The sequence below is a fragment of the Ursus americanus genome, chromosome 1 (assembly GCF_024610735.1).
Source record: "Ursus americanus isolate L20-20 chromosome 1, mUrsAme1.1.p, whole genome shotgun sequence".
NCBI lineage: Eukaryota > Metazoa > Chordata > Mammalia > Carnivora > Ursidae > Ursus > Ursus americanus.
Window position 1 is genome coordinate 62,932,815 of NC_142127.1, and position 102,223 is coordinate 63,035,037.

Sequence of the window (102,223 nt, forward strand, 5' to 3'; positions counted from 1 at the left end):
AATAACTGAAGGACACTAAATTTTTTTAAAGTATAAAACTTATCCAGGATAATATTTTATTTCTTATAATGTAAAAACTAAAATCATTTGAGCAATTTTCAGCATGATCTGTTAATTTTGAACATAGAAAAAACAAAGTAGGTAAATATATATAAATGCTGTATAATGTAATTCTCTATAAAATTCACAGTTAGATGTATTTGATTATGTAAAACAAAGCAAGACAGTACCACCAGAGAGCTTCTTATCTAAAAACACAGTAAAAATAATATTCTCATGAATTAAACATTGCAAACTATCTCAGTGTGAGTCTCTCTTGATTAAATAATGAATCCACGAATGGTTTTTGGAGAGAATATTCAACTCACTAATGTGTTATTTATATGTCATTGGTGGCAACTAGTCACTTGACCTAAGGAGACATTGCCCTTTATTTAAAGGTGTTGCTATCCATGTATAAATGACAACAAAGCATATTTCACAGGGATTTTGATTTCCAAAAGTCCCAAATTCCACAGCAAAGATCCAGTTTAAGGCAATTACTTATGTATATATTATGTATAAGTATTATATTTGAAATCAAGATATAAAATTTTTAAGTGAGCAAATTGACACTATTTTATAATGATACAATTTTGTGCCATAGGATGAAAATGATTTTTAATTGTATCTTAGGACTTCATATTCAGCCTCAAAACATAGTGATTTTATAGCTCACATCAGCTGGACCCTGAATTCATGTGGATAGTCAGGAAGAGATCATATTTTTAGGTAGGAAATCAGCATGAATAAGCTGAGTAATTAAAGATGCATTCAGTGAACAGTGTATACCCTTTTAACTAAATTGAAATAGTCAAGAAAGAGAGCACTAGTTAAGTCCAAAAATATATATAACAAAATAAAAATGTGGGGAATGGGGTGGGGTTAAGTACCAACTAGTGAGTCCTTGATGGATTTTTGAGTGGTACAGAAATATATGGAATTAATTCTTAGGAATTAAATCAATACTGATGTGAAGAATGCAGTAGAGGCAAAAAGCCTGGAGCTTAAGTTTATGAAAAAGGAAGCAATAGTGTTTAGAGACTGATTAGATATGTATATGAAGAAAAATAAGTCAAAGTTGGGTTCAAACTTTCAAGGCTGAGGAACAGGCAGAATTCTAGTACTATTGCTAGAGAAAAGTCATGAAGCTAAACTAAGTGGATGAAGTGGTTAGTTATTTCTAGATGACAAGTTCAAATTTAAATGCAAAGTTAGACATGAACACTATAGAAATGGAAATGTCCAGGAAGCTGTTGAGATGCCAGACTGCAATAGCTGATCAGAGAAGGAAAGGTATAGATCTGGAGAAAGTGAATTAAGTCCAAGGAAAGGTTAGGTCATTGAGAGTGAATAGCACATAGATTTTCTAGTAGAATCTTCCTCTTCTACAGAAATAACATGACTTTTTTTTCCCTCTGCCTTAAAGATGACTTACTGGGTTGTATTATGTGCAAGCATAATGATAAATGAATAGTTTTCAGTAGGTTTAAATATTCTTAGTATTTTGGGTAAGAGGAAAATTTTGTTAAACAATAAAATTGGAAAGTACATAAATGATTTCCTTTTGATCACCACTAAAAACTTCCCTTTCCACCAAGCTGCTTCTTACCATGATCTGTAATTAACACACAACTATTCAACCATTTTTACTAATATAATGGGTCATAAGCAAACAAAAAGTGGTTAAATCAATCAAAATCAGGCACATGATAGAGTTGACTCTCTTTGTTCAGATAATGGTTTTGCTCAAGATTGATCTGAGGTACTGGTTTATAAAAAAGGAGGAAAAAGTATGTCCAGGAAGGGAAGCACGTGATGGAATTGTATTATTACCAGCTCTAGTTAAATGCATAATTGAGTGAACCTTACAGAAGAAAGTGCTTGTCACCATTTTAGATGTGAAATCCAAAAACTGCTTCATCTTTAATAGCTGTATGTTTTAATCTGTGCATAGGTTATAAAGGAGATCATCGTCTACATGATCAAAACAAATAAATGACAACATATTCTCAAATGATCACCAAATGAAAAAATGGACTGATTTGATATGGCCAGCATTATAATTTGTAGTCAATGGGAAATAGAAAGGGATTGAGAATAAGTAAATTCATAGTAGTCACCCCTTGAATATGCACTTTGATTAGATAGAGAAATTAATTCTGATACAAATGTATTAATAGTGGTTAATACATACATAGAAAATTCATGGAAATATTCATTAAAAGGATTTCAGGAAAGAAAAAAAAATTATAGTGAAAAGTTTCATCCAAAATATTTAGAACTGATGTAATAATGTAACAAATTTATATTTTTTTAACAAAAATTTTTTCATATACTATTTTCACTGTCTTCTTTCTTTTTCGTTTGGTTTTAATTAATCCTCCTTTTGATATCCTTTGGATGAAACCTACAGAAGGAAGAGAAACAAATTTATTTTGCATAATAAAGTAATACAATAAAACATTTGTCTAAAATTTTCTCAAATCATCTTTTAATATATAAAACCAAAAAAAAATTCTTAAGGCTTTAATTTGTCTTTATGCAAAACAAGCTATTTCTAAGGAAGTCATTTCACATATATAAGAATTAGCAAAAATGAATAAGCATGTTTCTGATTTTTATTACTCATCTTCAGTTAGAAATACATGCTCATTTTTTTAAAGCAAACATGTGGCTGAATATGGTTGGTGGAATTATATGTGATTTTTATTTATATATTAATACTCTATAAACATGCATCATTTTTATATTCAGAAGAAAACTAGTAACTACATTAAAATGTTGTATTATAAGATAGTTTAAAAATATTTTGGTATAATCATTTAAAATGAAAACTTAGTATGTAAATATTAAAAGAATAAATTGTTTTGTTTCAAATAGATTATTTTTCTGTGAAAGACATATTATGAGGAATTGTAGTTAACATCTCCAGCAATATCAAGTAAATGTAGTTGAAAAGGGGACATGTATTACCTAAATTTATAATATTTTGTTTCTTATTATAAATAGAATTGTATATTTTTCTCATATTAAAATTTGTTCATAATTTCAATGCAATTGTTATCTTAAACACTAGTGAATTAATAGGAAAAATGTCCTTTATACCTTTCTTACAAGTCCTAAGACATGCTTTTTTAGAAGTAAAGTTATTTTCATTCCCTCCACATCCACTGTACTTAAATGGGCGGCATTTCCCAATGACTGAATTGTAGTAGAATCGGTTCTCATTCGCTTGACACAATCCTCTGTCTGCTGGAGTCAGACACCAGGAAGGACCGTAAAATTCTAAGAACATCAAGAAAATATGGTAAATCATATGATAGTTAATCTGAAACTTTCATATTATTTATTGTTTTTGATTATGCTCTTATAGTATATTTATGTAAAACAGCAATCTGAATGAATAAAAGTAGTACCCAGTGAAATTCATGTATTTCAACTCCGGAAAAATGCTTTACTAATCTCCAACTGTCCACTACAGTAAGACCTATCTCTAATAAATAAAAAAGTAGATCTATTTGTTAAAGGGAGATGCTATGGTAACTCTTTATAATGAAAAAAAAAACTAGTTGTACATAAAAGAAACCACTATTAAAAAATTTAGAAAACTTTTGGGGCGCCTGGGTGGCTCAGTCATTAAGCATCTGCCTTCAGCTCAGGGCGTGATCCCAGGGTCCTGGGATGGAGCCCCACATCAGGCTCCTCCGCTGGGAGCCTGCTTCTTCCTCTACCACTCCCCCTGCCTGTGTTCCCTCTCTCGCTGGCTGTCTCTCTCTGTGTCAAATAAATAAATAAAATCTTTAATAAAAAATTTTATAAAAATTTGTTAACCATACTCACGTTAACAAATTTAACAAATTATCAATGTTTACACATTCTTTTTGTTCATGAATGTTCAACTTCAGGGTTAAAAGTCCTGATGAGCAATCCTTATACATATGTCATATAATGACATGCACACTGAAGCTGAGGAAGAGTTGTTTTTTTGTTTTTTTATTTTTATTTTATTTATTTTTTTATTAAAGTTCTAAATGATGTAATGTATTCACAATTTTAAGCATAGGAATTCAGGTGTAGCAAATTCTAACTTTAATCTTCAGAGAAGGATCCCTGAAGAGATTACTTGATTTAGTAATAGTTTTCTTGTGAATTGAAGTATCAGTTCTCAATGAGTTAGATGTTTTTGCAAAAGGAGGAATATTGCTAAAGCCAGTAAGATAGAACATTTACAGGTTTAAACCAGATGACCATGGGACCAACAACTTTAGGAACAGAAGAAAGAAAATGCAACCAGGGTAATAAAAGGATCACTCATTTTCTTAAGGCAAAGCAGAGAAATAGTTTCAGTACAATGGTAGTTTTTAGCTCTTTTGGCAATTCCTGTCAGTGAGGGGAAGCTGGTACTCTAGCAACAGACTTAAACCACTTGATATTAGTAAACCAATATTGCAGGCAAGTTGGTAGATGGTGAGAAATCAATATAAGAAAACTTTAGTGGCTTTGCCAAATAGTGAGATGGGGCACAGCAAATGCAGACAAAGAGGGTATGCTATATATACAAAATTGGCAGGAGGAATCCAGCCAATGAAGGCCAATAGGTTGGGCAGAAAGCTGTAAATGGTTTGATGGCAAGTGAACCCCAGATGAAAAGACTAGAAAAGAAATAAAATGAAATGATTTGAGGGGAAAATGCAGAAATTATTTTATCTAATCCGAATTAATGAACAATAATCCTAATTAGACATGAAAAAATAGGAATCTGCATTTACCTCCTGCCTTCTTGATAATTTAAATGAAGATTAGAGTGTCTTGATATAATGGCTCATATAATAGAGAAATTCTGGAAAACAGGAGTGGGAATACTATAGAAAGAACATATAAGACATTTTAGAGAGATGAAAATTCTGTGTCAGAATTCAAGAACTGTAATCAGCCAAAGAATACTGTATTATTTAGGTCTTTGATTAGGTCTACAAACACTAATTTTTAAAAGAAAACCTTCGGATCTGTAAGACTAAAACATTCAAAATCACGTAGCCTAATTTATCTTTTACATCATCATCATTCTATTTGGGAGTTATAGTGCATGATTATTGCCATCATAAGTCAAAATCAATATGTTCTTTGGTGAGGATGTATGCTCAACTTTCTAGAAACTATTGAAGTCTCCTGCTTCCAATAATGGTTTATGTTAAGAGGAATTTTTTAACAGTATAATAGAGATATACTGTGATAGAGCCCTACTATTGTGCAAACTCTTCCAATATATATGCTCTGGATTCTCATTAATCCAGAACCTAGAATATGAGATGGCTATCGGTTGCTACCACTTCTATCTCCAGGAGTTTCCAAAGTCATCATGTGTATTTAGAAACAAAAGAAATACTCCTCAAACAATTAGCCTAATTTGAGAAACTGAGAAAATTGCTATTTTTTTATTTCTCAGCAAGCACCCACAGATACTTCATAGCTGATATAGGAGTATGATGATATGACTTATACCTCAATTTCACTTCTGCATTTTGTATACAAGATTTATTAGCCCACAGTAAGTTGAAGATAATATATATATATAGATGTACCTGTAAGTTGTACACTTCTTCTTTACAAATGTTAATAATTATGTCTTAAGAGCAATGTTCTACCTGAAGTTCCTTATTCCAGGACAGAGAGAATTTTCTGATGACATGAAGTAAATTCATCCTTCTTTTCCTTTACCCTGTAGTAAACTTAGCCCCATAACAAAATCAAGGCTATTTCAAAAGAGAACAAGCTAGATTGGTACATGTGGGGCTACAATATCCAGACTGAAGGTAACAATGGAGGAGGCTCTGAAACCATGGAGGATATACTATAGGTTTGGTGGGGAGAGGTACCCTAGCTTCTGTCTTCCTTTGGTCACCGAGTCTTCCAACAATGTCTGCCATTCACCAAATCTACTTAAAAGCCAAGGGAAAGGGTACAACATATGTATGGGACAGAGCAAGAAGAAGGCAGGGGATTAGTTTGAAAGCAAACAGATAGTTGACCAGCACAGATGCCATTAGAGAGTTTCACTACCAGTTAATTTGTCCCAAGCATCAGATTGCCTCTACCTGACACTGTTTGGCCTCTCAACCAGAGGATGTCTGGTGTGTTGCTTCTGACATCCTGGGTATTGGTTTATAGACTTGAATTGTCCCTCTTACCCGATACTGGCTTCTACTCAAAAAGCATCTGTCCATGACTGACCTGATGACAGTTGTTCATCCATCTCACTTTGTTTGCCCTGATTTTAATCACTACCTACACAGATTATCAAATACAACTCACCTTTTACCCAGTAAATATTGTGGTTCCTAACACTAAGAATACAAGTATTTTGATAGTGGGTTAAAGTTTGAAATTAATTACTAAGAATGTTGTATCATAGTTAACTTTAAACATTTTTTAATACAATAATTATCAGATGGGGAGTTTTTATAAGGTCATTATTCTTCAGAACATGAATTATACTTGCTATGTAAACTAATTATTTCTCCTAAAATCATTTGAACTCTAAGTAGTTAAGACTATCATTGGATCGGGGCACCTGGGTGGCTCAGTTGGTTAAGCATCTGACTCTGGATTTTGGCTTAGGTCATGATCTTGGGATTGTAAGAACAAGCCCCACATTGGGCTCTGCATTGGGCATGGAGCCTGCTTGGGATTCTCTCTCTCCCTCTGCCCCTCCCCTTCCCGCTCTCTCTCCCTCTCAAAAAAAAAAAAAGACTATCATTAGATTACTTTAGCATAGACAACAACAATATGATTAATATAATGAAGCAGGTAGTTTCTCAAGGACATGTTAGCTCTAAGATTTTTTTGAGTCCTTGATTATAGTCTAGTTCAATCCCCAAAGATGAAGAAATTGAATTTCTTGTACCTCATGAGGAGATAGACTTGACTGTTTTCAATTAATGTATTTATTCTAGATAAACATAGGCACTCACCTATTCAAAATCCAGACAATGATATCTACAATGAAAGAAAATATAAAGGTTTTGAAGTAGTTGTACATGTAGTTTTTTTGGTCTAGATTATAATTATTCACAGGTATTTAAGATAGAATAAAAAGACACTAACCTGACTTCTGTTCATTTTCCAAAGGGAATTTAATAACCAAATGCATTCTGTCTTGATCTCGCCATTAATAACAAGTTGGATAGCTTCCATTTAGAGGGTCTATGATAGGTTTCAGAATTCAGGATCCACTTATATTCTGCCAGGAACGGCCATGATCTAGTATGACTGCTAAACTGTAAGGTGGCACTCCAAAATCAGTTTTATATTTAAAGTAGTTTATGTAAATTTTCTCTGAAATTTGTATTATAAACTTTAAATTTTATAGTCACTTTGAATCCTTACCATGGTGTCTTTCTGTTCCCATTTTACATACCTAATATTTAGACTTTTATTTTACCAACGAATTTAGGATTTATGAATTACCGCATGAATGGCTGAAAAATTTTTTGTCTTCTGAGAGTGTTTTAGGGAATTGAATAAATCTTTCCTTTGAATAATACCTTCTTTTTTCCCATAATTTTCTAGTAAAGAAAAATATAAAGATTTTAACTTTCTAATTATAATTTATCACTGTAAGACACTGAATTAATACAAAAGTATGACAAATATAAAACAAAAGTTCTCAATAATTTGACCCCTGTCCCTTAACCATTATCAATGTTTTGGTGTATATTTTCCTCCAAATTGTTTGCATGGGCAAAAATATATTAGCGTACTACTCTGTGTCTTTTTATACCTGATAATATTCTGTGAATGTTTCCATATTTGTTCATATATATTTCATTCTTTTTAATATGTACAGTGTTCATTTCTTGAATTGACTACAGTATATTTAATCAACCCATTACTCATATGGATGTAGATTTTTTTTTTCAATTCCACATTAATGGCTCATGAGCATCCTTGCACACTGGTGCAGATATTTCTAAAGACTCTTGGCTTTCTTTCAGTGTAGCTTTACTTAGAAAAATCCCTGAATAAAGACAGAATTGTGAACTATGCCCATGCATTAGCCAGCATCTAAACAAATATATCCAAGATGTTAGATAAAAGATAGATCCCAGGTTTAGAAAAGAACAAAATTTTAATTTTGACACCCTTCAATGAAAGTACAATATCATGACTCTGTCCCCCCACAGCACTTGTGCAGCTTTCTGTCTTAGCAATATAGTGTAGGCATTGAAGTCATCTTTGTATCTATCCCCTCACCCCATTTCACAGGCATGTCTGTAAAGAACAAAACCATCTTATTTATTATTCAGACTCCTAGTCCCTATGACAATTCCCATTATATAGGAGCCACTCAGTATTGTTGAACTGGACTGACATTAAAAAGTATAATTGATTTGTGCCTCAGATCATAAGATAAAATTAGAAACACAGGTTTACATGTCCTCTGATTAGAGAATATGATCCAAAGACACAAAATATGTATTGGTGTTTTATAATTATGTTTGAATTTTAAAAGGGCTTTGTATCATTTCAGATAATCATAGCATTAAGTATATTGAATGAAGATACTTCAGATCAAGGTTACAGGCTTTAGTTATATTAAAAAATTATCACTAATAAAATGTATACAAATAATACTCCTGAGTATTTTTTCCTACTATAAATTTCCATTGACACTGGGTAATCATCATCAAAACTTCAAATATTAATACTTTTGAGCCCTTATTGTATATTAAACATGGGGATAAGAATTTTATACATGTCATCATAATCATCAAAAATTTTATGAGCTGGTACTCTCCACATATAACAAATGAGGAACATGAGGCCAAGAGTTGTGTGATTCTTTCAAGGCCACAAAAAGAGTTGGCAAATTGCAGGACTGGAATTAAACCCACATCTTTCTGTCCATAAGCCAATGCTCTTAACCACTATGATATGTCCTCTGAAAACTAATTAGAAAGTAAAAATAACTAAGCAAAGATAATTTAATAATTATCAGATAAAGAGAAAGCTGTCACAACTTCCCTTTTATATCCAATTTTCAAATTCTCTTCTTTGGAGCTCAGGTTCAGAATGTCTTATATATTTCTTACCCTAAGTTACATGCGTGAAGTTGGAATTTATCAAGTTTGAACAGGAAAAAGATATCTAATCAAAATAGGTCATCAAATGAAGAAACTGGAAACAAGTCTTGGGAGTAAGAGCGCTGAGCCAAACAGTATTGAAAAAGCTCAAATATTTAAAGGCAAGAATAATTGTGTTTGCATATTCAATGTGGACTGATTCTAGAAATAGACCAAAGTTCTATTTCTATTTCTAGGTGTTTGTGTACTCTGTGATCATATTTGCATTGGCCAGTAAGATATCCATTTAATAGCAATAAGATGTGATAGAAGACCAGAAACCACATTCCACTGTGTCCCTAGAAAAGACAGAAGTGGGATTTTCCTAATAATATATTTTACAAAAATGCTTTTCAAACTTATTCCTGCAAAAACTGGTCATTATTCAAACAGAAGTAGGGTAGTCAGAGAATTACAACATAATGTAGCACAAGATTTTCTAACCTATTCCTCATTCCTAATCTGCTCTATAGCAGTTAATACCAAATTCATATAATAATAGGGATGTGCCACCTAAAATCAGACACACAGATCAATGGAATAAAAGAGCCCAGAAATAACCTGAAACTTATATGGTCAATTTATCTATGACAAAGGAGGGAAGAATATACAATGGGGAAAAGACTGTCTTTTCAATAAATGGTTTTGGGACAACTGGTCAGCTCATGCAAAAGAATAAAACTGGACCACTTTCTTTACCATATATAAAAATAAACTCAAAATGGATTAAAGACCTAAATGTAAGACCTGAAACCATTAGCTCCTGAAAGAAAACATAGGCCGTAAACTCTTGGACATTGGTCTTACCAGTATTGTAGGAGTCTGTCTCCTCAAGCAAAACCAACAAAAGCAAAAATAAACAAGTGGGACTACATCAAACTAAAAAGCTTCTGCACAGTGAAGCTGAAAGGCAACCTACTGAATGGGAGATGCTATTTGCAAATGATGCATCTAAAAAGTGGTTAATATTCTAAATATATAAAGAACTTATACAATTCAACACCAAAATAACAATTCAATTAAAAAATGAGCAGACGACCCGAATAGACATTTTTCAAAAGAAGACCAACAGATGGCTAACAAATACATGAAAAGAGCCTCAACATTACTAATCCTCAAGGAAATGCAAATCAAAACCACAATGAGCTGTCTATCACCTTATACTTGTCAATAGCTAGTATCAAAAAGACAAGTGTTGGCAAGAATGTGGAGGAAAAGGAACCCTCATGTACTATTGATGATTGTATATTAATGCAGCCACTTTGGAAAACAATATGGAGGTTCCTCAAAAAATTAAAAATAGAAATACCATATGATCCAATAATTCCGCTAGTGAGTATCCAAAGAAAGCAAACACACTAATTGAAAAGATATATGCACCCCTATGTTCACTGCGGTGTTACTTACAATAGCCAAGATATGGAAGCAGCCCAAAGTCCATCATTAGATGAATGGATAAAGATGTGGTATATGTGTACACACACACACACACACACACACACACACACACACACACACAAACACACAGGCAATGAAATATCATTCAGCCATAAAAAAGAATGAGATCTTGCCATTTGTGAGACCATGGTTGAACCTAGAGGGTATTATGCCAAATGAAATAAGTCCAAAAAAGACAAATTCCATATGATTTCACTTATATTGGAATCTAAAAAAACAAAAAACCTATAAATACAGAGAACAAACTTGTGGTTGTAGGAGGGCAAGGGGATGGAGGAATATGCAAAGTATGTAGGGGTGATCAAGCAGTACAAAGTTCCATTTATAAAATAAGTCATGGGCATACAAATGGCTAACGGACACATGAAAAAATGTTCAAAATCATTAGCCATCAGGGAAATTCAAATCAAAACCACACTGAGATACCACCTTACGCCAGTTAGAATGGCAAAAATAGACAAGGCAAGAAACAACAATTGTTGGAGAGGATGTGGAGAAAGGGGATCCCTCCTACATTGTTGGTGGGAATGCAAGTTGGTACAGCTACTTTGGAAAACAGTGTGGAGGTCCCTTAAAAAGTTAAAAATTGAGCTACCCTATGACCCAGCCATTGCACTACTGGGTGTTTACCCCAAAGGTACAGATGTACTGAAGAGGAGGGCCATATGCACCCCAATGTTCATAGCAGCATTGTCCACAATAGCTAAATCGTGGAAGGAGCCGAGATGCCCTTCAACAGATGAATGGATTAAGAAGTTGTGGTCCAGGGGCGCCTGGGTGGCTCAGTCGTCAAGCGTCTTGCCTTCGGCTCAGGGCGTGATCCCAGCTTTCTGGGATCGAGCCCCACATCAGGCTCCTCCACTGGGAGCCTGCTTCTTCCTCTCCCACTCCCGCTCCTTGTGTTCCCTCTCTCGCTGGCTGTCTCTATCTCTGTCAAATAAATAAATAAAATCTTTAAAAAAAAAAAAAGAAGTTGTGGTCCATATATACAATGGAATATTACTCAGCTATCAGAAAAAACGAATTCTCAACATTTGCTGCAACATGGACTGCACTGGAGGAGATAATGCTAAGTGAAATAAGTCAAGCAGAGAAAGACAATTATCATATGATTTCTCTCATCTATGGAATATAAGAACTAGCATGATCGGTAGGGGAAGAAAGGGATAAAGAAAGGGGGGTAATCAGAAGGGGGAATGAAACATGAGAGACTATGAACTATGAGAAACAAACTGAGGACCTCAGAGGGGAGAGGGGTGGGGGAATGGGATAGACCGGTGATGGGTAGTAAGGAGGGCATGTATTGCATGGTGCACTGGGTGTTATACGCAACTAATGAATCATCGAACTTTACATCGGAAACCGGGGATGTACTGTATGGTGACTAACGTAATATAATAAAAAATCATTAAAAAAATAAAATAAAATAAGTCATGGGGATGTAAAGTACAACATAGGGAGTATAATCAATATTGTAATGACTTTGTATGGTGACTGATGGTAACTAGATTTATGGTGATCATTTTATAATAAATATGTCAAATCACTATAAATGGACCCCTGAAGCTAATATAATATTGTAGGTCAACTATACTTCAGTTAAAAGTATAATCAAATTAGTATCGTTAATTCATTAGTTTGTAGTTGTATTTGTGAATAAATTTTGATTGATGGTTGTGTAATGGTCAGATATATAATGAGATACAGTATTTTACTTGATATATAATTAAGGTCATACAAAATATTTTGATTTACAAAGTTGAAGTCTGTGGTTTTTTTTCTTTTAAAGGTATCTGTATATTTAAATTTCAGAAACACTTCTCTGGAGGAATCGCATGACTAGGGTGAAAAATGTATCCTTATTAAAAGCAGAGATGGTCCAGGAAGAAAAGGATTAGCAAAAGTAGTCAGTCAGTGGTCACCTAGGGTGACTGTATCTGGCTGGCAGCAGTCTTGGCAGAGGGGAAGTGCTACATTTTTGTTTCTCACCAGCCCTGCTGCCAGGAAGTAGGTCTTATGGATCCTCTCCACAAGTTACCTATTTTTAGAGAGCCAGCTTGTCAGAAAATCAGCTTATAAGGCACCAGATTCACCATGCAGGCATATTTAAATTAAGAGGGAAGTTTCTATACTTCTGGGTCTGAGGACACATTATGAAAAACAGGATGCTTTTGGGGGACTATTTAAGTGGATTTTTGATGAAGTGGGGTTTTTCAGAATTGTTGGCAGCGCTAGTGATTAACTATGGAACTCTTTAGATTATGCGGGATATTTTCTTTGCAGAAACTTTCCGTGGTTGTGAAGTGTAAGCAAATCTTCAACAAGAGGCCAAATAGGTAACAATGTTTTCTTGCAAATCTATAAATTAACTGTATCAGTGGTGGTGTCTGACTTTCATTCAGACCATTTATATAACATCTCTTGTAAAAGGCCAATGATAACCAAAATTTTTTTAAAAGATATGTATATGTATGTGTTTATGTATATATGTTTATGTTTTATGTTTTTCTTTTCTCTCCATTTTTTCACACGTGTATGGAATCTGGCCAGTAGGTTATACATTGAATACAGTGAGGAGAGACAGGGCCTCAAGTACCTAAATGGTTTGCAGAATGATACCCAATCATTTTCCCTTGACTTAGTGGCTGCCAGGAAGCAATAAGGACTAGGTCAAATATATAGGTGTTCTTTTTTTCTGTGTTAGAGACCAAGTGCGAGAATGAGTTGCTGGTAGGCTTTTGAAGTCTATCTCAAGATTTTGTTTTTCCAAAATAGCATATAGCTGATGTAGTCCCAAGGAAGCTATTAAGAGTTGACATAGAGAAGTAAAGATGCTATGAGAACCAAGAAAATAAATCACTTTTTAAAAAGATTTATTTATTTTAGAGAGAGAGCATATGGGGGGGGGGAGGAGCAGATGGAAAGGGAGAGAGAGAATCTCAAGCAGAGTCCCCGCTGAGCGCAGAACTTGATGCAGGGCTCAGTCTCACGACCCTGAGATCATGACCTAAGCCGAAAGCAGGAGTTGGATGCTTAACGGACTGAGCCACCCAGGCACTCCAAATCACTTTTTTAATCAATGGGTCAGGTCCATTCAAAAAGCCCAGAATCATATGTAACTGATGAATCACAAAATTAACCCCTGAAATTAATAATACACTATATATTAACTGAATTATATTTAAATAAAAAATTACAGAAAAACAAATAAACAATTCCTTTAAAAAAAAAGCCCAGAATCAGTATGAACACTTGAGAACATTAATTTTTCTTTGATAGACATTTACCAGTGAGCTCTATTGAGAGGACTGTATTAATTATATGCACATAAATATTAAAACTTTATTAATTGTATGCTATCAAAGGCATCACATATATGATATAAAGCAGAAATATTAACATGTGCATAAAATGCTACCTTACCCTTAAATGGACATGGATGCATGAATGCAGAAGGTGGTCAGAAGGACTTGGTAAATATGGTCAACATTCTTTCAACTATCATTTGTTCTTTTATAACTGTGGATCACAAAATCAATAAAAAATGTGAGCCACCTGTCCTATGTGTAACACTGATCTGAATACTAAGGAGAGAAGATCTGCAAAACATATAAAACATTGGTCTCTTTCCTCAAAAAACTTGTAATCTAGTCAGTGAGGCAGAGCTAAAACAGCATCAAGTAATATAAGCATTAAGGGGATCAAAATAGGAAGCCAGGAGAAAGGGAGAGGAAGAAGACCTCCTTGTTGGAGTGAAAAGGCAGCTTACATGAGGAGGGCCAGTGAATTTTAGGAAGGAGAAACCAAACATCAGGAGCCATAAGAATGGGTAATTTGTGTTTACTAATAACAGAGTAGGTAAGTTCTACTTAATGGCAATGTCTATTTGGAAGGGACAGAAAAATCTTGTATTTTGTGAGACAAAAATCTGGAATAGTTAGAGGGCTAACAGATAATGCAGACAAATCTAAGACAAGTGGATGAGGCTAAATTAACACAAAGAATATATCTGTTTTTTTATTTTTCTGTAAAGCAAGAGAAATATGTAAACTTGCTTGATTGAAGATCCTCTGACCCTAATGTAATGGATGTATGAAAGTAGGACAGTAATGTCAAAAATGTTATATCTCATACATGTCATATATGCCCCCCTTATTCTGTCTCTGTCTTTTCTGTCTCTTCATATACACACATATGCACATATACACACACATATATATGCATGTCTATATCCGTATATACAGCAAATGTATTATTTAACACGTCTGATATAGGAATATATATATAGTATATCTGATGTCCTTGATATCTATCCCATGTCTATGACACCTGGTTTGCCTGAGCCAGTATTAATCCAAGCTCATTTTTTTGGTAGATCATGTCCCAACAATATGTGATTTTTTGAAAATTGAAAAACTTTTAAAATAATTTATTTTATCTATCCACCAAAATGACAGACCCAGTTTTCTGTCAATATATGTATATTTAAAATACATCATTTTTTTTAGCATCCCCCTTTCATTTTCGTTAGTGTCCCTGTTCAGATGACATAAGATTGTGGAGATAATCAAAACACACAGGACTGATAGTCTGAACAAAACAGGTAGACTGAAAACAGAGTAGACAGGAATGAACATTTTATTAGAAAAAAGCAATAGAAGGACTGACTAGAAGGAGGGGGTAATCAGAGGAGAATACCAAATGCTCAAGCTGAAATACCTGGAAAATGGTGGCAGAACTCTGAAAGTTTGGAAAGCTGGAAGTTTTAAAAAGACAAAGGAAAGTTAAAGTTCTTTTGGCTTCAAAGCCCTGTGATCCTTCTACATGACAATATTCTCAACTTGTTTCTACAAAACACATTTGAACTGTGTGTGTTTCCATATATGCATTAATTTAGGTCTATTGTGAGTTCTCTTTTAAAGGTTAATTGTAGTTTTGTGACTGGATGTGAACTGATGCATTTATCTGAATAAGTAGAGATCTTATGAGTGTCTGAAATATCAACTTCTGCAAAGAGGAACTTACAAATAATTGTTTTGCAGGTGAGAAATTAAGGCCTAGGAAGTTAAGGGTATTGCTCTGAATCCCAGAGGTAATAATAATGAGTAATATTTATATAGCATGGAATAGGTATCAGGCACTGTGCTAAGTTAGCCATGTATATTAACTGATTTTACCTCACAACAAAACCTATAAGGTGAGTACTATATTATTACCATCCTCATTTTACAATGGGAGAATAAGGTTCAGAGAGGTTAAAAAATATCTCAAGGTTGCACAGCTAATAAGTGGAAGAACTGGGATTTGACCCGAACTCTTCAGACTCAGTCTTTAACTACTATATTATAGTCCTAATCACAAGGGGAAAGTCAAGAAAAACTAATTGTGGTCGTTTTTCATTCTGAAGATAATGCACAGAACTACACATCCTTAGAGGGATTGTTTTAGAATGATTCCTCTCACACATGTAGTGAGAACAAACATTTATTTTTACCTACATGGATATACTCATTAATTCAGCCAATCCAAACACAAATAATTTGTTCTCACTTGTACATATGGATGTGCTTACAAAAGATTTTATAAAAATCTCTTTAAGGAAGAGCAAGGCTCAAACTTTGAGGTCACCTATATAGCCTGCTAATAATGAAATCTGGAAATAAAAGTAGAAATAAAAGGAGAAAATCAAACCTTAGTTGTGCTTAGTAAGCATTCAAATATCTTCAGTCAAAGGGCTCACTGGAAAAAAATTCTCAAGCTTATACACAATTTTTATTGTAGGGCATGTTGTTATTCCTATGCACTGAATCATAATTAAAACAATTTACGTCTTTTCAAAAGAAACTAATCCAGAGAACCTTATGCATTTGCTAAAACCTTGAACAAGGTTTTATATAAACTTAGAACCATTATTTTCTTAAATTATAATAAAATAGATTAATATAATTGCAAGACTGGCAGATGTAATTATTTTTGAGCTGGAATATCAGCAGTGTCTTCATTGACCTCAGCAAAAGCCTTTGGTGGAGTAAGAAAGGGATAGTCTGGGTATAAGAAAAGTAGGGGCACAATTGCCTTCCAACATTATGCTACTTGGATGAGGTAGAGAAGGGATCATCTAGGTCTTAGTGAAGAGGGACAGCTGCATTTCCACCTTCTGCATCTTGGATGGGGTGGACAAGGGATCGAGTAGATCTTAAAAAGAGTGAGGGCCCAGCTTCATTGTCCCCCTTTTCTTGTTAGCCACTCTTCGTATCAAACTTCTATAGCAGCTATTGCAACATTATTTCATGTTTTAACTTAGGAATGTTACAAAACAAAAGAATGAGAAATGAATATTCCTAGGCAAAGAAGAAAAGGGGTCAAATTGGCTAGAGGAATTTAGGTTTTGAGGCAAATATATACAATAAGAAAATAATTTTCTAGACAAAGAAAAGAGGAAGATTTTCCTTAATTTTAAATGTAGTTACTATGAAAGCATTAAATGTCTATTGTTTTAAATAAAAATCCTCTTAATCTTGTTTTCTTTTAAATTCATGTTGTCAATTTTTAATGTTTCCTTAGTTAATAATTTACTGTTATAACCATTAATTTGTTTTTTATACTTTTCATGCACAGCTACATAAAAACTTAGGACATTAATCAGACAGTATTTAAATATTTAAAACTCGTTTACTTTCTCACATTTATTTTGTCTCCTCCTTTCTATTTTGGCAGTGTGCATGCCAAAATCATGATTTTTATACTTGATAAAAACTTTCTCCTAACTTACTCCATTCATTATAATGATAAATGAATATAGATCTCTATTTGAATTAGTGAAGCAATCCAAACAAAAAATATTGAAACATATTGGAAACTGATTTCATGCATTAATTTTATTAGTAGGTATATTGTATCACATGTCTCTTTAAACCCATTAAGTTTGTTATTCTAAATGTTCACATCTTTCACACAATAAGATTTAGCATGCTTTTCAACATGTGATACTTAACTGGATAAAACAAAATGTCACTGAAAGACACAGGGCTGGAAGGACACAAAGAAACAATGCAATGAAATTACTTAATTTCACAGATAATAAATCAGAACTACAAAGATATTTATTATTATCATTATTACAAACAAAGTAGTGTTTAAAAACTAGACTCAAATTCATCTGGCATTGAATTCACTGCTCTAATAATCTAATCTAATCTAATCTAATCTAATCTAATCTAATCTAAGGACCTGAAGGCATTTGAATATACTGTTTTCAAACTCCCTCTGAAATTTCACATGCCATTTATGACACCTCAAGAGCTATTGGAACACTGCTCGAATGCCTGCAACTTAGGAAATTTAATTCCTATGGCAACCACTGATTTTTTAAGACTTCACATTAAAAAATAAACACTTTACAGAAAGAAACCTTTACTTTAGATTTCACAAATTAATCCTGATCTTTAGGCTGGGTTGAGGGAAACAGGAAGGGTAGGGATGTGGGGAGGAGGGGACTGAAATAGAGAGGACTGAGGGTGAGGGATGTACAGACTTAATTTTTCTTTCACATGATAGTGCTACAAGTACTGAGAACATATATAATGTTCCCTCTTTGGATTTCACATCTCCTTATACTTTCCAGTCCTTCTGTAAAATGTTTCCAGTTCTCTTTGTGACTTCTGAGGTATGGCATTCAGGGCTGAAGGCAAAGTCCACAGACATGCTCAGGTCAGTGTGGCACTGAACTTGATATTTACATCCTTCATTCCAGATAGGGAAGAGTCAACATTTGCAGTGCTTTAAATACATCTGGGCAGAACTTCTGTCTGCTGTTTGCTTGCTTGCTTATTTGTTTGTTGTGAAGAGAGATGCTCAAAGACTTTCTGATTCTGATTGCCACCTGATTCTGACACATGGCTGCTGTGGAGAACCCCTGCTCCACACACTGTCTCTTTTTACCCTAGGGCTACAATTTAAAGCTACAGAACTCTTTCTAACTTTTTTCAACTTTACATTTGAAACTTTCACATGGACTGCTTCTAAGTGAAATATCCAATTCATGAATGAGCACACTCCATTTTTTAAATTTAGGTAGGAGCTTATATTTATCCTGTTAACTTTTACCTCTCTCGGTTGTTTTTAACTGCCCAGATATTTGTGGTTTCTGGTTCTGTTTTCCAATATTTTTACTATTTTTCCAGCTCTGCATTTTTTGTGGGCATGTTTCCTGTATGTTTGTTTAAATTTGATAAATACATTGACAGGGTATAGCCCAGGAAAGAATTTTGCAGAAATCCAAAAGACAATTCCCTTCAGAGTGACACAATCTTTGGTGATGGTTATTCAACAAATTCCTAATCTGTCCTGTGACTAAACACCTGAGACCTTGCCCAATGCCATGCTCAATTAAAGAGCACTTTACTGCCTTTGACACAATGCTGCCATTATAATAATTTACCATCAGACATTGATGCTGATAATTCTGAGCATTATTTTATAAGATAAATTTGGCATAGAGTTAAATATCATAGGAAAGTTTTCATGTGATATATAATTAAAAGCCTTCTTCAAAGCATACTTTAAAATAGAGGAAAATTATCATCCTTATGGGATTGAAAGACAAACATTTTGAATCTCAGTATTTCAACACACCTATTATCAGGTAACAAGATCTATATTTCTTTTAAAAAGCAAAGTTCTAATATACATTCCACTTCTATTGTTACTATAATATTTTTCTGGGAGCAATTTAAAAAAAAAGAGATCCTTACCCAAAAAGCTGGGAACCTTGGTAGGCTGGGGAGTGACGGAGTCATTATTCACAGAATCAAGTGAGGATACACTATTCGTAAAATCAAGTGGTGTCATACTATGCACAGAACTAAGTGGTACCATACTATCCGTAGACTCAGGCAGTACTGTATTAGTCACAGTTTCTTCCATCCGAAGATTACTCTCTGGAAAACAAATACAGCCAATTAAAATACAACATTGTCATAAGTTCATAATTATACACACAAAGTAAAGCACAGCAGTTGTGTTAAGAAGAGTAGTCATCTATGGACACCTGGGTGGCTCAGTCCATTGAGACTCTTGACTTCAGTTCAGGTCACGATCTCATGGGTCTTGAGATTGAGACCCCCATTGGGCTTGGTGCTCAGCGGGGAGTCAGCTTCAAGATTCTCTCCCTCTGCCCCTCCCCCAGCCCATGCGCGGGTGTGCCCGCGCACACACACTCTCTCTCAAATAAATCTTAAAAAAGAGTAGACTTCTAGAAATTTTATTCACATTGTTATGTTAAATTAATGAGCAGTAAATCTCTATACATATCGTTAATAAGATCATATTTCAATGTGAGTAACTTGTAGTTCTTGGTCAAAAAAAGGTAACAGTTAAAGTTCAAGGCAATCCTTTAATAAATTTTATGGTCAGGTAAAACTGATTGATTTTAGGTGGTAGATTCCAAAGAACTATTTGTCCTCAAATGTTATAAACCTAACGGATTTCAGCAGCCCTATTTTTTTTTTAATGTTATGTTAGTCACCATACAGTACCTTGGTTTTTGATGTAGTGTTCCATGATTCATTGTTTGCCTATAACACCCAGTGCTCCATGCAGTACGTGCCCTCCTTAATACCCATCACTGGTCAGCAGCCCTATTCTTATGCTTACATTGTACTAAAATATTCTCAGGAAAGAAAAACGATGTAACTTAAAATAAATCTATGGAAATAAGCTCCCTTATACATTTCTTAATTTTCTGTTCCTTTTTTTTTTTTTTAAGTTAACACAGTGACTAATTTTTATCAAATTTAGTGGATGCTAATGTATCTTCATCTGTCTGGCTGAAACAAAATCTAGGTAAACTTGAACATCCTTTAAGATGCCTTATTTTTTAAAGAATGCCTGTAAATGAAGTGAAATGAGATGGGAAATAAACTTACCTGAATCCTCACAGGTTTTCTTGCATTGTTCCAGTGATTCAAAGTTGTTTTGATTGCCAAGACACCCACCGTACTTGAAACCTTCACATTTCTTTGACTGATTGTTATAAAAATACCTAGTCATATAACCTCGACAGAGTCCACTGTCTTCATCCAAAAAGCAGTAATCTGGCTTTTCTGGAAATTATAAAAATGTCAGAAAGCAATATTCTTTTTTGTGAATAATTTAATTATGCTGATTAAATACATAAAATAACTAAGTTGAAGTTATTTAAGGAGTAAACATGAAAAGTTAAAGATACAAGGTAAAAACAGAACTTTATCCACAACCGGACAATATTAAAATTGTCCTCTATATCTATTGTGACATTAAGAATAAGGAAGATGTTTCTATTGTCACACATTGTTACTACTGGAATTTCAAGTTCTAAATTTCTCATAGTAAATTTATAGGGCACTAACTATCAACTATTTCATGAATTGAAAGAGTAAAAGATATTGTTATTTTACCCTTGGTTTGGAAGAAATATTCAAAAATTCATAATATTACAAAATACTGTGGCAAAATTTTGGTTCAGTTATTTTTTTTTTTTAGGCTTAAATGCATTGACATTTAGGAATGATCTAGAAATATTTCATATTTTTCAGGTGTAGGCTCTCGTTAGGGAAAGAAGTATAATGTGTTGCTTCATTACAATGGTTTCAATTTAAAAAATATTGGAGTAGAAGCTTTGAGGCGTATGGAAGCTTTCATGGCTATTCTTAGAAGTTCCTGAATTCTTATGCTGGAATCTGTATTAGGTTAGGCATGACATCCTCCACCACTGCGTCTCTTGTTTTTCTTCTTCCCGGCATTGGAGTGACTCCAACAGTGCAAAGGCAGAAAGGAAATACATGTTCAGGGATTGGAGAGGCTTTTGAAAAAAATCTAATGCCCATTCTTTGATAGTGCTCCAAACCAGATCAAACACAGCTGTCACACAAGTTGTGCCACTGTGATCTACATTACAAGCCTTGTCTACATGCATACTCTGTAAAGAAGAAAATTAAACTCATTTTCAAATTGTGATTACAAGATACATGGGGCTGGAATTAGGCAAAGCTACAATTTCCCCATTTTTTCCCCCTGCAACTATATTATCAGAGTGACAAAAATGAGCTGTAGTATCCTTTTACATTTTAAAGCAACTCGTTCTATCTCAGGGAAGCAACACTTAGGAGTGTTTTACTATAAAAAGAGCAGATATTTAATAATGTTAATGATTTCTGCAACAACTGCAAATCTTCAGAAAGACTGATCTTCTATGAGAGCATTGTTTTATTAAATAAAACATCCTATTTTAATGTAGTGTAAAATATCTATCTTCTATAACGTCTCAAAGTACCAATTTGAAAGTTATTTTTTTATTGTTTATTGCCTCATGTTTCTCAACGTGAATGTTACTATTATCCCCATAGTAACAATTTGTGGTTAAGTGTAATTTATGGGACAAGGAAAAAAAACAATTCTTTAAATTTTTATAATACTTTTTAAAAAGAGAATGAGGAAAAAATACATTCAATTACTATCATTTTGATTTGTTTTGGCCTTAATATGTACTTCTTATGACATTTTAAATCATCTTACCAGAGAATATAAGAATTCTATGTTTAACAAACAGGAGTAGGTAAAATTTATTGCATGTAAGGAATAGAAAACAATAAGAAATTATGCTGAGAAGTATAATTAAGAAATTATGCAACTAGAAGTTGCTATTATTTATGAGGCCCCATTCTAGGACATAAATCTATTTTAGGACGAAGTTGAAATTGCACACTTGTAAAATAATTCCACTTGGGCCTACAGTTTAAAATAAGGTTACAAATCAAGAAATTCATGCCCCGTAGTCCTCAGATAAAGTAACCTTCATACTAAATCTGGATATACAATCCTTGCTCTAGACTAATGCTCAGTTAAAACACAGAATACAGATTTTCAGCTACAGACAAACTTCCACAAGCCACATTAAGATTTACTATTAACTTTTGTTTGAGGCTGCATACTTGACAATTGTCTTAACCCAAACTATTTCAAAGAGGTTGTCTTTGTAACTGTTCCAATGTTGATACTAAGAAGCATATCACAAAGTTAGCTTGAAGTGGTTATGTTTAGAGGTCTTTATTATGAATGGGTTTTGGCATCTGAACATTTTTTAACACTTGTGAATAGTATTGATAGATCAGCTTTATTTTCTAATTTCCATATATAATATCAGTTAAGAATGAAGAGAAGAGGAACTCCTAACTAGGAAATTAAGTACATATCTACCTTACTGCCCTCTGACCACCTGCTAAGCCAAGCGACTTTCCAACCTACCTCCCTGACTCTTGACAAATGTATTCATTCAAGTTGCCTCTTGATCTTTGCTCTTCCTTTGACACAGCAAATCTCTCATCCTTGGTCTCCTACTTACTGTCATATCTCCTATTAATGCTGAAGTTGAACTCTACAGACTGGGGATTCTGGAGACTTGGTGATCTCACTGAGCAAAGCAATGTAATGAACTGAGTAGGTTATAATCAAAATTGAGGAGACCTTATTTTGCTCTTGAATACTACCACTATTCTAGGATGACTAAGAAATCCATAAACCTACTCAGAATGGAGAACATTTTTACCTTGTATCTAAGGAAATGTTGTATTTTTTTCTTAATCAAGTTAATGCCAATCTGACAAAACTCATTAAAAAAATGTAGATTTAGAACTTGTTAAAGGTAAAAGAGCTCTGTTTCCTTTAATGTGCTCATTTTACAGTCAAGGAGATAGTGCATACCTTATTCTTTTGCCTCACACCTAGTAATTTATACTGTGCTTTATCATTTATAAGATTGTTTTCCATACGCTGTCAATTTTTGACTGTTTGGAGCCAATTAACTTTGGTAAAAATAAAATACTGCACTTTTGGAAAAATATCAATTAATATGAATTAGTAGAAGAAAAAGAATGATCAAATTCCAAATCATTAAATATACATTAAATAGCATAACTTTATAGTAAATTTTATCTGCATAAATTTTTTTCCTAATTTCACATTTTTGAAAAAATACCCTAACATTTAAATGTTGGTATTTCCTTTCATGAAAATATCATCTTTTAATTGGTGGATAAAACCCTCTATTTGTAAATATCCCGCATTCTTTGATACTACAGATAATGAATTTCATTTAATTGAAACATTGAACATTTCTTTAAAGATTAATTCAATATTTATAGAAATCTATTTTAAAATTTGTAAATAAATACATCCATTGATAGTGTTTGTACAAACTTTGCCATTGAATTTATTTTACAAATTTTGATTCAAAGTCTAGTAAACCTTAAGTTTATCAGTCACAAAGCTTTCAACTCTTTCTCACAAAATTAAGTCAGAAAAATTAAAATACACTTTGAATTTTGTAACTCTTTCATTTCCCAAGTTAAATAGTTTGATCTCTTTGTTCAGTATTTTCTCATTCAAATGTAAATGACATAAGTGGTAATTGGACCAAGTCAGTTTATAGACCTTCACTAAAAGGAGTGTCTTTCTTGATCTACTGATATATATTTTCATGTGCCAATATAACACATTAATCAGAAAATTATTTTTAGTTAAATCCAATAAATAATTTAAATCACAAAATAAAAAGTATGCAAACACTAAATGTTGACAAGAGCAATCACTTATTGTTAAATATATCTATTTACTTCTGCATATAGACTTTGACAACTCAAAGATATATATCAATTCAGGGAAATACTGGATATAACTTGCTAAAGATACACAATGCTGAAATTATCAACAGAGTAGAGATCTGAGAACTAAAGTAAGATTAGCGACATCTAAATTACCGTTCAGGAGATGTTAAAATAGAATGTGCTTGGCTGTGGAATTAGACTGATCTAATACTAAATATCATGCTGCATTAGAATGAGAGTAAATAATAGTGTTTGAAGACTTCCTTACCAAATATCATATATGTTATTTTAAATTTTTCCTTATGTCCAGTGAAATAGCACCATTTCAAAGATCATATGGATTTATGATGAACTCCATATCAAAGAAAACTAAGAATTGAATTTCTAAGTGTCTTACATAAATTCTAATTAGCATATAAATGAATGTTTACCTTTTTCTAATGTTGTCTCTGTCCTTGTCTTTGGATAAACTGCAAGAAAAAACAGTATGTGCATCAATTACCACAATTTATATAAATAAATTATATATAAATTTCAATTTAACAAACTAGGATGATGTATTTATTATCATTAAAATTATTCTTATACATAATGTCAATAAATAGCTTAAATTTCTTCTTTTCTCTAAAGATTAAATCATTTTAATTTTTATAAATATGAGTCCATCTACATTTTAACATAATAATGTCTCAAAATTGGTGTTGAAATTTTCTAACACATTGACAAAAGTAAGAATTCATGGTGAACTACATTTACTATTCAAAACACCTAGGACTGAAAATCGTTAAGATAATGTGAAATATAAAAGTAATTCAAGCAGCATACTTTGCATATCAAAACAGATAATTTCTATAGGGAATTGGTATTTGGGATGGAAGAAATCAGAATTATCTCCTTTCCTGATTCCTTCCCCGCTGCATTTTTCAACCCAATCACAAGTTTTATTATTATTTCCAAGTACAGAAGAGAAATGAAGCAAATGTGTCTGTGACATATTTTTTGATTTAACCTCAAAGAATCAGTGGAATTACTCCACTCAAAAACTAGAATGCTACTTGTCTTTGACTCACTATATTCAAGTATAGATTCATTTAAATGATAGGTAATAGAATTCAAATCAATATAATATGTGAAGTTTTAATTTGCTCATGTAAACATTAGGAAGGCTGAGTGATGTTTGTTGTATAATCACTTGTTTTGCAGAAAAAAGCTTTGGTGAAGGCAGTTTATAATTAGTTGTATGGCCGGAGAATAGGGGGTTGGGGGAGTGAGTTGGCTTATATGCCCCTTTCAGCCAAAAATCAGCAGTTATGTTATTCTTTGGAGAATAAAACGTCTTTGTAAAAGAAAGTAATGAGGCCTCTTTTTAAAATTTTTCTAAGTTTTATTAAATAGTCTTTTTAAAAAGATATATATACATATATATCTAATTGTATTTTGAGAAAAAAGGCAGGCCAAATATTTCAGAGAATAGGAAATATAAATGTGTTTAGTTTTCTATGTAGGCATAGCTCTCCTTTTGCATGTAAAGTTGTTTTATTAATTTTTTCCAAATATGTATAATTTTTTGGTGTATTTACCTATGTAATAATAGAAACATGGAAATAAGGAACCTCAGGAGTCTTTCTCATTGTAAGTAACCGTCAATGTGTTTCAATTAGATAGTAGATTGTCATAATAAGCTTATATTGAAATATTTTAATGTAATTAATTTGTTTTAGTTTTAATTAGGAGGGCAAAGAAGGAATATATTCAGATAAATAGTACATCAGACTAGAGTGCTAAATAATCGTTTTTACTGTTTTGCCTGCTGACAGTAGCCATTGGATGGGAACATAGAAATGCTTGATTTCAATGTTCATGCAATATTAAAAAAGATAGCTTGTTTGTTCTCTGATTCCATTCCAAGTTGGATTAATTTACTTGGCATGCATGTGAACTAACCCAGATATGTGTTTTGACACACTGGAATTTAAATGTATTTGTAATACCAATGATTATCTTTGAGGATTCTGAAAATAACATGGGCACCCTATTTAATTGGTATTTATGCCAACCAATTATAGTCTGAAAAAACAGATAAATTATTATCCAAATTATCTTTTCCTAGATTTATTTAGAACATAACATTTATTAATGATGTCTTCAGGAGTAATGAGAGTATGTTTTACGAATTCCCATTTTAGTAATTCCTTGAACCCCAACATATTTGAATTCACATTTTAAATATTATATTATGAATATTATAATATAATTAATATCCAACAAATTAATTCATACTTATATGACACATTTTAGTAATTGTAATTTTACCCCCATTCTTTCTTCATCTTTTTCTCTTATATTGGGGAGCAGTGGGTAGGAGCTTAAGACTAACTTTTGAAGACTATATTGTTGAAGTCGGTCTAGAAAATATTTTAAGCAGGTGGGAAAATGACTGTATGGGCAGAAGATTCTCATAACTACATAGGTCTTCACGGTTCCAAATAAATAAAACATGAAATGACAAAGTTAAAAATAAAGAGAATGGAAAAAGTATTAACATGCTCTTTAATTCTCTGTGGGGAAAATTCCCATCTAAATCCCCATGAAAAGCCACAAGTCACAACTAGCCGAACCAATAAAATAGCAATTAATATAAACAGCATATTTTCTAGAGCCTTTATACCTGTTTCAGGAATTGATGAAACTCTATGAAATTAAATGTACTACTTTTAACCATGCTATAGAGGCTGACTGGCTAGAAAGCTGAATGAGAATTTGATAATTTGATCTCTTTCATCTAATTCTTTAATTTCCCACACTACATTACACCTATTTTCCAAAAAATAACAATCAAAGATAATGTTGTTTAGGCTATAGGAAAAAAGCAGCTAACCCAGAAGGCAAACATTTTGAAAGCCATGTATTTGAAGCCATTTTACAAACTTAACTTTTATTTAAAAAAAAATTATTAACCTTATTTCCATGTCTCTATTATTACATAGGTAAATACACCAAAAAATTATATATATTTGGAAAAAATTAATAAAACAACTTTACATGCAAATGGAGAGCTGTGCTTACATTCATAGTTCCTATTTTCTGAAATATTTGGTTTGCTTTTATTCTCAAGCATGGTAGTTTATAAGAGAGAATTCTCACTGGTCTTCCCAAATAATACAAAACTTCAGCTTTCAAGCCTTAATAAATAAGACATAAATCGTATTTTGATTTTATGTCTCCTATACTTATACCATCTTCCCTTTACCTAGGAAAAGCACTTAAAAAGTGATATCAATTTTTTGGGGCGCCTGGGTGGCTCAGTCAGTTAAACATCCAACTCTTGAATTCGGCTAGGGTCATGATCTCAGGGTCCTGAGATGGAGCCCCTTGTCAGGCCCCTGCTGGGCGTGGTGCCTGCTTTAGATTCTCTCTCCCTCTCTCTCTGCCCTTCCTCTCCCCCCTCAGTCACATACTCTTTCTCTAAAAAAAAAAAAAAAAGAAAAAGAAAAAGAAAAAAAAAGAGAAAGATATGAATAATGAAACAATAACATTCTCTCAACAGAATGGTAAGTAATTAACACATATTAGACAAAAACAACCAAGAATTCCTCAAAATAATACATTGATCTTGGTTAGCTATAAAATAATTAGGTTCTCAGTATAAAGAGGGCCACTTTTGAGAGATTTCACTGGCTGCTTCCATAATATTCATACCTTATCATAATAACTAAGCAGCATGTTTTACACACACATGCATAAAAATTTAAACTACTATGAGCATAATGAAAAAAATATATAATTTAGCAGATAGAGACATTAACAGGCATGGAAGGATAAAACGACAACATGTTGATGTGATTATTTTCCAACGTTTCTAAGTGCTTTCAAGCCTACAGTCGCATTATTACTTGAAAGGATCTTTCCCTTGAACAAGTAATATAAATACTAGTATACATAACATTAGTGATTTTGGTCTGCGTGATCATCACATCCTCAATGTGCACAGGAAGAAACAGCTTCAGAGAGTAACAACATTCAGGATTGAAACACAGCAAGCTTTTATCCCATTTATTACTTTTTATTAAACTGTTATTCTATTCATAACATAATGTGTCCATCTTCATAGAAAATCAGTTAACTCTGATGGTGTAGTCTATTTCTGGGCTATTCTATTCCATTGATTTCTGTCTATCCTTATTCTCACATCATTCTGCTCAATTTCGGCAGCTGTGCTATAACTCTTGAAATCGGATAAAATCTGGGGCGCCTGAGTGGCTCAGGCTGTTAGCATCTGACTGTTGGTTTTGGCTCAGGTCATGATCTCAGAGGTGTGAGACTGAGGCCCACAGTGGCTCTGAGCTCAGCGCAGTCTGCTCAAGGTTCTATCTCTCCTCACTCTTCCTCCCTCTCTGTCCCTCTCCCACCTCACTCACATGTGTGCGTGTGCTCTCTCTTTCTAAAATAAACAAAATCTTTTTTTAAAAAAGGAAATCAGATAAAGTCCTCCAAATTTGCTTTTATTCAGAATTGTTTTAGCCATCCTAGGTCCTTTGTATTGCATATTAATTTTAGAGTTGACTAATTAATATACAAACAAAAATGTGCTCGAATTTGATTGGTATAGGATTAAATTTCCAGATCCATTTGGGGGAGAATTTACATCTCAACTAAAGTGAGTCTTTCAATCTATTGTTTTATATCTCTGTTCAGTAAAGTCTTCTTTATTTGCCAATGACTTTTTAATGATGTTTTATAGATTTCATTGTAAATGTGATGCATTTTTTTATTTAAATCCATCACTAAGAATTTCATGTTCTATTATTTTAAATGAAATTGTTTTTTTAAAACTTTTGCCTATTTTTTTTATTCATTGCCAGTATGTGTGTATTTACACTGTCCTTTTATCCAATGAGATTTCTAAAATCATCTGCAAGTTCCCCAAATTTTTCATATGTATAATTGGGTTTTCTCTCAGTCATGTGGGTGCTCTGGGAGATGTTCCATTTACAAATCCATATAATTATTTTCTCAAACTTATGAAATTTCACCAAACGCATGAAGTTTTGTTGTTCCGTGACAAACTCAAAGGGACTCTTGTTCCGACTTTTTAGCTTTATCTCTACATATGTCCATTCTCTCCCATATATTATGCCCCAAAACCCATTGACCTCAGTCTCCTAATCTCCAATCTCCGTATTCTCTACAAGGGCGACTATCGTCCTGTGCTTGGGCTCCCCTCTTTTGGCTGTGGTTCAGAAGTGCCTTCATGCAGAAAGCTGGGGAGCCTGGACTCCCCTCACGTTTCCCTTCTCTCAGAGATCACAATCCTGCACTGCCTTTTGACCCATGTCTGCCAACAGTTGCTTCACATATTTTGTCCAATTTTCTAGTCATTTATATTATGAGAGAAAATTCAGTTTCAGCTACTCCATCATAGCTGAAGATGGAATTTTCTCTTTAGGTGATTTTTTAAAAGCCTAGCAATCCTTTTTCTATATGCTAGTTATATCCTTAACAGTAGTTTACTCTACAAAACAATGAGTCAAACAATAAGTGGCTTTTGAAGGTGTAATAAGGAGGTGGAAGCCAGAGACTCCTATTTATATGCTAGGTTGAAATGATGTTTTAGAAGATACTACAAGCAAGGCGGTCACTGAAGAACCAAATAATTATATTTGATTAATTTCTAAAGAAAAGGGTAACTTTTATACGATGGTGAAATAAGAGAAACAGGTATATATTTCGGGAAAGAGGCCAGTTGATGAAAATGTGAAAAAGCGAGAATTTACAAAGAATGAGGCAACTAGGCCTCTAGCCAAGGTGCTGAACCTGAGTGCTATTCAACTCAACACAAAAGAGTACTTGGCCCAGTATAGATGAGAACGAGTATAACAAATGGAAAATGACCAGGCAGTCACCAAAACCAGAGGCCCCACAGAGGACCACTGAGCTGCCAAATATGTGCTAGTAACATTCCCAGCACTTGTATGGAGAAAAAAGAAGGAAATAAGTGTTCAAGGTCAAAGAAATATATTCATATCAATCCTTTTCTGTCAGCTCTGGAATATACAAAAAAAGCACCTCACAGAGTCACACAGTGGAGAAATTTTCTCTTTTCACAACATTGAGATTGTCCCACAGGCCAAGAGCACCATGATGCCAAGCCTATTTTGTAAAAGCTGTTTGGGAAAGCATTACCAAAGTGAGAATGCAGAGCCCTCTTTCGCAAAAAGCAAGATACCTAGTGTTGCTAATTAAAGATACCATCTCTATAGTGCTACCATTTAATTCAACTAGCTCTAATAACATGCTATGGGGAAATTTGGGGCTAGATGCTGGGGAGACAAAGACAATTCAGATACTTCTATCCCTTAAGTAGTTCACAATTCAGAAGAATTAAACAGACATAAAAGCATTCAAAATTTTGACCAACGATTACCTGGAATTTATTTCAGTGAGATGAGATAAAACCACATTATAGTTTGTAAAATTCAGGGGGAAATGTTGTTTTAATAGGATTAAAGCAAAATAGAAGTGTTCCATAAAACTTACGAACAATATAATACGATACACTTTTAAACATTATAAATTAGTAAAAATATGAGAAGTTGGGCGCGGTAAAGTCTATTTGGGTCAGTAAGGTTCATATTTTCTTTTCTACAATATTCCAAGGCCCTAAAGAGAATGACTTAATTTTCATATATATATTTCTGCTCTCTGATGCAGTTTAGAATTTTCTAATTAGTAGCTACTGAGAGCCTCAAAGTGGATTCTCAGATTCATTATTTTGACAGGAGATAGCTATAAGATCACTGTACTGATTAAGGGACGACTAAGTCAGTATGACTAACGCTTTCTTTCCTGCCAACTCATAGCTGCCCAGGAGGCTGAATTATATATACCCACTTTACCGCAGATATAAAATCAGTGAACTTAAAGGTTTTTCTTCTTTATTATGGAGAAAAATATAGGATAACAAATGGGGCTTCATATAACTTGTGATAACTGATGTAAAAAATGAAAAACAGTAGTTGAACATGAATGCTGAAAATGTGAAGGAAAAAAATATTCCTTGGAATGCTATAGTTCTAACTTCTTTTTCTAAAATTATCAAATCCATAATTAGATCTAATAACCATAAGCTTTTAAAAAGTTAAAGGAGCCTAAAAGCTCCTGAGTGATAAATGTCTCCAGAAACCTACCTTTTATACATTTTTCTTCACACTCTTCCATACTTCCAAATCGATTCTGATTTCCTTCACATCCCCCATACATAAATTCTTCACACTGTTGAGTGTGAATGTTGAAAAAAAATTGCGTAATCATTGCTCTGCATGGGCCATTATCCGCTTTCAAAGCACAAAATGAATGTAAAAGTTTCAGTGGTGGCAACTCAACATCTACAAGGCAAAAATAAAAGATATATAACCTTCCATCCGCACAGTAATAATGTTATTTATTTCCTTTTCATTAGGTCCTAATGTTTCTTAAAAAGCATGACAGAAATAGCACAGGCTGAAGAAACCATGACAAATTATTAAAAATTTTCAAAAAGGTAAATAAAGTTTACAAACACACCAAATGAAACAGATTTTATCAACAATTAAACTTTAAGAGTAGAATAATTTTCTAGATTCGTGTTAGGGGTTTGGCTTAAACATACTCCACTTGACCAGTATGGAAATGCATAGTAGTTGTACGGTAACCAATGTGTTGACATTACAAGTAGAGAGATCTTTTTAAATTCAGCTGTTTTTAAGGACAGACATTAATGGACAACTCTTTGATTTGCTCTCCCTCAGCCACAGTTGTGTCATTTTTTACACATAAATGACTCTTTAAAAGCAGCAGTATATACATACTCATATAAATATATATATCACTGTATTATATATATATGATTATATGTGATATAATCGTGATATATGATACATATACATATATATATACATATATATATATATATCTCACTGTATTAAGCCATGTTTGGTATTACAAATACGTATATATCATGGTCCATTCTTATTTACGATGGTTGGTTTTTAACAATGTTGAAAAAACTTAATGCTGTCTGTATTTTAAAACAGAATTGAGGCAATTCTTTTGATCTTGAGTTAGAATTTTTTCCCCTCAATATCCAATCACTTATTTTAGTCACAGAGGAATTTCATATCTTGGGAATGGACTTGTATATACAGAAAACTCAATTAGAAATTTTAAATTTTATAGAGTCTAATAATATTAATAGGGGCCTAATTTTAAGTAAGTTGCATTTGCTTATAGAATCTATCAGTAAGATAGATACTGAATATTGTGGTTGGTACTGTCAACATAATAAAGAACAAATAAGGTCATTAATACTCCTTGAGTATTGTCTATAACGTATTTTCTAAGACTTTCAGTATTCACTATGATCACTTCTGAGAACATTGAAGCCTTAAAATGACCTAAGCCAGTTTGCCCTTTAGAGGGCAGCAGTATGCTGCTAAAGTGAAACTGATTAAGTCCAGGTATCTTCCAAAAAAGGGTTTTAATGCACTATAAAATAATTTACTTTGAAAAAATATGAATGGATGTCATCATTTAAAAATATATAAAACATTTTAAAAGCATTAAATAAAAGAACAAGTTTGTGAATATATAACCATCTAGAAGGAAATCAATTTAGAATGTCCTATAGTTTCGAAACTTCTGTGAATTTTTTGAAAGAGAAGATACACGTATCATAAAAGTTGGATTAGATAATTTTATCAAATCTCTTCTACCCTTCAGCTTTTGTTACCTTAATTATCTGTATCGAATTAATGTCAAATATTAGCCACATTTCTGTAGTGTTAAAACTCTTTATGATAAAATAATTGGAATATTGTTTTTTATTTTCTACATGGGTCTAAAATGGTAAGTAAGCCCTGAAACCTTAGAAGGGTTAAAATATAGCTTTCTATACATAAACTATTATGCTGTTTCATTCGACAGTAATTATTTATGCGCATGTGAATTTTATCTCAACCACTTATCCAACTTTTAAACTTAAAATGGAAGTTTAATCTATAAAATGCCATATCACCATTTTGATTTCTTTGATAACTGAATTGACAATTTTTCTCAATTGAAATAAATTGAGCTGACAGAAATGTTATAACAGTAAATGTTCAGACCCAAATTTGATAGGGTAGAATAACATAAAACAGAGATTTATTTATTATGACATCTACAAAAGACATGGATATTTTTAGCACCAAACACAACTTTCATGAATTGGCTAATTAGCAAGTTAGCTAATTACTACTGGTCAAACCGTTAACTAATGTTGACTCTTATGCACCTGTGCACTTGTCTGTGTTCAGCTTCCTGTGCGGTTATGTGCAATCAAAAAAATATAATTTGGGTGTTTATATGATTTTTAAAAATAATTTTTACACCAATTATATAGTGTCCCTAAAGCCAATCAATCTCTATAATATATATGTAAATAGTTTACCAAAATGAGTAAATAACTATTCATTGACATATATAAATTTTTTTCTCATTTCTTTTCTTTTTAATTATGTACCTAATATTTTATGCTGAAGAAATTATTTAAATATGATTGGCTTTAAATTGTCTCCCAAGGCATATCAAAAGTTTCTGGCACCTAATAAGATGGGTACTTTAGAATTATAATTTTCCTTAAATGTTCTTGGACTTCCCTGAAATTATTAATTTTCTTAAATTATATACACAAGTACTTTTCTCTATAGAAATTCGTTTATATTATATATATAATAGCACCTATATATATTATATATACATTATATATGAAATAGCATTTTAGAGAGTTGGTAAAAATATTTTCCATAAATATGTGACTATAAACAGAAAAGTGATTTATGAAAAGATGTTTTCCATTCATCACTGAAATTACAATTGTCAGTTTGAAGTAAGAAATAACTCACAGCCTTTTCTGAATAGTAGTACACTTGTGAATAATTGTAAATGCTACTTACAGTCTCTTCTTAAAGATTTAGAATACTGTCCCTGACATTCTGACTTGTTAAAAGTTGTGAGAAGCTAGAAGACTTTGCATCTAAGACCCTAAGCAGTGCATTTTACCGAGAGCAGGCCCACGACAAGTATCATTGCATTAGCACAATGCGTTTGTACACTCTAGACACATTTTTATGCGACTGATAAAAATGTGACCTGTCATTTCTATAAATATCTGATCTTAGAATCATATCTCAGAATCTCAGAAGTCACATACACAATTTTGAGAAATGAGCTAAGAATAATATTATTCTGATATCCTGAATCTTATAGCTAAATACCGTTACTTCAGAAGTTCCAATAGCACTCCTTAGATAATATGATGGTTCCTGATTCCCACATTAATGTGACTTCAGATCTTTATAGACACACTACTTTAGACAGGTGCCTGCAGTATAATTCTCTACCTGTAGGACCCAGGGAGCTTTACCTAATACCTGAGTTGCTACAGATATTTAGGAGAACTAGTTCTTATAAAAATTTGTGTAAGATTCTTTCTCATTGATGATTCCTCTGACTTCGACTTTTGGTATATTTGGTAATCCTTTTCATCATGCCAAACTTATTTTACATTTTCTCTATTAAGCAACTACCACCCCGAGTTCAACTTGCTGTTTAGGAATTACACCACCAGGTGGTGGCCGTCCGCCACAGAAATGAAAGCTGGTTTCCCATAGTGGTCCTCGTAGTAGTAATATTAGCTAATGTTGTTTACTATAGTAATTACTGTGTTCCAGACGTTTTGTAACTATATTATTTAGTAATCACAGCAATCTTCTGAAAGGTATTCTCTCCATTTACAAATTACAAAACAGCGCTGTAGAAATGAATTGCTCAGTTCACACCATAAGTACTGGCTTTAAAACTGACCCCCACCTAGTTTTATACCAGGTTTATCTCACACATTCTTAATAATTGAGTGATATTGTCACAGATCTGTATGACTGAAATACCTAGATTGACATTTAGGCCAAGCACATAGATTTAATTCTAGAATTTACACTCAATATATTTTTTCTCAAATTCACCTTATAAAAACTGAAAATGTTTCAGCTATGAAAGGTAGGTGATTTTATAGCAAGTTCCCAAGTGAAACACTAGAATTAATTTTGTTAATTTATTAATTTTATTAATATCATTAATAAAACATTAATTAATAATAATATATTTATCAATATTTTATTATTTTTATTATTAATCTTTGCCATCCACATTTTAATGTATTTCTTAGATAAATCACATATTAGAATATTCTTTCGTGCAGTCAGCTTATGGCCCCCCCCCTTGGCAGAGCATCCCTGAAGTGGGGCAGTGATGAGGTGTGGTCTCTTGGATGGAGTGCCATGCCCCTCAACCCAAAGGGGATGGAAGTCTCTCTTGGTTTTCATTTCTTACCTTGGCTAAATCTTTTTGAAAGTTAATCTTGTGTGGGTCATGGGTCAGGCACTGTGTGGTCATGGCAGATATGTAGTAGATTGGGTGTCAGTAGCCCCCCTCCCACTTTCATGTAGCCTGCAGACACTGAAGATTTACAAACATTCAAGAAGTTCAAGGTGCTGTGTTTGTGCATAATAAGATAGCTAAGCTTGTCTGGAGGGTCAGGGCTAGTTTTCCTGACACTTGAAACTGAGACTTACAGAAAGTGTTAGTGACAAGGATCTGCTTAACCCCATGTAACCAGGAAACATATACAGGACAGTGTAATAGGATTTAATCTGATGCAGCCAGATGAACAGGATTATGGTTTTTATTGTATCATTTTTAGAGTTGATTTCTTGCATTTTATGTCTCACAGTCTGAGGATTACAATCTCACTCACCCCTCCCCTGTCCTGGGATGTTGGATGTAGTAGGCTCATGATAATATCTGGAGACATGTCATGTCCCTGACTCTTAGAGTCCTCATTCTCCTGGAACTTGTTTGGAAGCCAAGAGCTTTAAAATAACTTACTATTTAAGGGTCTACATGCTGTTTGATTCTCTTGTGAAAAGATTCGATTTCTCTGGCAGGAAAGAATACAGCCACACACTCTCTGCCTTCTCCATGCCAGATTATTGATTAAGACACTAGGAGTCAGAGGGTTTACATGACTCATCTAGTTTTGCAAAGCTACTGTGTGGCAAAACCCACATGCAAACTTAGGTCTGCCTGATTCTAAATCTTATGAAAGACACCAGCCTTTCTCTAAATGCTCCCTGCGAATCTTCTCTCTCTCACTCTAAAGGAATTAAAAAAAAAAAAAAAAAAAAGAGCTCATCACTACTGTTTTTTTATTATCAAAAAGTTTATTGTATTTCATCCTCTCAGCTGGTTAGACTGATTAAGAAAAAGCCTACTATTGCCTTGTGAGAGAAATGACAAAATCTTGTATGTTTTTCTCTAAGATGATAGTACATATTCAATGAAATGGTACACTTCTATAAAAAGATGGCATGACCTTGGCACAGTGTGATAAATGCTGTCTTCAAAATTGAATTGATTCTGATGTGGGATCATGCTATTTCAAGATTAAAAACAAAACAAAACCAAAAAACCCCAAAACTGGTTAAGACTATGCAGCCAGTCAGTTTAGTGATCTTCAAGTCTAGCTTTTAGACAAAAATGTTTTCTTAGCCAGCTTGGCTTGTTCTGAATTTATCAAGAGATTTTAAACTCCAGCTTAATCATTGATGGGTTAATTCTGGTTTCTTGGCTGACTGTATCAGCAGCAACAATGTTAAGAAACTTCGGATGACCTGGCATGCATTTTCTCAGCCTAACTGAGGGACATTAGATTTGGTGAATATTGGGGATCCTTTTTTCTCCCAATTTCCAAGATGGGTTGCCTGCTTTTTCCATGTTGGGACTTTATTCTTTACATTCCTTCTCTTCTCAGCTTCCAGAATATTAGAAACCATCTCTTTTGACAAATGAGACAAATGAAGAATTAGAGCTTATTTCATAATGCCCAAATTCTCATTTTATAAGGCACATTGTAGTGTTTATTAAATAGTGTTTCATCTTTAGGAAGTTTTTATAACAGTATTTTTTTCCAGTGACAATTTAATAGTCTCCCCCGTGAAACTCAGATTCTTAAGAACTTGGTCTGAGTCATCGCTGCTTCCCTAGTACCTACCAATTTCAAGCACCTTATTTATTCAATCTTTATCAAAGGGAGGTACATTGAACAAAATCCCTTTCAAGGGTGGTTAGATATATGAATTAAGAATGTATTTATGGAAGTCTTCGATATATCATCAACATACATACCAATAGAAGCTATCACTTTGTTCATATTGTCTCACTATTACCAATGACTTGAGATTTCTATCAATAATTTACTAATTTGCCACAAAACATTACTTTTAAGAAAGAAATATATAATAACAATCACGTAATCTTCTCCTTGTTCTATTGCTGATTGTTAATATTTTATTTTTAGATACAGAGCTTTATGAGATTAGAACTAACTTGTATGAGGCCAAATCTCCTAATGTCCTTACTAAATTCTCACACTGGACTCATCTAGGAAGTTCTTATCTTGAGAATAAGGCAAAAAGGAGAGAATGTCTGTAGTTTCCTTTCCTTTCTCATACTTTTCCCAGCCAAAGGATGGCATCAAGGTTCACGGCTGTTTCTACAGCACGTTGCTCCTAGCAATTGTCCAGAAATACTTCAGTGTTTAATCTTACAGCCTGAAAAAGTAGTCTTCCTTACTAAAGTAACTTTTTTTTTTGGTCTAAGTTTTGTTTTTTGTTTTTTGGGTTTTTTTGACAAATTTCATGTAAGACATTTCTGAAGAAGAATGTCACTCAACTAAAAGCTAATTTTCCCACACCATGGAGAAAGATATATTACATTTTGGGATTAAAATTGAGCTTTAACTAGCTGAAAAATATGAATGCTTCTAATATTTTACCTGTAATATCTGTATATTCTTCAGCTTCAAGAACAGCACTAAGGGGGGCAGAGGCACAATTAAGCAGCAGATACACAGACACCCAAAAAATCTGTTCTTTCTTCATTGTATAAATCATCCCTGAAATACAGAACCCAGATACATTTAATTAAGAGTTAATGTCGAATTATCTATAGACTAGTAGGAATCTTAAGCGTACCTCAAATGTAAATTTCTATGACACTTAATGTGTACTGTCCACAAATTCCATGAGTCATATTTAAAACATGTGTATGTAGTATTTAATATTGTAGACACACATATGTTCAGTGCATATGTCTAATATTCAAGTATGGAGCTCATATTTCAACCTTGAAAATATAAATTAAAATGGCAACAATTGATCAACATGCCTAAGTATGAATTAAGATCCATTTTCATATACAATTCTATTTCCCACATCTTTCTCACAGCTATTCTTCTTTCTCAGTCAGAATTAATTATATTTTAATATTTCTGGCATTTTTCTATTATTTCATTAATGCAACTTTCAATTCCTGATTTCTCCTTCCCTTGGCTTCAGTCCTTCTCTTCAAAAAGAAATACATTTTCCAAATTTTGTCTTTGTTTCCTTTAAAAGATATTTGTTTTTATAACCAATTTCTTTTTTTTTTTTTTAAGATTTTATTTATTTATTTGGCAGAGAGAGACAGCCAGCGAGAGAGGGAACACAAGCAGGGGGAGTGGGAGAGGAAGAAGCAGGCTCCCACCCAAGGAGCCTGATGTGGGGCTCGATCCCAGAACGCTGGGATCATGCCCTGAGCCGAAGGCAGACGCTTAACGACTGCACCACCCAGGCGCCCCTTATAACCAATTTCTTAACCAGATTTTCTATGCGATAGCAGACAGAACTGCTGAAAAAAATAAATCTTTAGCATTCTAGCAAGTCCTTTACCCCAGTCTTCCACCCTCAATTTAGGGAGTTACCTGATTCAAAAGAGTTTCACAGAAGAGTGACTTTAAGTGATAAACCAACACATTTACACTCTAAGGGAAACAGATTTCAACAGGAGAGTGAGACTTCCTCTTTCAAAATGATTTAGAGATCCACAGTAAAAAATAATGGAAAACCACACTGAAATTTTTTTAAGGCTCTTTCTACTTTGGATTCAAAGGTGAAAGGAAATGTGTTCGTATAGCATAGGAAGAGAGAAAGAGGGAACACATGCACATGTTCAGCCACTGATGTTATCAAAGTCAGGAAGGAAAGAGAAATCTTATCAGTAAGCATTCACAAATGCAAGAACAGATATTCCATCTAAAATAATTTAGAGAATTCTGTTTACTCCTATAGTGAATCATAGCTGCAATATACACCATTAAGGTGTATGTAGCTTTATAATAAAAAATAAAGTAATGCCATTTTGCTTTAAGCTTCATTAAAATCACTAGTGAAATGTACAGCCTATTTTTTCACAACACTTTGTAAATGTTAACATGTATTTGATTTTCTGTCAGTAACCATGTTATACACTTTCTATGTCATACCATGAACTATTTGAATTCACAAATATATAGGTATATATATGTATGCATATATATATTTTTTTTTGAAGAGTCAATCAGCTAAACTTCTAGTCTGTATATTATTTTTGAAAATGTAGTTTTTGAGGCTCCTAGGTGGCTCAGTGGATTAAGCATCCACTTTTGGCTCAGGGCATGATTCCAGGGTCCTGGGATGGACCCCTGCATTGGGCTTTCTGCTCAGGGGGGTTCTGTTCTCTCCCTCTCCCTCTGCCCCTCTCTGCTCGTGCTCTCTCTCTTTCAAATAAACAAATAAAATCTTAAAAAAAAAAAAAATATTTTTCAAGGACTCTTCTATTTCCATTAGTTTCTTTGAGATATACAACCCTGTTATATTTTGAGTGCAAAATATAGCCTATTTTTCTATCCCATCATTTAGGGAGCAGGCTAAAGTTGGGTGCCCAAAGATCTTGATGAGAATTTGGGCTCTAAACCCACGAAGTTACTTTCTTTAAAACTATTGGCCTACAGAGTTTCCTAATTTTAGTAGTTTTAGACTTTCCTTGGTTGCAAGGATTAGAAGCCAGCTCAGACAGTTTGGGTCAAAAGGCCATCAGCTTATTCATTCTAGAGAAGGTGGAACAATCTAGGATTAGAAAAGAAGGTTTGTGGTTGGATCTGAGAGTCGGGGAACTGAATGCCGCTTGAAGTCTCTCACAGCTACTGCACTCCTTAGACAAGTTTTAGTCTCCTTCAGTGCAATCCAGTTTTCTCTACATAGGAGGATGCATAGCACTGATATTTCCAGGGTTTTAAACCTTAAAAGATTCTTCCATCAAAACAGTGTGACTGCTTGTCTTTATGGACTAGTGTCAAACAGCTTGAGAATAAAACAGATGGTTTCAATTTGGAGGAAGTGCATTTCACTTTTGGATCAATGCATTTGAGGTGAAAAGCTGTTAAGAGAATCGATATGGAGGAGCTGAAACAGACTTGCTTAGGGTTGGGGAATAGGATAATGTGGTAACATTGCAAATCTCAACATAAGTATATGGTTTTATGATGGAGTGGACAAGTGTGGCTCTCAGGAGGACTGGATTGTTGCTTCCAGAAAAAAGAAGGGTGTTGGACAGATAAAAGGTTGAGTATGCACTGTAGCAAGCGAGAGCTAAGCAATGGCTGATCCAGAGCTTGAATTCAAGTTAGCCCAACCTCCCAGAGCAAAAGATTGATTTCAGGGGCACCTGGGTGGCTCATTCGTTAAGCGTCTGCATTCGGCTCAGGGTGTGATCCCGGCATTATGGGATCAGGTTTCTCCGCTGGGAGCCTGCTTCTTCCTCTCCCACTCCCCCTGCTTGTGTTCCCTCTCTCGCTGGCTGTCTCTCTCTGTCAAATAAATAAATAAAATCTTAAAAAAAAAAAAAAAAGGATTGATTTCAGCACACCACTGAAAAGACAGTACAACTTCTTATGACCTGATAAAACTGTAATCCGTAGAGATCAATTAGAGTGAACTGACTTAATTACAGATCATTGTAATTAATTTCCTTTTTAAGATTTCCAAATGCATCACTAAGTTACATTGCAAAATGGCAAACAAGACAGCAAACCCAAACTGAAGCTATGCATTGGGTAACTGACTATGCCCTTCTGGACTCCATTTTTTTGAATAGCTGAACCCATTAAAAATACCTACTACCTACCTGATATCATAGAGAAAAATTGATTCAAAGGAATTCAAAGATCTGAATATGAAAGATAAAACATTAAATCTTATAAAAGAAACATAGGAGAATATGTTCATGATGAAGTTGGCAAAGGTTTCTGAATCAGGATACAGACACCACCAATTATAAAGTAAAATACTGTTAAATGGATTTCATTAAAATCAACTCACCAAGTTAAGCACCATTAAGATGCTGAAAAGAAAATATTTGAAACTCATGTATCTGAAGATTATACATTGAAAATGTATGAGGAATTACAAATGAATTTCCAACTAAAATGGTTAAAGATTGAACACTTCTCAGAAGATTATAGGCAAATGGCAAATAAGCATATTAAAAGATACTCAACATAATTAGTCATCATAAAAATTAAAATTAACACTATTGTGAGATAATATAACAACAATTAGTAAAAACTGATACTATGAAGTGTTGATGACTCGAACCTTCACCATTGTTGGTGGGATTATGCTGTCATCTGAATTATTTGTGTTCCTCAAATTCCTATATAGAATCCTAACTCCCAAATGTGATGGTATTAGGAGGTAGGGTCTTTCAAAAATGATTAAGTCTTAGGGAATAAGATTCAGGTTCTAATAAAAGAGACCTCACAGAGATCCCTCATCTCTTTCACTATGTGAGGACACATGTGAGGAGGTGTGAACTGTGAACCAGGAAGAAGGCCCTCACTCTTGCTAATCCCTTTGAATTTCTAATTCAACATCAGAAGTTATTTAAGCAAGAATATATTATATAAATGTGTTGTGTTAGTGACTAGTTATATGTAATAATATGTTAGACACTAAGAGAGATTAAGAAATTTAGAGGAAGCCTTGACCTTAGGAATTTACATATAACCGACTGAGTTAAATAAAAACACAATGTTAAATGCCTAGATAAATTGTCAGAGTATCTTTGTATATGCCAGGCACATAGTAGTGGAAATACACACATGTTAAATTGTTTAACTTGAATAAAAATAGTATTTATATTTTGGGGTAACAAACTAAAAATCCTAAACTTAGTTCTGCCAGCAACCTGTTAAATAACCTTTGGAAATAAATTTATATATATATATATTTTTTAAAGATTTTATGTATTTGTTTGACAGAGAGAGTGAGAGAGCACAAGGTGGGGGAGCAGCAGAGGGGAAGGAGAAGCAGGCTCCCCACTGAGCAGGGAGCCCAATGAGGGGCTTGATCCCAGGACCCTGAGATCATGACCTGAGCTGAAGGCAGACACTTAACGACTGAGCCAACCAGGTGTCCCATATTTTTGAACCCGATTTATAAAATAGATGACTTTGACTACATTGTCCTTAAATTCCATTCCAGTTCTAAAAATTTATGCCTTTTAATTAACATATTTTATACAATCCACAGAATAATTTATAGTTATGTTGTATCACTTACTTTTCCATGCACTTTAATGCTAATCTGCAGTGTCAATTTTATCCTTTTAGGTCAAGACGTGTTCTCAGAATATAAGTTCAGCAAGATGTTATTAGCTGTTACATAAAAATAGTATTCATACGTTAATACATATTTATGTCTGAATTAAAAAGCTTATATAGGTTTCTCAACCGTAGGATGTTTATAGGATCCTTATTATGGTATGTGCAATTGTATATTCTATGGGAGAATATAGTAAATGCATTTCCAAACTTATATGACAAGGGGCTATTTTCCCATAAAATATTTTTGGAAAATACCTTAACAAATAATGTTACATTTGGGGAGAAGTCAGTAGATTTTCTAAACTAGAAAAGTATTAAAAAGCATGATGTGATCTGTGCTTTAATAAAATCCAGGATGTATGGCAAATGTCGAGAGGGCAAATTTAAGTGGAATTGGCAGCTAGAATGTTGCAGAGGATCAGACCGAAGTTATGAACGGGGAACCATCAGTGGAACTACAGAGAAAAGGGCAGGTCTGAGAGACTTTTTGAGTTAAGTATTGATAAAACTGAGTAATTGAGTAAATACAGGATATGAAGGACAGAGATTTCAAGTATATCCTGAGTGAATTATTGTGCTAGTCATACAAATAGGTAAATTAATATAAGTATTGATTGGTGTGCATATTAGGGATGAATTCAGTCTGGACAGATTGTATTTGAGGCTATGTTTTCTAAGTGGACCTGTATAAATGCAGTTAAAGATGTAAGACAGGAGCTGGGAAATGTTTGATAAAATCATCATCATCGTGAGGCAGGGTCATTTCATCAAGGGAAAAGGTGCCAATAAGTCATTTCCAGCTTCCCCTTCAACTTTATTTCCTATCCGTCTTTCCTGTAATTATTTGGCTTCATGAACACTGGGCTACTAATCCCTTGGCTTCAATGAAACTGCTAATTCTTGAATAAACCATACTCATTCTAGGTGTAGTACTTTGAAACCACTATTTCTTATGATGAGAATACTCTTCTACAAGATGCTGGAATAGCAGACTCCTTCTTTTAGTTAGGACCCTTTCCAGATATTCTCTCTTCCAAAAGATTTTCTTGGAGCACCATATTTAAAAAGTTACCACTACCGGTTCCTCATCATTTTATATCCCAATAACCTGGTTTTTCTTTTTTAAGGTTCTTTGCCTTTTCATTACTGAACTGTAGAAGTTCTTTATCTATTATGGATATAGATTCCTTGTCAAATATATACATTACAAATATTTTATCTTGGTTTATGGCTTATCTCTTCTTTTTCATATAAGTGTCTTTTTTTTTAAAAAGATTTTATTTTATTTATTTGACAGAGACAGCCAGAGAGAGAGGGAACACAAGCAGGGGGAGTGGGAGAGGAAGAAGCAGGCTCCCAGCGGAGGAGCCTGATGTGGGGCTCGACCCCAGAACGCAGGGATCATGCCCTGAGCCAAAGGCAGACCCTTAACCGCTGTGCCACCCAGGCGGCCCTCATGTAAGTGTCTTAAGCACAAGTTTTTATTTTTAGTAAATTTGATTTTTAAAAATAATTCAATAGTTCAGTGGCTATTAGTATATCTACAAGTTGTACAAACATTGCCCCAGTCACTTTTAGAATATTTTCATTATCCTAAAAGGAAACTTCCCACCCTTTAGCCATCACCTCCTTGCTTCCCGATTTCCCCATTCCACATCCCTAGGTAACCATTAATCTCCTTTCTGTCACTGTATCACTTAATTCTAGACATTTCATATAATCTACTATATGGCCTTTTGTGTCTAGCTTCTTTCATTTAGCATAGTGTTTTCAAGGTTCATCCATGCTATAGCACATATCAGTATGTCATTTCTTTTTATTGCTGAAAATATTCGATTGTATAGAGACACAATAATTTATCCATTTATTAGTTGATGAAAATTCGTGCTTTTTCCACTTTGGGGGTATTATGAATAGTGTTATGAACATTTGTGCACAAGTTTTTGTGCAGACACAGGTTTTCATTTCTCTTGGGTATGTAACTAAGAGTGGAATTATTGTAACATATAGTAACTCTGCTTAATATTTTAAAGAACTGCTGGATTGTTTTTCAGAGCAGCTGTACCATTTCACATTCCTACTAGTAATGTTTTGCTTTGTTTTCTGAATAGCACTTAGCATCACTTACATATTTATTTTTGTACATGCTTGCTGTCTCTATCACTAAAGCATTTTCCATTCTTAGCATAGACACTTTATATAAACATTCACAATTCTATGTTTAGTACCCGAAATGATGACTAAGTAATACTTGGTGAATAAATGAATTAATTAGGATATACTTTGTGGGCTAAAATTAGGTTACAATATGGATCTTTGGATATATCCATGCAGTTTTATTTATTTCTACCAGTCCCACCAAAAAATAAAGAGATTAGAAGCAAACGTGATGGAGTGGTCATCCATCAATATTTCTTTTTCTAACAGTGTTTTTACATTGCTTATTCCACTTTTCTGGAAGTATTGGAAGTATGAAATATTTCAATTGAAAAATTTGTTTAAAAAGAAATTTTTTAAAGAAAAGGTGAATAGAGTAGATTTTGTGCTTATAAAATTTTGCTTAAGTGGTAGGTATTTTCTAAATCAAAAGAGGAACAAGAGGGATTGCCAAAATCCAATCAAAAGAAATGGTAGTATATAGGAGAGATGCCAAAAGGTATACTTAGAAAAGAGGTAATTAAGTGAAAGAAATGTATTATTTGTTATTTCACTATTTAAGTATGATATTAACATTCTTTTTTATATTAATATTCTTGAGAGAGTATGTGAAAGAAAGGGAAGTGGTCTGTATGAATCTAGGAAGTGAGGAGCCAAAAATGGAAAGTGAAAGGGAAGAACCTTGAGATTTTCACTTATTGACGATGTAAGCTTGTCTATAAACTTCATATCAACTATAATCCTCTTAAAAATCTTATACTATATGAAATACTATACTCATCTTAAGAAAACTGAGGCTCAGGAAAAGGGTATAAATTTTCTAAATAGAATGAGACAGAGCTAAGGTTGCACCCATATCTCTGTAACTCCAGAGCTCATGGTCATATCACCATACTAAGCTGCCTTCCCCAAAACTGGTTAATCTGTCTTCAGCAATGTCTACAAAGCACTCTGCCTACAAGGTTACTCTGGTTCCTTATGGAAACCAAGAACCAGCAAATCAATCCAAGTAAATGTTCCATGCTGTAATCCCAAGTAATATCTTTCCTTCTTCCCTTCCTCCTTTTTTTCTCTTTCTCTTCTGTTTTTTCCTTCCTTCGTTCCTTCCTTGTTCCCTCTACCCTCCACTGCTGCCCCCTTCCTTCTTTTCTCTTTTTTAGGTTTGTTTAGTGATTAACAGAAGGAGTCTGGAGTGAGACTGTGTTATGGACTCAGTCGTGTGTCCCCCTACAAATTCGTATGTTGAAGTCTTAACCCCCAATACTTCAGGCTGTGCCGTATTTGGAGATGAGGTCTTTAAAGAGCTAATTGAGGACAAACAAGTTTGAGGTGGACCCTAATCCATATGACTTGTGTCCTTATTTTTAAAAAGAGGAAAAATTAGGATATGGATACATGCAGAGTTAAGACTTACTACCTAAAAGTCCAGAAGAGAGACCGCAAAAGAAATCAGTCTTTGTTGACACCTTGATCTCCAACTTCTAGGTTTCAGAGCTGTGAGGAAATAAATTTTTATTGTTTAAGCTACCCAGTCAGTGACACATTGTTATGGCAGCCCTGGAAAACTGGTACAGACTGTAAAACTTCAAATACTATTTCGGTAACTTACCAATTATTGGAATTTGATAGTACATTTATTCCTTCTTTGCCTCTGTTTACTCATCTATAAAATGGATATTTTACTAGAACCTATCTCATTGGCTGTGAGGATTAAAAAGAGATTAGATTAGATTAGATTAGATTAGATTAGATTAGATTAGATTGTAAAGGAATTAGAATGGTGTCTAGTTCAGTAAATTGTAGCTATCACAATTTATGTAAGTAATTCTTGACAAGATGTTATACTGTAAAAATGGCAGCTCAGTATTCATGGAGTTAATTCTTTCTTGAGAATGTTATCTCAGACTCCTTTGAAGGTCTAAAAAATAACTGAAATTATAGCACTGATTTGTGAAGAGTTTAGGGACAAACTGAGAGACATTTTTGTTCTAATTTGGTTAAGTATGGAAGCCAAGAAGTGCTGGGCTACAAGTTATAAGGTGAGCAGTACAGATCTTAAGGTAAAGCGAATATTCTAAGGATCACAGTCAATTGGAGATGGAAACATGTTGGCGATTTGGCTTTGGTGACTGAAAGAGAACTCAAAGGAAATGGCAAACGGTATTGATAAGGATGGGAACTTACAGCAGGATTCAAAAAGCAAAAGGCTCACAGAGAATGGAAGAGACCAATAGTAGGTTGGAATTACAGCATCAGATTTCTAATACATTATTTGGGGAAAGGCATAAAACAACATGTGGGCAGTCACTGATCTATCATTAATAACTCCCGTTATTTTATCATCTTTTAAAAATATTTATTTATTTGAGAGAGAGAGAGAGAGTACACAGAGGGAGAAGCGGAGGGAGAAGCAGACTCCCCACAGAGCAGGGAGCCCAATGTGGGCCTCGATCCCAGGACCCCAGGATCATGACCTGAGCCAAAGTCAGACATTTAACTGACTTGAGCCACCCAGGAGCCCCTTATTTTATTATCGTTAAATTAATCTGGAAAAATTACATATTGTGTTTCCTTATATGTTATCAGCATGGTGCTTATGTAATTTAAACTTCCTAGTTCAAATTTTCTTTCTCACATATTGTTGAACTTCTTTTTTGAAGTTTTACTATTAATTTCTGATACCAATGCATACTTTGCCTATCCAAAAGAAAGGAATTTCATTTTGGCTGCTTCTTTGTGGTGTACCAGTGAAAGACAGGAGAGACAAAACCTGACAACTAGAAAAGAAAAAAAAAATAGCTTGAAGAATAATTCCAATTTTCTGCTCAGTAGTGGCTAATGTTGTTATCTTCTTGGTGTTTATTACTGCCATCCACTCAATTTGGCTGATCCGTAGGGGAGCTACCCTCTGCCCACTAAAATCTGGAGCCTGGTTTATATTTAACCTATGTCCTTCTTTGACTGTTTCTCATTTTGGGTGAATTTGCTACATACTAACATCAAGGATAATGAATGAAGAAAGAAAAAATTAAGATAAAACTTATGGTGGGAAAGGGGAAAGATAAAAACCCTATAGAGATTCTAATAATTTTCTCTTTTCTCTTTATGTTTTAAAGTTCATTTTGTATAAATAGTATTTTCAGTGGAAAATTTCCAGATATTCATAATGACTAGGGTCCGGAAATGGATTTTTGTTAAAAACTATTCTTAATAGGCTTCCAACTCTTGTTCCTGAGTGCAGAGTTTCTAAACTTGCATCATCTCAGTGAGAGGTTTGAGAGCAAGACTTTTCTCAGAAAAAGAGTATTTTTTGAATAAATACATTGTGGGAATGCAAATGTTTGGGCAGTTTCCCAAGAGAGGTCTAAGGCTGTGTAACTGCACATTTGCCACATACCAAATTCTAACAAGTCAGTTCAGAACCTTTTTTATCTCTTTACTAACTTCCCCCCAGGTCCCACATTCTTGGGACACGGAGTCATCATTATAAGCATTATTTTGGCATCAGGATTATTTACCTATGAAATAAGATTTTTAAAAAAAGATAAAGTGTCCTGAGGTTCTGACTATATGGAATATATTTATTTTAAGAAGTGATATTAGAAGTACAAAGATATATCATTATAAAACATCATTTTTGAAGTGGTTTCTTATCTATTAGGTTACTGTATCTTGACAATAATGCTGTAAAGCCAATGGGACAGGTATACTGGATTTATGTTAGAGATACATGATTTATTTTCCAACATCATATGCCTAGATGGTTAGTAAGTGAGAGTCAGGACTCGATTCTGGACTTTCCCAAAGCTTCCTTAAAATAAGCAAAACTGATATGATAGAGACTAAATCCAATTCGGGAAAATATAATTCAATATATTAATTACTTATATCTGTCTGTCTGTATTTGTCTTTGAAATACTACCTTTATTGTGAATTGAAGACTATGAGTAGGCAATCTCACCAAAGGAACTACAGGATAAAACTCAGTTTCTCTGGTTTGCTAATCCTATAAGTATAATTCATTAACCAAAATAAGTTTTTACTGTGGTCATTATTATAATTTTTGATTTAGTGAGTTGTCTAAATGTTTTCTATTTCTAGTTTAAATTCTATACTTCATCAGTGATTATATTTATTACTATGTAAATGTGTATGTAAATCCATGTAAATACATCACTCTATCAATATATATGGGAAGATGGTTTTTGACCCAAGCCTTAGCTAACCACATTCAAGAAGGGCATAGGTCAAAGCCTTAAAAAACCGGGTGGGGGGGGAGGGGCTGCCCCTTACACTTGAGAAGAGGACACAGAAGTTCAGCCAGCAGTCAAAGACTGAATGAATAGATTAGAACAAATCTACACAAAGGAACATATAAAAAAGATACTGAAAATCTATAAAGTATCATATTTTCTTTTTTCCCCAAACTTTAGAGGAAATAGAAGCCACATCTACAAACAGTAAAAAAAAAAAAAAAAAATCTTGACTAAAGACCAAAGTTGAAGGAACATGTGGGTGGCTCAGTCAGTTGAGCATCTGACTCTTGGTTTTGGTTCAGGTCATGAATTCAAGGTCCTGGGATCAAGCCCCATGTCAGGCTCTACCACTCAGCAAGGAATCTACTTGTCCCTCTCCTCTGTCCCTCTGCCCCTCCTCTCTCTCTCTCAAATAAATAAATAAAATCTTTTTTAAAAAGAGAGAGAGAAGTGCATATGATATATGATATTGTTGGAAGTGGAGGTGGGGAGAAGTGGCCTGATTTGTGAGGAAATTAAAAAGTAAATCAAGATAATTTGATGATTAAAACTACATGGAAGGAAGAGAGAAGAATCAAGGACAGCTACACCACCTGATTTAACAAAAGGGTTGATGGATGGTTCCAGGCAGAGTTGAGAAGCCTAAGAAAAGGAACATGTTGCTTTAGGAAGGTGATGAATTCAATGTAAGGCAGTTTGAGTTTGAAGTATTTGTAAGACATTCATTGGAGCCATGAAATAAGAAGCCCAATATGTAGATGTGGAGCTCAGGGCAGACATCTCTGCTAGAGATAGAAATGTGAGAATCAAAGTATAAGTGATAATTACTTCTATGGAGTGGATGAAAGTGATTTAACAAGTACTTGTATAGCATTTGCTATGCAGCAGGCATTCTTCCTAAGTGTTTTTACAAACTTTATGTAATCTGTGACTCTTTGAGGTGAGTGTGAAGATTGGAAAGGAATACCCTAGAACTAAAGTCCAAAGAATGAGGATAAGGAAAAGAGATCTGAGAAGATGACTAAGAAATAGCCAGGGAAGCAGAAGGAAATCTGGCAAGCTATAGTGGCATGAATGTTAAGGGAAGAGGGACTTCAAGAAATTGTTGCAAGTTGACAATGTCTAAAGCACAAAGGGTTCAAAGTAATGCAAGAGCTAAAAAACATGCAGGGGGTTTAGTGACAATGACATTATCAGCACCCTTGCAAAATTACAAAAGATTTGGTACAGTGGTGTGGGCAGCAGCAGGTGAGCTATCGAAGGAACTGGAACAGAGGCTGTGAAAACAGCAAGTTAGGATATCATTTTGTAAGTGTAGCCTGATAAATAAGAGAGAGCATTTTAAGGGAAACTTTGTGGAGGGTATAGTTTTATATGTTTCTGCCATTAGAAAGAGGGAGAAAGAAGCTAAAACAAAAATAAAATGAATAGAGGGGCACCTGGGTGGCTCAGTTGGTTGAACGCCCAACTCTTGATTTCAGCTCAGGTGATGATCTCAGAGTCGTGGGATTGAGCCCCACATCAGTCTCCACATTCAGTGGGGAGTCTGCTTGGGATTCTCTCTCTCCCTCTTCCTCTGCCCCTCCCCCCACTCCCACACATGCTCTCTCTCTAAAATAAATAAATAAATCTTTGAAAAAAATAAAAATAAAATGAATAGAGGATCCTGTAAAATGAGTAGAGATCCTGGGCAACAGGTAAAGAGGATCTAACTTTGGCCTGAAGAAAAGATTATATCCCATTAAAACAAGAGGTTTTCTTTTTTCTGGGGGTCAGGGGATAGAGGGATATGATACATTTTCAGGTACGCGCATGTACATGTGTGTGTTTTGTGAGAAAGTTGAAGAGCCAGTAGAAAGTAGATTTTCTTGCTGTGATTCAATTTTCTGGGTGAATAAGAGGTTGACATTGTTCAAAATGTCAAGAAACAGTGGACTTTTAAAAATGTGAGGGTTTGATTTTTTTCTCGAGATGAAATAAAAGGAGATACTGAAAATTTCCTATTAAAGGATTTATGGGTTTCTGGAATCCAAAATTATAAATTCATAATAATTTCTGCCTTCGAAAATCAGTGCTCCTTCTCGCCAGATATAAAAATTAAACTTTTGAAGGATTCAGAGTTGGAATTTATCAGTTGGATAGACATAAAAGACAAAAAAGGGCAAGACTTTGAGGAGTGTTGGCAAGAGGAAATATATAAGTGGTTTATTATTTAATCATCAAATAATTTTTCCTGCATGTGTACATTCTTTGTTCAAAAAAGTAGATGATATATTAAGCTAGCAATATCACATACTTGGAAATTTAAATATATGAAAATGGCTGAATGCAAGCTCATGTTTATTTTAGCATAAAATTGTTATATTTTAAATATAGATATGCAACATTATGGCAATTATTAGATATGGCAGCACATCCATCTACCAGATGTAATATTACACAAAGTTCAATTAGTAATGATAATAAGTAGAAGATATAGTGGGGAATAATCATGGTAATATGAATTTTAAAAGCTAAATACAGGGGCGCCTGGGTGGCACAGTCGTTAAGCGTCTGCATTTGGCTCAGGGCGTGATCCTGGCTTTCTGGGATGGAGCCCCACGTCAGGATCCTCTGCTGGGAGCCTGCTTCTTCCTCTCCCACTCCCCCTGCTTGTGTTCCCTCTCTCGCTGGCTGTCTCTCTCTGTCAAATAAATAAATAAAATCTTAAAAAAAATAAAATAAAAGCTAAATACAAAAATATATGTCTATTTCAAGATAAACTAAGTAAAAATTGTTCATGCAGAAAAATATGTCTTAATAAAGGAATATACATTAGGCCAGTGAGATTATGGATCTATTTTTGAACTTTTTTTCCAGATTTATTTATTTATTTTAGAGAGAGAGAGACAGAGTGCATGTGTGTGAGTGGGAGAAAGGTCAGTGAGAAAGGGAGAGAAGCAGACTCCCTGCTGAGCGAGGTGCCCAACTCAACTCCGCTGGATCTCACAACCCTGAGATCATAACCTGAGTTGAAATCAAGAGTGGGATGCTCAACCAACTGAGCCACCCAGATGCCCCATATTTTTGAACTTTTTAAACTGTTGTTTTAGTTATCTCGTTTGTTTGTATATTGAACAACCATTCTTTACCACTTTTGGTTGATATTAGCGCCCTGAATATGTTCATAAATCTAGTTCTCAGGGAAAGATAGCCTACATCTACCCCAGGCATAAATTTATAAATAATAAACTCTTCATTAATCCACATTAACTGGTGATTCCACTTCCCTCACAGTGATTGGTTTAATTATTTGTATATGATAGCTCTCTGGCCAATGATAAGAAAAAGAAAGTATGCTATTTTCCAGGGCTGGAGATGGGGTATTTTTGAAAAAGATCCTTGCTCTAAATGGAGCCACATGGGAAAGGCCACATGATGTCTGTGGTCACTTGTCTTTATGTAATACCTATGCTGAAGCAACCATCTAGTAATACTGAGAATTCCCTGAAATAAAAACTACCTGCTAGGGGCACTAGGTGGCTCAGTTGGTTAGGTGTCTGCCTTCAGCTCAGGTCATAACCTGGGGTCCTGGGATCAAGAGCCAGGTCAGGCTCCCTGCTCAGCGGGGAGCCTGCTTCTCCCTCTCCCTCTGCCCCGCCCCCCGCTTGTGCTCTCTCTCTCTCTCTCTCTCTCTCAAATAAATAAAATCTTAAGAAAAAACTACCTGCTATAAGTGATGGAAATAAAATGACAGAAGAATCTGGATTTGCTAATCAGTTTTAAAGCATGTCACCTCTGTGCTTCGTATAGTAAGACAACGTAATGAGATAAGTAGCCTCATTAGTTAAGCTAGTGGTGCTGTGGTTTTGTCCTACCACCAGTCAAATGTAACCCAACTGGCAGTTATTTTTCTGTTTTTTACTTTCACAACCTGGTTATTAATCAATTTGTTTCAACTGCTTTTGCTTGGAGGATGCTTAGGAGATGAGAAAATAATATCATTCTATAAAGAATCCCTTTTCTTATCATTAAAACTGTTTTGACATTAAAATAATGCCTGATGTTTTGCTATAAAAGAGTCAAATTTTTAAAGTTTTTTTAAAACAGTTTTATTTGTCTTTTAGTTTTTGGTGTTGTTTTTTTTTTTAATAATCTCTCCACCGAACGTGGGACTCAAACTCACCACTCTGAGATCAAGAGTTGCATGGTCTCCTCAGTCTACCGACTGAGCCAGCCAGAATCCCTAAAAGTCAAATTTTTAGATTATGTTTTAGAAGTATATGCAGAGTAATGATAAAATATGGGAAACAATGAAGCAAAACATTCTGACTTGGTAAGTAAATTAATATTAGAAACACAGAGTTGACAAAACCAAAACAACAAAAAAAAAATCTCCTGAAATAATTGCAGACTATTGACTCCACTCATGTTTACCTAAAGATTGGCCAATCCTCCAGGAAAACATCTCTTAGGTCTGGCTCTTTATTACAGGAAGTCATATTTCCGGAGAATTGTGTAATGTGAAATTCCCTAAAGTTAGTTAATGGGTCAAATCATAAGACTTCTCTCTATTTTAGATTGTGACAATCTCATTGATAAAAAGCGTTGTTACTCTTGCTTTTACATCCAGGAGCAGTTGTCAGATATGATTTTATAAAGTTTCTTCTAAGAATAATATATTTAAAGCTGTTCACCCTATAGGCCTAACTTCTTGTCCTTTATAATGTAAAAAATAAAAGTAAAGTAAATCCCGTAGAAAGGAAATGGTGACACCAGGGAGAAAGAGTGAATATCTTCATGTTACAAACAAATAGCATACATGTATAAACTATTTATTTAAAAAAAATAAATAAAAACTGAAGTGGAGAGTAGGGCGATACAACTATATACAGTTAGAGATAAAAGAAACCGTAAGGATAAGCATTTTTTGATGAGAACATTGAATCCCAGAAACAGTTTTTCCCCCCAAAGTCTTACTTTTGCAAATTGGCAGAACTTCAATTCAAACATAGGAATTGTGACCATTCAAGGAAAAGGCAACCGCACTTTTTATTCTCACAAGAAAGACCCACTCTTGCAAATATCTTCCTTTTTTCCCCTAAAGTGATTTTCAGATTATTTACAATCTCTAGAAACTTAACATTCATCAGATTGTAACTAGGGGATTTTTATTCTCTGTTCTGAGCCTAAGTTCTATAAGTAAAATAAGTCAAGAAGAAACTCATCAATTAAAACAATAAAAAACAATTTTAGGGGCACCTGGATAGCCCAGTCTGTTAAGGATCTGCCTTTAGCTCATGTCATGATTCCAGGACCCTGGGATGGAGTCTGGCAATGGGCTTCTTGCTCAGCGGGGAGCCTGCTTCTCCCTCTGCCTCCTGCTCCCCCTGCTTGTGCGCTCTCCCTCCCCCCCCAACAAAAAACCAAATAAAATCTTTAAAAAATCTTTTTATATTCTGTGTGTATATTTTTAAAAGGGAAAAACAATCTCCCTCTAAACAATAATAAGAAATATTACTTCTTATTGCTAGATAAGAGGGAATAGAGAATCGGAAAAAGTAGAGAAGGAAAATTGAGAAGCAATGGGAGGAAGAAGGAGAATAAAGAGATAATTAAAAGTTATGAATAGGGAAAATATAAATATGTAAAAATATTTCTAAAAATCTTTAAAGTCTGAAGAGAATGTGATATAAATCTTTTAATACTAAACCTAGAGTGGTCAAAGGGCAACCAAATAGAAACACATAATAAAGGAAATAATGCCAAATACCAAAGATTCTTAGTGATATATTTACCCATAATAACCAAAAGTCTTTTAGAAAAATATGCATGGAATGATTTCTCCAGGTTTTATAGTTAAATTTGTAAGACTTTTTTTTCAAAAGAAGGTGGCATTCATTTCTCTGAGTTCATCTTTCCTCATCACAGTGACTCTGATTCCCATACTAACCCAGTTTAGTTAAAAGCAAAGCTTGTCATAGCATACTGCTTTCATTTCTTTTCTTTAAAGGGAAAAAACAAAGTTAGTATTCTATATCTAAACCAAAGTCAAGGTTTCTGAGAATTCAATTCTGTTCAACTTCTAATGCTAATAGCTCCAAACAGAAGTAAACAGAAAACACACAAATGAATACGGTAAATTTAGGTGTGAGGAGAAAAAAAAGAATTAAATATATTAACTGTGGCTTTCTCTATTATTATTAGTATCCATATTAAAAAAAGAGAACAATATAGAAAAATCTATGGTTGCTTCTATCTTTCCTACTTTTTGTATTTGCTTTCTAGGTACTCATTGTAGAGTAAGATAGGAAAATGGCATTGCAGACCTTGCTTCTCTATGTCTGTCTATCTATCTATCTATCTATCTATCTATCAATCATCTTTTTGTTATATAAATAATTTATTAATTCTAATGAATCTATCATCTTTTGGTTATACAAATAATTAATTAATTCTTTTTTAAAAGATTTTATGTATTTAGAGAGACAGAGCATGAGTGGGGAGGGGCAGAGGGAAAGGGAGAGAGAATCTCAAGCAGACTCTGCACTGAGTGCAGAGCCTGACTTGGGACTCCACCTCACGACCCTGAGATCACTACCTGAGCCAAAATCAAGAATCAGACACTTAATCAACTGAGCCAAACAGGCACCCCAATTATTTATTAATTCTAATTATTCTATTAACTCATATTGAATGCGACATCTATGGGCAGGGGTATATGCACTTTGGAAAGACATAGAAAGACAGTTGAGACCATTCAAATTAGAACTGTGATTCGTAGCTAATGGAATTCAGGTTGATACTACCTTTTCTTATTTCAAGAATCAAAGTCAGGTCAATTTTCTTATTTCCCCTCAAAGTCTGTTGTGGTCCCAGATTTTGTCTCTGTTTAGATAAATATATTAGAGTCTTCTCAATTTTCTGCTTCTGATTATCTCAATTTTATATGAGAAAAGGAGAGCAAAATGTTAGTGCATGAATGATGTAGGGCCCCAGCGCAAACAGCCCCAAGATGGGCCACTCTGGTGTGATTCTGAGTTGAAGGCAATCAACACCCTAAAACCTCAAGAAAAAATTTTGTCCCTCCCTTAACTACATAGAAAAATCTAAATTGAGGGTCTTTCCCAGAATAAAGGTTATTAGCAGAGATAAATTTTATCTTGAGTGATCTATCTGTATGCAGGACTAATAACTAATTACCAAACATCTCATCTTCTTCTTACTGCTCTGTGAATTACATTCCTTTCCTCTGAAGTCCGAGACCTCTACCCCCTTCTTCTTAGTTTGGGATGACATATATACCTCATTTTGCAGGACTGTCTTTGGAATTTCCGTGTCTGTGTGGATTCCCCATATGTATGATATTAAATTTAATATCTCCTGTTAATCTGTCTCATGTCAATTTGATTCTAAGTCCAGTTAGAAGGGCCTTTCTAAGATTCAGGAAGCAGGTGACTTTTGTTCTGACTAGAAAGGTGTTATAGTTCCAAATATGTAAAGTTTTTATCCTTAGGTATAATAAACATGATGAACCAATAATGATCAATTTTCTCACTCTCAGTGGGATTAATTGCTGGTGAAATAAGTCCTAATGTGAAAAAATCCTGGAATTTATGATTGTGCTCTAATGGAAAGTGTCTGGAGGAGTCTGAGCTTAGTTCAAGATTGAAACTGCAGGGGCATGTGGGTGGCTTAGTCAGTTAAGCATCTGCTTCTGCTCAGGTCATGATCCCAGGGTCCTGGGATTGAGCCCCACATTGGGCTCCCTGCTCAGTGGGGAGTCTACTTCTCCCTCTCCTTTTGCCCCTCCCCACCATTCATGCTCTCTCTCTCAAATAAATAAATAAAATATTTTTTAAATAAAAAAACAAAAAAAGATTGCAGCTGTTGGTGGCTGTACCCATATGTTTAGATGACATCCTGAGTTCAACTTCCCTGAATCATTGCTGTAAAGGAACAGGGAGTCCCCAGGGAGCTGAGTCATGGACTTCCAGAAACCATTAGCGTGATCTTCAGCTACTTCCATTCAAGACTATAAAATGTCAGACCCATAAAAGAATGAGAACTGTGGGCCAGAGAATGAAAGGCAATGGTGCCACTTCCTTTTTTATTCAGACTATCCAACAAATAGTTATTTTTTTTTTCTTGGTTCTTTACAATGAATGCTCATTATTTTACATTTTTATGAAGATGAGTTAGTTTGTCCAAATTGTCATTCCTTTTTTTCCTATCCAAATTCAATCTAATACATACTCATATAATCAGGAATCAGATAACATCTTCTTGTAAATACCCTACTTAGTTCCTTTGATTTTAAAATTCTGGAATGAAGAACAGAGTTTTGATTTTTTGGTAAGCTACCTTAAATTTTAATAATTAAATTCATTCATACATTATTAAAATATATGACACTGCATACTTTTTGTATCATGCAAAGGAGCTAATATATAAAAAGCATATGGCGGGACACCTGCATGGCTCAGTCAGTTAAACGTCTGCCTTTGGCTCAGGTCATGATCCCGGGGTCCTGAGATCGAGCCCCCAGTTGGGCTCCCAGTGCAGGGCCTGCTTCTCTCTCTGCCTGCTGCCTCCCCTGCTTGTGCACTCTCTCTCTTTCTCTCTCTGACAAATAAATAAATAAAATCTAAAAATAAAATAAAATAAAAAGCATATAGTTAATGCTCAGCTTTAAAGATATTAAAAATTGAATCGCTTATTCAAGTGAAATAATAGAATTGAAAAAATCTTAAAATGATTTAATCTCTACTTTGGCTTCTCAAAAAGACCTTTTCTCAAAGATTTCTTTTTGATGGGATAACTTGATGGCTTATCTCACACCAAAAACTTTATAAAGAGGGGCACCTGGCTGTCTCAGTTGGTAGTCAGTGCCACTCTTGATATCAGGGTTGAGTTTGAGCCCCATGTTGGATATAGGGATTGCTTAAAAATAAAAATCTTTAAAAAAAAAAAAGCTTTATAAAGATAACTTCTTTATTTTGCCTTCTCCAGGACATATTACTACTTGATACTCTTTTTGATCTTAATTCTATGTACTGTTTTCTTTAGCTATTTAATCGCATCTCAGCTATATCCTTCATGGTGATATGTAAGCTCCTGAGGGAAACTACAGACTCCTCTCTAAAATGCAAATACACATGTGCACAAATATTTTTTTCACATACATTTCTAAAGACCATCCATGGATGCCCACTCATTTATGTCTTTTTAAGTGAGGCATCCAGTACCTATTACAAGGATAGATGGTCACTTGTATCTCTCTGGCTCCTGAATATGGAGATGGTAATATGGAATGCAGTAAGTGGTAGTGGGAAGAGTAATGTTGATATAACAATGAAATGCCAAACAATCGTTTCAGGGACCTTTAACTTTTTAAAGGACTTTAATTAATGAATGTAAACTGAAAATGGCTTTAAAGGAGCTGACCACAAATAGGAAAGAAAAATCTCTCTTGCCATGTTAATTGAGGCTAATCTAAATTCTCCTTATTAAACATCTTTCCTCAGTTGATACATTCATCAGGATTTCCTTAAGAGAAAACATACAAAACATACAAAAAGAGGTTAATCCTGGGAAGTCCGGAACTGGATGGAATAAAATTACTGGCACCAAAAGAAGGGCCTAGGCATTTCTAGGAAAAACTGCCTATCTCACAATTTTTTGATACACCACATTAACATCAGAATGCGGATGTATAATGATTTCTCATTGTGTACCTATTTCCTTTCCTAATAGACTGAACAACTATGCTAAATGAGATTAAAACCAAAGAACTCAAACACGATGTGTAGAAACTCAAATAATGTGCATGTTCTCATGTATGATTATAAAATCAAATTCTAATGCTAAATATAAATTTTGTCTACAATATTTATCATTTGGGATTATGTTTGCTTCAACTGGTATAAATAATTGAGCTGTGAGGTAACTTTAAACATCCTAATTAATATACATGTAATTAGAGTCATGGAAAGAGAGAACTGTTGCTAAGAAAGAAAATGACACCAATGGAAAGGTGGGTTTATACAAAAGAATGACGATACCAGAGCATGTAACTACATATGCAAATATAAAAGATTTTTTTTTAACATTTAAATCTGTTTGAAAGATAATTAGCTCACCAATTTTGACAAATGTATCATACTAATATGTTAGTAAAAGGAGTTTGGAGCATATGGCTAGTCTTTCTAGCTTCATAAATTTTCTTTAAATCTAAGTGTATTTAATTAAAAAGTTTATTTTAAAAAAGATAACTCACTGAAACCAGAGTAATGACATTGTAGTGTGTTACTAATAACATACGGAAACAAAATGTATGACAACAATAGCACAAAGGCCAGGGAAGGAAGAGTAGAAGTATACTGTTTGAAGTTTCTTATACTGTAAGAGAAATGGCTTAGTATCTCTTGAAAGTAGCCTGGGATATATCAAAGCTGTATGTTCTAAGACCCAAAACAACCACTAAAATAAAAAGAATGATAGAAAATAAACCAACAAAGGAGATAAAATATTATCATATATAATACTAAATTCAAAAGAAGACACCAAATAAGTAAAAAAGAAAACAAAAATAGATAGGACCAATAGAACAATAGCTTAGTGAGAGACTTAAATTCAAACATATCAAATATCATATCAAATGTAAATGTTCTAATTTAAAGGCAAATATTGTCTGGGGTGCCTGGGTGGCTCAGTCAGTTAAGTGTCCCACTCTTGATTTCTGCTGGGGTCATGATCTCAGGGTCATGGAATCAAGCCCCTGTCTTGGGCTCTATGCTCAGGGAAGTCTGCTTCTCTCTCTCTCTTTCCATCTGCCTCTCTCCCCACTGGAGCACATGCACACTCTCTCAAATAAATAAAATCTTTTTTAAAAAAATAAATAAAAGCAAATATTGCCTGATTGAAAAAAACATCAAGACCAAACTATATGTTGCCTAAAAGGCCATTTTATATATGAACACACAAGTTAAAAGTTCAAAGACCTTGATATAGACTGATAAAAGAATAGAGAAGGGACAAATTACTCATGTCAAGAAGTAGAGTTTTTGTATCATATAGATTCTAGTATAAGTTAATATTATAAACAACTTTATGCGTATAAATTCGACAACTTAGATAAAAGGACCAATTTCTTGAAAGACACAAACTACCAAAGCTCACTCAAGAAGAAATAGATAACCTGAATAGCCCTATAATTATTTTTTTTAAATTGAATTTTGTAATCACAAACCTTTCTACAAAGAAAAGTTCAGTCCCAGGTGGTTTCACTGGTGAATTCCACCAAATACTTAAAGAAGAAATAATATGAATTTTACGTTAACTACTCCAGAAAATTTGACAGAAGGAGGGAATACTTGCCAACTCAATCTGTGAGGCCCAAGTTACCCCGGTACCAAAACCAAAAAAGACAATATGACTAAAAAACATTAGCCTCCAGTACAGCAATATTAGGTAAAAATGTGTTCCTATTTTCACCAGGAAACAAAACAGGAAGAATCTGTTTCGATTTTTAAAAATTCAGGTATCCAACATTATAATATGTGTACTTTTATTCTATTAATTAAGAAAATGTAGGGGCGCCTGGGTGGCACAGCGGTTAAGCGTCTGCCTTCGGCTCAGGGCGTGATCCCGGCGTTCTGGGATCGAGCCCCACATCAGGCTCTTCCGCTATGAGCCTGCTTCTTCCTCTCCCACTCCCCCTGCTTGTGTTCCCTCTCTCGCTGGTTGTCTCTATCTCTGTCGAATAAATAAATAAAATCTTTAAAAAAAAAAAATGTAAAGGGAATATTATTAGGAATCTAGAATTCTTCAAACTGAATTCTTATTAATAGTTTTCTTTTACTATTTTCTATTATAGTAGATACACCATGAAATATGCTATTTTAACCATTTTTAAGCGTACAATGCAGTGGCATTAATTCCATCCACAATGCTGTACAATCATCAGCACTATCTATTTCTGAAATTTCTCATCACCTCAAACAGAAACTCTGTATGCATTAAGCAATAATTCACCATTCATCCCTTCCTCTAGATGCTGGTAACCTCTAATATACTCTCTGGCTCTATGAACTTGTCTATTCTGGATATACACATGGAATTATACACTATATGTTCTTCTGTGTCTGGTTTATTTCACTTAGCATAATGTTTTCAGGGTTCATTCATTCATTTTGTTTTCATGTATATTTGAAAATAGTTGGCACAAAAAAGAGCAAAAGTAGGCATATGATATTTTGATATAATTGTTTTGATTCATTTTCCAAGATACTTCAAAGTTTTCTATATGAACCTTAAAAATATTATCAAAGTTTTGCAACAAACACTATTATTCTGAAGACTCAATGCTTTACTAAGATTTACTCAATTTCTAAGCCTTGTGGAGGAAGGAGGAATGAGGAATGAGGTGATGCCTCAAGATGGCAGCAGAGTGGTGGTGGTCTGAGGGTGTGGTACAGTTGAAGGGTGTCCGTGGCACGTTATGTTTGGTAATAAAAACACTACATTTTATTAGTGCCATATTGATTGATACTTTCACATTTCTGATGTTGAAATACCCTAATCAGCAACATATAATATTTATTCAGTCTGGAGAGAATGCTACCATTACATTTTGATTTAGGAATTCCTTACAATAAGTCCATGTCACCTCAGGAAACTGGCCCCCCAGATAGAACAATTGGGATAGAAATATTCCATCACTGGGACTTCTACTATGGACCATGGTGTCCTTTTACTCTTTTGTTTTTAAAATGTGTTTGTTCCAACTGAGAGAGAACATAGAATCCCAAAGGAAGGCCTGAAGAGACATGAATAGAGCAGATTTGACATGGGTCCAGTGCTTTTTGTTATTGGTTCTGGGAAGAAGCAATGTGGAAAAGACTAGGTCACCCTCAACCTTTTGGTAGCTGAATTTTTTTCCCCATAGATTTTATCTATTTATTTGAGAAAGTGAAAGCGAGAGAGATAACAGGGAGAGGGAGAAACAGACTAGCTGCTGACTGAGCGGAGAGCCCAACGTGAGGCTTGATTCCAGGACCCTAAGATCATGACCTGAGCCAAAGGCAGCCACTTCGACGGAGCCACCCAGGTGCCTGTTGGTAGTTGAATCTTAAGCTCTGGTTCTACATGATACCTGTCACTTGGAGAAGAGGTGAAAACAAGGAAAGAAGAGTAATAGGAAGACTGGACTCCTGAAAATGATATATCACACCAAGAAACCAGTCACTGAGGATCTCAGAGACCCAATAGAGGTGGTCTAGCATGAAAGAACTTTCTGGAATAACTCGTACCCTTTCTTCATTTTGGTGAGATTTAATAGTCAGAAACAAGGACTTCATTAATTCACTCAATTTCTTGAATCCAGATTTCTCCAAAGCACAAAACAATCAGAAGGAATTATAATATTGGCATATTTTTATAAAAAGTAAAATGCATTTAAGAGTATTTTTGTTTTAAAAAAGGCAACTCTGTAAATTAATTTCCCAAGTTAAATATTTTAGATGGAAAACAGAAAAAGGAGGGGGCTTCAGACAGCCTTTATTGAAATAGGTGAATTAGATTATAGTACAGTTCCTCGATTTTGTCTACAAAGCAAAAATAAATTGGTAATACATTAACTTATTTTAACCAATATTATCATTCAAATTATCTAATGTATACTAATAAATATTTTTGAAAACCTATTCTAAGTACTTCCCTTCCCTTTGCATATTGTCTTTCCTGCCCTTTACTATTTCACTTTGCATTTTTTTCCTGCTAATTAGGTAGTGATATGTGGTGAAATCTGTCTTAAAAGTTTGTGACATTGAATTTAAACCAACCATTTCTAAAGAATATGTAGCACATTTACTATTTGATTAGTTGTTATGTGTTCTGGGAATAAGTAAAGCCTTTGAACTTGGTCTTTTCTTCCAGTAGTTAGTCATCTTGTTCAATTATCTTTTGAATTTGAATAATACAGATAACAAAGATCAGGAAATTAATTCTGAAGAAAAGAGTAAATTAATGTTATGAAAACTATAATTTAATACAAAAAACAATTTTCCACTTCATAGATTATTTTATCTCTTAATTTAGCAAAAATGTTTATAATAGAAGATTCTAGTCAAAATAGTTGTATGACCAACATGCAACTGAAGCCTAGAGTTAGAGACAATCAATCAGACTAGCAAGCACTGACTGAGGGCATAATTCATTTGGACAGGAGCCACATTTCCCACAGGGATTTTGATCTAGTCATTGGAGGTAAAACAAATTCTTAAAGATATCAGACTATACCTTTAAAAAAACAAAAACAAAACAAAATTTGTGCCATTCAGCACACCTAATAGAAAGAGGAACCAAATAGTAATGGGTATGTCATTAAAGTTCAACAAGATTCTGTGGTCAGTCACCTAAAGACAAATTTGTTTCCCAGTACAATTATTCAAATTGTTAAAAGTATTTTAAAGTTTTGGTTTTATGTCTATAACATTAATTATCTGTATTTACATTAATATTTTTAATCTCTGTTGATCCCTATGAATATTTTATATCATTTTATTAACCCAGAGTCTCTGAATTAAATTGCATACTCCAACACATTTTCAAAGACATTATTCAGTTTTCAGTTTAAAGATTAGATGAGATACAGATAAAATGTCTTGAAATAATCATCACTAGAATGATGAATTATAAAAAATCTAAAAATGTTTAGGAAAGGATTTTGGTAGGTTTAAAAACTTTGCAATAGCTCAAAATTGACACATTTCCCTTCTGACGTAAATATTATGCCTTTACACATAAAATATGACTCTCTGGGCTGTATGTTTCCTGCTTGGGTTCTGCCCTTTGTGTTTATCACACAATTTACAAAGTCATTTTGTGACTAATTTCCAGAGCACTGTGACTCAGTGTGGCTGTTGCTTATCTTTTCTTTTTTTCCTACATGGCACTGCTGTTGGCCTTCATTTCTTGGTAATACTTACACCAATGAGCTTTCTCCATAATTAAATAACTTTGGCTCATTATACTTCTGTGGTTGTGTACTTCTATATTATGTGCTTTTATTTGCTACCAGAGCAAATTTTAATGTCATTTCATAACCAACATGAACACAACAGTACATCATGTAGGAATGTGATCTATTGCTTTAATTAACATAATTGCACTATCTGTAGTTCGATTCTTATTCTTGTATATTCTTATTTAAGCATCTTAGAATATGAGCTTTGGTCTTTAAAGACTTGTAAAGCATTTCCTTAGAGAGATTAGGTACTGTAGGCATAAAATATTTAATTTAGATTACAAGAATTCTAATGTTTATACTTCATTTTAACTATCAACAATTAAAAGCAATGAAAAAAATTTCTTTAAACATGCCAGAGAGTCTTTATATGTTAATAAATAAAATTTAGAAGTAAACCAAAGCTTCAGAAAATTCCAATTAAACAGACACAATTAGTAAAGAATTCCCACTACAAGCTGAAAATTGTAAGGATGGCTTCGTCTCACCAACTTCTGACAAAAAAAGCGTAAGTATATACTGCATCTGTATTTGCTTGAGAAGACAAAGTGCTGAGAACTTAATTGTGCATTGCAATACGAGTTTACTTCGTTTACAGAGAAGGGTCAATTTTCATTGTAGGTTAAACGACAATGGTCCTCCCCTACCAGGCTTTGCCTCTCAGTACTCTGCTTTCCTCCCAAGAAAAAAGAAATAAAGATTATTTCTCATGGGCTAGAAAGTATATTGCCAAATACTCACGAGTAAAATCTCTGGAGAAAGTTCTTGGAAAGATTTTTTCAAAGTGGAGTTGAGTTTATGTTGTTTTCCCTTCCAGGCATTGAAGAGAGGATTTATCTTTTCTACTTCTTCTTTTAAACAGATCAAGAAACTGGGGAGTGGAGAATAGTGAAAGAAATGTAATCTGATCCTGCTAGCAATGAAAGGGCGAGGTAAGAATTTGACGGTTATACAGCCCAAAGTCGCTCCTGTCTATTGGAGCAGAGGGAGCCTCAGAGCTGGTTTCAGAGATCACTGGCAGTTGGGAATAGCCAGGCTTCCTGTTTAGGTCACTCCAACAGTATTTAGGCTAATTTTGCCAAACTCTTTGAAAGGCTTTTCTTTTATGGACGAAACAAAGGAAACAGCTTACACTAAGAATTCACAATTACTGTTCTTGAATAACTCTTTCTTTTACTTTCTAGGATTCCTTTTGTAATCAGTTAAAAAAAAACAACAACACTTTTTCCCTCAAGAGTATGTATTTTTAAAGCAATATATATTTATTATTAATTATTACTTAATAAAATTAACTTTTTCTCCCGTTTGTTTTTTCTTCAAATTATTTTATCCACATTATCAGTATACTTATGAAAAAAAATCTGGGGGCTACTGAAGTTTCCTATGATTAGAGAGGCAATATGCTGCATTTTCTGTTGCAGCATGTCTGGCTGTGAACCCTGCAACTCAGCTAGTTGCTAGTTTTGCAACTTTGGTCAATTATTTAAACTCTCTTGTGCCTCTTTCTTTTTCCCTAAAATAATGATAATCAAAGTTTCTAGGTTTGATATAAGTTAGTAATAAATGGATTAATACATATAAATATATATATACATATAATGTATGTAAAGCACTTGAGACAGGCTCCCACACATAGCAAGCCTTCAAGAAACGTTAACTATTGTGTTTGTTATTACTTATTGGATGATGATGATGATATTAACATTTTACATGATTTGTAAATACTTAAATTATGTCCATTTGCTCTGCTGTCGGCTGCTGTCATTGAGGTTAACCTTTAGTATTTTCATAATGGAATTATGGTCATATCAGACTAAGATCACTAAAGCTTTCCTAAGATGTCAGAATCTACTATGCCATGAAGGCTGAAGTCATTTGATCAGAAAAGCCATCAGTTTCTTGTGCCTTTGACTTTTTTTGCTTCATTTCTTTGATCTCTGGGTAAGGGGTAACTTTTCTTCTGTCTTTTAAATATTATTGAATGACTATTAATGTCTAGCACATAAATTACCTCATCTAATTCTCACAACTAGGTTATGAAGAAGGTCCTCTCTTTATGATGTAGGTGCCCAGAGCAGGCCACCCCAAGATGGCCCACTTTGACATGAAGATTACTTTTTAGTTAAAAGCAATCAAAACCCAGCAGATTCATTACATCCCCCACAATCTCCTAAAAGAAGTTACACAGAGACCTGCTCCAGGAATAGAGCTATTGTTAGAGATAACTACATTATGACATGAATAGTCATGGTAGACAGAGAAGAACCTAGCAAGACCTGTTTGATCAAAGTCTACTAGGTCTCATTGTTTCTGATAGTTCTGTGAACACTTGTTTACCAAACATTTGCTCTTTTTTATCTGCCAGTGAATTACATTCCTTTCTTTTGTAGTCCCAGAACCCTACTGCCTTCTCCTTAGTTCAGAATAACACATATACCTCATTTTGCCTGACTGTCTTTGGAATTTCCATGCCTGTGGATTACCCATATGTACAAAATTAATTTAATTTTCTCCCATTAATCTGTCTCACGTCAATTTAATTCTTATTCCAGCTAGAAGGACCTTAAAGGACCAATAAAATTCTTCCTTCCTGACAATGGTGTAGGAGAGAAAAAATAATTTTCCCTCTACCCTTCTAGGTTCTTGGCTGAGACTACTCTGTAATGAAAAGATTAATAGGAAAAAAACAAACAGAAGTTTAATCACATGTATACCTTCTGTATACATAAGAGATACCTAGGAAACCTGAATAACTCCTTTAAGTGGCCCAAGCCACCACCTTAAACATCTCTAAAGACAAAAGATAATGTTGGGGGGTGGGTAAGCCACTTATGGGAGGCTATTGGGAAAAGACCGTAAACAAAGATTGGGTTGCTATGCAAATTTAAGTCTTTGCTTTCTCCATTGGTAAATTTCTAGAGATTTAGTTATCCTCCTCTTCCTGCTACAGAGAAGGAAAAACCTGGATAGATGGAGATTTCTCTTATAAACATAAATGTTCCTTAAGAAAGGGTAATTTCTCCATTTTCAAAGCTTTTCCTGTGTCTGTCATTTTTAAAAAAATAATCATCCTAAGTAGGATATACACACTTTCTGCTGTATTTAGGAGATACAGGAATAAATAAGTCAGGGGGACAAAAGGTACAGCATAGGGAATATAGTTAATGATGTTGTAATGGTGTTGTATGGTGACAAATGGTATGTAGCACACAGTGGTAAGCATAATGATCAATCACTGTATTATACACCTGAAACTAAGATAGCATTATAGCTACATGTCAGTTAAAGAAATTTAAATAAATAAATAAATAAATAAATAAATAAATAAATAAATGTTCTAAATCAAGCCAATGAAATATTAAATATGATCTATCTTTCTAACTTGGGAAAAAAAACACTCAAAAAACAAAACAAACAAACGGGAAAAATAAAAGCCTAAAATAATCCTTATGCCGAAGAAGCATATTTTTGGGGTGACAAATTCCACTCCCTTTCAATGGCCATTTCACAGGTTTAGGAAAGGTGAGTATGGTTTGTGGAGCTCTGATTCAAATCATGTGGTCTGACTTCAAAGCATAGATGTTTAATATTCTTTTGAGCTCTTTTCTCACACATATTCTGTATTTCACACCAAAAAAAGCTTTGCTGTGTGTTAAAACCTCAGTTTTAACAATGAAACGTTGCTGCATAATTATTGTCCCTTATTACGTCATATCCTGCCACTCAAGCACATTCAATGTTCCTTTCTTGCTCTGATTGTTGAGGAAAGTTGCCTGTTTTTTCATTGGAATGAACACTGATTTTTGGCTAATCTACAGGCTCTGCTCAGGTGGAGGTAAACTCAGCCATTCAGATTCCTTTTTTGGAACTTGAACTGAGAGCTATAGAAAAAGTATGCAGGAAGTGCCAAACTCTTAACTAAAAAGCCAAGTTAGAGAAAGGGCTGGCAGCTCTAATGGTGTATGCAAGATGATTATGTGGAGAAAGCCACGTGAGAGAGAATAGTGAAAAGAATAAATGAAAAAGAACGTGCAGCCTCCAGGAGACAGGGAAAGAATGAAAGCAAGAGCAAGACTGGGAGCAGGAGAGGTGAGAGAGGATGCCTGAGCTCTACAGCAAAGTCCTTTCCAGGTCTGGTTCAAGTTCTAAGTACTCAGAAACACATATCCTTGTATCAGTCCCTTATTCCCTTGTTAAAAAGAAAACCACAGGCCCCAAAGGGCATCACTTAGGCCAAGTCACTATACTGGGGCTTACTACCTAACTAATTGCAATTTCAATCTCCCCCAGAAATGTGAATCTTAACTGGTTAGTCAAGAACTTCCTAATAAGCACGGGTGAGGTGGTCTGTCACCTGGGCCCTCCACATTCCCCAAAGACAGATTATTCACCTAGTAAAACCTCCTGCCCTTAACCCTAAGGAAAGGTGACCTTACCTGGAATAATCCTTTCTTTTCATTTGCTAACAACTTTCTTGTTCCATCCTCCTTCCTAGAAAAACCTTCCATTTTGTACAATTCCTTGGAGCCCTCTTCTAATTTCTAGATGCGATGCTGCCAAATTCATGAATTGCTTAATAAAGCCCATTAGATCTTCATAATCAACCAACCAAGTAGTTGGTTGAATTTTTGTTCTTTGACACGCTAAAGTCATTTAAGAAATTTGGTTTTTATTATGTAAAGAACTCTATTTGAAAGAGCGACAGCTGAGCTGAACTGAATTTCCCAGAGATCATCAATTTCATATTTATGTTGCACTTAGCGCATCAGTGAAAACTTTTCACCATTTTGTTTCCATATAGCTTACACAAACTAGCATATTCTTGTCCTGAAGAGAGCCTGGGGACATGATGGAAAATTATTGTTAAGATAAGACAGTCTGTCACCACCGGCTCTGTGGACTTAGCTTTTCTCTTCCCTGAGCTTTGCCTGGGCTCCTTCTTGCAGGCTTACCACCAGTATACATTCCACTGTGTACAAGTTTAAGTCTAAATTAGTTGGTTAAAAAAAAAATTTTCTCAGCAACAACTCGACTATTTGCTGTTGTATCTTAAAGCTCTTTGTATCTATCAGTATCTGGAAGTTTCAAGTACCCACCTAACACTTTGTACTTTCCTTTTCATTCCTTACCATTCTCTGTTAATTTTTTCCTTCTAATTCTCCCACAATTCAAATAACATTCCAGGCTCTTACTATGAGTCCATTTATTTCTTATCCAAGCTATAAAACAGTCTTTTTTTTTTCTTTATTTGTCCTATGTGTCACGAAACATTTCCTAATATTATTCATTAAGAATCTTGTCCATTTAAATATGCTGAATGTTTCAACAAGTTCAGGTAACTCTATATGAGTGAGACAAATCTGGAAAGAAGTTAGTTCCTTAAAGGAATTTGAAAAGAGTACACATCGTTGCAACATAGAGAACCACAAAAATAGACAGGACATTACAAACCAAATTATACAGAAGTTTTTACAAACGTCTTAAAATTAAATTTTTATCACATAGAACAGTCATTTCATGCATTCCTGTCTATTCTAACATATGTGAAAGATTAGATATTCTATTGCTTTATATTTCATCCAATTACTAATCACACAAAGTGTGACTATGCAGATTGAATTAGCTGAGGGATGAGTGCTTGAGCTTCATTCTTCATCTCAGCCTTCATCTTTTATTCAGAATCTAAAATATGTACTGCTTGTAGTTCACTTTCCTGAAAGTGGATTTCTGAAAACTGATCAACAAATGGCAACCACGTACGTTTTCAGATTTCAGATATAAAAAAGAATGGTATCTAAATTTTATTAAATTGTATTCATAGAAACTCTGTAATAGGTATGACATGTACCAGCATGGTGCAAAATTGCCTCTATTTATTTCATTTTGAACAAAACAAATTTAGCTATGAATCCCCTATTTTTACTAATGTGAAAAATTTGTTTTGTTTTAACCATACATATCTCAATTTTCTTAATTTCCAAAAAGAGATTTCCAAAAAAGCAACTCCAAAAGCAATTCTTCTCATAGGGAAGCAGGGAATTAGATATACAGCAGGGAGAAAGGGAATCCTTAACCTCTTTTTCTACTTTTCTCTGTGGTAGATTATATTATTTGTTCAAATATATTTGCTGCACCTCCCTTGGGGTCCCTCTTTGATACCCAGGGACAAGAGTCTATTTTCCCTCCACATTGACATCAAGTTTTGCTATATTGCTAGCTTCGGCTAATAGAATGAGCTGATAAAAAACAAATAAGCAACAGCTAAACAGATTTTTATGAGCTTTATGGGAAGTTTATGAATTTTATGGTTCTATGCTTTTTTTTTCATTTTCTCTAAGAGATGACTCTCATGTCCCACATGAGGGTTATTCTTTTGAACCCTTTATTGTGGATTCACAATAAAGAAGAAATGGAGCACCAACAGAGATGACCCACAAAGGTGACTGAAAATAAACCCTTTCTTGATAAAAACCCTGAAGAGTTTGGGGGTAGTTTGCTCTCAAACATAACTTAGGCAGAAATAAATAATACACTCTCTACTTATATACTTTCTTCCCTCAAAGATATATTATCTTCACTGCATCCATATTATTACATTATATAACACTTGGACCCTTGAACTGCATTCCTTCTGTCTCTCTGGAGCTCTATTCTTTTTTTCTTTTTTTCCTATGCACTTCATTGCAGGATATGAAGTAATTTGGGGGGATGCTTTCTGGAAATTTACTGATGGTAAGCAGCAGCATAAACAAAATTAAATACCAATCAATTTGAAATATGTTACAGCTTGAAGTAAATTCTTGTTTGGCAATATAGTAATAACAAAAGGATTTTTAGGAATTTATTGTCACAAACTGACTACAGTTAGAGAAAAACAAGTTCTTCTCTAACTAGGTTGAATTTTCACATGGAAATTAAAATGAGCACTTACATACAAACTTTAGAACTGAAATCATTATGTTACTTTTGTTTTATCTAGTTCATATATTGTTTTAAGATTTTATTTATTTTTTTGAGAGAGAGAGCACAAGCAGACAGAGCAGCAAGCAGAGGGAGAGGGAGAAGCAGACTCCCTGCTGAACAGGGAGCCCGATGTGGGGTTCGATCCCTGGACCCTGAGATCATGACCTGAGCTGAAGGCAGATACTTAACCGACTGAGCCATCCAGGCGCCCCATCTAGTTGTTACTTTTATTAATAGTGTAATTCTTTCTTTTTTTATGAGAATAATTATTGGGAAGTAGTGGTAACAGTGGGACCTTGAAGGTCAGGTCACGGCTGAGGGTTATTTGACATTCTCGGGAGATCGTCACAGGACTCTTAGTCATAGCTTGCATTATTAACAGACAGACATCTTGAGCAAATGATTTTCCTTATCAGACAAAATATATTAACTAAGAAAATAGGGAAAGCTACATTTTTCTGTCATCTGTGCTTAGGCATTGCTTTTTGTAATTATTGCTACTTATTGATATTTTTAAAATGTAATGTCTCAGAAGAAAAATAAAACAAGTTGAATTCCTAGCTTTTTCTTTCTAGATATCTAGAATCAGATATTCTATTAGATGGCATGGTGAGATTACTTAGAACCTTCACTTTCATTAATGTGTTTTTTCCCTAATCTTATTTAGTTTGTCTAACTCCTGTGAGAATCCGGAATCTCTAAATCATAAATAAAGAGGTCAATTCTTTTGCTTTTCGTTGATGAGTATAGGATTTGTTATACATCTACCTCTGTGAAATAAGTCCCATGGAAGTGACACGTCTGTTTAAAAAGTATCATACAATCTTAGGTCACAATAATTTATCTGTATCATCGAGCATAAGGAAAGTAACATGCCCACTTTACTTTGCCATATTTTGCTCTCATATCTGGACGAAATTTTAGAGAGCAATTGTCAAAGCAGAGTGTGTTCAGAGTAGTGAGATAAAACTTAGTTTTTAAGGCATACACATTTATATATCTTAAAAATACATATGTCTAAAAAATATTGATGCAACCTAGGATATTTACTTTTCAGAGGAGAAACTCAAAGTGTGGAGAGTCTTAGTACCTATTATCTTAAAGTATTAAGGAGATGATTGTGTAGAAATGACAGTAAATTTCATCTATATTGTTCCAGAGAGAATAATTAGGTGGATGAAGATCTTGAGGACACATATTTTTAGCTTAAAATTAGGATAACTTTTCTGCTAGTTGCAGTTTAAAAAGATAGGATGAGCCATTCTGTGATAAGGAGTGTGCCCAATCCTGGAATAGAGGAGGGAAAGTAATATGTGGAAGCTGTTCTAAAGACATCCTGACGTCGGATGAGAGAACGGGACTAAAAGACCTGGAGAGTTGCCTCCAGTATTAAAACCCTTGTCCTTCTTACTCCCTGATTAATAGTAAGGACAATGTAGCTACACATATAAAAACAATAATATAAATAACAAGCATAACAGCAATAATTAGTGTTTACTTAAGGCTTACTTGGTGCCAGACATTATTCTCCATGTGTCATATTTAAGAAACCATCATGAAATGGGTAATATTATTTTCCCATTTGGAGATAAAGATAAATGGGTCATTTACTTGTGCAAATTCAAAGAGCTAATAAATGAAAGTGGGATTTGAATCCAGATAGTTTGGATTCTGAGCATACAGTCTTAACTGTTAGGTCACACTACCTCTCTGTTTTAGACATTATGTTACCTTTCTTATATGTTTCCATAGCCATAATAGTAACTACTTATTGTCCTTCTTAGTAAAATAGAAAAAAATTTTCTTAAAGCCATATCTAGCAATTTCTAAACTATATATAATCTGGAAATAGAGAAATTCTACCTCTATTATGCAAAAAATAAATACACAATGCTTTGTGCATCAGTAGATATTTACAATGATACCAAATGCAATATTTTTATAAAAATGTAAAATTAAAAACAATTTAAAAAATCAATCAACATAGATGAATACATTGTGGTAATCATTTGATAGAATATTAGTTGTAAAAGTAGGTATTCATGAATATTTGTGAACATGTCCAGAACTCAAAAATAAATCAGTAAGTAAAAAACGTGGGGTGCCCAGCTGGCTCAGTCAGTAGAGCATGTGACTCTTGGTCTTGGTCTTGTACGTTCAAATTCCACATTGGGTGTAGAGATTACTTAAAAATAAAATCGTAAAAAATGCAAAATCAAGAACATCATTTACCTAACTTTGGAAACACACAAAGTAATACTGTATATTAAGTAAAGGACATGCATTTATGTTAGTCAGTTGTTCTGGAAAGGAAAGAAGAAAAATACAACTGGGAAAGGCTATAAAAAATAGTGCAGCCTTCAGTTTTTGTAATATTTTATATCTTTTATATAAAAATACTGCATAATGCCATATTTTATATAACATACTGTGCAGCAAAATGTAAATACTTATATATAAAATACAGAGAAAATATGAAAATGTTAGCATTTATTAATTGTAGAGGATCCTTATTTGGATTTTTGATATTTTATTTCTTGTGGTTTTCCTTGATTGTGAATATTTAAGTTAAAAATCAGTTAGAACATGTAACAACAAAAGACTGGAGAGAGAACATTTCCACTATTCATTGTCTTCAAAATGTTTAATTTTTGAAATTCTAAAATCTGCCTAAATGAAAGCAAAAAGTATGGCATCAAGGCAACATTAAAAAAAAGAATAAGTTCTTGAAACATTCTTCTATTTGGCCATTTTTATCACAATGTGACTAAAAGAGTAGGGAGTCCTTTAGTTTTTATAAAATGAGGCTGTTCTCTTTTATAATTTTCAAAGTCAATGTACATGAAAGGCAAAAATGTTTCCTGGCTAACTTCACTACCAGTTTCATAGAATTGATACCTGGTAAGTGCTAATGTAATAACTACATAGAACTAATAAAAGCACTCCTCTTCTAAATGTACTGATTCTTCTTTTTAATATCCTTTCTCACAAAGGAGGTGACAAGCCTTGGCAGGATGTGTGAATTTGAGCAGAGCACTCTCTTTGGCTGTCTGTCCCATGCACACAGGGCAACAAATGCCTTTAGAATTTTACTCTCAGAGGGGGTTTCTTTTTTGCCTCCATTTTGCTTTTATCGTGAGGAAAATGAATAAAGTTCTTTTGGGGTACAGCTACTTTACTCTTTATAGACAGAAGCATCAACTTAGTTGAATGTGAACTGTGTGACTAATAAATTGAAAGCTGAAATAGCATTCTTGATATGTAATCTTGATACCACTTTAAGTCTTGCAACATCAAGTATAAATCTTGCAACAAATATAATGCAGCACAAGAAAAAGCACATAATCTCTTGATAGACCCTGTCCTCAGAGAGCCTGGCTGATGAGATAATGTGATCTTGCCCTGAATATCAGAGCACAAGAGAATAGCCAACCATCCTCATTCTTTGATTGTAACCTCAGCTCTCCACACAAAGATCAGGTAACTTGAGGAAGACCCAGGTCCTTAGACTTAGACTCTTCACTCCTTCTTTCAGATAAGAACAGAATTTCGTTTTGAGAAGGTTTGGGTTTCTGCAAAGCAGATAATAGCATAGCTGACTTAACCTATTACAACTTTCTCCGATTTATTGGACTTCTCGGCAGTTAAATTGTATATTTATCCCAGATTTCTCAACCTTTCCACAATTGCATTTGGGGACAGATAATTCTTTGTTGCAGAGGGCTTTCCTATGCATTGTAGCAGCATCGCTGGCCTTTATATATCAGATGCCAGTAGCAAAGTCCCCCTTAACGATGACAACTAAAAATATCTCCAGGCATTTTCTTAAGACAGTGAGGCAGGAGGGCGGGGGAGAGGGAGACAGAGAATCTTAAGTAGTGTGCATGCCCAATGTAGAGCCCAACACAGGGCTTGATCTCCTGACCTGAGCTGCAATCACGAGTTGGATGCTGAACCCACTGAGCCACCCAGGTGCCCCTCCAGACATATCTAATATCCCCTAGAGGGCAAGATCTACTTCAAATTAGAACCATTGTTCTACCATGACCCCAATTCCTAATCACATTTTGGTGTTCTACCTAGCTGCCTGGTCCTACACTGACTAATGGCATGTCCCACATTCTTCCTCTGAAATTCTACTCTCTGAGGTTTGGGCCTGCTAGATGGCTTCTCTGCAAAGTTCCTTTAGATATAGAAAGAGGTATTCTTTCAATTGATTTTCATTTCAAATAAACTATCAGTAAAATAAAATAACCAATTAAATAAAAGTATCTATTAATTATAAAAAGTAGGAAAAATATAGAAAAGACCAAACTCAAATAAAACATTACTCATATATATTGCCCAACTATAGGCATTACAAAAATTATTCTATATATTCTCAGTCTTAGATAGCTCTATACACATGCATGGACATTATATGTTTCTGTTTTCAAAATGAGATTACATTGTGTCTATCCATATGTAGTCTGTTTTTAATCATTTAACATCTTTTTTCACGGTATATAGTCTACATTATTTTAATAGTTCCATGCCACTTAATTACAAATATTTCATTATTTAGTAAACCAACATCCTGTCGTTAGAAAGCTTCAACTTTTAAGTGAATGTAAAAGATCAGAATTCCACAGGAAATGTGGAAAGCCTGTAGTCCCTGACACCATATTGATATCAATTATGTATTTTATGTCAAAGGAATTAGGACTGTTTTCCCCATGAAGTCAGCCAGGTTGTTGCCACAGATCCATGGACCTCTATATTTTATTAGGCAAATGGCTACATCTTTCAGTAGTACTATGACGCTAGGAGATTTATCTATCAGGAACTAAGATTCGTCTCTTGGAATGTGACAGGATGGAATTTAAAACTATGGAGATGCTTATCTGATAATATTTTTTCTAGTTATTATAGTATCAGAAAAAGTTACAAAGGCAGAACAGGGTTGTTGAGTTTTAGGTAGAGAAGAAAATATACAAAAGTTTGGTAAATCTATTTAAAAATAAGACTCAGACCAGAGTCCAAGTTCATCTGAATAAAAGTTAGTCTAACTGCTATATGTAATGTGTACACAGGTGCATTAGAATGTATCTGTATTGTATTAGAGTCTAAAAATTATGTTTATGACAATGTATCATCAGAAAGTTTTAAGTGGTACCAGGTAATGGGTTAAAAAGAAATTGAGTATACTTTGTTATTTTTATTTTATCCTGATCACTTAAATTGCTAAGTATCTTATATGAAATAACTATATGGGTAATAATTTTTCATTCAAAATATTTATCTTATTTAAAATAAAAATATTTTTATTTTTATCTTTTTGTTAAGTATATATTTGTGTTTTCACTAATCGTTTCTAAAAGAAACAAAAAATACCATACTGCTCAGTGTCATTTGGAATTCTGAAGAAAAATGGCTCACTAATGTGGATTTATGATTATGTATCTCCCTTTGTCTAATGATATAAGACATAGCTACAAAAGCCAAGAAATTGTTGGCAGGCAGAATTTGACTAGATTTTTTGTAAGAATCATAAAAATATTGCTAACAGATAAACTTTGAGAAATTTAAAAAGTTATTTCTCGTAAGTGTATATATCTTTTTTTATTTAAATTCAATTAGCCAACATATAGTACATCATTAGTTTTTGATGTAGTGTTCAGTGATTCATTAGCTACGTATAACACCCAGTGCTCATCACATCACATGCCCTCCTTAAAGTTTATATATTTTTATTAAAAGATCTCTACTTACAAGTTTCTCAGGAAACTTTCAAAGTGTAAAATAAAACAGCATGTAAATACACAACATGGACATATTTACTGAGTATTAACCATATGACAAACTCTGTTCTAGGATCTAAGGAAACACTAAAGAACAAGACAGGTAAAACCCTTGTCTTCTTGAAAGCTTCATTTTAGAGCAATAAACTGAATGTTACTATGATGCAATGATGATTATAGGGAGCAAAAGAAAGTCTCACCTTATAAAATATCTCCTTTTAAAGCTGCTCAGAAAAAAGTTATTCCAAGAGCTTCATGTAAAATTCTATTTCTTTAATTTATGCAAATTGTTAGTTTATCTTGTGGAGGTTTTCACTAATTTCAATATCTGAAATGTAAAAGCAAATTTTTATTCATTTCACATCTTGATTAATTTCTTAAAACTTTTAGAATGGAATTTTATGATTAAAATTATATTTTAATATCAGTGTTTAACCAATTAAATTTTACTGCTTATGATAATACCCATGTGCTAACTCCCTCAAAGATACTTTTAAAAGTTTTTTCCTCAGTTTTACAGGCAAAACATACAAAAATTTAATTTGCAGTCCATTGAGTAACAATGAAGTTGAATGTTCATTCTTATTAAACATTTTCATTTTTTCTTTTGTGAAGTGTTATTTATATTCTTTGTTCATTTTTTACATTTTTGTTGTGCATATTTTTTTATTTATAAGAGTTCTCATTTAGTATCCTAGATTTTCCCTTTTAAAAAGCTTAAAGTTGAGGTAAAAGGTAAGCTGATGTTTATTTTTAATTATTAAAACATGTTCCAAATTTCCAAAATTTGGCCCAAGAAAACAAAATGTTAGTTATTATTTGTTAAATGAATATATGCCCATTATGTGCATGTGTATACATACATGTACACATTTATATATACATACATATACATGTTTAAGGATAAAATGCAATATTTCCTCTATTATTATACCAAGGTGTACTAAAACAAGGAAATTTGTATGATTAATATAATAACAACGGTAATAATAGTGACGATGATGGTATTAATAAAAATTATTGAGCACCTATATATATACACCTAGTATTCTGCTATACCTTTTACAAATAATTATTTTAATCCTTAATCCTCTAAAGTAGCCATTGTTACTATTTTAAATTTGAAGGAATATGAGCATTGGTAAGCTTAATTCAACTGACCAGAGTTTAGCACTTACAGGCAATAAGTAACCAAGTAAAGTTTAAAAAACCAAATCTGTAGTAATCCCTCATCTGTGATCCTTCCAGTGGGCACTTCTGTATTGACATCCACCATGCAAGTGATTAGAAGGCAGAGTAAATGACATTCTGATTTCCATCAAGAAGGCTTTGTCTCATCATTAAAAAACTCACTTTACATTATTGCCTCTTTTATGTCTCATCTTCCTAATGCAAAGACCAAAAAAGTTTGGGGAAAAAGCAGTGTTTGGTTGGAGTATTTTTTTGAATGGGAGAAAATTGGAATAGAATCAAAATTTTCAAAAATAGTGAGGAAAACTGTGATACTCTGAATACTATCTTCCTTCAGATTCTATGAAAATGATTTATTTCTGGCTCATGGAGACCATGGGGCTATTCGTGGTTAATTACTGCCCTCTGTTGACAACATGTTAAATGTCTTAATTTATGTTTAAGAGTATTTAAGGTCAGAATTAAAAGAAATTTCACCTATAAATCTCATCTACAAATATGAGTAATTAAATCTAAAAGAATTGAAGTGTTTTGCCTAACAGCCATAGCTGGTTAATGATTAAGAACAGAAAGACACCTCAGGTATCATGATCAGTATTTTGATCAGTCTTGTGTTGACTAAATTTAAAACAATATTTTTTCCCTGATGATATTTTCCATTTTCTGAGACTAAAAAACAAAATTTACCATAGTCAAAGAAATTTTTAAAGTTATTAAATCTTTTAAAAATAAAATGTTCAGGTGAAAAATAAATCGTACGGTACAGAAAAGTGAGAAGTAGAAAATAAACATCTTTCTCTCACTCTCCACCTGATTCCACTTTCAGAGGTGGTTACTATTAACTGTTTCTTTGTCATTCTGGAAATTATTTATATGTGCATATAATTTTTTTTCAAAATTGAATACTGTTCTCCAACTTTTTTAAAAAAAATTTAAAACCTATATCTTAGAGCTAATTTCATATTATCACATAAAGAGATAAGGTATTTTCTAATACCGTGGCCTACACTTTGAGAATTACAGGCAAGTTTAGAATGTCCTTAATTAGGTTTGCTGATAGTTCCTCTTAATTAATTTAAGTTGTGCATTTCTTCTGGGACTATTACATAAGTGAGGCTGTTCTGTTCTGGATTCATCAGGGGGCATGTGATTTTGGTTTGCCTCATTACTGATGATGGATAGTCACTTTGATCATTTAATCGAGGTATTGCCTGCAGACCTCTCCATTCTAAGCTACCCCATATTTCTGCTTTGTGCACAGAGAGGATTGGAGTGGCAGAAGTGCTCAGCTAAGATATAAAATCAAAATAATTACTTGGTCAAATCCTTTCTCTCACACAGAGGGAATGGAATAGCTCTCAGGATGTAAGTGTTATTTTCACAGCAGCACTGAGTATTGGTTTCCTGGTGTCTCATTTGATTCCAGCTCCCATTTCTGGAGGGACATGCAGATTAGTGGGGTATTGGCACAGTTGCACATGCACTGTGAGGAATGGTTTGGTATATTGAATAATTTAGATAAGTCTGAAATGTGTTAGTAAGTAGGTCTATATGTAACACTTGAAGCATAATAATAATACTTTCATTGGCAACTAGATGAACCAGAAGCGCTGACAGTTTTTTCTTAAAACATTTAGTAAGACTCTCATATTTTTAAAAATCATATCAAAATTTGTTACGTATATCGTTATTTTAAATTTTGATATTCATTAAAATTTTTCACTTTGCCCATATATTTTAATATATAATTTTCAATGCTCTAGAAGGAATAACTTCTTGAAAACATGAAATTTTTAAATGTTCAGATTTAATTATTTGCATTTGACAAAATGTTTCAAACCACATACACTTAAAGTAGAACAAAATTATATCAATAGCTTGACTATAACATAATTATTGATTTTGCTGAAATGAAGGCAAGAAAGATCAATGGTATGGAATAAATATATAAATGCTTATGAATTACTTGTGTATTTAGTTTGTTATTCATCCAAAGCATCACTGGCCAATTAACCAAATATGCAAATATGCAGAATAAAAGTTCAATTGAGATTCTTGGTATTTTGTTATTTTTATGTTCAGCCATATAAAAATTATAGCTTTACAACATATTTTACAATTTCATCTTTATGAAGTGTATTTATCTAAGAAGATAGAAAATATTTTATGCAATAATTCACTGACTTGATTAACAGCACACAGTCATCATTAATCCCTTCCACTTCACCAAAATACAAACAGAGATGTTTTCTGAATAATCCATTTACCAAGGATTTATTGACCACCTACTATATGCCTATATAGCAATATAGGGACTATAGCAATAAACAAACCAGATAAACATTCCTGTTTTCTTGGAACTTAACATTTTAGTACATTTTTCATCAGAGGGTTCAGGGCACATATTCAGGCATATGACACATCTTTTGGCCATGTGATAGCACACACAAACTCAATTTTCTTCATTGACATGACAAATTTTGGCTGAGTTAACATGTGGTTTTGGTGGGACGAAGTCATAATTGCAGAGAGATTTATCAGAAGACTTGAAGAAAAGGTCTGCCCTTGGGGAAGATGTTTAGGGGGCAAAAGGAAGGAGAAGAATAATAGGAAAATGTCAATGTGGTCAACAGTATTCCCAAAATTTAATGAGTAGAATTAAAAGAAGAAACAGAAAAATACAAATTTAAATTGAGTTTTGTTTCAGGCTAGACAGGCATTCTCGAAAGTAAGCAGAATAAGGTTGATTAATTGGTACCTGAGCATGTAATAAGCAATCACAAAACCACATCTTTTATATCCCCATGGAAACATAGTGATAAACAGGTGTTGTCCATTTTGCACACACAGAAGAGCAAGGCTAACTAGAAGTACTGTACTTGCAAATTCAATTCCCTTAACAGCAAAACCAATTCAGAAGAGGGTATTTTCATGGCATGATTTTTTTTTCCGAGTTCCTTAGGATTGTGTCAGATCCATATAGTAATGATTCATTAGAGAGCTTAGAAAGCGGGCTGCCTGCCAAAAACTCACCTGGACTGAGAAGAGTATTTCCACTTTTTTGACAACAGTCATTTTTCTCTCTTTTGATGTGGAAGTCATTCAGAATCCAGGTGACATTCATTAAAACCAAAGTCAGACTAAACAATGAAAACATAACAATACGTGGTTTTCTTTCTTTCACAAAAATTTAAGTAATGAAATGCATAAATGACAAGAGCAATCTAGATTTTTCATGTTTATCTTAAAGTCAGGGAGTGTACCTTTCCTTTCACGAAAATGGATGACAGCTGATATGCATTTACTTTGAGTGGTATTTCAGGCTTCATTACCTACATGTCACCAAGCATGGAAATAATCTTCAGTGAGTTTTAACATTCCTTTATGCCGTGTGCATTAGGGGGCTGTTTTCCATCTTGAAACATTTCCCCTGATGCTTGTTTTATTCATGCTTTGTAGACAGTGTTTATCATTCATAATCAATAAGGGCCCAAATTCATTTTACTGTCTGAAATAACCTTAACTCCAGTCCATTCCACTGTCTCTCTTCCTCTTTAGAAGTAGTCAATAGCCTGAAGTTAGGATGAATTTCTCTTATTTATTTATTTATCTATCTATTTTTAAAAGATTTTATTTATTTATATGAGAGAGGGAGAGCACAAGCAAGGGCATGGGCAAAGGGAGAGGGAGAAGCAGACTCCTGCCAAGCAGGGGGCCAGATGTGGGGCTTGATCCCAAGACCCTGGGTTCATGACCTGAGCGGAAGGTAGATGCTTAACTGACTGAGCCACCCAGGCGCCCCTCCATTTATGATGTACAATGCTATATATGATTTTTACACAAATAATTTATCCTGTTGCTTTTTATTTGATTTGATTTTATTTAAGATTTTACTTTTAAGTAATCTCTACATCCGACATGAAGTTCCAACTCATGACCCCAAGATCAAGAGTCTCATGCTCTTTGGGACTGAGCCTGCCAAGCGCCTACCCCCAGCCAACTCTTTTTTGAAAAAATTCATAAATAGTATTGCACTCTACTTACTCTTTTGCAACTTTCCTTTTTCACACATCGTGACATTTCTGAAATGTATACATATTTACATGTGTGGCTCTACTTCTTTCACTTTGCAATGGTATAGTAGTCTATTTATTTAAAAATGCAATTAACTTTTTCCTTTCTTATACTTAGGGGTAGTTTGATTGATTAGCTTGCTTGCTCTTGGTTTTGCTTCAGTGAACGTTCTTACACATGACACATTGTACAAATCTAAGTGTGTGTTCCGGATAGATATGTAAGAGTGGCCTTGCTACATTGTAGGATAAGCAGTTTTTCAGTTATGCAAGGTCTTGCTAAATTGATCTATCATAATAATCTCATCACAGTGCTATATAAGACTACTTATTTCTCCACATATTTGCAAAAAGTGTTGTCAGAATTTTAAATTTCTGATATACTAATATTTAAGAAATGTTATCTTATTGTTAATTTTATTTTTCTTAGACTTCTTGTAAGGGAGTGTTTGTGTTTATTGGTTTAATCATCTGAAAAACATCTGTTCATATCCTTTGACCCTTTAAAATACTTGGTTTTCTGTTCTGTCTTGTTCTTATTTAAGTAATAGATGTATCTTACATATTTGGAGAAAAATTTTCTCTTGGTTATATGAGTTAGAGAGATCTTCTCCAAATAGGTATCTTGTCTTTTGAGTTTGTTTAGAGTGGGTTGCTTTTTTGGTTTTGTTTTTTCTTTTTGTCATATAAGGATTTATATGGAGGCAGGTAATGAGATCAATTTTTTCCTTAATGGTTTATGCTTTTAAAATATTGTTTTAAAAAAAATTCTACCTACCACAACATGATAAATATATTATTCTACATTTTCTTCTAAATTTTACTTTAAAACCTTTAGCTTCGAAATCTTCATTGTCATCTTCTGTTTCAATCATTCCAAATTTCTTTTAGCTCTATTTTTGCCTCTTCCATCTTCCGTATGAAGTTTAATATTGGTGTACCAATCTCTTCAAAAACAATAAATACTGTCTGGTAGTGCATTCAATTAATAAATTAATTAGGGACGAATAAGCTTGACTAACAAAGAGGAGCTGGAATTTGGTGACCTGAGAATGTACTGACCTTAGCCCAGAAACAAGTAGCTTATCCATAAAAATAGAAGTAATGGCCAAGTGAAAAGGACCTGACTGTTGCAATCCTGCAGGGCACCACACTGAGAAGGGTCCTGTGCTTAGCTTAATACTCTGTTATCACCACCTCAAGTTTTGATCAAGTGGTCCACGTTTTCATTTTGCACTGGGCCCCCCAAATTATGTAGCTGGTGCTGGAGAGTATATGGGTACAGGGGCAAAACATGGGCAGATAGGGTGGTGGGTGTCTTTGGAAGTTCTTGTCTGTTGGCTTTTATTTTCTCAATTAAAGAGGAAGTAAAGGTTATTTATCTCCCTGTGCTGTATTCTTGAATATATCTTAAGATCTCACATTCAATTCATTAATTCTTTTCTGTGCCTAATCTGCTGTTTGGCTGATTCAGTAAATTTTTAATGGCAGTGCTTATATTTTAATCTTAGAAGTTCTATTTAAGGGGTGCCTGGGTGGCTCAGTAGTTAAGCGTCTGCCTTTGGCTCAGGGCGTGATCCCAGAGTCCTGGGATTGAGTCCCACATCAGGCTCCTCCGCTGGGAGCCTGCTTCTTCCTCTCCCACTCCCCCTGCCTGTTTTCCCTCTCTCGCTGGATGTCTCTCTCTCTGTCAAATAAATAAATAAAATCTTTAAAAAAAAAAGTTCTATTTGATTTTCTTTCAACTCTGCCTTTTCTTACGATTTGCTGTTTTTTGTTTTATGCTTTCAGTTTCTTGTTTTTTTATTTAATGATTTTACACATACTTGTTTTCTGGCCTTTTTATTTCTTTTGTATTTTTTTTTTCTATTTTTTAAGTTTGGGGAACTCTAATCATGCTGTTGGCTATGTATGCTAGGGGTTGCTTATGATGCTAATAATTTTGGAAATGTTTTCAGCTTCACAGTGAGATTATTTCTGAGGATCCTGTCTTGGGTTACGTATCTTCTTAGAGGGTGTACATTTGCATTTGCCACGTTCCCAAATGGCAGTTATTCTCCTACCTGAAAACTTTCTGTCACGCTTTTACTTTATAAAGGCATTTTATTTCATAAAATTGTCATAATGCACTGACTTTATTAGGACAACATAATTTACTATTGTTGCTGGCAAATTGTTAGAGAAATGTCCCTGGAATACCCAAGGGAATATATCCAGTAGGTAATTGTATATATAACATTCATGTTTAGATGAGCAGTATTAGAAACAAAAATATTTGGGATTCATACATACATGTGTATCTGTTAGCAAGATGTAAGAGTGGTAACTGAGGTGCAGTCTTTAGATTAGAAGAAAGACATGTATAAAAAGTAGAGAAGAATCAGCAATCAGTGGATGATCAGAGAAAGAGGAACATGTATAAAGCTGGACTGTATCATTGATTTCCTAAATCTAGCCTTCTTGATACCCTTGGAGTTTTTCTTAACTCTTCCTCCTCTCTTGGTCCTGTGGATGGTAGCTCCTAAGCAGTATTTTGATCTTTTCCATCTCTTCCATCCCCAGAGCTACCACCTTGGTTCCTCAATTCCTACTCAACTATTGCCCTGTTAGTCTCAGTGACTACAGGGTTAGAGTCCAGTAAGTTAGTTTCCAGATTGATATCAGTGTGATCCTTTACAAACAAAACTCTGATCATGTCAGTCCCTCTGTAAATATTTGGTGCAGTAACTTTACAAATGTCTATTAAACACTTACTATGTTCTAAGTACAGTGCAAGATTTCATAATCTAAAATAATCATTCCAGTGGTCTACCTAGTATGTGACACCCGGAGTAGCTTATTTTTTAACATCTCCCTTTCTGTAGGACAAACATTTTTTTCCATTAATAACCTTAATTTTTTCTAGAGCAGTTTAGGTTCACAGCAAAATATGGCAAAATTATTTTTTTAAATGACCATGAAGCTAAATTATACATAGCATTAGAGACACTGGATATTCAAAAACAAATTCAGACATTGCCACAATTGCTTCCCAGTGTGGGCTTTTTGTTTTTGTTTTAATGTTTACTTGTTGAGCTCTACTGGATTGCTGAGAGGAGAGAGGCTTGGTGGGGAAGTGACAGAATTAACTGTGAGGAGGCTAGAGTGGACTCAACCTCTCCCAGGGATTAGAGAACTAGAAAAGGAGGATTTAGAGTCTTAAACTTAATCTATAGAGAACAACAAAAAAGGAACTTTCAGCTCACTGACTTTCTAATGTTTATTTTACCTACAAGAAGAGCTTTCCCACTTCTTTCTGTTAAGACAGTGCTTAGAAATGAAACATTTCAAGTAAAAGCCCATTTTAACTCTTTCATGTTGGTATGAGTGTCACATTCAATTTTCATTCTGAAATTTAGAGTAATTATGAACCAGTTGCTTGTCACACAAAAATATTGCAAATGATTACAGGTTTCTCCAGATTTCTATAGAAGAATAAAAAACAATACTTTTTACAATAGTTTTTATATTTACTGGTTTGTTCTGTCATCCTTTGTTACACTGTGACAGTCTTATTAGATAAGTTTTATGTAAACAGGTGTCCAATAAGTGAGTTTTAATATGACTAGAAGGTCTGCAAAAGAATTTAAGTAACTACTACACTGTAACTCTGATTTAATGTTTTATTTTCTTGATCGATTCTTTAAATTCCCAATAATTGAAAGTCAAAAAGAGAAATCTATTTTTATTTTAAAGTTATTATTTGAATTTATTTTTATTTTTTTTAGGACTTATTTATTTTAGAGAGAGAGAGAGAGAGCATGAGAAGGAGGGGCAGAGGGAGAGGGAAAGAGAATCTCAAACAGACTCTGCACTTAGCATGGTGCCTGACACAGTGCTGGATCCCCAAACCCTGAGATCACAACCTGAGCCAAAACCAAGAGTCAGACCTTTAACTGCACCACCCAGGCCCCTCATTACTTAAATTTAGAAACAACTTTCATGCATGGAATAAAATTTTCACTCACTAAAAAATATTATTCTTCCCAGTTCATACTCTATTTCAGTGTTTTAATTTTTAATCACACATGCAAAAGCAAACCTCTTATTGTTTACTAACTGAGCCCTGTTTAAACATTAAAGCTTTATGAAAGAAAGCCTTAAAGCTTTATGTATATGAAATATTCTAGGTCATAGAAAAATGGAATGTTTCTTATGTCATTTTACACATTTATCATAACCTTAATATTATAACACATTAGGAAGCTCTAGGATAATTCACTTAGCACTATTATTTTTCTAAATACATTGATTAGAAATGTAATTTCCCATAGTGTGGAAAGAATAACACCAGAAACAGAAAGGATTTAGACAGAATATAAGTTTTGTTCAGAATTAGGGCACCAATCTTAAGCAATTACACATACACATTAAAAAAGAAAAAAACATATGTCAAAAAATACTTGCTTAAATTCTACACCCAATCTGAATTAAATTTCTAGACATTAGTAAGGAAGGAGGAATGTATGGAAACTACTTAAAAACAACGAAGAATATTCATACACATACACATACACAGATAAACCAGCAAACAGCACATAAAATAGTGAAATGCTGGGGCGCCTGGGTGGCACAGTCGTTAAGCGTCTGCCTTCGGCTCGGGGCATGATCCCAGCGTTCTGGGATCGAGCCCCACATCAGGCTCCTCCGCTAGGAGCCTGCTTCTTCCTCTCCCACTCCCCCTGCTTGTGTTCCCTCTCTCGCTGGCTGTCTCTCTCTGTCAAACAAATAAATAAAATCTTTAAAAAAAATAGTGAAATGCTGAGATAATTAAAAATAATAAAAAAACAGGGATGTCCATTATCATGATATTTTTCAATATTCTTTTTGGTACTTTAGATCTGCACTGTCCAACACAGTAGCCATTGTTCATATGTGAAAATTTAATTTAAATGATTTACAATGAAATGAAACTTAAAAGTCAATTCCACAGTTGCACTAGCCATGTACACCTAGTACCTACCCTATTGGTTAGTGAAGATTTAAAACATTTCCATTAGCACAGAAAGTTCTGTTGGAGAGTGATGTTCTTCTAGATAATGCAACAAGAGAAAAAAAAAAACCCACACCAATTTATATATGCATTAAAAGAGAGACAGAAACTTACTCATAGATGTAGATAACTGGAGTGCATACCTAGAAAACTGAAGAAACTGCAAGTTCATCAATAAGGAGATTTGTTGATTATTTAGGTTAATACACAAAAAAAATCAGTGTAGCATTTATTAACAGTTACCGTTGAGAAATGGAAATAAAAATACCCTGTCATGGTAGTAAATAATAAACACATAAATAATAAATGACAGAATACCAATGAATAAATCTAGTGGCAAAAATGGAAAATCTGTATAATTTGTTTAAGGTGTATTATTGATGGACATTAAATAAGACCTACACAAAATGAAGAAACCATGTAGCTAAATAGAAGTGATTGCAAAATTAATGAATAATTTCAAGCAATTCCACAGTAATTTGAATTTACCTTAGATTTTAAATAGGATTGTGTAATTCAGAAGATTATATCTAGTAAAATTATGAAGAACTGAAAGAGGAGGTTCTGTTCTTGCCTTACTAGATATTAAAATTGAGTATGAAGACATAGTGTGCAAAAGGAAGTGTATTGTCTCATTAAGGTGCACAGTAACTAGTGGAATATCTAAAAAGCCTATAAAGGAATCTAATATAGTGTTATAAAGGAAATATTTTAATTCAGTGGGATATTGCTTATCTAAAAAGTTGCTATGAGTTGATTAATCATCTGGCAGAAGGAAAGCCAGATTCTTACTTCATTGTTTAAAAATCAATGTCAGTGAAGTAAATATGTAAATGTAAAGAAAATGAATAAATATTCTACAAAAATAATAGAAAAATGAAGTGCTATAAGTCTAACTGAACACAGGAGGTATTCAGGAAATATAAAAGGAATAAAAGTATAAAAGGGATATATTTAAGTACCCATTTTTATTGTATAGCAAAATATACCACAGAATAGCTGATGACAAATCATAATAATAATGGCTAAACAAATATATCTTTGTAATATAAATTATACAAAATTAATATTTCCTACAAATTTGTCTGATAAATTGATTTAAGAAAAGGCAAATATCAAGCTAGAAAAATGGCAGTTGTTGCAGACATCATTAGTAGCATCAAATAATCACCAAATATAGCTCATTTGTATTTCCGAGACTTACTAACAGATTGGTACCATAAAACTAGTTAGTGTAAGAAGTCATAGATACTATTTGAAAATCAAGGCTGGAAAGAGCTGAAATGTCTCCTCTGCAATTCTTTGAGTTTTTGGAAACTCTCTTGGAACAAATACTATAGGCGGTTCAGATACAACACCGTAGAGCCTTTTTCAGTCTGAGTCCCTGAGTGACTGTGGGTCTAGGTTTACTGCTAATCCACTTTGGGCATGTAACATGATTGAGAAATCAAATTCTCCTGCATTAAGCCATCAAAGTTCCTGGGTTAATATGTTACCAGAGCATATCCTAGATTACCCTAACATAGTAGGCAAGTCATAGAAGAAATAAAACAATAACAAAATCTCTGGGAATATTTTCAACCTCACAAGTATGCAAGTTAAACCAATAATTAAATAATACTTTTGTCTTCAGATTTACCAAACTTGATAGTATCCAGTGCTATGACACCATAGGGAACATGGAATCTCTTTCATTTTCTTGCATGATTTGTTGCAATTTTTTGAAAAGTAATTTGTAATATCTATTAAACAAGCAAAAAATAGTCTTAAATCTAACATTTCCATTTTAAAAAATGTTCCTGCAGAACATCGTGTAAAAATAAAATAAATAGTAATTAAATACACATACAGAGATGTTTGTTGCAGGTAGCATGATTTCAATATAAAACTAAAAAACTGGAGCGATGAGACCATCCATCAACAGAAGAAAGATTGAATAAGGCTTATGGTCTGAGGAATGGTTAGTATGTTTGTCAAGAGAATTTTTTCAAAGTTAAAGCGTACCTTTTTACTATTTTAGTAAAGAACATCTGCACATATTTAATATGTTCATATGAATATAGAGAAAGTATGGAAGAATATACAAAAGACTTGAAATTAAGTCAGCAATGTGGGAAAGGAAATGTATGAGTGGAGATGATTAAAGTTTTCTCTACATCTTTGCCTTTTTCACTTGATACAATATGTACATACTAATTTCATAGTGAAACAATTAAGAAATCATTTTTAAATATTACAAGAGAATTTTATGCACTTCTGAGCCTTTCATGTGGAGAGCCATTGATATAATTTGTTTATAATTTCATAATAGGTAATTACCAGCAAAAACTATATATTTTTCTCTCAAGATTGCTATCATTCTATTTTACATATGTTCCATAAAAATAGACGGGTTCTAATTACATTGAAAATAAAATACATCAGGGGCGCCTGGGTGGCACAGCGGTTAAGCGTCTGCCTTCGGCTCAGGGTGTGATCCCGACGTTGTGGGATCAGGCCCCACATCAGGCTCCTCCGCTATGAGCCTGCTTCTTCCTCTCCCACTCCCCCTGCTTGTGTTCCCTCTCTCGCTGGCTGTCTCTATCTCTGTCAAATAAATAAATAAATAAAATCTTAAAAAAAAAAAAGAAAAGAAAATACATCAATAAGTGTCTTAATGTTATGTTAATAAAGTCAATTCTGTGTGAACAACTTATGTTATCTTAAGTGAAAATCATTGAAATAAAATGTGTTTCCCTGTAATTTTCACCTATTGCTCATAGTTCTCCTGTAAGGCTAAAAAAAATGTTATTTCACAGGGGGACTTCAAGTATTTAAAGGTAACTATTACTGATTATTTATGCTTTTCTTTCTTGGCTTAAACACCTGCTTTGTCAGCTTTCATTTACAAATTTCAACACCTTACCTCTTCTCAAGATGCTTTAACTTGTCAATGGCTCTCTTAAAATGAGGCAGCAGGAGCTGAACACAGTACTCCAGGTGCAGTCTTACCAGCTGGAGTTCACAGTTGGCTTATTTCCTCCCTTTGTTTTTGGAAAAAAAACACAAAAACAAAAAAACAACAAAACAACACACACACACACACACACAAAACAAAAGAAAAATAGAAATTAAAAAAATTAAGGCAGATTAAATAAAAACCCTTGTATGAATAGGCTGTATTAAACCTGTGGTTAGCTAAGAATCTCTTAACATTTACTTTTCAGTGTGAATTATTATCAAATTATTTTTCCCTTATAATATTATTTTTGCAATTGATGTGACATTTTGTATGTACTCCTCTTAGTTTCATAGTGGGACGGACATTCTATTTTTTTAATCCCATCATGATTGCATTAAATTGTGAGTTGTTTAAAAAACCCATTGTATTAACTTTTCCCACGATGCTTTTTAGAAATGATAAATTACAACAAAAATATTGAGCTACTCAAGGACACAGACAGAACAAAGTAGCATGATTGCAAAGTCCTTCACATCCCAAATACACACAACACCTGATTTAATTTTTGCAATTTTGCAATATACCTACACATTCACCGTTTCACTCAATATTCATTGCTCCATATATTCAATCAGAATTATGAATAATGCCACAAAACATCTTGGTGATGATCGACCACTCAGTGAAAGACATTAATTCAGTGAAAGAGATTAATATTGTAAATGATTGTTGTTTGATTAACTGGTTTTTAATTAATAGACTACTTTTTAGGAGAGTTTAGATTTACACTAAAAATGAAAAGAAGTATAGAGTTCCATATTACCCCACACAAACAGTTTCCATCATTATTGACTTCATGCATTATTGTGGTATATTTGTTACAATTGAAGAATCAATATCGATACATTATTATTAACTAAAGTCTGTAATTTATATTGAGGCTGACAACTGTATTGTACAGCTCTATGGGTTTTAATAAATGCATAATGTCATGTATTCAACCTTTATAGTGTCATACAGAACAGTTTCACTGCCCTAAAAAATCGTCTGTGCTTCATCCGTTCTTCCCTCTCTTCTGATGACCACTAAACATCTTAATCTCTCTATGGTTTTATCTTTTTCAAAATGTCATATAATTAGAATCATGCAGTACAAGTCTTTTTAGACTAGCTTCCTTTTCTTGGAAATATGCATTTAACTTTGCTCCATGCCTTTTTGTGGCTTGATAGCTCATTTCCTTTTATGGTTAGTTAACACTCTGTTGTGTGGGTGTACCACAACTGTTTATCCACTCACCTACCGAAAGATATTTTAGTTGCTTCCAGTTTGGGGTGATTATGAATAGAGCTGCTATAAATATTTGTGTGTAGGTTTTTGTGTGGACATAAGTTTTCAGTGTATATTAGTAAATACCAAGGAGCATAATTGCTGGATCGAATGATAAGACTGTTTTTAGCTTAGCTTTGGCAGCAGGTAGCTGGACATTTTGTATTCCCACCAGCAAAGATGAGAATTCCTGTTGCGCTGTATACTTACCAGCAGCTGGCATAAGATGTCTTGTATATTAGCCATTCTAATTGGTGTGTAGTGATACATTGTTTTAATTTGCAATTCCCTTGTGACACAGGACATTGCATTTTAAGAGTTCTTTGTACATTTTGGGTGCAAGTCCTTTATCAGCCATGCTTTGCAAATATTTTCTCTCAGTACATGGCTTGTTTTTTCATTCTCTAAATGATCATCTGGTTTTTATTTTCACCAAATGATTGATTAATTGATTGATTATTAATATGTACTGCATATGGATACATTCTTTGGACATTTAAAACAAATAGAAAAAAGTGTGCAGTTTAATAACACTTTTTCTTTTGTTTGTATGGCAAATCTGAACAGTATTCCTTGAAAAAATCTCAGTTGTCACTGGATGTCACTGTTGCTTTACCAAAATGACTGTTTTGTTCATAAAGACAATGATTTAGAACATTTTATAAATAAGCACTTTATTAAAAGAAGAAAATCCACATTGTTAAGAAACTGTCAATTAGGTTTAGGTTTAGGTCCAAGCTACGTAGGATATCAATAATTAGGAAAACATTTGTTTAATTTGTAAGATATAAGTTTCTTCCTAAGCTTACAGACATATTTCAAAGAGTACAAATAATTAATTAGGAAGACTATACAGAACTAAAAAAGTTTTTTGAACAATAATTTTTTTCAAGATAGAGGATTTAGTCTATGTATGGTACATGGCTAATAAGTAGCACGTTTAAAAATTTGAAAGTATTCTATTACTTACAAAACATTTTAAATCATATATGCATATAAATATATATTTATATATACTCAGGTACTAAAAATCTATGTGCTTAATATGGAATAAATTCATCCTATAGACACCTTTCCATTGCAATCTGATATATATACCCAAAATTTTCCTTTTAAATATTTTTCCCTTAGGAAAAAGATGTTTGAAAGAAAGCAGTTTATTCCAACCTCCATATAATCACCAGATACTATAACCAGCAGCTAAAACTGCCTATACAGATCAGTTTCTCTTGCAAATGTGCCTTATGCTGAAACAGTTTCTATAGCTGTCCTTCCATGCTTTGAACACGTCCCACCCACCACCCCATTGTCAGGCTAAACTATTCCACCTTAAGCATACTTTCCTTAAGGACTCCTATGCTCAGTTAGAACCTCTTATTTTACATTATCTTAGATCGCTCTATGGGGCTATAAACTTTCTGAAAGCAGCACAGTATCAGCTTTATTGATTGGTAATGTCCAATAACATATATAAAATTATTCATAAAAATGTATTTAATGATGAAACTTTGGTTAGGCAATGACTGACACTGTAAAATGTTTAATATGAAAAGTCATTATAATCATAAGGAATATTATTAAAAATTCATTTGGAGAGATAGGGATAAAACTCTAAAATAAATTATAATTGATAAATAATTTACTTAATTATTCTCTGGACTGAAGGACATAACTAACTACTCTGTTAAATATCTATCCCTAAGTCTTAAATGGATGGCACTTCCAGTGTGTTTATATTAGTCACATAACATAATATTTCTGAGTCTTGTTAATTGTTTATGCAAGTTATTTTGCTATGCACCTGATTGGATTTATATAACAATGAATCCCCCATTTCCTCCATGCTAGCTTTTCTCAGCGTCATAGGTTTTATAGGCACAAAAAAACAGCTTGCTGGGGAGACTACAAGACTCTCAGAATACAATTAATTCTGGGGTTGCATGGAACTTTCCAAGGGAAACAAAATTGTTCTAGGTATTCGCATTTTCATTTTGGAACTGGAACACAACTTTAGAATTCTGTATTAAATGGAAATGCAACAGGACAAAAACATTCTGGGATTTCCAGCTCAGAATTAGGATACAGGATTTCTAAACACCTAAACGTAACATAATGAAAAGAACACAGAATCAAATAAAGCAGACAGACAAAATAAAACAACTAAGATTCAGTACATTCTCTTAATGTACCACAAATGCTTTCTTATGTATGATCCTTTCTAATTTAAAAGATACTTTATATAACAAGCAATTATCTAGCTATGAACCTGGTTTGTTGAGTGTTCTACAGAGAGTACATAGATAGAAGAGACATTGTCCTATCTATGCAAAGCAATATCCATCAGTAGCATTCATTATTGGTCCTTGGAAGATGATTTAGAACAAAAATCTTCAAAAATATAGACTGACAAAAATGGTAGTCTTAAGTCACAGGCAGGAAAACATATATGAAGTAGTATACTTATGCACAATGAATCAGAAATCTTAACGACCCATGATGTTTTGCTGAGACGGTTGTTTGCTAGCAAATACTTGAAACTCACAGTACGTGATCAACTTTACATGATAGAGGTGTATGAAAAATTGGGGTTCACTTCAAAGAATAAATATTTTGGAAGGAACAAAAAAAGAAAATAAAAATCATGTGAATGACAGTGTTGGTCACTTAAGTAATACATATTCAAAGATTTTTATTTTTATTTTTATTTTGACAGAGAGAGACACCCAGCGAGAGAGGGAACACAAGCAGGGGGAGTGGGAGAGGAAGACACTTAAGTAATACATATTCAAAAACAGTTATGAAATTTCTTTTTGCAGTAAAACCTGCAAATATAAATCTTTTTTACAGTCTAATAAAATCTATGGCTTTTTTAAAGGATAGGTTGTGTTTAATATAGATACAGAGTGACTCATGCAACCATCCACCATGGTATTCCGTTGATTTCTAAAGCTTTGCATACCAGAACCTCATTTGCCATGGTGAAATGGGAATGAATACATTTCAGTGATGTTAATAAGAGAAATGGTAATGAGAGGTTTTGTCCTGCAACTATCTATAATTAGTTTATTATCAATGGAAAGAATATTTCCATCAGTATAAATTATCTGATAGTCGTGTGGAACAAATAGGATCAAATTTGAATTATAATAGTAGATAAAGAAAAGAAGTTGACTTTATCTGAGAAATAGGGATATAAAAATATAGGTAATGAAGAAAGACAATTGGCAATTGAAACTACTTACCATGGTAAGTAGGTATAAATCTAAGATTTATTGATACTGGTACTAAGGAGAGCATTTTTAAATATAATACTGTCTGTAGGGGAGATTGCTACTTTCCCTCCAATATTAGGATAACCATAGCGTTTATTTTCCAACTTGGAAGTGTTCTGACAGTGAAGGGGCTTAAATATGAATGGATTCCAGAAGAACAGGTATATTTTTACCTGAACGTACATAGCAAACTGGGGTACGTGCTCAGTCTACTGAAGATCCATTCTCTACTTCTCTTATAATAATAACATTTTTATTTATTTTATTTTTGTTTAAAGATTTTATTTATTTATTTGACAGAGATAGAGACAGCCAGCAAGAGAAGGAACACAGCAGGGGGAGTGGGAGAGGAAGAAGCAGGCTCCCAGCAAAGGAGCCTGATGCAGGGCTCGATCCCAGGACTGTGGGATCACGCCCTGAGCCAAAGGCAGACGCTTAATAACTGAGCCACCCAGGCGCCCCAGTAATAACATTTTTAAAAGTAAACTTATGGCTTCTCAAGTAAAGGTCATTTTTTCTAACCTCCCTTGAAGCTACTTTTGGGAATGCCCCTGATGATGAACCACCTTACAGCATGTAAATAAGGGCATCAGCTAAGCATGGCAGAAGTCGGAAGGAACCTTATACCATGACATGATCTCATACCTACTATTCCTGATTTTTATGGAACCAAGACACTAGCACATATTAATGTGCATAACAGAATTTGTATAGCAAAGAATGCATAGTAAAAATGTGCACTTCATCATATTGGAAATATTTATATAATATGCATTTCTTCAGATAAATGGTGATTAAGGTCTTTAGGTCACAACTCGGGGAACATAATTAGAAAGCTTATGCCTGGGAATCCAAGCAGTTAATAATAACTTAAGGAGTATATTAGTGTTATGAAAATGATGGTAACCAAAGAACAACTAAATTTATCTATCTATCCATCATCATCTATCTATCTTTAAAAATAGCACGTAAGGCTAAAATGCTGTTAATAGAAAAGTTACATACTCACCCTACATTAGCTACGCTAAATTAAACAAAGTTAATATGATTCAACATGTATGTCTGTGTAGCTGAAATAAGCAATTATTGCTTTAATTAATTCTTGACCATGTATTTAAAAGTAGGAAATCAATGGAAAATCTGTAAAACATTAAAATGTGTCTTGAAATGAAGCTTATGTTTTTCTTGGCAGATTTATTTTCTTGTGTTTTGTTTTGGGTTTTTTAAAAAATTAATTTATTTAATTGACATAGAGAGAGAGAGAGAACACAAGTAGGGGAGAAGCAGGCAGAGAGAGAGAGGGAGACTCCTCGCTGAGCACGGAGCCCGAGGAGAGGCTCAATCCCAAGACCCTGGGATCGTGACCCAAGCTAAAGGCAGATACTTAACCGACTGAGCCACCCAGGTGCCCCAATTTTCTCATGCTTTCTAATGCTAGGTTACTTTGGAAACTACCTTTGCTGTACAGTCCTCTATGATCCAGAAGCTAGTCATCATTGCCTCTCTATTCTCAAAATCAATCATCACACCTTATACTTTACAGTATCTTATCATTAATCAAATGCTTTTATATCCATACATGCTCTTGATAATTTCATTATAAGTGATATATATGAGTATTTATGCATGCAGTTTGAGTGAGAAGGAGTAAAATTCCCTTCGATGTATGCAGATTTTCTTTTAAATTTAGTTCTAACAAAGAATCATTTTGCTTCATTTGACAAGCAAGTTTCAAGTTTTGACATGGATTTTATATATTTCTGCATAAAAACAACCTAAACATAGTGGCTTAAAACAGGTGTAAAGGCGAGATAGTAAAGATTTTACACTGTGTGGACCGCATGCAGTTAGTTGCTTTTGCATGTTATTATTATTGTCTCTTAAAAATATCAAAATGATTCTTAGGTTGAAGTACCATACACAAATAACTCGAAAGCTGGATTTGGCCTGCGGGTTGTGGTTTTCCAAGCCTGGTTTAACAACTACCATTTTATTTACTCTAATCTGTGGATCAGAAATTTGGATGGGTTTTGCTAGATGGTCTTTTTCTGGTCTCACCAGGACCATGGCTTTGGTCAGCTAAGAGCTCAGCCGGAGCTATATGGCCTAAGACAGTCCAATTCACACTTCTGAGTTTGGTGCTGATTGTAAGCCATGTTGTCATCTCTCTCATCCTTCAGGAGTCTGGCCCCCACTTCTTCAAATAATTACCTGAGGTTTCTAAGATCATACTGGAAACTGCAAGTTAGAAGGCCAGCCCTGATTCAAAGGAATGGGAAATAAACATCACCTGGGAATGGGAGAGTGTAAAACCACATTAAAGGTGCATGCATACATTGACGGAAGTATTTATGGCAGCTATCTTTACAAGCACTATAGCTCATTATTTTAAGATCTAGAAACTTGATGTTTTTATAATGTCTAATGATAAACGTTCATTTTTCTAGAAAGAAGTCATGTGACAAACTAACATAGAATACCAATTTATTAATTTGCAATAGGCTTTGACTGACAAGAAGTCCAGAATGCTTGTGCCCGCCAATATATATATATATATATATATATATATATATATATATATATATATATTTTTTTTTTTTTTTTTCTCTAGAAACACTCACCATGGAAGGCAGAATTTTTTCCTAAAATTTGCCCTGTAAGGAGGAAATTAGAGTGTGTGTGGGTGGGAAACATGAGATATAGGTAGGAGTAAATTTTTTTAATGCTTACTATCCTTGGGACAGATGCTCTGAACTGGGACCCTCAGCATAGATACCAGCTTCCCAGCTTATCTTCTATAAACCATAAACACAATTTCTCCGACTCTCCTAAGCTAGATATGACCTAGATTCTACCTTCCAGTTGTTCTACCATCAGATTTAGAAGGAAAAAAATAAGCATGAATCATGTGTGAGGATATTAACTTATCTTCTGAATACCATGGTGATGGTATTTGTAGATACCCCCTATAAAGCTTCTGGCATTCAAACTAATGTATGAATTCAATACAATTAAAATGAACATTCCAGAAGAATGTTTGTCGAATTTGATTACTTGATTTAAAATTTTTCATGTAAGAGTTATTGGCCACAAATAGCAAAGAGAGTTCTAAACACAAGGATATCTCCTTTATCAGATATTAAGACACCATGTAAAGATATAACAACCAAAACCTCATATATGTGCATGTGACAAAACAAAAAAAACAAGCACTAGAACAATGTAATAAAACAGTCCAGAAACCAATGTTCCATGAATACAAGGGAACTCCCTATATGGCTGTTGTGGTTTAACAAATTTGTGGGGCAAGGACAGATTGTATAGGAGGTGGGACTGAGAAACTGGCTTATCACACCTATAGAAAAATAAAGCTTACCTGGAAATCAAATCAACATAAAAGTATGCATTAGGTGGATCAAAAACCTCAATGTGAAAGGTAAAATATAGTGCTCATACTAAAAATAAGAGAGACTTTTTGTTACTATGATGTAATGAAGTATTGTTAAAGTCCCCAAAGAATGGAAATGGATTTACTTAACATTTCTCCAGTGAAGGAAACAATAGAGAAGGGAAGAAGGTGAATTACAGAGTGGGAGAAGATAACTGATACCAAGGGAATGGAACCTCAAATATAGAGTAATGAGAAAAAGGAAACTAATAAGAAAAAGGAAACTAGGAGAAAAACAGAGGAGACAGATATTTATTAGAAGAATTAATCTGCTGGCTAATGTGTCTATGAGACGATGTTCAACTTTACAAATAATCAAATAATTAAATACAAATATTTAAAACATCAGCGTTGCAGGGTGAGTGTCCTGTCTTGCCTAGCATAACCTGTTCATGATTTATGTCTTTGCAGTTAACTTTGCAGTTATCTTAACTATTTTTATAATAGTTACATAGTAACTATAATAGTAACCATAATTTTTTTCTTTGCAGTTAACTATTAAAAATGCTCTTGGTTTGGATAGATACAATTATATATTTTCTTACTAGCTGTCAGGTTATAAGCATTGGGAATGAAATAAATAACAAGTCAGATAATACCAAGTGTTGAAATGAATACAGAAAAGTGAGAGCAGGTTTATCTTGCTGACGAGCGTGTAAACTGAAAGAGCGGCCATGGAAGGCTAACTACCAAGCCTTAGTGGAATTGTAACTGTGTGTTTCCTCTGACACTGCAGTCCCGCTACTGAGGGTTTGCCCAAATGCCACTGCCATTATCCATTATTGCATGACTGGGGTAGCAGGAAATTGGGGACACTTATGTGTCCATGAACAGAAAAATTGAAAATGATTGGAAATGGAATACTGTGTAGAATTGAGGATTTGGAACTAGATGAACACAAAGCAAAGATCTTCAACTATAATGTTGAATGAAAAAAAATTGGAGAAATTATATTGTAGGTAAATATCATTTGTCCAAATTAAAACACATACTTCAAATAACATCATTAAAAGCAATAAGGGTACATACATATGAAAGACCTATGGCATGTACATTAGAGTGGACAGCAAGGGGGACAAAAACCAATGGTGAAGGAAAAAGCATGAAATGGAAATTGCAGAAGAGGGGCACCTGGGTGGCTCAGTCAGTTAAGCATCTGACTCTTGATTTCAGTTCAGATCATGATCTCAGGGTCGTGAGATAGAGGCTGGTGTTGGGCAGAGTCTGCTTGGGATTCTCTCTCTCTCCCTCTCCCTCTCCCCTTCCCTCTGCTCTCTCTACATAAATAAATAAAATCTTTTTTAAAAATTGAGGAAGAGTCCTTGTATAGCTGATAATATTTTTGCATTGGATGAGGATACAGTTAATTCTGCCTTTTACATGATCATAACTCATGTATACATAGTGCACATATGTATATGCAGGTGGCATTCATATATGTGTGTGTGCATGTTTATACTGTTCAGTATTACATTATATAAAATAATTTGTTATGCATTTATTTACTTTCTGCATAACTTAGCAAATGGCTTTTATTTTTCATTTTCTTGAGCCTTTATGTCTGACAAATAAGACTACATAAAAAGCCATCTATTTTCCTTCATTTATTGGAAGTATTTTCATAGTCTATAATTCTTCATTGGATGCAAGGAAAAGCCAAACAAAATTACTTTAAATATGTGTTTGAAACAATTCCAGATTTTAAAGATAAATATTAGTATGTGTATAACACAGTGAAATCAATGAATTACAGTGTAACAACATTGATCAGTTACAAGAATAAACCACTTTTCAATTTACCTTTTGACAATCTAAATCAATTACTGACACCACCAGCAATGACCCATCTAGACTGATTCTTCAAATTTCAATTGGCTTGGCCATGTTTGCATTAGGCTTTTGTGGAAACGAAGAGCATAATAAAGAGAAGTAAAATCACACAAGTCAAAAGTAAAAATAACTTATTGACACTGGAAAATTAACTCAAAATTCTGGCAAAATATATAGAGAATCTTTGATTTTGCTTCCATAATAAAAGATATATGGTTATACAAGTAAAATATATTCACTAAGAGATGTCTCTATGAATTTTTCTAACATTTACTGATAGCCAAGCACTGAACTCTGAATTGCTTTATAGTCATCACCCACATTTTATCTGCTTAATAGCCCATTGCATTAATGTTTAGTATGGGTTCAAGTAAGGTTAATGGTGATCCTCCTATCTAATTTAAGCAAAGAGAGATTTAATATAGAGAATGGTACTTACACAATTATGGAAAAGGCTGGAGGATCGGTCAATAAGCTGGACTCCTAAGAATCACTTCCAGCAGAACACCACCGAACCAGCCCACTGAAGGTTCTATCTATGACAAACACAATCTGAGGAATCTGATCACTGGTTCTAGAATCACACTACTCTTGTCAGTCTTGGAGCAAGGCAACAACCAGCAGAATTCATGGCTCTAGGAACCCACCGCCTTGGCTAGAGACTAGGGATCAGAAAACTGCTGTGCAATGGTTGGCTTCTCCTTGATCCATTTAAAGAAAAGAGAAACCTTAGGCTTAGCCTCTCTTCTCTAGTGATTTTCTTCTTAAGTCTCAAACAAATGCATCTCTTTAGAAACATCTAAATCACAACCAGAGCCATAGTTGCAAGGAATCTGGGAAATGTAACTTTTTAGTTTCCTGCCTAGATAGACAGGACATTAGACGGTTTGAACTGTATGCTGAGTAAGCTGATGCAGAAATCAGACATGGACGAGTTAAGTCAGTTGTCAAGGCTGTATATTTAATCAATGCTTTGCAATTTAAACATAGATTCTAGTTATAGTAATTGTCACAAAGAATTATTTTCAATGGGAGAAAACTTCAACGCAAACCACCAGTTTTCTAAGAGAGGGGTGAAGTTATAAGGCATCAAAAATTACAAACAATTCTGTTCTTCATATGTAGATGATTCATATGAAGCTGATAATGTAACCTCCTACTGTCTAAACCAGGCAAGATCTGTAACACCCCAGGTTCTTAATAAGCTGCAACAAATCACAGTAGTTATGAATAAATTACTTAGATTTAAAAATATTGATAAGATGAGATTTTAGAAAGCAATTTTAGGTATTGGCTACCGCACTGTTTCCTAGTAGTCAAAACCCCCCAAGATAAATGCCTTATCTCCCTCTCGGACTCTTTCTGAGAGAGCCCTCTGAAGTTTGCTGCCTCTAACTCAATTGTTTGCTCCCTCTAGTATTCTCCCAAAGTAATTTCAATTCAAATCTTAAACTATAATATAATTTTGACTTGGAAACTTGAATTGTATGTTTTACTTAATAATGATAATTTATCAATGCATCTGTAAAAATTATTGACTGAGGGGCGTCTAGGTGGCACAGCTGGTTAAGCCTCTGACTTGGTTTTTGCTTAGGCCGTGATGTCAGGGTCATGGGTTCAAGCCCTGGGTGGGGCTGAGTGCTCAGCGTGGAGTATGCTTAGGGTTTTTCTCTCCCTCTCCCTGTGCCCTTCCTCCACCCCTCCCCCAGCTCTCTCTTTCTCTCTAAAATAAATAAATAAATCTTTTAAAAATTTTTTGGATAAAAAGTGAGATATTTCTTTTATTAGCCTGTGGATAAAATTGATATTGTCTATTTTAGTTTGACTTTTGAAGAAGTCAGCATTATTTATTTTTAGAAGTTTAGAACATAAGCATAGCATAAAGTTGTACTTTTATTTTATATCAAGTAGTGACTGAAATTAAAATTCTCTTCCTATATCTTTATCTCCATCAAATCTGTATCTATGTCCATGTCCATATATATTTTTCTATCACCAGTTTCACTAATAACTTCAGTTTACACCATACTTGGCATTTTTAATGCCATAATTATTATTATAAATTATGAAGTTCACCCAGAACATAGCAT

General features: G+C 33.8%; 1 protein-coding gene across 7 annotated transcripts; it reads right to left on the bottom strand.

Moving 5' to 3' along the window:
* Nucleotides 1–1,752: 1,752 nt before the first annotated feature.
* On the bottom strand, nt 1,753–65,283 carry TFPI (tissue factor pathway inhibitor). 7 transcript variants are annotated; one of them, XM_045806284.2, is made up of 10 exons: nt 65,019–65,283; nt 46,432–46,508; nt 42,814–42,908; nt 38,172–38,291; nt 31,450–31,647; nt 24,694–24,732; nt 20,549–20,725; nt 19,376–19,561; nt 3,148–3,327; nt 1,753–2,449 (listed from the first exon to the last, which is right to left on the bottom strand). In XM_045806284.2, exons 4-10 carry the CDS (start codon nt 38,287–38,289, stop codon nt 2,346–2,348), a joined length of 1,002 nt encoding a protein of 333 aa, XP_045662240.1. In that variant the 5' UTR covers nt 38,290–38,291; nt 42,814–42,908; nt 46,432–46,508; nt 65,019–65,283; the 3' UTR covers nt 1,753–2,345. The 7 variants fall into 7 exon arrangements, 6 of the variants coding, with proteins under 6 accessions (XP_045662240.1, XP_045662237.1, XP_045662242.1 ...); XR_015724338.1 differs by lacking the exons at nt 42,814–42,908; nt 46,432–46,508; nt 65,019–65,283 and adding exons at nt 7,014–7,038; nt 40,919–41,056; XM_045806281.2 differs by lacking the exon at nt 46,432–46,508.
* Between the last annotated feature and the right edge of the window lie 36,940 nt (nt 65,284–102,223).

Coding starts and splice junctions, on each gene's coding strand:
- TFPI (XM_087861912.1), bottom strand. Junction 24,733..31,449: donor TGAAGAAAAATGTATAAAAG/GTAGGTTTCTGG, acceptor TTTTTCTTGCAG/TTTATCCAAAGACAAGGACA. Junction 2,450..3,147: donor TCTTAGGACTTGTAAGAAAG/GTATAAAGGACA, acceptor TTCCTTCTGTAG/GTTTCATCCAAAGGATATCA.